Below are 144,179 nucleotides of genomic sequence, written 5' to 3'. Positions count from 1 at the left end.
TCCCTCCTTTTTTGTTTTGTTACTTTCCTTTTTGTTTCCCCTTTCATCGAAATACCTAAAATGTTCTATCTACCCTCACAGATCCCTCAGTAGTGAGCATCTCGAGAAAACCATTGCATAACCACACTGCTTGTTGCCATTAAAAGTCCCTGGTCTTTCTCAAACACTGACAGACTCCCACAGCCTGACTCTTTTTCTTTTCTGGTAAGTTCGTTCTTCTGTTCCCTCAACCTACTTCTTCAAATTATGTAATCTCTCCAAATGTCCTACCCAGCATTCTCCCTTTCTTATATCAAGTAGACTTTTCTCTGATTTCCTCATACCTGGCAGGGATTTGCATCTGCCCCCTCCTTTTATCCTAGCAGAGGGAGAGAGATCTATTCTTCCCACCGAGACCTGTGCTCTGGATCATTTATTACGTCACCTTCACAAAAAAAGCAACAACAACAACAACCATAACAAACTTACCTTACACATTATCTGCTCTATTAGCTGCTACCCTCTGCCTCCCATTGCCCATTGTTCCTTCTCAGGGGCCCATAAAGATCTTCTTCTGAAAACATAGGCAACAGAGAAACACCCACCACGATCCTCTGGTTCAGTGCCCTACTTCAGCTCCCGTCCTCTCCCTGCTTCACAAATTCTTAAATTTCCAGTGAAACTCTTCCGTTCAACTATCACAATAGGCTCCTTCATTTAAAATCCTTATCATATTTTCCCTCAGTGGCATCTCATGGGCTGATAACCAACCTATCCTACAAATCTCACTTTGGCTCCCATGAAGTCACCAACTCCAGGCCTTTCCATTTAAAATCCTTGTGTGTTCTTAACTAATATTTCAATAAAGCTCATGTTCTCATCTCTGTCATCACCTTACTCTAACTGATTAAGAGTCTGCCTCAAATAAGCGAGTACATTTTCTCTAAGGACAGCGACACCCATTTACTTACCTATGTCTTTGGTAACTAGCAAACTGTCTTATACGTTATAAGTGTTCAATAAATGAGTGTTCACTCTGGATACAACGAAGGAACCAGATTTACCATTTCTCTGTAAAATTCCTTAAACTTCTCTGTGGGTCTTTCCACCTGTAACATTATTTGGACTGTTTAAGTCTTTTCACATTTGTTATGAGGGTTCAGTAAAATCGCGCATGTGTGCATCGTGCCTGGCAACAACAAGATGCATAACTAATCCTGTTCAGTGTGTGCAATTCCTTCACTCACAACGAAGAGAGGCACAGCCCCATAACAACACCCAGCTTCATACACCTACCGGTCCACACGAGGAGAAGCAACGAGGCGGGGAAGAAGGGGTCATCTCTAAAGTGTAAGGAGGATGAAAATTCTTCGAGACTGTCATCTCGACGTGTTTGCAGAAAAAACAAACCCACTCATACAAAACCAAAGGATCTAACATTTGGTTTGGACATGTATTGAACAACTTTTCTTATAAAACCTCGCCTGTTTTATGGAGCAATCTGGAAAGGACATTAACTATTGATGAGGTATTTGGAGAGCCAGGAAAGTAAGATAAGCTGTTGCTGATAAAAGGTAGCAGCTGAGTACAATGGGTTTCTCCTTCGAGTCAATAAAAAAGCTCAATCACAGAACAACTCAAAAATCCAGATTGATTGGAACCAGATTCACTGTTAAAAACAGCCTCAGTCGGCTGAGCAGCTGGCCACTGTGTATTTTCTTGTGGAACAAGGGAGAGGAGAGGAAATAGCACTGCCCTGGAAATGAGGAAAGTGCCCCCTTGATTTCTCTGGGTCTCCTACTATGTGAAATACTGAGATTGTACCGCACGTGAAATACTGAGATTGTACCGCACAATTCCAAGACCCCTTACAGCTCTGAAATCGTAACAGGATTGCCACAATGAACCCCTTCCCAAAGTGGAACTCTTAATAAGATTACTGTGATACTCTCCTTCACCTTACTTCATTACCAAGGAAATCAATTACACGGATGTGTGTTTTGCTTAATATCAGAAGAACTTCATTATAAATACTTAGAAATACAGCTTCTACGTCCCACTCATACCAATGACCTGAATCTATGAACCATTTCTCCCCACACTGCTAATAACACAATAATGTAGTTTATACTCGGAATTTGCCAAGAGAGTAGATCTCAAGATCTCACAACACACAGAAGCCTGGCGTAATATTACGTAATGACGGTAATCAATGTATACCTATGTCAAAACATGGCATTAACTACATATAATTTTTGTCGGCCGTTCTCAAAAGAGCTGGAAAAAACAAAACAAAGAATGTACTGCACCCAGGGAGATATTGCCCCTTCTCATAAAGTTTTGCTTATAAACCGATGCTTTTCACATAAGGTTTCAAGGGCCTTATCCAACTTGCCACCAGGCTACCAGGTTCTGTGTAGTATGCTTTGTGATCCAACCAGTAGAATTCAAGTTATGGGCCCACTCCCTCACCTCCTTGGCTACAGAATGCATCTTTGGACTAATGTGATATCACGCAGGCTCACACACAACTGAAAAAAAAAAAAAAAGAAAAAAGAAAAAAAAAAAAAGGTTCTATTAAGTCCTTGGATCGTGGTGCTGAGGCCCAGAGGATAAGAAAGGCGAAAGCATGCCCAGAATATAGAAAATGCTGGTTCTTCTAAGATAGAAAATGCCTTGTATGAATAACTGGCTGGAAACCTGTTGGTCTTTCTGAAGGATAATACCATAGTGGGGACTCAAGAGTTGTTCTCTGCTCCAGGCCGTTTGGGTATTTGGTGACAATGGCAGCTCATCAGTCTTGGTTAAGTGGGAGTTCATATTCCCGGACCCATATAAAGCCTCTATCTCTGCCTCCACGGCTACTTAATTTATAAGTGCATTGTACTAACACTGGGGTGGTCAAGATGGACTGCCTGAAGTCCAGTAGCTGTGTCATTTTATCCAGCTGGTTGCCGGGGTCCCCCGATCTTATGACTTGGCTGGTCTCACGCAATCCAGCCTATGATGGGCATTTACATCTGCACAGTCATTTGATGACTCACGTTCACTCTCTTACTGACAGCAGGAGCCTGACTGCACGCCAAGAGCTGTTTTTCAAATGTGTATAATCCCTGATGCACTTGTCGCGGTCTTGTTCCAAAACCTTAGTAGGGCGCATTATGATTCTCCCATCGGTGCTTATAATAAACTATTCAAAACATCTTTTCCCATGAATGGGGTTGGTACTATCATAGCATCGGCTGGATCACATGGGTCAAGCATCAGGGCTATTTACACCACAGCCTGCACCTACTGCAAACCTCGTCCTCCTTTGAGCTCCTTTCAAAGCTGGCAAATTTTTGTGTCACCCAGTATACGGGTCAAAACAGTACTCCCAGAGAAATGTAATATTCTGCCTCAGAAACTGAGAGTAACAGGGTCTCGTTCCTCCTCGTGAGATGTACAAGGTACAACTAGTTGTCTTTGGATGATATTCTAGCATGTTCCTGGCCCCTGAACTCACTTAAGATTTTACGTATGTGGCAGGCCCTGAAGTATTTTCTCTCTCACCCTTTAGAGAAACTGTTTCCCAAGACTTCCAAAATACTAGCCATTTCTTGCTCATTTTGTCCAAATAATAGGATTTCACCGATAAAGCACACCCCTTTGTTAAGGAACTACCAAGATAGTCCAGATCCCTTGGAACTATATTGCGGGAGAACTCTGGATGTTTAACAAACCTCTGTGGCAAAATTTAAAATGTATACAATTGCCAGTGATGTGAATGCAAACTGGTTTTAATCTTTTCTGATAGGGACGGAACCCTTTGCCACATCAATGGCTGCAGTGTATGTATCAAAGGTCATTTTAACCCTCTCCGTCAGGATGCTACATCTGGCACAGGAGCAGTAATTGGAGCTACTAACTACCACCTGGTTGCATCTGCAGGAATCTTCCAGTATTCTCCAGTTTCCCTTTTATTCCCCCAAGTATTGTTGAAATTCATGGAGATATAAGCGAAAACAACTCTTGAATCTGTGAGATCTTTCAAGGTGATACTAATCCCTGCCATGAAACCTGAGATGTGAGGCTGTTTTTCATTTTTTATCATGCTTAAAATAGAGAAGACCAGCATAGAGGCTTCCATTTGGCCTTTCCTAATATCTCAGCTCTAATCCCAAAGACTAAGCAACGATTTTGGTGCTTGTGCTAATGAACAAGCATGTTGACTTGGAGATTGTATAAATGACCAAAGGGTGAGCCTAGAATTCAAATGGACACAGTACAAGCCAAACATGGGGAAGGACTTCATTTATGACTTGACCCCAAAAATGCTCCCTCTCTAATAGACTGACCCTGATGATATTTTGGTCAACTTTCTTCCTGTGTTCAACAGTGCTGACAAGTTTGGAGGATTCCCCTTCACCTAGTGTCCAGTTAATCAAGTAAAAGGCCATACTCCCTGCAGACAAGGACTTGGAAACAATGCCAGGTACCCTTGCAATGTTTTACACTCCCTCTCTTCCTGGTGACTTAGTCTCTTTAATCTGAGTCTGAAAGCTCAAATTTTGACACGGAGAAAGGCATATTAAGTTTTTATTGGGGTAATGGCCTTCAGCCTCTTGACTACTCTTGATTTCTTTCGATTGTACAGATTGACTTGTATTTTTTGATTGCCCATATATTTTGTGCCTTATTTTATTAACCATCTCTAACTCTTTGAAGGTCAGGCCACTCAATTCTGCCACTCATTGTGATAACTGTGACCACCAGTCTTCCGATGATGAGTGATAGGTCCTGTCCTCTATTGCTGTGGTGGTCCCGTCACACCCATTGTCGATAGTTGTTCTACAGAAGAATCTCCTACCATCAATCCTGGCATGCAGAGCAAAACCACCACTGAATTTCTACGTGATTCTATTTTCCCTCTTGCCAGAGCATTAGACAGGGTCCCAAGTAAACTGGGATTACATTATTTTCAGGAGAATCCCCCCTGATGTTTCCCTCTTGTATGTAAAGATTCCATTCCATCTTAAGCAGCTTCTTGACCTTGGCATAGCAAACTGGCCCGTATTAATAGTTGAAACTTCTTTTGGGCTCACCTACTCTTAAGTTCTGGTCCCCAAGCTTTTTCTGTCCTATCACCACAGGAGATGAGGACTCCTTTTACATGATATGAAGGAAGGCTTCCAAGTTTAACATTTAGCTTTGAATTTCCAATTAATTGATCAACTTTTCATTACCTTTTTTCCCCCTTAGCAACAGTCATCTGATTCCATTGTAACTGTAGTTACTATTTCATCCATATTTCTCAAATCCTTGAGAAATCATACCAGCCAATGGATTTCTTTCCATTGTTATAGCATCTCAGTTCTCCAGAGGGGAAGTTCAACAGTTGCATTGCCACTGTGTGCCAAAGGTGAACGGTGCTTTACTTACCCCTTGCAGTGTGGTCCTCCTTACCAGCTGGTGGCAAATGATCGAGCTCCAAATTCCATCCCTGTGGCTGCTTTCTTATATCCCTCTTAGTTCCAATCATCAAAATTTGGGTTCCCTGGAAAACAAAACTCTCGCTTTTTAGAATGAAAGGGTGCCCTAGCCTGCTTAAGCTGCCACAGCAATCAATACCAAACCTAGAGGGACTGAACAACGGAGATGTGTGGTCTTACAGTTCGGGGGGATGAAAAGTCAAAGATCAAGGTTCCAGCAAGGTTCAGTTTCTCGTGCGAGTGCTCTTCCTGCCTCAAAGAAGTCTACCTCCTCACTTTGTCCTCATATGGCAGAGAAAGAGTCGGGTCTGGTGTTTCCTCCTCTTTTATGAGTGTGCCAGTTGTACTGGAGCAGGGCTTTGCCCTTATGACCTCACTGAACCTCATTAAACACTTCCTTAGAGGGCCCATCTCTAATACAGACATATGGGGACTTAAGGTTTTAATACATAAATTGGGCATTATACAATTCCATAGCAAAGGGTCAGGTTTTCATACCCCCACATCAGGGGGTGTAGGCCACGTGGAATGTATCCTGGCCTAGGACAGGTTGGGCCTCTTCAGCTACAGTAATTTCCAAGGAATGCTGGCAACTGAGGCTACCTCCATTGGCGCTCTGAGCATCTCCAATCAGCTGCTCCCTCTGGGTAATTGCCCTCCACAGAGGAGAACAACCTCACAAAGGCCATGATTCATTCCTTTCTAAAGACGGCCTACGTTCAATGACTGGTTGAGAGAGACAGAAAAGGCCAGTCACCTTGCCCCAATTCAGCAAAATTCTGCAAGGCTCTCTTAGCTTTAGCGTTCCTGTAACCTTTCTTGAATCCTCGCTGTTACTATTTCACAGAACCCTTCTCCTTCTGCCAAGAAAGAGTAGAAACCATTCCCTCCCTCCTGCAGCTGCTGAGTATTCCCTAGAGTATTCCCCAGTAGACTGCACACTAATCTCCGTCTCAAGAGTTTGCTCCCTGAGCAACCTCCCCATGGACATTGAAAATCAATACATATATTTTAAAAATTGAATTTTGAAGCAAGGAACTTTCCTTGTTTCATGTAGTCTTTGCAGAGCAGAAAATTGCATAAAACACTATAAAATTAGCCATAAGAAACACATCCACAAAATATGTATTACACTGGCAACTAAAATGCGACTAAAATTATAACCACTATTTAATATGTATTGTGCAATGGTATCAGTTATGCAACAGTCTTTTTTTATGAACCAGCACTTTGCACTTGAAAATGCAAAGTCAGTGAATTGCAATTCAGTGAATCACAAGCTTAAAGATTGAAATTCAAATTAAGTAACTTCTTTATTCATAGCCATGTATCATGATGAAAAGCAGCTATTTTTATTAGAAAACAATTTAAGAAACACTTAGAAAACTGTTTAACCTAATATTTGCAAATGTACATATATATATATACATATATATATATATATATATATATATATATATATATATATATTTTAATGTTATTTTTGAGAGAGAGAGCGAGCAAGGGGGTAGGGGCAGGGAGAGGGAGAGGCAGAATCCAAAACAAGTTCCAGTCTCTGAGCTATCAAGACAAAGCCAATGTGGGGCTTGAACCCACGAACCATGAGATCATGACCCGAGCCAAAATCAGAGGCTTAACTGACCGAGCCACCCAGGCACCCCTGCAAATGTATATTTCTTACTAAATTTATATTCAGCTATACCTCTCAGACTATATATAGTCACAGTAAAGTTCTTTTATATGCCTTCCTAAACCTGATGATGAATATGATGTTAAAAATAGAGTAGACAAGATGATCTTTCGCAGCTTCCAAATTCCAGAAGGTCATTGCACACTACGAAAATATTTGAGTCTCAAAATCTTCCCATTACACAGGAAGAAATACAAATATCACTCAGGTCGCCCAAACGCAGTGTCATCTACATGAGACTTCTAGTTTAATTCAATCAAGTTTTTTTCAGCAAATAGTATTGTTCGGTGTTTATGAACTCAGAAATGTCAGAAATGAGAGGTCGAATTTTGGCTTGCCACTTTCCAGTAACCTCCGGTGACGAATTTAATCTCTCCCAGACCATTATCAGAATGATGATCATAATGCCTATACCAAAGAGATGTTTTTAGAATAAAATGGGGCACTGGATGTAAGGTTATTAGTGCAGCGTCTATCTGTAGCAAGCAATCAAGAAAGGTAAGCCCCTGCTATCTTGCCTTTTACTGAAAAGCTTATAAATTAGGTATTATTTATGAAAAGAGCTTCAGAAACTATAAATAGTAAGGGTTTGTTTAACTACCACCACCCAAGTCATAGCTCCATGACTAATAAGGAAAGCCAGTCTGTCACTGTGCCCAGACCAAGCTAATGATTAATAATCTTCATAACAGCCTTAAAATTAGGCCTCATTTTCTACATGTGAGAGATTTGAAAATCGGAGGGGTAAATGATTTGTCCAAAGTCAAACTTCTGGCACGTAGTGGAAGCCAGGGTCAAATGTACATCGTTCTGAATTCAGCTTGCAGTTCCTTCCTTATGCTGCATCAGCTTTCTAAAGAAAATGGTGACAATAAAGGCAATTAATTGCATTAGTTATTCTCTAAAAGCTCTTTCAATGTCAACATTTAAAGATGTTTTAATTGGTGAGTCTCTCGTGTCTTACTTTCTCACTCAATCTCAGATATTTACCACCAGGGGAAGTTGTAACTCATTGGCTGTGCGAGTTTTTATGCAGTCCAATTTATAAGGTCCATGTTTTTAATCTCAAAATTGCTGGCAATCTTATGGCTCATAATAAGACACTACACTATCCACTGGCAAAATACCAAAAGTGATGAAACGTGGGTATTCACGGGTCTGTGTTTTCAACACAGACACGGGACATGGTTTGCGGGTACAATAACGAATGTTTTTAAATGGTTAAAAGGAGGTGGAACTTTCTTAGTCTTATTCTTTCTCCTTTTCACAATGAAATCGTTGACTAGGGAGGAAGAACTGGGAAATCAAGTATTTTTTAAAGAGGCAGAGATAGGAAAGTAAGAACAACAAACGTTTAAAAGATTAGCTAGATGTCAGGCACAGGTGGTTTGCCCCAGGGTACCAGGCACCTTCGTAACTACTGTAGGTGCCAAACGCAGATCTCACGAGAGTGTGCACGCACGCGTCACAGCCACAGTGTATATCTACCTATTATCTATCGATCTCACACCGACTCAGGGAGCTAGGGGGTAGGCCTTTTTGTTTCTCTTTTCTTTCGTTTTTAAAGAACATAAGGATAAAAGAGGTTTATTCATTTTTGGTCACAAAATTAAGGAGCTAGAATAGGCCCGTCTCTGTCTTCTCCCCTCCTGCCCCCAGGTCATTTTCTAGACAAACCTGTATTCTGAAAATAGGAACTGTTGCTCTGAATATAATAACAGGGAGGATGGACCAATCCAGCCCTTCATGTATTTGTATATTTACTTATCCTTATTTGAGACAGTCCTTGAAAACTCTGAAACCAACTTTGTATAGATTCCTTATATCCCCTTAAAATTTATGTTTTATCTGCTTCTTAGCTCTGGATATGTAGTAAAGTAAGACAGAACACTAGAATAAAGAAAAATTCACAACAATTATATATATTTGGTATGATGTTAACTGTTAATTACTCTTCACTAAGTACTAGGGCATTGGTGAAAGTCCTCCCTGGAGCAGTCTATTATGTTTCTCTCCATTTTCATTCAAAAACACTTAGGGGTACCTGGGTGGTTCGGTCAGTTAAGTGTCCGACTTTGGCTCAGGTCATGATCTCATGTTTCATGCGTTTGAGCCCCGCATCGGGCTCTGTGCTAACAGCTGGATGCCTGGAGTCTGCTTTGGATTCTGTCTCCTTCACTCTCTGCCCCTTCCCCGCTCAGGCTCTGTCTCTCAAAAATAAGTAAACATTTTTTAAAAATTTAAGCTACTTAGTATCTTGTTGTCCTATTCTGGGTCTATACTACATGATCTATACTTTTATGTAATATTTGGACTAAGGTGGGTCTTTTACTTCTTGCTGAAAACATTCATTTCTAAGATTGTTTTTTTTTAAATATCTAAATAGTAAAGCTTTTTTAAAAGTTATTTATTTTTGAGAGGAGGGGAGACAGGGAGAAAGAGGGGGGAATAGGGAGGGAGGGAGAGAGGGAGAGAAAGGGAGAGGGAGGGAGAATCCCAAGCAGACTCCACACTCAGCTCAATTTGGGGCTCGATCCCACAACCCTGGGATCATGACCTGAGCCAAAATCTAGAGTCAGACGCTCAACAGACTGAGTCACCCAGGCATCCCGAATTTCAGAGACTATAATACTTAATCTGAGAGGGGTGCCTGGGTGGCTCGGTCAGTTAAGTGACCGACTCTGGATTTCGGGTTAGGTCATGATGTCCCAGTTCATGAGTTCGAGCCCTGAATCAGGCTCCACACTTGGCAGTGTGGAGTCTGCTTGGGATTTTGCCCCTCCTTCCTTCCCTCTCTCTCTCTCTCTCCCCCCCCCCCGCCCCACGTCTCCCCTCCCCCTCTCCAGCTCACTCTCTCTTTTTCAAAGCAAATAAATAAACTTAAAAAAAAAAAGTGTTCTGATTATCGTCTCCAAAATGATTAGCTCACATCTACGAGTTGAATCGTTTACTTGAGCTTAGTAACTGTACTACTAGATCCTACCTTTTCCAGCTATATCCACTGAAATCTGTATCTTTTGAGTTAAGCTCCATTCAGCTCCTGAATCATTCATAACTAAGGCAAGCAGTATGTGAAGACTAGTGTATTCCACGGTGGCTGGATTCCAAATTACTGTTGTCTTCTTAAGATGGAAAATGTGCCCCCTCTGCCTTTCTCCCTCTCCTGTGCATCACGCTTTATGTAAGACGAATCAGTCTTTTCTCTTGCTTACATGCACAGTCAGTCATTGCTTTGTATTATTTCATGTTAGGGCTGACACCTAATTCCTGGCATAGGTTTGTCCCTACAACCTAGAAAGGAGAATACCTATCTTTTATAATCCCAATTAACAACCCGCGGAATAGAGCATTTATTTTTCAATATCAGGTCAGATCACGGTTACACCAGCATTTTTGGACACCAACGTTAGGTTTCTGGTTCTCATTGTGCTACTAATCCCAAATGCATGTTAAAGTTCACATTCAAATATATCTATTCATCCCAACTCCCCTCCCGGCCTCCAGGTTCAGGAATTTGAACTAAGCTGCATAAAAGTTTACCAACTTCTTTTGAATCATTTTATTGCCAAGTCAAATCGAATAGTGGAGCAGAGGAATCTGCTCTGCCCTTGTTCCCAGCATGGTCTCCAAGATCCACCTGGTTCTCCAATTCGTCCCGCTCTTTGGTGAAAGGATAGAAAGATGACGATAGGTAGGTAGACACACAGCCAGACATAGACAAAATTGTATTCTCTGTGCTTATTAGAAAATCAATTCAGAAAACAAATAAGTGAAGGTTCTGTCTGCCCTTTGTAACTATTCCAAAAAAGTCACCCCTTTATACCATAAACTCAGTGGATGTTCTTTATCATTTCACTTTGCCTTTGGAACACAGCAAAGATTCTTTTGAGGGATGATTGTCAGAACTCTGAAATTCTCCTGGAGAAATTCAAACCAAGGTATTAAGAATGCAAATATAAGGCTTGCCCCATTTTCAGGGAACTTAAGATCCATTGGAGTAGACCTCTAATACATTTGAAGTATACTTCCAATGCCAGGTATACGTCAAATCTTTGTAAACTTTATTTCATCTACCCTTAAATCAATGCATATTATCTTGTCTTTATCACATGAGGTTCAGGATAGATGGGACAAGTGCCCCTTACAAAAGGAAGGTGTGCCTGTAATGGAACTCTATCGGGTGAGGTCTTTACTCACCAGAAAAAAAATAAGAAAATAGCCAGAAAAAAAATAAGAAAATAAAAACAGAATACAATCCGAGTCCCTAGAGACAGAGGAGAGTCAAACTGTGGAAAGTAAGAACATCTTCTGAAATCCAAGTTGTAAGTATCTAAATGATGAGAGGCAATGGAAAGATTCTGAAGAAAGAAAACATTGTAATAGACTGAATAATGTGTGTGAAAGGTAAAGAAGAAAAGAGCAAAGAAAAGAGCAAAGAAAGGAAAAGAAAAAGGTCTCAAAGAAAATTATCTCCAAAAAAGTCAGAGCGCCTCATAGTTTCTTTAACTAGCTATTAGTTTCTATTCTAAGACTACAGGTCAAAATTATGATTCTCCTTTCTCCACACCACTTTGTCTTACATTTGCCAAGACAACTAACATACAAGCCTGTCGTATCCATGCCGAGAATACTGGAAGGTAATTTCCAGGTGATTCAGAACCATCATGTGTTGAAAGTTCAGGAAACTTTCAGGATTTAATTTGAAGGTGACCCAATCGACCCCCAGACTAGAGATACATTCTTATCTTGCAATTTGTGGATGGATATGGGGAAAAAACGAAGTGGTGAAGTCTCTTATCTTTAAACTCACAGAATACCAGAGTTAGAAAGGGACCTAAAACACTTATCAACTCAGTCCTTTATAAAGTAAAGAATCTTGGGTATATGATTCTGATTGACTTTTGGTTATCCAACGTCTATTTGCCCATCTCGAGTAACAGGGACAGCTCACCACTCTTTATAATATTATATTAACATTTGCTTCCTATAGTCTCTTCACGTGAGATTTAAGGAATGACACAACACACAGTATTTTCTTATCCACAGGACAGCCAGAGATTTGAAAGTATATTTAATATCTCCCACGAGTCAACAACCTGCCCAAATATTCCAGGTCTTTCTATGATTCTACCTATAGGAGGGCTTCTCAATAATTTCCCCACCCGAGGCATTCCCTGGTAGTTTTTCAGTGTCCCCGCTCTGGTGGCATATCACTACTCACTCATGTCTAAGATTTAATCACCAAGACGGCGATTCAAGATCAGCCACATTCTTTTTTCGAGTGTTTGTTTTGATAGCGTAAGGAAACATGGAAACATTTGTTCTTGGGAGATAATGTCAGAATTAGATCTGTATGCCTTTCTCCAGATGGGCTCATCTTTCTAATCCAACTCATTTATTATACGGAGCATAGAGAGGTAGAAAAATAAAAATGCTAACAGTTGTTGAAAAGATGATGCCATCCGAGAGTGCAGATAACGTGCTTTAGCTCTAGCATACAATATGAGAGGAAGCTACCGAAGGCTTCAGTGAATTGGGTCACGAACTGCACTTCCTATTACGGCTTTATACCTAATAGTACTTTATATCTTGTTGAGATGCAATAACGCTCTATGGCCTTTGAGGGCAGAGTAATAACAGCACGGGTTGCAGAGCCCAGTAACATTAAATTCGAGTCTCTACGACAGCATTTTCTGGCTGCACGACATCAGAAATGTTAATGGGGTTTTTTTTCTTATTATTTATTTATTTGTGAGAGAGGGAGAGCGAGCACGAGCAGCGGAGGGGCAGAGAGAGAGGGAGAGAGAGAATCCCAAGCCTCCCAAGCAGGCTCTGCACTGTCAGTGCAGAGCCTGATGCAAGGCTCCATCTCACAAACTGTGAGGTCACAACCCGAGCCGAAATCAAGAGGCAGACACTTAACTGACTGAGGCACCCAGGCGCCCGTGTTTCTGAGATCTGCATATCTAAAATAGAAAAATAACGCTTGCCCAATGAGATCAAAATGCATAAACAGAGTTAATGTTTAAACATGTCACACCCAGAAAATGGCACAGAATAGGGTGTTCCTATATCTCACATCATTGCCCTGGTGTTTATTGTTATTTATTTGCACGTGTTTGATATGCCTTTTGCCATTCGTATACGTGAACATATACAGATGGACATGAACAGTTACACATGCTAGTGTAGAGCGTACACACATAGATGTCATAAAAATCTAAAAATCCAGATTTTGTTTATAACTTCTAAAAAGTGGTTGGGGCGCCTGGGTGGCTCAGTCGGTTAAGCGGCCGACTTTGGCTCAGGTCATGATCTCGCGGTCTGTGAGTTCGAGCCCCGCGTCGGGCTCTGTGCTGACAGCTCGGAGCCTGGAGCCTGCTTTGGATTCTGTGTCTCCCTCTCTCTCTCCGCCCCTCCCCTGCTCATGCTCTGTCTCTCTCTGTCTCAAAAATAAATAAACGTTAAAAAAAAAAAACAAAAAAAAAACTAAAAGCAGCAGCCATAACCATAGCAGAGAACTGAGTGATACAAGTGACAGAATTATTCAGGTATAATTTGATGGCATTCAATAAAGGGACACAATATACTGAGGATGGGAAATGAGGACATGAGAAAAATACAGCACAATGCAATAAATATAAGGCTTAGAAGTAAATTTCCTTGATCAAAGGAGTGTTTCCTGCTTTTAAGAGCCAATCACACTTTTAAATAGTTTTACATTAAGATGGAAACCACTTCATCAACCAGATTAGGGGAATTGAGTGCAGAGATTAATGGAGTAACAAATGTCTCAGTCAGAGCTCTTTCGTATGAATTATATTCCCAATTCAGTCACTGAATTCAGTATAATCTTGGACAAGAAATTAACTGTGATGATCCTTAATTTCCTCAGCTATTTTAAGAAGAAGATAAACTTACTAGGACAACACCTCCCTTAAATGTACTAAAAGAATATAATGGAATAATAGATGAGTATTGTGGATTTAAGTTGGCTATAAAATATCAGGTGCCAGTGTAATGAGAACAGAATATTCAATAAATGTGATCTGATGGCTGCTTATTCATAGGGAAAAATCACCTTAAGATTCTTGCCTCACATCATTAACAAAAATAAATTTGGGGAATGTTAAAACTTGAGGCACAAGGAAAAAGAAAAACTTTAACATTTCAGGATTTTAACTAATGCTAAACACTAAAAGGATTGTGGAATTCCACTTCCAGGCAAGATAAAGATAATAGGGATCTAATTTAGCCACTTAGAAAAACACACACAGACAAAAATATAGGGCACAATAGTTTTCAAGATGCTAGCAAATGAGCAGTACAGAACACTGATCTTCCCCATAAGATGGGAAACAAATGAAGTCAGGCTCATAAACCCCTTAGCTTATGGCCTTAAGAGAGTTCTCAAAGCACACAGAAGACCACAGCACAGAGAAGAGGAACCCAGGCAGAATTCACCTGACTCTCGGAGTTGAAGAAATCAAGTCCAAAAGTGAATCGCAGTGGCTAGATTTGACAATTTCAAGAATTTTCATGGGCAAGCACAAAATCCAGCGTTCTATTTACAATGATAATTTATAATATATGTATGTATCCAGTTAAAAATTACCAGGCAGGCAAAAAAGGTAGGAAAATATGAATTATAATAAGGAGAAGAATCAATTGATTGAAATGGTCCCATATCTAATACATGTTAGGCATACTGGGCAAAGAAATCAAAACTATTATTATAACCATATTCCATATGCTTAAGAAAGCTAAGGAGGCATATAAATGTTATAGAAGATAGAAAAGATAAATGTTATACGTTGAGAGATGAAAATTATACTGTGTGAGAGTAATAAAAATGGGTGGGATTAAAAGTAGCCTAGACATCACATAAAAAGAAATGAAGGCAAAACAATCTAAACTATATATGGGGGAAAAAAAGGTGAAAAAAAAAGACCAGTTGAGCAATGGAAAATCTTCAAGCATTCTAGAAAAGACAGGTGAAGAAAATATTTTTTAAAATAATGGCTCGACATGTATTCAAGAAAAAAAAAGGGAAAAACATTCCATGGTCATGGATTAGGAGAACAAATATTGTTAAAATTTCAATACTATCCAAAGTAATCTACACATTCAGTGCAATCCCAATCAAAATTACACCAGCGTTCTTCTCAAAGCTAGAACAAACAATCCTAAAATTGTATGGAACCACAAAAGACCCTGAATAGCCCAAGTTATGTTGAAAAAGAAAACCAAAGTGGGAGGCATCACAATCCCGAACTTTAGCCTCTACTACAAAGCTGTAATCATCAAGACAGCACGGTATTGGCACAAAAACAGACACATAGACCAATGGAATTGAATAGAGACTCCAGAATTGGACCCACAAGAGTATGGCCAACTAATCTTTGACAAAGCAGGAAACAATATCCAATGGAAAAAAGACAGTCTCTTAAATGGTGCTGGTTAACTGGACAGCAACATGCAGAAGAAGGAAACTGGACCACTTTCTCACACCATTCACAAAAATAAACTCAAAATGGATGAAAGACCTAAATGTGAGACAGAAAACCATCAAAACTCTAGAGGAGAAAACAGGCAACAACCTCTTTGACCTCAGCCGCAGCAATTCCTTGCTCCACATGTCACCAAACACAAGGAAAATAAAACCAAAAATGAACTATTAGGACCTCATCAAGATAGAAAACTTCTGCACTGCAAAGGAAACAATCAACAAAACTAAAGGCGACCGACAGAATTGGAGAAAATATTTGCAAATGACATATCGGGTAAAAGGTTAGTATCCAAAATCTATAAAGAACCTACCAAAGTCAACACCCAAAAACAAATAATCCGGTGAAGAAATGGGCAGAATACATGAATAGATGTTTTTCCAAAGTAGACATCCAGGTGGCCAACAGACACATGAAAAGATGTTCAACATCATTCATCATCAAGGAAATACAAATCAAAACCACACTGAGATACCACCTCACACTGGTCAGAGTGGCTAAAATTACCAACTCAGGAAGCAACAGATGTTGGCAATGATGTGGAGAAATGGGAACCCTCTTGTACTGTCGGTGGGAATGCAAACTGGTGCAGCCGCTGGGAAAATAATGTGGAGGTTCCTCAAAAACTTAAAAATTGATCTACCCTATGACCCAAAAATAGCACTACTAGGAATATATCCAAAGGATACAAGAGTGCTGATTCACAGGGGAACATGTACCCCCAATGTTTACAGCAGTGCTTTCAACAATAGCCCAATTATAGAAAGAGCCTAAATGTCCATCAACTGACGAATGGATAAAGAAGATGTGGTTTATATATACGATGGAATACTACTTGGCAACGAGAAAGAATGAAATCATGCTATTTGTAGCAACATAGATGGAACTGGAGGGTATTATGCTGAGTGAAATAAGTCAGCCAGAGAAAGACAGATATCATATGTTTTCACTCATATGTGGAACTTGAGAAACTTAAGACATGGGGGAAGGGAAGGGAAAAAATAGTTTCAAACAGAGAGGGAGGCAAACCGTAAGAAACTCTTAAATACAGAGAACAAACTAAGGGTTGATGGGGGTGGGAGAGGAGTGAAATGGGTGATGAGCATTGAGGAGGGCACTTGTTGGGATGAGCACTGGGTATTGTATGAAAGAGATGAATCATAAGACTCTACCCCCAAAACCAAGAGCACACTGTATACACTGTATATTAGCTACCTTGACAACAAATTAGATATTAAAAAAATTCATTTAAAAAACTATGAACCCTTTGATTCAAGATAATCATTGATCTCCAAATACAAGAAAACTTCACAAAGTGCTCAACGTTCAAGAGGTATCATGATATTATTTTATAAAATTTCATATAAAAATTTTCACATGTACTTTAAACTCTTTAAAAGTTAATCAAATTTTTAAAATAATTTTTTAATGCTTATTTATTTTTGAGAGAGACAGAGCGTGAGCAGGGGAGGGACAGAGAGAGGAAGACACAGAATCCGAAGCAGGCTCCAGGCTCTGAGCTGTCAGCACAGAGCCCGACACGGGGCTCGAATTCACGAACTGTGAAATCATGACCTGAGCCAAAGTCATATGCTCAACTGACTGAGCCACCCAGGTGCCTCCAAAATAATTCTTTAGTGAGGACTATATAACATATCTAAGAGTTAAGTGTACATCGACAATAACAAGAAGGCTCGACTGAAGGGGAATATATTATTGTAAGTTTCTTACACTGTAAGTGAACATACACATCACTTGAACATGATCTGGCATAAGTAAAATATAAGTTAAACTCCAAACAACTACCTAAAAAAATCAGTAACAAAACACAAAACCAAGAGATTACAGTCAATGAGCCAAAAAAAGAAAAAAAAAAGATAAAATGAAATAATAAAAACACATCATTAATTCAAAAGAAAGAAGAAAGAGAGGAAAAGTTGAAATAAAAATATATGGGCCCAAGAAAACACAAATAGCAAAATGATAGATTTAAACAAAGCCTTATCAATATCACAGTAAACACTAATGGTTTAAGCACCTCAATTAAAAGATTTTTCACTGATTATAAAACAGACAAAAACAAAAGAGACCCACTCTATATTTCATAAAGCATAACCGCTTTAAATATAAAGTCACAAGTCATTTGAAAGGAAGGATTAAAATGTATCATACTAAGAGAGGCAGCATTTTAAAGATCCCCCAGCCACCCACGATTCCCACCCTCTAATTATTCAAACGCTGATCTAGATGCCACTATGAGCCTTGCTAATCCGCTGACCTTCAAACAGAGGAACACCCTGGATACTAGTGTGGGCCCAAGGTAGTCCTGTGAGCCCTTGGGTAAGTAGAAAAGAGAGTGGAAGATGGAGAGAGGGGAGATGTGGAAGCGGTGGTCCGAGAGACTTGAAGCAGAGAACTGGACTCTCAACTGTTGGAAAGTTCTTTTTAAGATGGAAGAAGAAAGCCACAAGCCAAAAAAAAAAAAAAACCCTGCAGGCGCTTCTAGGGAAGAGAACAACCCATCAACAATTGCAATGGAAAGAGGGCCTAAGTTTGAATGAGCTTAGAAGCAGACTCATCTCCAGAATCTTTAAAAAAGAAACACGGTTCTGCTGACAGCTGGACTTTGACCTAGTGAAACCCAAAGCAGAGAACCAGCTGAGCCGTGTTACCTCTGAAATTCTGACCTATAGAACTGTGAAATAAGTGGATGTTGCATTAAAGTACTAAACTTGTGATTTGCTGAGGCAGCAATAGAAAACTAATACACATATTAACACAAGTCAAGAGAAACCTGGAGTTCTCTTTATTGATAGTGCACACAGACACACACACAAAAGATTTTTTTTCAATGTTATTTTTGAGAGAGAGAGAGAGAGAGCGAGAGAGAGAGTGGGCATGTGCAGGGGAGGGGCAGAGAGAGGGGGACAGAAGATTCCAAGTGGGATCCGCACTGACAGCAGAGAGCACGATGCGGGGCTCAAACTCATGAACCCTGAGATCATGACCTGAGCCTAAGTCAGACACTTCACCGACTGAGCCACCCAGGTGCCCCTAAGTGTTTTTGAATGACAGTTCTGAAAAAAAGTCTCTTTTACCATCAGAATCATTTGTTTCTCACCGTGCATGCATATACCCCTTGCCACACATCTAATGCTTAAAATCAACTCACAACTCCTCCAGTGTGCCTCCCCTTTCAAAAGACACCTACTAGGGGATTGAGTACTGCAAAGTTATTGTGTCCGAGACCTCATCAAACACGTATCTGTGGTTAGTTACCTCACTCTTGAGACCAAGAATTTCCGGAGTATGAGGGGATCTAAGTGCTACAGAATTGTGAGTAGGAGGTAAATGGAGAAGCACGGCAACAGTGTTAGTTCTTTTTACTTTTAAAAAAAATTTTTTTTACATTTTTTAATTTATTTTTGAGAGACAGAGCACAAGCGGGGGAGGGGGCAGAGAGAGAGGGAGACACAGAATCCAAGGCAGGATCCAGGCTCTGAGCGTCAGCACAGAGCCAGACGCGGGGCTCGAACTCACAAACCATGAGATCATGACCTGAGCCAAAGCCGGACACTTAACCGACTGAGCCACCCAGGCACCCCTAGTTCTTTTACTTTTTTATTCACACCCAGATTAATAGGCCAATTTTCTTGGCTGAGTGCCTAGTATAAAGAGGATAATTAGACTGAAACACGAATGAGGCCAAATGCACACTGTCTATTTGAAAGTTAGACTTACCTTCCAATTTATTTAACCACGAAGCTCAAAATTCAGCTTAATCAGTATGGCCACAGAGAATAGAAACGTATTTGGCTAATTCCAGTTCAGTTTCCCAAGGTTCTTCAAAGTCCCTAATGGAACAGTACAGCTGGTATTACTCCGTTCTGTGCAAGGGTGACCTTGCTGCTTCCAACATGCTTAATGTCTGCTGTGCCATAGTCCTGTTATGCTTTAGCTCATATTGTCATTTAGGAAGGATTGAATCAAGCTAACTATGCACTCAATTTTTCGATTTAAGGAAATATGTACAAATGGCCAATCTCAACATCAGGAAAGGCCTATTCTTAGCTCAAGTAAAAGGCAGTCACTAAACTGATAGATCCAAATCTAATTAGTTATTGACTGTTTCCTGCAATATTGACTTTCTGCTACCCTGTTTCCTATTACATTGACTGGAGAGCCTGGGAACATTTGACAAAGCTGGTCAATCTAAAACTGAAATTCTGTACTGACTTCAGTAGGTACCACTAAAAGAAGATTTTATACACACACACACACACACACACACACACACACAATTAAATAAAAACAGTAAAGCAATGATATACCAGGTAAAACCAAATAAGAAAGGTCAGGTGATAATATTTATATCATAAAAATATAAGTGAAAAAATGTGAAATAGCATGAATTGGGTCATTCTATGTTACATTGCCAATTTATCTAATTAATACACAACTGATATCTGAGCAATACTCAGGAGTTTTTTTTTGCAATAATCTAGTAAAAGGTAAGAAGAAACTTCCAAAAAACCAGCTGATTTTGGAAATATGAACATGTTCCTCTCAGTTGTTGACATTTCAAACAGAAAGAAAATACATAGATTTTTTTTAAGTGAATTTATTTATTTTGAGAGAGAGAGAAAAAAAAGCATGAATGGGGGAGGAGGAAAGAAAGAGAGAGAGAGAGAGAGAGAGAGAGAGATTGAGAGAATCCCAAGCAGGTTCCACACTGTCAGCACAGATCCCAATACAGGGCTTAACGCCTCTGAACTGTGAGATCATGACCTGAGCCTAAATCAGATGTTCAACCGACTGGGTCATCCAGGCACCCTGCATAGATTTTTTTTAATGAAAAGACTCTTCCGTGTAAAAATCAAACAAAAAAAAACCACCAGAAAGACTGTCTTGACATTAAGAAACTGCAAGCATCACGAGACTATGTATATAAAGGATGAAAAACTGGTTGTAAAATTAGATGCCAGATTTTAGCAACATATACAGAGATTTAAAAGAAAAAACTGTGTTCTGAGAATTTTACACCTGCCTTAAGTTGTCAGTCACTTGTTTGAAGGCAACAAAAAGATATTCACTCTCTGCTTTTTAAATGACAGAACACATGCTAGATTTGCTCATTTCTAAGCAAAGCCAGAAAAATAACAGAAAAGTTAGTTTACACATAAGTTAATGAATATTTAGCAGCTATCAAACACATAAAAGAGTATTCTTGTGGTCAAGATGCATTACATAAACCCAGAACTATCAAAGTAATATACCATGGATCCATATGATCATACTTGGGAAGCCAGAGTTCACTGGCCATTTAAAAGGAATGATAAGAAAAGCAAAATATTTATACTTTTTGGAAATTAAATACACATTTTTAAACAATGTACTAAAAAAGTGATAAAAAGGGAAATAGAAAAAAAATATTTAAAACTAAACAGTACTGCTAACCTACATCTCAAAGTTACAGAATAAAGCCAAGATGGTATACCAAGAGGATCAAGGAAAATGTACCTTCTTCAGTGAAGTTACTAGAAAGTAATATACTGGGGCCAGAATTACACGTATCAGTTCACATGTATAAAGACATAGCTTTCAGGGTGCCTGGGTAGCTCGGTTGGTTAAGCATCCAGCTCCTGATTTCAGCTCAGGTCATGATCTCCCATTTCTGAGTTTGAGTCCCAGGTTGGGCTCTGTGCTGACAGCACAGAGCCTGCTTGGGATTCTCTCTTGCCTTCTCTCTCTGCCCGCTCCTGGCTCACACAGGCTCTCTCTCTCTCTCTCAAAATAAAGAAACTTAAAAAAAAAAAAAAACAATAAAACCTAGCTTTCTTGGTTTTCTCTGTCTTTCTGTATAGCCCCATCCTTTCTGTGGTAGTTAAGAATTGGACTTGGGATCCATCTGCCCAACTCTGTACCCAAGCTCTTCCATTTCCTAATTGTGCAAATCAAAAAAAAAAAAAAAAAATTCCCTGTGACTCAGTTTCCTCATTTGCAAACCATGGATAATTTCAGTTACCTATCTTCTGTGGTAATTGTTGGGATGGATGAGTTACATAGAATCATATGGGGTCCATAATAAGTGCTATGTAATTGTTAGCTACTATTTTTTACAATGGAGGCCAACTACTCTGAAGTTTTCTAATTAAATACAGGGAAAGCCTTTCTGTTTTAAGAAACTGTCTTTGCACAATTGTATGGTCACTTCAAAGATCACATTCCCTATTAAAATTGTTCTATCACCTTGAGGTTTAGGTGTCAATGTATACATTTTTCAAGGACACAAGCATTCAGACCACAGATGTTCACCAGTAAGAACTTCTGACTCTCAGGTTTTCTTTTTTGGAAGGCTCTTATTACTGATTCATATATTTATATATTTTCAAGCCAAATGATTTCTCTTGATGTGAATTTCAGTAGTGTGTCTCAAATAATTGACCCATTTCCTCTACAGAATTTATGAGCTTAATTTTGTTCATAGTATTCCTTCATTCTCTTTTGTTATTTTTAGGATTCATTTAATACCCATGGAATCAACAATAATGCCCAGTCTTTCATTTTTGAGATCTGTCATCTTCATGGGGCAGGGGGTGGGAGGGAGAGCGGCCTAGAGGTTTATCACTTTTGGTGATATTTTCAAGGAAGCAGATTTTGTTTCCATTGTTTATTTTTTCCGTATTGTTTTCCCATAATAACGATTCAGATACTAAAATTTTATCAAAATATCTTTTCATTTCTAAATTTGCATATGGTTGCTTTTAAAAACCCATTTGCTATTTTCAATAGATTTCTCGCATTCTTACATTTTCATCTTTGTATTTTATGTAGCTATTTTAATTATTACTTTAATCAGTTTCAGATTATTCCTAACTCTTGCCCTTTGCTTACTAAAGCTATTGGTCATTTGGTGTTAATTATGTTTTGTTTTTGTTCCTCTAAAAATACCCTTGCCTGTTTAAATTTATATTGAATAACATGTTCAAACAGAAGATCTATTCATCTAATATGGGGACAACACTGTCACCCTGAACTAAAACATTTTATTCTTTTCCTGTGTCCCTGGATTCACTTGGGATTTTCAGCTACAGCTGTTAGAACTTATAGCTGTCTAAAGGCTTAGTTTACAGATTATAATGCTAATAATAAGTATTTTTTCAGCCAAACTCCCTGATCTAACTTGTGCTTCCTTCTCATTTCAGTTTCAACTCAATTATTTTTGTCGCTAAAGATTCTTTATGTCTTTCAAGCTTAAAAAAAAAAGAAGTATTGAAAAATATGTGTGTAGGGTACCTCAAAGAATCTTTTCTTCCATATTTCCATAATCAAAATTTCCCTTTAAAAAAAAAAAAAAAAACAAACTGCAGGAGCGCCTGGGTGGGTCAGTCAGTTAAGCGTCTGACTTTGGCTCAGGCCATGATCTCCTGGTCCATGAGATCAAGTCCCGAGCTGCTCTGTGCTGACAGCGTGGACCCTGCTTGGAATTGTCCCTGTCTCCTTCTCTCCCTTTCTCTGTGCTCCTCCCTGACTCGCGCTTTCTCTCTCCCCAAATAAATAAACTTTAGTAAAATAAATAAATAAATAAATAAATAAATAAATAAATAAATAAATAAATCTATCTATCTATCTATCTATCTATCTATCTATCTATCTAAACTCAAGAAAATAAACTAAAATAAAATAGATTGGGAGACTAAACAAAATAGATTGTTTAGAAAACAAATAGAAGAGAGAGAATAATTTATAAAGATGACATGTTTACTAGATTCGTGTCACACATATTTTGTTACCTATACTCATCAAATTGCTAAAATATATAGATGTTATAACTGCAGTTCACAAAATAGACGTTGCTTCTAAAACTGAAACCATTTTAAACACAAATATACTATAATGCAATTCAAAAATGGGACCTAAGTTCTGAACTTTGCTTTGTTGCTGTGCTTACATATTCTCTTCCATTTGTGAGGATATATTCAACGAGACCATGCAAACCGGGAGCCAAGATAATTTAAGCTCAGGTAATTTATATTTGGCCCAACACCGCAAAGAATCAGTCTATCTTATACACACATACAGATTATCTACATATATATATTTTTTGTTAACAAAAGACTAAATTTTTGAGGATGGACAGACTGTCTGTTTCCTTGATTATATTACAGTGACTGCATATAAAAGGATCTTAACATTATTAATAAAGAAACAAACACCATCACGTTTTATTGCTCTAGAAATTGAGCAGAATGCACTATCATAATTTTTCATTTTCTTTTCTGTTGGCTTGTTTCAATTAGTTGAAGAGAGTGGCAAAAAAAAAAAAAAAAAATCAAGAGGGGTGCCTGGGTGTCTCGGTAAGCGTCCGACTTCAGGTCAGGTCATGATCTCACGGTTGGTGAGTTCGAGCCTCGCCTCGGGCTCTGTGTTGACAGCTCAGAGCCCGGAGCCCGCTTCGGATTCTGTGTCTCCCTCTCTCTCTGCTCCTCCTCTGCTCACACTCTGTCTCTCTCTCAAAAATAAATAAACATAATTAAAAAAAAAATCAAGAGAAATTAAGTATATCTTCATGTACTGTAACGATTGATGTGCAAATTCCTTAGTGTGATCAATGTCTAGTATGTGTCACACAATGATGTCAAGTAGCTTTCTGAGATTAATAGCATTTATGTAAAAGATCCAGAAAATATGAAAAGTGGAGATTTTCAGCCCAGGAAAATTTAGATGAAAACATAAACGCTGGAGTTTATATGATAAATAATCCCAATAACAACCTTTCATCAATTAAGAAACTGATAACATTCATACTGTGTGATATCAAAATTATTAAGAAAAACAAGAAGACCTTCAACAAGTCATTTTTCCGATTTCAAAGTAAATGATGGAATTTATAGTTTAAAGGAATATACCGAATTACATGTTTGAAAAACTTAAAAAAAAAAAACTCTTTTGTAAAAAATCTAGATCTGAAACAAATTTGAGATAATTACACTGAAAATTTGGTAGAAGAAATGTTATTTTATTTTAAAAAATGGTGGCTAATACCAAGGTTGATTCAACTTAAAGTGGTACTCTAATTTTGTTTTTAGTAAATGATCTAAATTAGAGGAAAAGAATGAGCTGTAGAGTGGAGAGCCCTCCATAATCCTAGGGATCAATCATCTTTGTCAGTGGGGAAAAATTCTGTCTGTAGGATGTATAGTATCACTATATAAAAAAATAATTGCCACTCAAGGTGTTATAAAAGATATTTTCATGAAAATAGAGTTCCATGTTTCCTGGGGCAGAAAAATATGCTGATATATGTGAGTCTAACTTCCCCATTGGTAGCATGTGATCAACCATATATATTTTTTTAAAAAATTCTTGCAAGTGTTTCTTTCTAAAATTCCATTACACTGATTTCTTCTCAAAGTTCGCTTTTTTAATTTATGACTTTAAACAAAATGTATCTTTGTTTTTAAAAAGAGACACCATAATAAGATTGAGAAAGCCTGGGACGGCTAGGGAGGCATTAAATGTCCACAGCTTTATGTGCCATAATGATATTTTGGACCAGTAAACTATGAACCAAGAGTTCAGTGGATTACTGTATGATGTTCATTACTTTGTCACTTTATTTCATTGTGAAACTCCCTGAGCCATTGTTTTTCTTTAGTAGCCGCAGAAGAATTTTCTACATGGATTGATCTCCAGGATCTGTTTCAGCTCTAATAGTCTATGACTCTGCTTTAAAATTAACCTTTTTGCATCCAATAGTTTATATTAAATTATGCAGAGAAAGAATATTAGCATGGATTTTAGGTTTGCTTTAATGTACCTATATTTATGCTAAGTAATATTGTGGGTGGGAAGTCTATAAATAATGCTAATTATTATATGCTAATAATGCTAAAGTTACTCATTAACTTTAAAATTATGAAATGGGCGTGCCTGGGTGGCTCAGTTGGTTGAGCGTCTGACTTCAGCTCAGGTCATGATCTCGCAAGTTCATGAGTTCGAGCCCCACGTAGGGCTCTGTGCTGACAGCTCGGAGCCTGGAGCCTGCTTCGGATTCTGTGTCTCCCTCTGTCTGCCCCTCTGCCGCTTGCACGGTCTCTCGCCTTGTCTCAAAAATAATTAAACATGAAAAATTTTTTTTTAATTTAATTAAAAAAATTAAATAAAATTATGAAGCCATTCTATGCTAACATTTTTCTAGATTCTTAAAGTACTATACAATGACTTTTTTTTTTTGGAGAATGTTTTAAGATGGTGATACAAGATTCTGAACTTGACTCCTCCTCCTGTGTACACAGTGTGTCCACAGCTACATATGGAACAATTTCCTCTTAGTAAGAAAAACAAAAACACCTAAAGGCTTCTGAGCGATGACCACATATCAGGCAAACAAGAAGAAAACCACATCAAAGCAGGTAGAAGGGGCTGGGATAAACCCCACCCCCAGTGCAACCACCCACAGTTGGGAAGGAACTCGAAATCCAGAGCTTCCCCGTTAGAAATTAAAGGTTTAGAATTCATATCAGGCACCCCAACTTTTAAGACCCGCACCTGAGATACAAGCCCCCAAAACACCTAATTTTGAAAACAAACAGGGCTTATGTCCTGAGTTCCACAAGACTGTAGTGATCTGAGAAACCATCCTTTAAAGCACTGTACACTCAGACCTCCTTGTCCCAGGGCCAGGCTCAGAAGTAGACAGTAGCACCCAGACTTAACATGAAAAAGGCACACCTGCTTATATTACAGTGTTTGTTAGCCTGAGGGACAGGCATCTAATTTAATACATTCCCCCTAGGAGCCTGCTTGAACACTGTCCAAGGATAGGCGGCTTGTTTCATCTGCCACATGGAAACCAACACAGAGAGTCAAACAAGACGAGGACACAAAGGAATAGGTTACAAATGAAAGAACAAGATAAAATCTCAGAGAGGGGAGGGATGTTAATGAAACAGAGATCAGTGATTTCCCTACTAAAGAGTTCAAAATAATGCTCACCGAACTGGGGAGAAGAAGAAGTGAACACAGTGAGACCTTCACAAGGAGACAACGTAAGAAAGCACCAAACACAAGTCACAGAGCTGAAAATTACACGAGAGGGGTTCAGCATCAGAATAGATGAAGAAGAAAGAATTGTGATAACATAAAATGAAATTATAATGACTACGCACCCTCATGATTTCCATGCTCCAAAAATGCCGTATTAGGTAAGTCTCATCTATAATCAAATACCTTCTCTCTGAGAAGAACTAAAGGCCAATTTAAGGGATAATCACTTTCTTTTTTCTTTAATTTTTTTTAATGTTTATTTATTTTTTGGGGGGGGAGGGGCAGAGAGAGAGGGAGACACAGAACCCAAGGAGGCTCCAGGCTCTGAGCTGTCAGCACAGAGCCCAACGTGGGGCTTGAACTCACAAACGTGAGATCATGACCCGAGCCGAAGTCAGAGGCTTAACTGACTGAGACACCCAGGCGCCCCAGGGGAGATTCATTTTCGTTCATTTCAACTTCATTGTTAAGTATATACAAGAAATATATAATCTGTAGGTGAAAGATTTTGAAAAGCACCATAAATCCAACTGTAAAATTCAATCGTACACACAGTACATGCACAAAAAGAATTTAATGGGGTTTTATTGTGTACCAGAAAATGGTCCCAATTTTAGGAACATGAACATAATCAGATACAAGCCCTTCGCTAGAGAAACACAACGTCTCGACTCTGGCAGATGTTGACATTGTGTTGTTACTGACAATAATGGCAGCCGCAGTCTATGCACAACACTCTCGAATACAAGGCAACAGAGACAGTGCTGTGAGCATTTGGAAGAGGAAGAGATCATTCCCAATGGAAAGGTGTACGTGGACGTAAGCATGATGGTGGGATGGAGGGGCTGTGTCTTAAAGAAGACATGGATACAAGTAGCTTTCAAAAAGATGCCAAGACTTTCACCAAGAATGGAATATGTCCTATTTCCTTTATGAGGAAATACTGGCCAAGTATGGATAAGAGTGATGGACTCAGAGATTAATGGTGTAAATAATCCTTATATGGTATTATGAAACAAATGTAAGTTTATTTTAAAAATGAATATTTGAAACATATATGCCCAGTCATAGAATGTGTGCATATACCAAAACGTAGACAGTAGCTTGCACATAGATTTAGTAGGTACTAAATAATTATTGAATAAAATAATGAATAAATTAATTAATCCTAAAACACTCTGTGACTCTATTATCTTGAGCTTTAAAGACCACATACTCTTCAGGCAGGGACAGGGATTTATTTACTGTGTACCCCTAGCAACTAATACTGTCCCTGAAACATATGAGTCCTGAAATAAATGTTTGTGGAAAGTTGTTAAATGGATTAAACTTTGGTGTTTGGCTTAGTTTGTGAGCCAAACAAGTGTAGCTAAAGCCACATAAAATATTCACTGATTAAACTTTATGTAAATAAATCTATAAATCATTTGTAAATATTGCTGCAGCAAATAGTTACTCTTGGTCCCAGAACTTTTTTTTTCCCCATTTCAAGTAACAGTTTTTGCATAAAATATTGTTACACCTTTAATCACAATGAGTTGGAAAGAAGGCATTTCCATGGTGGGCTCCTGGGAAAGTGGTTAGATAATGTCTGTCTGTAGGAGAAGGTGAAAGCAAGAATCGTAGGGGGGGGGGGGGCTTACTTCTCTGATCTTATCTACATTCTTCTTGCCTCTGTGGTTTTATACATGTGAATTGAGTTTACATTGTTTGGGCTATAATTGCTCATCCCTGCCATAATTACTTTATTAGTTTAGCTATACCACTGGGAAGATCATTTCCCATTGTGGTTATACAAATTTGTTTTACAAGTCGATAAAACCAGAATTTAAATTATGCTGCTGTGGGTAAAAATAATAACAAGTACTTTTTTAGGGATTCCTTCAGAGATCAGCTAAAAGGATGAATCAGTGTGCCCAAGGAAATAAGAGAAAGTCTGTCTGTCCTTCAGAATTTTTTGTACGAAGTCCTCAACTGCTTCAAAGAGTTTCCTATTTATAGGATAGACTAAAGACGAACTTAGAAATAAAATCCACAATAGTACATTATTTTTAAGTACCGTTAATGTAGCCACCAAGTATTTTAGGGCTCCGGGTAGGGGGAATAATAGTATCTAAAGAATAAAAATAGCTAAGTTCATGGTACTTTTAGTCCATAGCAACAAATCTTTTTGGTTGGATGCAGGATGTATCAGACAATTGAATGTCAAGATTTAGATGAGACATATTCATGGGTGCGAACTAAGTTTGGCAATATTGTTTTGTGCTAATAAAAACTAACAAAACCACAAAAACAAAACCTGAATTATAGCTCTGGAGTTTCACAACTCACTTCCCTACCACTCAGACATTATTTTTATTTAAAGAGTTGACTTCATGGGGTACCTGGGTGGCTCAGTTCGTTAAGCATCTGACTCTTGATTTCTGCTCAGGTCATGATCTCAGGGCTTATGAGTTTGAGCCCCTGGCTCTGCACTGCCAGACCCTGCTTAAAATTCTCTTTCTCTCTCTGCCCCTCCCCCACTCACTCTCAAAAAAAATAAACATTTAAAAAATGATAAAATAAATAGTTGACTCCATTTAAAGGTAGGCAAACATCCAGAAGAAGTCATAAGACATATAGTCTGAAATACTGGAGGCAGGGAGGGCAGGGGGCAGGGAGATGGATGGTTGTTGGTAGCAGTGAGGGAGCACTCCCTCATGGTGGTAAAGAAAGATAGTTTGTTTTAAATATAATTTATTGTCAAGTTAGCTAACATACAGAGTATACAGTATGCTCTTGGCTGTAGGAGTAGATTCCCATGATTCATTGCTTACATAAAACACCCAGTGCTCATCCCAACAAGTACCTTCCTCAATGCCTGTCACCCATTTTCCCCTCTCTCCCTCCCTCCCCCATCAATCCTCAGTTTGTTCTCTGTATTTAAGAGTCTCTTATGGTTTGCCTCCCTCTCTGTCTGAAACTATTTTTTCCTCTTCCCTTCCCCCATGGTCTTCTGTTAAGTTTTTCAAATTCCATATATGAGTGAAAACATACTATATCTGTACTTTCATAACAATTCAAATTGGAAGAAAAATAAGGTTCAAAACCAGAAAGTATCAGACAACTGAAGAAGTCAATAGCGTATTTAAAAAAATAAAATGGAATTTAACCATTACAGAGATGAAAGTCACATGAGTAAGCCACACAGAGTTCAATACATAAAATTACAAACAGTCCTGATGTGAGCTGTAGCATCAATTAAGGTTCAAAAAAAAAAAAAAATACAAACTCAAGTATTCCTTTTCTATTGCTGTGTAACAAATTACCACAAAGGTAGTGGCTTATTATTGTGGATCAAGAGGCCAGGAATCAGTTAACCGGGCACTTTGCTCAGAATTTCACTGGGCCACAATCAAGGTTTGAGTGGCGCTGTGGTTCTTATGCCGTGTTAGCAGAATTCAGTTCCTTAGAGCTGTAAGACAGAGGTCACTGTTTTCTTGCTCGTTGCTGGCCAGAGACAGTCTCAGCTCCTGACACACAACTGGATGTTTACCTACTCAAAACCAGCAAGAGAAACTCTCTGGATCTGCTACAAAAGAGTCTTACAGAACAACGTAATCTTGCAAGTGACTATCCAGTGTTCACAGGCCCTGCCCTGCCTCAAGGAAAGGGAATTACATGTACACTAGGGGGCAGGAATCTTCTAGGTCATTTTAGAATTCTGCCTACCACACATTACAAAACGGAAAAAAAAGATGACAAATCAAGAAGTTTAGTGTTCCTCAAGTTCATGAGTTTGAAAATAGCATAACAAATAAGAGTATCTGACTTTAAGATGGCAAGGAGCTTTGGGGGCCTCTTTCTTCCCCCAAAAAGCACAGAAAACAAGAAGACAACACAGCAAAGTGATAGCTGAAGACTTAATGTCTAATTTGTGAGAGGCAAATGCCGATGAGAAAATTCTTAATTTATTTGTGGACCAGAGGACAATTACAAATGTCTGCAGATACGAGCAAGAAAAAGTGAGTAAACTCTGCAGAACCAATACAACTTAGGAATGAGACACCAGCACTACGGCAGCTGGTGGGGACTCGTGTGAAAACAGAACGATCTTCCATTTTCCATCCACACCTCAAGAAGTCAAGGGCCTATTCTTTATGGAACCACGGATAGGGTATGTATTCTCTAGAGGAGTTTGACAAGGAAAGTGCCAGCCTTGAGGACACAAGTCAAACAGCACAAGAGCAAGATGCAGACTGAGAAGAAGAAGGGTCCACTCTACTGACACTAATTGTATGCCACCCTCATAACTTCCATTTGCTGGTGATCATTGTACCGCCATGCTAAAGCTGAAACGCCAAAATACTAACATTTACGGTCACTATCTTTTTAAATTTTATTTCGAGCCAGAGAGAGAAAGCGCATGCACATGAGTGGGGGAGAGGCAGAGAGAGAGAGAGAGAGAGAGAGAGAGAGAGAGAGAGAGAGAGAGAGAGAGAGAGAGAATCCTAAGCAGGCTTTGCTCACAGGGCTCTAACCCACCAACTGTGAGATCACGACTGGAGCCGAAATCAAGAGTCAGATGTTTAACCCACTGAGCCCCCCAGGTGACACTATGGTTACTAAAATTTAAAACCATCCAGGATCTTCTCCACAGAGAAATTTACCAAACAGATTTATAACCTCCCATACATCCTCCTTCCAACAAGCATTGTGGTTTCCCTCTCAAATAGGAATAGATAGACAAGAGTTGACACTAACTTTAATAATTATGAGTAAGTTCATAATAAAAGATGCAATATAAGGGAGGAACAGAAGAAAATTTCAAAAAGTGATGTGCAGTTATCTTCAGAGACAGAAAGTATCTGGCATCATATACAGCTCAAAGGAGGAGGAAGCTATGTGAAATGAGAGTTTTTGAAAATTACGAACTACAATTGCTAAAGTAAAATATTCAATAAGAACAGTTGGAGGTCTAATACATTCTTGGAAGAAACAGTCAAAATTGTTGCCTCTGGGGTGGACTGTCCACAGCAACACTCGATACCAAAAGGCAATGAAGCAATGACTACAAAATTCTGAAAAAATGTAACCCTATAATTCTGAAATCAGTCCTGTGGTCTTGCAAATGGAATGGAATAAAACACCCATGAGTTTCACTTTAAAATCTTACTGAATGATGAAAGCTAGCCAAGCCAGACAGAAATTAAAAGACCAAGAATATGAATACTTAGTAAAATGAATGATGCTAGGAACTCTATAAATACGGAAGTAAAATTAAAACAGAACTTTGTAAATTATAATTAGATAATAACATTTTAAAGCGTTGACAATGTAAGCTTTATAGCATAACCAAAAATATCAATCCATATGGAGAACAGAGGTAAAAATATCATGCCTTCTATTAAGTAGGGACTTGAGGAGAAACATTTAAAGCTAAATCATAAAAAAAAAGGATCCCAAAGTCTTACCTTATTTATCATCTTATGTTTTTGTTGCTCTTAATTTAGAAATCTGTTTTTGGACTAAAATCTCTCTTGATAGAATAGAAATTTACTTACAATGTCATTTTACTTCTGGTTCATTTTATTCCATTAAGTATTCTAAAAATAAAAAAATATGTAGGGTGATATAGAATCCAATATGTATAATCAGTTGTATCAGCTTACCATTCTATTTATATATCTATACATAAGTACATACATATATACATTTATATATCTCTACATAAGTAGAGAAATTCTTGGCATAGCATTTGACAAGGTATAAGTAGTTTTCTATTTTGGCTTTTTTCTGGGTAGTAGGATTTGGTGTTGCTGGAGGTGGTCACTGAGAGGATGTGATCACTGGTTGACCCTCAAACTGGACTCAGGCCATCAAGGCTCCTCCCCCCACCTCCTTATCCTTGGAAAGCATATTCCACCTACCATTCTCACAGCTAGAGCTGATCCAAGGACATGGTTTTGAGAGAATAAGGTGTTGTTGAGACCATCTGGACTGCATATGTGACTGAAGCCCGTGAAGGCCTCTAATATAAACTTTTAAAATTCTGGTGGGCAGGGGTAGCCATCCACCCATGGCTCTCAAGACAAGCCTCGTACAGAAGTTCCCTTGCTTACTAAACCCTGCACCTACCAATCTGGAGTGGTCTGCCTCTTCCTTCAGTCTCTCCCTGCCCTCTGGGTACCGGAGGCCACCAGGGGAACTCCTAAAGTTGCAAACTAACGATTGGCAGGTCAGCCAGGAGACCAAAGAAATGGGTCTTGGGAGAGCAGCAGCAGTGAAAGGAATCTTGAGTTAGCACCAGCCTCTAGAAAAGGGTGGCCCATGTGTTAGATGCTTAGGGATGGCTATGTGAATATCAGGATGCCACGAAAATGCCAGCGGGGCCTAACACACTCTTTAACTGCACAGGGCAGCAGGGAAGGGAAATGCCTGGTCACTGCAGGGGGTGGCCTCTACTGCAGGCAGTCAGCCGCCACTGATACCAATTAGAGGCTTGGGTTAAAAAGCCAGAAGAAGAGCGGAGATTAGACAACAATGTGTGATGCCCACCGTTCTGCTAGTTTGGGGCTAGCAGATGAGGTGGGAGAACAGAATAAACTAGACACCCTGTGCTATTGTGCAAACCTAAAAGAGCTCAAGCTGCCATGGATTAAGCTCTAAGAGTCTGTGACAAAGCCAGATCAGGACACTAAGAGATGGAATCCCTGGGACAGTGAAAACAAAGAGGGGGCACAGAATGGTGACGGATGGTGAAACGGAACTGGTGCCCCGTGCTGTCCAATCCCTGCTACGAAGGAAAATGTTAAATAGCAATCGCTCTAGACTGCTGACAGAGAAATATACCCCAAAATTCTTAGGAAGAAACTTCCATTCTTTCTCTGGTCCTTGAGGATGTAAATCGTATGTTTTTGAAACGTAAATACCCAGGAGATAGTTAAAACAGGGACCTCCATTGCTTATGCCCAAAGAAGAAAAAGAAAAATTCTGGGGTGGGGAGACACTATTAAAAATAGAGAGTGTTACAGAAGCTCCTTTGTCAAGGGCAAATACAAATCCTAAAGGTTTTCTCCACAAATATTACCAAAAAGCTTTAGTCATTTGAACAGGAAACCTTGTTTCATCGGCCAGTGATACCATTTGGATTCAACTTTTACAAACATGTGAGTTTTGGATCATTGTACCCAATTCATGGCTATGGTCCTGCAATAAAAGATAAAGGGTCTCTGTAGGTTTGTGTGTGTCTATGGGTGCATGTTATATATGTGTGATGTTTTTCTACCTTCAGATGGTATCACCAAAGATCTTCATGTAATGGATTCCTTGGCCTTTTGATAGGAAATCTACTTGCTTTGTGCGAGGATTCTTTCCTGCTGGATGCTTTTCCTTACCCGGTCTTCTGGTCCCTCATCACCATCCCATGTTAGACAAATGCCTTCTCTCATTGCCTCCTGTGCTTAAGTTGACCACTGCCTGTATCAAAATGTACAACAGCTGTCTTTTTCAGGTATCTCTCAGGTTTTGAGGTCCCAGAGAAAGTGGATCTCATTAATTTCTAGGACCCAATGTGTCGCAGTGATCTTGGTGATGCCCTCAATAAGGGCCTGAATGTATTAGTTAATGACGTAAGTTGTCCTCAGGTCTTCCTTCCTTAGTCTTAACCAAGAATTGGTGACTACTTCCTCTATAAGGACAAATAGTAAACGCAATTTCTGCATGTGGTCTTAGCTGAATATTCTTCTAAGTTTTTCTAAACAACCCTTTAGAAATGCAAAACAAAATAAAACATTCTTAGCTGTAATGTCAGCAGAAAGACAGGCCATCACATTTGGTGCATGGGCTATAGTCTATCAATCACTGGTTTTAAAAACCATAGATACCAATGAACCATTTATAACCCTTGCCTCAGCTACTTTTACCCTTTTAGCAGAGGTTATTCCAGACTATCAGAGACATTATTTGGGTTTGTAAACATATAGGCTTAATCCCACATGATAACAATCCCCACCCACCCTCATTCAGAAGTAGAATCCCCTTTCACTCTGTTGACTGTCCTAATCTAGACATTTGGCCACCCCAGAGTATTTGCACAACACATGCCATTCAAACTAATTCAATGGTGGATATAGGACTATGATCTGCCACCAGTGAATGTGATATGATACAAAGATGAGAATCCTATTGTTCCTACACTCTTAAAATTTCATTCTTTACAGCTGTCTTGGATAGCACTAATTATATGGTTCACACTCAGATGCTTACATAGCGAAATGCAAATATGCTAAGGAAAGATTATTATTTTGATCTCAACTTGCTGCTTTCGTTTTAGTCAGATGAGTCAGTAATACCCACTAAACTTTCTCTTTAGTAGTGAAGGCAACTCTCATAGCCAGTTTTTAATACGGAATTGAACTTTGTCAAAATCCAAAAAAAAAAAAAAAAAGAGTGAAAAAAACACTCAACCAAGATAGCATGATAAAGAAGAATATTCAGGGGCTGAAGCTGAAGGTGAATCTCCCAAATTCTGAAAACAAAGACCAAGTACTGATATAGACCTCACATATATCCACTTCACTCTTTGCAAGTATTTATGAAAACATGTCGTATAATTCCCAATTAACTGATGCTCAACATTTGATAAACTTCCAGATATCCTTCAATCAGTGGATTGGGGAGTTAAGAACTTTTGATACAAAACTTATTCTTCCAGTCAATTTCTTGGGAAGATGGTTATAAAAAGAAATACAATAGAAGCTCTGACTTTTCACCTTTGGGAATTTTTTAAAACCACATGGAAGTGTTGTGATCACTTCACCTAATCGGAGATCAAATGATGGCTTCGGAACTATTTGTTATATCCCATTAAATTGATTGAAAGTCATTAGATTACAATAACATGGTATTTTCATTGTAATCAACATGACCTCATGCATTAATAAGAACAGACATGACACTGTGTGAGGGAAGATTTTTCTGTGCCTCACCTATAAAATGAGATAACCACTGTGAGAAACAAATCCACTGGCCCAATCAAAGGAGGGACGCAGAGACTAGGACACAGTGAAGTGAGGTTTTAATCAACATTCTTACAAAAGGGGTGTCTGACTAACAGGCACACACTCGGGGCAAGCACAACAGACAATGTATCTCCTGTGCCAAATTCCTCCCCTGATTCCTCATTGGCTGAGTACCACAGAGGATACAGCCTTACCCAGATGGTGCCTATGCCCATGTAAGGCAAAAAGTGGTCTGATTGGAACAAATGTACATTTCCTGAGGTGATGCAGAGACTTTCAGTTCCTCCTTTGCTCTTTGGCGCATGTTCACTGCATTGTTCATTAGTCCAAATGGACTAAGACAACTAGCTTCATCTTCAACAAATATCTAGAAAGTGGAATAGTGGTCATACTGGAATAAATGTCTTAGGTAACAGCATCTGAGTATTAAGTCATGTCCAATTACACAGACTGGTGAGCTACTCGTAGATTGATACAACTCCACTCAGAAACATTCAACTAAATGAAGTTTTATAGATATGAACTAAGACACACAAAAAAGGGGCTAAATCTATCATCCTATGACTCAAATATAACAATGAGCAATAGTATTTTGGACAGAAACAGGATTTAACAACTTTTCAAAATTTAACCTGTTGATAGAACAATCACAGTAACAAAACAATACCTATTTTTTCATGAAATTTCCTTAGTGGATAGAAGAGTGAAAGGCTGATTTCAAACAATGGCTTTTGAAATCTCATTAATCTTTTAAAAAATATGCATTTTTATTCTATAACACATTAATGATAATTTTCATATAAATCGATTTCATACAGCTATTGCTTTATGAAGACCAAATTGATTTATATAGTAGCTGCCTATGACAAGCAGCATTCTTCTCTGGGGACACACAAACTAGTTTAATGGGAATTTTTTCAAAAGTCCTTTAGTTTACCTGATGACCTCACCAGGTACTTACCAAAGGCAAGCGCTTTCAATACCTAGAAAACTAACTTAAGTTCCAAGACAACCTACGGAAATGGAAACCCTCACATGTCAAAGGCTCTTGGGTGGATCTGCAGTCCAGGGGTGGCCAGGCCAGGTCTTGGGGCAGGTAAATGTGTCTGCGTGAGGTTAAAAAAAATAAAGCTTCCAAAGTCAAAACAAAAACAAAAGCCCGAAGTCAGAACAACAATGATCTGGCAGAAAGAATGCAGATAATATTCATGTCTAGAATAATCAGAAAGCTGAAGTGCCATACAGCCTGTCTTGGGATTAATGGATTACACACATGGCCAGAAATTTCCAGTGCACAAAATATCAGATGAAGACTTAATGCTTAAATGCTGAACGTTGGCCAAATGCACTGGTGTGAAAGCCAGGAGTCTGAAAGACTCTGGAGAAAGATCCAGATATCCTGAGTGAGAAAACAGGAGATGAGGAACCATACACAGAACACAGCAAAATCTTCTCACCCAGCACGAGCTATCCCACCAGCCACTCTGGGTGATAAACATTGTTTAAGGTGGAAGAAACCAGGAATTGAGATCAAAACCCACTCTGGTCACCTTATTCATTTACGGAAGAAACCCGAGTACAGTCCGCTCCGTGTATCTCTCGTTCCAGCGTGTGAATTCGGTCATTCCCACAAATCTCTTTGTTGTTTTAATGAAATTCTGAGTTCAGGAGGCTCTGCTGCTCTTGAATGGATAACTTAGGTTTATGAAGTCTACCTGTGGTGTCCACAGTAGGCAAATGAGAAAAGTAGTTCAATTCAGAAACTGTATTAACCAGGGCTTAACTGAGTGTTGAACGTACCTTATTACGGCAAGACATTTGGATGACTTTTTTTTAAGAATGGATCTGTAGGTGCTCAATTCACTTTTCAACAACCTCTCCTCTAGTGACAGGCTGAAGTGATTTCACATTAAGGGAAAATGAGTTTTGCCGCTCTTCACAAATTGCTAATGAGCTTTTTGAACAACTGTAGCCCTAACCTGATTCACAAAAGAACCTTCTCAGAGTTGCCATTAACAGGTCTGTAACAATAAAGGGGGAGAAAAATACCAAGTAAGTTGATACTGCCTGCTGAGAACTATTTTCGTCTCCTCATTTCAGCCCATTAGATTATTTCTCCCCATGACACTGTTAAGCAGCTTGGGTGCAGTTTGACAGTTAAGCCTTCAGATGTCTCTACTGCTAGCCTGTCTCACTTGGCAAAGGGAAGAAAGCTTCGATGCTGTGTGGCAAGAAGGATGTCAGGAGAACTAGATTTCATGTCCAGCTCCTCCCCCTCGCCAGGTTGTGTGACCCCGGGCAATGTATTCTTCTGCTCTGAGTAGCTTCTAACATGTCAAATATGTGTAAAGTGCACCTGCTTCCGGAAGGCTAGAAGACCTCTAAAGTCCCTTTCATTATTAAGTTAGGACGACGCTAGGAAACCCTAACTTCCAAAGCCATCCTTTTGTGTTGTGCAGTGATTTCTCCCCGAGTGGCTTCCCATTGCTTACCTCCATTCCTCTCAAACCAACAACTCCTGAGATATTGCATTTAGATTAGAGTGTATGGAGACAGACTTGAATGAAAACTCAGTGGGTTCTTCCTTGACCTTATCTTGCTTTGTTTAGCATATAGACAAAATAGAGAAGAAAATATAGACCCCTCTTCCTGAAAATTTCCTCAGCCAGATTCCCAAGCTCATTGGGTACACTTTCCACCTTCCAAGGAACTATACGTGGCAGTTTCACTAACCTGGTATTACATCATAACGGTCTTTCTCGAGTTAACAGTCTCCTCCCTCAAGGTTCTTTAGCCCCATACCTGCTTCTGGATCCCAAAGCCAGAGCTTCGTATTTTGAGTTTGTTCCTGCGGCACCAATTTCGATCCATTTTTATCTTCTTCCAGGCAATAAACTACCCTCTAAACTTAGTATGTTATAAAATACCAATTGCTTTATGGTTTCTCCAGATTTCACGTAGGGCAGTGGATTTACCTGTTCTCATCCCAATGGCCTGCGAAGGCTGGAAATTCTGCAGTGGTTCAGTCCTGTGTCTCATGTCTCTACTAGAAAAGTTCAAATAGTCGATGGCCACCTCGAAGAGCTATGCTGTGGTCATGTGTGGATTTTCAGTTCTCCCCCAAGTAATCAGGGCCCCTTCCTCTCCACACAGGCCCTGCATATTTTCTCTTAACATGGTCTCACCTAGAATTCTACAAGACATGGCTCTCTAGGTTCAGAAATGGAAGCTTTACAAAGGTATGCCTTCTTAAAGTTCAGGCAAGAATTGGCACAGTGACATTTTTGCCATATTCTATCCTTAAAGTGCCTTAATTCAGGCTGCTCTCTAAGAATGCCATGGACTAGGTGGCTTATAAATAACACATTTATCGTGGTTCTGGAGGATGGAAAATGAGAATCAGGTTGCCACCACGGTGGGGTTCTGGGGAGGATCCTTAGCTGGGTTGCAAAGGTCTTTCTCCTATCTTCGCAGGAGTGAGAGGGAGAGAAGGTTCTCCGGGGTCTCTTTTATAAAGGCACTAGTCCCCTTCATGCATCCACCCTCAAGACCTAATTACCTCCCAAAGATCCCCAATTAATACCATCACATTGGAGGTTAGGATTTTAACACATAAATTTTAGGGGAAACACAAACATCCAGTCCATAACAGCAAGTCATAAGCTTGAACTTAAGAGGTGAGGACTACAAAAAAAGTATAAACACCAAAACAAAATTCAGTCAATATTCCCAATGCAACTGACTCCCACAGTGACAGAAAATTCACAAAGACAAATGATTCTTCTTTTAAAGATTAGGAAAATGGGTAAGTCTCCTGTATGTTAAATTTAAAATCACAGAAAGATAATCATTTCTTTCTTTCAATCAAAGGATGGCAATGAAGATAGAAAAAAAAAAAAGAGTCTTGCAAAGTATTTAAGAAATAAAATTGATAGGACTTGGAAATTTCTTGAATGTCAGAATAAGGAGGAGAGGAGGTAGGGCATATACAAAAAACTAATGGTCAAATAAATACAATAGCATACAAAGACCTAAAACATGGAAAGTGAAATGGATCCACTATCACCTTTAAGTATCCCCTACATATGGCTCTTAACTACCATTTAAGTATCCCCTACATTTGGCTCTGACAGAGCTTGGAGGTCCACACAAAGCAAGTCACACATTGCCCTTCAGGGACACACATACTACAAGATAGATGCATCTGTGGATGTACATCAAGGGGAAGCAAGGTGATAAGACAACCCAATATGCATTACATGCCACAGAAGTATATTTTACCAATAGACAGAAGAGAGGACTAGAACAAGGGGGGCACATTCAGTATGGGGATGTGTCAATTCTAACAGGTGTACAGTTTCACTCATTCATCAAGAGTGAGTGGAGAAGGACAGGGGCACCTGGGTGGCTCAGTCAGTTAAGCATCCAAGTTTGGCTCAGGTCATGATCTCGCGTTCCGGTCCATGAGTTCGAGCCCCGCATCAGGCTCTGTGCTGACAGCTTGCTCAGAGTCTGGAACCTGCTTCAGATTCTGTGTCTCCCTCACTCTTTGCCCCTCCCCCACTCACACTCTGTCTCTCAAAAAAAAATAATAACATTTATTCAAAGAGTGGGGAGGGACAAATAGGAGTTGTATAGTGGCTGAGGCTGAAGTCTTCCTGATTGGTGGACCATCAGAACATAATGATTCATATCTGGAATAGCCTGCCAAAAATATCTTACAGTCTAGAACTTGGGAGCATCTCATATTTGTAACATGTTAGAATTAGAAGGGAAATTTATCAGGTACAGAAATGGATAGAGAAAAGGCAAGAGAAGGAGCAAAACCTTTAGCTCAGTGGTGATACACATTAAGATGTGAGAACCATTCATTTAAAGATCTATAGGAGTCATACCAATCAATTTTTAATTTTTATGTATAGATCTGGGGACCCTGATTTGAACAAAGAGACTATAAAAATGTAAAATACAATTGAGAAAAAGAACTGGATGGATTTGATGATATTAAAAAAATTGCCATTAGTTTTTGTTTAGTAGCAAAATAATCCTTTGGTTATATTTAATAAGAATTCACAGCTTTTAGAGATACACATACACATATTATAGAGGAAATCATATAATGATTTAAACCAAAATAATATAGGCCTTGTCCTGTCAGTGGGTGAGAGTACTGACAAAAAATAAGATTGATCATGACTTGATAATTGTTGTAGTTAGGTTTCAGATTTTATATATATACATATATATATATATTTATACACACACACAGATGTATATATATACACACATATACATATATTTTTCATTATAAAAAGTAAAATCCTACAACAAAAATAAATTCCAATATCAGGAATTAAAAATGGATCATCAATACAGATCTTACAAACATTAAAAAATATTATGAAATCTAAAGGCTAAATTTGACTTTTAGATTAAATACCCATTTCTTGAAAATGGAAACTTACAAAAAATGACTTAAGAAAAAACAGAAAACCTAAATAGTCCTATGTAAAATAAATTCATTATTACCCTAAACAATTCAAATTTTATGCACACATGTTTCTAAATGAATTTCTCTAAATGTTAAGAAATAGCACCAATATAAAAAATGCTTTTAGAAAACAAAACAAAAAAGGAAACATGAGAACATTTCCTAATTCCTTTAATGAAGTTACTCTTCATAGTACAATCTGACAAGAACATCGGAGGAAAATTCCAGAACAATATCTTAACATAGATATAAATACTTTTAATAAAATATATGAAAAGATTATATATTATAGTCAATTGGAATTTATTCCAAAAATTCCAGAGTGGTTTAACTCTTTTATAAATTTTATTTAATGTTTATTTAAAAAATTTTTTCTTAATGTTTATTTATTTTTAAAACAGAGAGAGACAGAGCATGAATAGGGGAGGGTCAGAAAGAGAGGGAGACAGAATCTGAAACAGGATCCAGTCTCTGAGCTGTCCGTACAGAGCCCGACGTGGGGCTCGAACTCACAGACAGCGACATTATGACCTGAGCCAAAGTCAGACGCTTAACAGACTGAGCCACCCAGGCACCCCTATTTAATGTCTATTTTTGAGAGACAGAGACAGAACACGAGTAGGGGAGGGATAGAGATAGATGGGGACAGAGGATCTGAAGCGGGCTCTGAACTGACAGAGGAAAAGCACAATGTAGGGCTCAAACTCACAAACCAGGAGATCATGACCTGAGCTGAAATCAGATGCTTAACTGACTGAGCAATCCTGGCATTCCGTGGGTGGTTTAACATTTTTAAAATCACTATAACTCATCACATATGAATAAAAAAGAAGATATTTTTGATATATTCAAAAAAGTGTTTGATGAAATTAATCACTCAATAGTTTCACAGCAATATAGATGTAAAAGGGAATTTATACTATGATAATTAAAAATTTACTGTTAATTTTGTATTTTTCCATGAATTATCAAAATCATCCACTGAAATGACAGTGCCATAAGCATATCTGCTCTCACCACTTACATTTTACAAAAAGTCCTGGCCAATGTAATAGAGCAAAAAGAAGTATAAAATTGAGTGAAAGAAAGAAAACTCTCATTATTCATAGATCCCTTGATTATATATAGAAAAATTCAAGAGTATCTTCTGCCAAACTCCAGAAATTACTAAGTGAATTTAGCATGCTAGTTCTGTAAAACTAAAAAAATAAACAAAAACTTTACATGTATATTCTAGCAATAAGAATTAGAAAATGGAACTTCAAAATGGTTTTACAATATCAAATAAATAAAAATCTTTAAAACCTTGACACTAAAACATATAAAACATTAAAGTAATTAGAGCTACAAAACTATATATACATTTACATATATGTACATACATGATATTCATTTTGATTGGATAAAAATACTTGAGATTAGAAAGATGCCATTTTTTTCTCAAATTTAATTTTTTATAAATCAAAACTAGTATGATTTTCTGTTGTATTTGTTGAAATTGACATGCTTTTTCTAAAGTTAATTTAGAAGGGTCTTACATAGTTAAACTATTTTTTTTTAATGTTTATTATTTATTTTTGAGACAGAGAGAGACAGAGCATGAATAGGGGAGGGTCAGAGAGAGAGGGAGACACAGAATCAGAAACAGGCTCCAGGCTCTGAGCTGTCAGCAGAGAGCCCGACGCGAAGCTCGAACTCACGGACCGCGAGATCATGACCTGAGCAGAAGTCGGATGCTTAACCGACTGAGCCACCCAGGCGCCCCAGTTAAACTATTTTCAAGAAGCAAAACAAAACTGGATGACCTACTCCAGTTTAAATCAAGATTTATTATAAAGCTTTAGCAATTAAGACTCTTTAGAATTCGTGATAGTATAGACAAATAGACCAATGAAATGCAGAAAAGTAGCAAAGAAGCAATTTCACAACTTCACATACAAGCAACCTCCTGACACATGAAAATGAGACACTATGGTGTTGAAAAGATGGTCATTTTAGTAATTGAAATTGATATAATTTGGTCCAGAAACAAACAAAAAGATTCTGTATTTCTATCTTATACTATACAGAATAAAAATTGAGCCTAAATTGAAATGTATAAATTCAAACTGCCAGAAGTTAGAATATCTTTATAGACATGAGTTAGTAAAATTTTTAAAACCAGTCTAAAAAGCATTAATCATGAGAAAAAATTGTAAGCTCAACTACAACACAATTACAAATTTCAAAAGGTACCAGGGTGGTCGGGTGGCTCAATCAGTTTTGTGTCTGACTCTGGATTTTGGCTCAGGTCATGATCTCATGGTTTGTGAGATCGAGCCCCATGTGAGACTCTGTGCACAATGTTCAGGCTGCTTAGAATTCATTCTCATTCTCATTCTCTCTCTCTCTCTCTCTCTCTCTCTCCACCCCCCCTTTAAAAAAAAAAAAAACAGAAAGAAGAATTTTAGAAGTTACCGTAAAGAGTAAGAAGGTAAGCCACAATGGAATTTTATCCAACATAAATAAATCAGCAGTCTTTAATAGGAAAATAAGAAAAAGACTGGAATATGTATATAAAATAGGATATCTATATGTCAAATGAACATATGAAAAAGTTCTGAACTTCACAGTAAATATAATTAAGGGTTTAAACATAAATTATACTTAAAGTATGAAATCCTTACACACCAAAAGAATGGCTAAAATGAAAACAGACATCACGTGTTCATGAGAATGTGGAATATTTGAAATGCAAAACTATTGAATTTTCACATGCAAATGAATAAAGCTAAATTATAGAAAGCATTTACTCAAAATGGGTCGAAATATAAGAGTTCAAGCCACAAAACTCCTTAGAGAAAACATACAGGAATTATAAAAGACACCAAAAGCACAAGCAAAAAAAGAAGTGAATTTTAACAAAATTAATTTTGTGCAAAGGAGAGTATCAAGAAAGTGAAAAGACAAATTACAAGACAGAAGAAAATATTTCCAAGTCCTAAGTCTAAGAAAAGTGTAGTATACAGAACATACAAAGAATTACAATTCAACAATAAAAGGGCAGCCCAATTAAAAATTGAGTCGTGGGCTTGAGTTGACACTTCTTCAAAGAAGATGTACGAAAGTCAAGTTAGCATGTGAAAGATGGACATCACTATTCATTAGTTATCAAACCACAATGAGATACTTCATACCTACCGGGATGACAATAGTAAAATGGAAAATAAGCATTGGCTGGGATGTGGAAAAATTGCAACTTTCACGTCTTGTTGATGGGAAGGTAATATGGTGCAGCTTCTGTGGAAACAGTTTGGCGATTCTTCAAAGCTTATCAGAAAATTACCATATGACACAGTAATTCCACTTGTATATACCCCAGAGAATTTTATAACAGAGAATCAGATAGTTGTATACCAATGTTCATTGTAACATCATAACAGCCAAGAGGTGGAAACCCAAGCGTCCATCAACAGAAGAATGTATAAACTAATATGGTATATACACACAATGAAATATTCAGCTCTGAAAAAGAATGAAGTTCCAGTAGATGCTATAATATGAACGACATTTGAATATCTTATGCTAAGTCATATAGCCAGACACAAAATAGAAAACACAGTATGATTCAGCTTATCTGAAATTATCTCCAATAGGCAAATTCATGGAAAAAGAATATATAACAGAAATGGCAAGATGGAGGGAGGAAAGAATAGAGAGTCACAGCTTAATGGGTACAGAGTTTGTGTTCAGGTGATGGAAATGTTTGGAAACGGATAATAATATTTGCACAACATTGTGAATGTAATTAATGCCAGTGTGTTGTAAGCTTAAAAGCAGTTGAAAATCAATTTTTGTATTGTACATATTTTATCACATAAAAATAATAAACAGTACCAGAAGTTTCAATTTGTAATATCACTTTGGAACACTGTTGGAAACTATCAAACATTCATACCCCATAACTCAGTATTTACACTCATTCCAAAGAACTGTTTACATAACTCCACCAACAGACATTTTCTCAATTATCACTGAAGCACTGTATACACATGAATACACGAATTGTGATATATTTATACTCCATTGCAATGAAAATGAACAAAGCACAACTATGTACATAAATGTGCAAAAACCTCACAAACCTGCATTTCAGTGAAAGAAGCCACAGGCACAATGCATATTATAGGATTCTAGTAATATATATCCAAGATAGGCAATGTGTATCTACGGTGTGAGGTAAGAATACAGTCATCCCTGCGGTCCCCTCAAGTGTCTCAAAGGATCACGGACGGGGCTGGGAGGACTCTGGATCATGGTAACGTTTTGTGGCTTGATGTGCTTGTGAATTTTGCCACATCCATGGTATGCGTCCATTAAAAAAATTATAAAAGAATATAAACAAACAGTACATTGTACGTGAGCAAAATTATCGGTTTCACTTATTTAAATGTGACACCATAGAAGCAAATGGGATTGCATTGGCAATTATCAGCTATGTCAACGGCTGCCAGATTTCTTGGTAATGTTAGATTCAACTATTGTGAGGGTTATTTCAAAATATGCTGACAAAAGAGAAACGGAACTATGAGAAGATTACTAAATAGCTGGAATTTATGGGCCGGCTGAAGGCATGAACATCTCTTGTTAGCAGTCCATTCACGGGCACCAGATCTGTGATGAACTTGCCGATTCTTCAGCTATGACCTGATGCACATTTCACCAAATCATCTCAGAGTTTATCCCAAAGTCATGGATGGTATCTTATTTACTGGATAACCACTTACTAACGTTTTTACACCTAAGTAATACCCAGACACACTTTGGGGCTTTAGAAAGATCCCAAGGGTGTACAAGTTTATTTCTCCACATTGTTCAGATGATGACAGCCACTAAAGTGGCTGAATTGGAAAATGAATAACTAGTGACATTATGGGTATGTTACACTTGTTCCTGTCTCACTGACAAGTAAGTGGGAGGCTTACCACACATGATTAATTTTGCATAGTATTTTGGTAATCTAAAGAGCCTTCAAGGGGCACCTGGTTGGCTCAGCCGGTTGAGTGTCTGACTTTGGTTTTGGCACAGGTCATGATCTCACAGTTGCTGGGATTGAGCCTCGCATCAGGTTCTGCGCAGACAGCACAGAGCCTGCTTGGGATTCTCTCTTTTTCCCTCTCTGCCCCCCCTCTACACACGTGGGCTCTCCCTCAAAAATAAACAAACATTAAAAATAAATAAAGAGCCTTGAAAGTGCAATTCCTTTTGATCTAGTAATTCCTCTAGTGAGAGTCAAACCAAAAGAAACAGGAAAAACATGCACAAAGATCTCCATATTGATATGAATTGCAAAGGTGAAGGAAAGAAGAAGTTCTAGGCCATAAATTTTTTTTTAATTTTTTTTAATTTTTTTAATTTTTTTAAATTTTTTAGGCCATAAATTTTCAATAAGAGAGGGATGATTAAAAAAAACTATGAAGTCGCTTGAATTATTTTTTTTGTCATTAATAATCACACCCTACTGCCAGGTTTTATTTTCCCATAATTAAAATAAGTCAATAATATTGGGGCAGTAGGGATTCTAATTAGAAATTATATACATCTTTTATCTAAATATTTTAGAAAAAATTACTTTAGTACATGTAGTTTAATAGAAAATGCTAAGTTGTAAAAACACACTTTACAAAAATTTTAATATAGACTATGCTTATAATGTAATGATATACAACATATGTAATATAATCCAATATGTAAAAGTTATGATAAAGCAAAATATTTTAAATACATCAATCGTGTGAAATAGACATTTAGGAAATTGAATATGTAGGACCTGGTAATTATAAAGAGAACAAACCTGGGTGATTTATAAGTTCCTGATCCCTACTTCATAGTATAGGAAGAGTTTAGGGATGCCTACATATTTCGTTCTATGTATCATGAATGTGACACGCTTTAGATGTTTAGGTGAGATTCTTTAGGCCTTCCAGCTGAAATACAGCTTATTAGAATTCATCTCTGATCCAGTGCCCGAGTTCCCAGATCCCCACCTCATCTGCACCTGCACTTTAAAAGCCTTGCCTTGATATAAAATATGGACTCTTATTTTACCACAATTGTCCTATTACTTTAGAACAATTTTATATCCTGACTTGTCGAAGATTTGTGGACTTTTTCTCCCTAATATTTCAGGTCAACTGAAGGAGAGAAAGTACCCTGTGAGCCACATATCAACAGGGCTGTCATTAGCAAAAGACTAGAAGAGCAAATGAATTAGGTCTCAGTGTTTTGAGATCATGTGGAAGAAATGTCCTTAAGCAAATGATTCCTTGCTACATAAAGTTGTTTACACCTCAGAGGACATATCAAATAGACGACCAAGCTGATGCTTGAACTAAGTTCCTTGGTATAAAACTAGTGCTCTAGTTAAGTTGTGAGAAAAAAAAAAAAAAAAAACAAACAAAAACAGAGGAAGATTCCAGGGTTTCAAAAAGGATTGTCAGGTGAAATGAATAACGAGCCGTTGGCAACTCTGGGAAAATAGTGACTATGGATATCAAATTTCAACTGATTAAAAAATGAATGGGAGTTATAAGATGGAGATAATACTGAATTTTCCTTTGAGAAGTCACGTTCTGGAAGAAATAGAAGATAACTCGCATCGTAAGAGGTATTTATATTGGAAGACAACTTTTTTGAGGTATGAAAAATCTAAACCTTGTAGGAGGTGTACTGGAAAGCTGTGTAAGAGATAAATTGAGGAAACGTTATTTACTACTCAAAGGGACTGAGTTTGAAACAGCGACACTGCTGATAGTGTCTTTGTATACCTACTATGGTCTCTTTGTACCTTGTATTGTTCCATAGAGACATATTTATGAACAATTTATTGCAGCAAACTTAACAGACCTCAGGTTTATTATGTCTAGTGCTGTATGTGGATATTATGTGGTTTCTTGGACTTGTAAAAGCAGGTGGATTTATTATTCAGACTTGTGAGGCGTTAAATGATTTATAATCAGAAAATGATCCATCATCAGACGGACTGTCAGGAAAAATACTGACAAACCAATTTCATGATGGCATTCTAGGTATTGCAGAGATTTTGAAAGTGAGAATCCAGATGATCATTCTCACTCCATTTAAATGTTTCTCGACCTCTTTCATGCAACTGCAAATTTCTGCAGAGGTATAATTGCTAACCCTTATTTACCTTAAGGTTTGTAAATGTAAAGCAGCATCACGGAGGGTAGACGCAGTCTGGATTCCGCAACGTGTCACCTATACAATATACCAGCCCTCTAGGAAAAGGTAATCTTAATTGACCATATATAAAAAGGGCTTAATATCTACTTACACATTTATTTTGTGAAATAAAAAATGTATGTATAATGCTTAGCTTGGCAAAATACAGTGTTCAATAAAAAGAAGTCCTCATGATTTTTAGTAATCTGAGAAAAGGTAAAGAAATTATTTAAATTATATAAAGTTCAATGAACCATCCCACCTTTGAAGTAAAATTTAGCTGAGGTGTTCATTCACACGGACGCATAGAAGATATAATTTGAATTCTTAACAGAAAGTTGTTTTTGAAAAGGAAGTTCAATAATTAGCTGACTCCAGATATAACTTTATTTCAAACCTACTTTTCTAAGGTAATGGGATGGCAGATAAAGGGTTTTCTAGAGATTCACAAAGTATAATTCTCTCCAAGTCATAAATTCATTGTTACTACTTGCACACATTTCAGGTTTATTGAAATGGTCGTATATGATTTCATTTGATAGTGTGTCAGTTTACTATTAAAACAGTAGGAAGTTTGGCTAAGTTCATTTGTAATTTACTAGCTTTTTGAATGTTGATCTTTCATGTACTATCCTCCCAATTATGACTGACTTTGTCTTATTTGTCTCTTCCTCATCTAGACTGATGTTTCCAAGCTATAATTATGAAACAAGAAATTTCCGTCATTAGGGACTTCTCAACTCCTACCCGTATTTTACTCAAAAATATGTATCGCAATAGACTAAAGAAATGTGCAATCATTTTCACAATGGGTCACGTTCTCCTTTTGTGATTAGGGCTACTTTATGACGTTTTTATAGCATTTATTAAATGATAAACACTGTTACTACCTCCGAATTCAAATATGAAAAAGACACGTTTAACTCAGAAAAACTCACGTAGATTAAGAATGCTTTCTTCTTTGCTAGGAAATGATAAAAATGCTATTGCTTAGGTGTAAAAATCAAACCATAGAGGAGATATACTCAATAGAAATATGGAAGCAAGATTTATAGGATCAAAGGGAATTGTACTTGCAGCCGAAAATAGTAAGGCATGTTTCCTATAACATCTTCCTCCAAGAATTCACAATGGGAACTGATCTTTGAGAGAGGGGAAAAGAGTGTACCAGCAGCAATCAACCAAAAAAGGCAATCACCTGTACAGGTAGAAATATCCAAGTATCCACAAGGTTTAGATTATTCCAGTTGAATAGGACACTTAGCCTAACTCTGTGGAAAAAATGCTAAAAGGGAAGAAAGGTGGGATGATTGGAGGTAAGTGGACGTACTGAAAACGCTCAAAAGTAAGACATGCTCCAAGCAGAAAACAAAACGAGGGTGTATATGCCCTAGGATATATAGACAAAAATATTCATTCTAGTGGAATCTCCCTCGACAGAAATCTACATGCCATCAGATACAGTAACGTAATACAGACGTTAGCCATTTTTGTGAAAACTTTGATTTTTAGGTTGTCATCAAAAGAAACGTAGCCAGACCAAGCATTAGAGACCAACACAAACAGCCACGCGGAGAAGAGAGCTAGCTTTAGAACCAGGGAGAGAGACATCAGCATAACGAGGTACTTAGGAGTAGTAAAAACAATTGGCTCTTGAACAGTGCAGGGGTTAGGAGTGCTGACCCTCCCTCCAGGCAGCTGAAAATCTACACAAACCTTCTGACTTCTCAAAACAAAGCTTCTAAGTGTCTACCTTCTACCAGAAGCCTTACTGATAATGGCTGATTAACACGTATTTGTACATGTATTCCATACTGTATTCTCACAACAAAGGAAGCTAGATAAAAGAAAAGCAAAAGAGAAGATACATTCACAGTACTTAAAAATGCTGAAATTAAGGAGCTGGAAAACACAAAAGAAGGAGAACTTGGTTCACTGAGGGAAAAAACAAAAACATTCAGTGATCAGTTTTTGTTTTTTTTTTTACCTAATCAGAAGCCATCTATAAAAAAATATTCTTTCCAGATGGATTTTACCAAATCCCTAGAGATAAAAGAATCCAAATTACTTTAAACCACTGCAAACCATTAAAAAAAAAATCAAAACTAAAGTTAAAAATTAGATTGTCTCCCAAATCATGCAAAGAGTATAGAAAAATAAAGGAGGTCATTGTCTGTCATGAACATTGATACAGATATAATATAGACAATTCTTGCTTGGCAGGTATGATGTTAAAAAAGCACTTTTGCACACTCCTTTGATGGCTGAGATTCCAGAGATGCTGTGAAATGGAAGGACTACCTGTATGCTATTGAAATAACAATGCAAAGTAGATTGCCGATATCAAACTATTCATGTTTTCAAAATCAATTGCTTTTCCCAACTATGTTAAGGTGTTTCACTATCAAATATATCCGGGCACCTGGGGGGCTCAGTCAGTTAAACATCCAACTCTTGATTTCAGCTCAGGTCATGATCTCACAGTTCGAGGGATCGAGCACAGTGTCTGGCTCTGCGATGACAGCACAGAGCCTGCTCGGGATTCTATCCCTCTCTGCCCTTGTCCGGCTCATGTGCATGTTCTCTCTCAAGATGAATAAACTTTAAAATACAAAACAAAAAAATATCAAACACATTAATATTTAATATGGAGGTTTAAAAAAAATCATACAACTATCTCAATAAATGCCGAAAACACGTGACAAAACCGAACAATTTGTGTTAAAAACATGTCAGTATCTCCTCAACACAGATACAGAGGTAAATAGATCTAGATCTTGAAGTCAGCTTCTACCAAGTACCAGTTCTGTGAAACCCTGCAGCCTTTCCACTGCTTTTTAAATCCCCTTTTCAGGAACTTTGACAGTATGGCCATCATCTCCACAACTACTGAACACTATGATGGAGAGGACAGCCATTTGACAAGAGATGGGAGGTGTAGGAATCAGGAAGAAGTTGAGTTACTGCTATTTATAAATAGCACCAATGTATACAAGTGCACCATTAAAACTTAACAGAATTAGAAAATCTATGGCAAACAACAAGGAGATCCAGTAAATTACTAGAACATATGATTAACAGCTACAAACTAGTTAGAAAACACAGCAGAAGAAAATAACCTACTTATGATAGAATAAAAGCAAATACCTCAATATAAATCTAACAAGAAACAACCTTAAGCCAAAGAAACAAAAGACAAAAGACAAAAACCTAAAACCTATAAAATATTTTTGAAAGAACGTAGTGAAGCAGTGACCTTGGATAAATGTCAGATCATACCATGTTCTTAAACACACAGACACACACACAAAGATCAAAATCATGTTAATTTTCCTAAATTTAAAAAATTTTGGGAGGCACCTGGGTGGCTCAGTCAGTCGAGCATCCAACTGTTGATTTTGGCTCAGGTGGTGATCTTATGGATCGTGGGATTGAGCCCAGCATTGGGCTCTGCACTGGCAGTGCAAAGCCTGCTTGGGATTCTATTTCTCCCACTCTCTCTGTCCCTTCCCGATTGTGTGCACGCTTGTACTCTCACTCTCAAAAATAAGTAAACTTTTTTAAAAAAGTGTTGAAGAATTTCAAAAAAAATACCATCTATTGTTACAGAAGAGTGGATTATTATTAATCCCTAGAGCTCCTAATATAAATGAAATAGTAAAGTTATAATGAAATGCTTTTTTAGGGGTGCCTGGGTGGCTCAACCAGTTAAGCAGCCAACTTCGGTTCAGGTCATGATCTCATGTCTTGTGGGTTCGAGCCCCCACATCGGGCTCTATGTTGACAGCTCAGAGCCTGGAGCCTGCTTCGAATTCTGTGTCTCCCTCTCTGTCCCTCCCCCACTCGCACTGTGTGTGTCCCTCTCTCAAAAATAAACATTGAAAAAAAATTTTTAAAGAAATAAACATTAAATTTTTTTTTAAAAGAATTTTTTAAAAAATGTTTAAGTAACCCAAACTGAAGTCAGAAAAGGGAAGAAAAGGAGAAAGAACACACAGATAAACAAAAGAATAATTTAAAGAAAAGTAGATCTAAATCCCAACATTTTACTAAGCATATCGAATGTCATCGGTCTTAAAACAGTAATGAAGAGACTGGATTTGGGTAAGGGAATAAATGTAATAATCCAATGATAGGCTGTCTATAAGAAACTTAAAGCAACTTAAGAAAATTAACAAGAACAAAGGGGGATGTTACATAATGATAAAAATCCATTCAGGAAGACCTCAATTGTATATGCACCTTGTTCTTTTTAAATTCAAAAACTAACAGAACAGAAAGGAAGAAAACATATATGCACAATTATAATTGGAAATGTCAACATCCCTCTCTGTGATAGAGCTAGTAGACAATAGCAGCAAAATTTGGAAGGGAACAACATCCATGAATCCAGTTGGTGGTTGATATTTATAGAACATACTACTCAGCAATACAACATTGTCAGAAAAAAAAAAATGTAACTATTCACCATGATAGACCATATCTCGTATCCTAAAAGAAACAAACAAATGTGAATGATCTGAATTCATGCAATACTGTTTCTCTATCTAGAATATAATTAAAACTAGAAGTCAGTAACAAACAGTAAAATCTCCAAATCTCCTCAAAACTAAATAATGCGCTTCGAAATCTATGTGTTAAAGCCCACAACTGAATTAAATTACAAATCAGTAACAAAAAATGCTATCAAGTCTCCCAAATATTAAACAACGTGCTTATAAAAATCTATTAACAATCTAAACTCCGAAGGGGAAATCATTCAATTACATATTTCTAAATACAAAAAAAAAACAAACCATCAAAATTAGAGATACAAGTAAGGCTGTACTTGGACATTTCAAGCTTTAAATAAAGCTACCTAAAAAAAAAGTACCATGTCAAAAGTTAATTTTACAGTTTTAGAAAATAGTAAAAGGGGACAAATTAAACATATCATGAGAAAAAAATATATAAGAGCAGAAATTAAAACCAAGATGATAGGGGTGCCTGGATGGCTCATTCAGTTGGGTAGCCAACTCTTGATCTTGGCTCAGGTTATGATCTCACAGTTTGTGGGATCAAGCCCTGTGTCAGGCTCTGTGCTGACAGGGTGGAGCCTGCTTGGGATCCTCTCTCTCTCCCTCTCCCTTACCCTGCTTGCTCTCTTTCTCCCTATCTCAATAAACAAACAAACAAAACATTATAAAAGAGAGCAAGAGAGAGAGAGAGACAATAGCCAAAACCAGTGAAATAAACTGGTTCTTTTAAAAGATCAACAGAAAGTATAAAACCTTTAGCTAGATTTGCCAAGAAGTAACAAGAGAAAGCACAAGTAGCCAAAATCAAAACAGGAGAAATCTGATTCTATATAAATTAAGGGAATGTTATAAACTTTGCCAAGTAATTGGACAATTTACATAGCATACACACATTTCAAGGTTGGTATAAACTATTGATACTTAGTATTTTTTCAACATGAATAAGCCTATAAAAAAATTGAAATAGTAACTGAAAACTTCTTGAAAAAGAAAAATCCAGGCCCCAATGAATTCATTGTGAGTTCCATCAAATATTTCCAACAGAAATAGTTATCCTTCACAAATCCTTCGAGAAAATTGATAAGGGGAGAACATTTCTCGACTTATTCTAAAATGTTAATATTGACATCAAAGCTAGACAAAAATACTACCAGAAAACAAAACCAGATGTAAAAATTCTTAGCAAAATAGCAAACTGAATCCAGTGACATTTGTAAAGAAACATTGTGATCATGGGTTTATTGCAGGAAAGCAAGATTGTTTTAATGCTTTTAGACAAGTAGGATAAAGGACAGAAACCACATGGTCATCTTATTTGAAAGAGAAACAAAATTCAGGATAAAAACAAAAGCTAACACCTTTTCATAATCAAACAAAAACTCTCGTTAAAGAACAGGCGACTTCCTCCATTAGCAAAGAGCATCCTCTCCAAACCTACTGCTCATGAGTCAACAGTGAAGGTCTAAATGTTTTCCTTCTAAGATCAGCAATAAGCTAAAGATGTCTTGTTTGGTCAAAACCTCAGGAGTTCCTTGGGTGAAGTCTGAAACTGGCCCCCATACACAGAGGGCAAAGAGAGGCCAAAGAAAGAGGCAAGCCACTCCAGACTGGCATGCGACAGTTTTAATATTCAAGGTAAATTACACTGCTGGTCTTGGGTGGCTGCTAGACACGTAGATTTCCACAATTGCCTGCAATTTTACTTATTTTTAATTTTTTGATGTTTTTATTCATTTTTCAGACAGACAGAGAGAGAGAGAGAGAGAGAGAGAGACAGACAGACAGAGCGTGAGCCGGTGAGGGGCAGAGAGAGAGGGAGACACTGAGTCGGAAGCAGGCTCCAGGCTCAGAGCTGTCAGCACAGAGCCCAACACGGGGCTCGAGCCCACGAACCGTTGAGATCATGACCTGAGCTGAAGTCGGACGCTTCACCAACTGAGCCACCCAGGCACCCCTTGCCTGCAACGATTTTAAAAGTTTATATAGAGGCCTTTACTGGGTTCAGTCACATACCATTCAAATGGTCTCAACACCTTACTCTCTCAAGAACACATCCTTGAAGTGGTTGCTACTATGGGAATAGTATGCTGAATGTACATTCTGAGGACAGGAGGGGGGTAAGGAGTCTCCAATTGCTCGTGTCCAACTTGTGGGTCAGTTTGTGGTCACATCCTATTAATAACCTCCTCCAACATGGCCTCGTTCTTCACTTCCACTAAATATTGTACTGTATGTTCTAGCCAGTATAATGGGGTGCATCTGTTGATCAGAAAAATTAGTCATCCTACTAGGAAAGGAAGTAAACTGTCTTTGTTCTCAGAGAATATAATCCTGTAGAAAATCCTTAAGAATCCACATGAGAACTACTACAAGAAAGTGATGTAGCCAGGTTGTAGGATAGGAGGTCAATGGAAAGAATCAATTTCATGCGTATATACTAGCAACAGATAATTCAACACGGGATAAAAACATGTTACAATATCAGTAATCGAATAGAAATCTGTTTAAAAGCTTCAAGGCATGTCCAATTAAAACTACCACCAAAAAAAAAATGCCAAGACAAACTAAATTAGTGCCAAATAAATGGAAAGCCACTCCACTTGCATTAATTGTAAGACTTAATATTGATAAGATAGCAATTCACTCCCAAATTGATCTATAGGATCAATGGAAGTCTATCAAAATCCCAGCACACATTTTTGTTGAAATTCATAAACTCATTCCAATTTCATATGCAAATGCAAAGGCCCTTAAATAGCCAACACTATTTTCAAGAGGAGAACCAAAACAGCAGGAGGACTTATAGAACCGGATTTCAAACTTAACTATGAAGCAGAAATAATCAATAGTGTGGTACTGGTATAAAAATAAGCATGTAAATCAACAGAACAGAATTGAGAATCCGGAAACAAACCTTTCCATTACGGTCAAATGATCTTTCAGAAAAGGAGTGAAGATATTCACCGTGGAGATGTTGATCTTCAAAAGATCTGTGCCAGGACATTAGGTATCAGATTTAAGGCAATGTACATTGTTATTGTCAACCCAAAAAATTCAAACTGGTGTTTACATTAGATATAAAAGGAACAAATACAAGAGTCAGGTATACCTGATTCTCAAACTAGAAATGATCTAGGTAGCTGATCAATCTTACAGGTACTAAATAAAGCAAGGAACAAGGGTGGATGTGTGAGAAGCTGTACTTCATTAATAACAGTGTTAGCTTCCTGTGCATTTCTGATTACAAACATCCGTCAGAGGTTTTGGTCCATAGTACAAATTCACGGAAGGAAAGCATCACCGAGTGGACTCTTGACTAGATTTGGATTCCTAGTATGTTGCAATCAGTTTTATTTTTAAGTAGAGACATTCATTTTGGGGTTAACTATGGGGGCTGACTTTTTTTCTTTCATGTGTTATTTTATGCTAAACAACATGGGGTTTATAATCCTTACCACGCCAGGTTGTGACTTTTAAATTAAATATGTAAACCAACTCCCACCATCAACACACAGGTAAGCATGTTTGTTAGGGTATGTACACACAAACATACATGCTTAAGCAGCATGTAATGGGGAAATTTTAACAAAGTCAGAATTCTCTCCAAATGTGGGTATAGGAGAGGGCTGCCTCTTATATTTCAGGATTATTGGTGGCTGTCCTGCCCAGGCAATACATTGAAAAAATAACAGTGACACCCAGATCCCTAATTGGGTGAGCCAAAAATGGTCGATTTCATGAAAATATTCAGAGACTGATGCACAGTAAAATTGACTTCTCCTTGGGGCGCCTGGGCGGCTCAGTCGGTTAACCATCTGATTTCGGCTCAGGTCATCTCGCGATTCATGAGTTCAAGCCCCACGTCGGGCTCTGTGCTGACAGCTCAGAGCCTGGAGCCTCCTTCGAATTCTGTGACTCCCTCCCTCTCTGCCCCTCCCCCACTCACAGTCTGTCTCTCTCAAAAATGAATAAATGCTAAAAAAAATAAAAATAAAAATAAAAAATTAACTCCTCCTGGACCCTTCCCACCCCAAGGAGGTTGAGATTAAACCTCATTAAGCTCATCATTGTAGGTCTTTACGTGACTAATACTCTGTTCTGCTTTTCTAATCCAGAGATGGGTCACCAACGTAGTGTCTGAATATAAGATGGTGGCAGTAACTGCCACCTGGGAACTGGTGCTTCAGTGATATTTTCCTATACCTCAGCAGTAATGAAACAGTAGGAGCACACAGGAATAGATCACATAGTCAATCAGAGTTAATGAGGCTGAACAGGTTGAGAGTTCTATGAACTTTCAGGACAAAGGTCTATGGAGATATAAAAGCAAAGCTAAATAACCAATTTGGGAGGAAAAACTTACTGATCTATAATGTTGTGAGGCCCCACAAAGATCACACTTTCTGTGATCAGGCACCAATTATGTATAGAGGGGGTATTCAAATTCACGTCTATGTATGTAGTGTGATAACTTGTTTTCTTAACAGATTGAATTTTTCTTAAACTACTGTGAATAATCTGGCTTAGAAAATTTTGAAAACATAAAACCTCATACTGTGTTGGACCAAAATGATGAATCACTACACCACAGAGCAGGCAATAGGAGGCAGTTACCAGAAAAACCTACAAAAAAAAAAAAAAAAATCCAGGTCAATATCTATAGTTCATGCTTGGAAGCATCCTACTCTTTGGTGAACACAGTAAATGCCTATATTTTTCATGTTTGCAAAGGCCTGCACCAAAGCAGTATTAAACCAACATTCACATGCTAATAATTGTGGTATGACACTATCATTTTTAAATGCTTTTGCGTAGAACATTGACGAGATCAGACTCATTTCATTGATGTGAAAAGTGGAGTTCATGAAATTAAGGGAATTCATTTCATAGCCAGAGACTGGAAGAACTGGTTAGTCTCATATCCAGTTTTCCTAATTTTTGTTATACCTGTGGTATCTTACACAGTCATTATGAAAAAGAGGCATTGATAAACATTAAGATTACTTCTGATAATAAAAATAGTACCATCAACATCCTGAAAACAGTAGAGAAAGCCTTGGAATATCTATTCTCCTATTCCCCTATTACTACTAGCTACTTCATCATATGCATATTTTGAAATATTATGAATTATGAATTTGTCTACAGTTTCCTTCTGGAGCAAATAACCCCAATGTATGAACTAAGAGGGTACCATAAATCAGAAACTACAGCAAATGATTGTTTTCTACTTTCTAATCAACACTGCCTAAATAATCCAGCCTCATTTTTCTTATGAACAATCTTATAGAATCATTACTCTTTTTAAAATTCTTATTCAGGTTACTGGAAGAAAGATTTATATTTTCTTACCACACACCTTGATACGGATATCATTCCCCAAGAAAAATGATGTATTAGTGGTGATATAATGCTCTGTGTGGCACTAAAATGATGGAGTTTATTTGTTAAAGGCCAATGTCAGAAACAAGACAATTGCACTGAAAATAGTACGAGTCCTGAAGAGACAAGCCATGGAACCAATTGAATGAAACCTCTTACTTTTCAGCCCAAACACCCTTGTACTGGTGCTGTTCAGGTGCTGCCCTCCATAAGCTGAGGTTGAGAAAGAAGGAAGGGGCTCATTCAATATTGACTATGGACCAGTGTCGGATTAGTCTACAGTGTTCATTTATACTCCCAAATATGAGGGCGAGAGTGTGCAGATAAGACACAGAGACAGGATCTGAACTGGGACTTCCGTGATCGTGGTTATGTTATCAACATTTTATAAAATCAAACAAAATAGGGGCGCCTGAGTGGTTCAGTCGTTTAAGTGTCCAACCTCAACTCAGGTCACGATCTTATGGTTTGTGAGTTCGAGCCCCCACACAGGGCTCTCTGATGACCGCATAGAGCCTGCTTCGGGATCTTATCTCCCTCTCTCTCTGCCCCTGCCCTGCTTGCATGCCCTGTCTCTCAAAAATGAGCATTTAAAAAAATGAAAGAAAAAAAAATCAAACAAAATAGAACAGAACTCAGATTTCTCACCTCATTAAAGGTAGAATCACACTCAGTGAGTTGGAATGACTCCTTCAAAGTCACACGGGCGGGCAGTGGACCAGTACAGACTCTTACCCCTGGGTAATTTAGGCTATGGCTTACCTGGATTGATTCGGAAGATCTCCAATGTTTCACTCAGGTGCAGTGACGTTCTGGCCAACAGAAGAATGGGGCCAATAGAGGACTGCACGCTATAGGCTAGACTTTAGACGTGTACAGTCCATTAGTAGATATTTAAAGAGTAACTACGGACAAGGCATTGTGCTGGGTCTAGGGATGGACTGGTGAACTGCCACAACAGCAAAAGATAATTTTTATGCTCATTGAACTTGAACTCTCATTGAACCCTCTTGCCCACTCCCCTAAGAGTACTGAAATCCCTCCATCAAAAACATTTTCCTGCAGGTTTAAAGAGGCTTCTGCTCCAGCTAGCTGGGCTGCAAAGCATCTCAGAGCACCTTCTCTAGATTAACACCCCCCCGTACATGCTGTAAAAACACTAACAGGAGCTATTACTTTATCACACTTGCGTATGTGCTTGAAACATATTTACACAATAAATTCCCAGTGCTACCTTCCCTTTTACAGTTGAGTAAACAGAGGCATAAAGGGTTTAAACAGTGAACCTAAGCTGTCACGGTACGGAGGTTATGGAGCCAGGATTCAAAACAAAGCAGTCTGGCTCCAGAACTCACACCCGTTAACACCTGACTGCGTTGCCTGCCATTCGGCTAGACAGCTGCCCTCCTACCTTATGTCGAGCCCAGTTTGGACACAGGCTGGAGTGCCCTTCCCTACCCCGGATTCACATATGCGAACCTTTCCCTTCATGCCAGGCCCACGTCAGTTCTGCTGTCATCCAGAAACCTCATCAGAACTCTAGCCGCTCATTTGGTGCTTATGCCTCATTGCATTAACTACACACAATGATGGTCTCCACTGTGGTACATTTGTTTTATTCTGACGTCCTACTGTAGCACATAGCAGATGATTTACATATATTTTCTTATTCCTCACAATGCCCCTGTGCGGTATATGTTAGCTCTATTAAACAAAACCATTTTGTAGTTTAGTGATTAGCCCAAGGTCACAAATGTCCTGTGTTGGGCTAGGATTCCAGAGCCATCTAATTTCTAAACTCACTGTATTTGCACTGTATCATACATCCTTTGATATTGAAAGTCACTGCATACAACTTTATCCCTGTTGGAGGTAAAAATCCTAGGTATTCATATGCAAACAGAACAAACCAAACCCCTTATTTTATCTTGTGGTGTCTATATTAGTTTCCTAGGGCTGTTGCAGAGCATTACCAGGAATGCAAGCATTACACAACACAAATTTGCAATCTTAGAGTTCTGGAGATCAGGAGCATGAAACGGGTCCCCATGGGCTAAAAATCAAGGTGTCGGGAGGGCATCATTCCCTTTGTAGGTCTGGAGGCCAATCTGTTTCCTTGCTTATTCCAGCGTCTCTAGGCGGTCCATATTCTTCAGCTCCGGCCCACCTTCCATTGCCAAAGCCAGCACAGCTAACCAGGACTTTCTCACACTGCACCATTCTGGCACTGAGCCTCATGCCTCCATTTCTGACTTAGAAGACCCTTGAGAACAGATGGAGTCTCAGGATAATTTCCCCATCTCAAATTCAGCTGATAAAAATTTCATCTGCAATATGATTTCTCTTACCACGTAAACTAACGTTATCATAGTTACTGAGGATTTTGGTCTGCGGGGTTAGGGAATTGATCTGCCTACTAGTGTCATAAACACAATCCATTCTTTTAATTACCTATGTGAGCCAGCAATGTGCTAAGTGCTAACATGAAGATGTAAGGACCAGAATTACAGGAAGTCAAAGAAGAAGTCCAGTAGGGTAGGACTTTTGGTTTGAGTCTAAAAGAATAAGCAGTTATCAGTCTGTATGCAGTAGGGCAGTTGGGACAGAAGACAAAATGAGGAAAAGACTGATGGGAAGAACATTTTCATTTAATTTAATTTAATATTTCATTTAATTAATTTCATTTAATTAATTTCATTTAATTTAATATTAATTTGTTTACATTCTTTTTTTTTAATTTTAATGTTTATTTCTGAGAGAGAGAGAGAGAGAGAGAGAGAGAGAGAGAGAGAGAGAGCGCGTGAGTGAGCAGGGGAGAGGCAGAGAGAGAGGGAGACACAGAATCCAAAGTGGGCTCCGGGCTCTGAGCTGTCAGCACAGAGCCAGATGTGGGGCTTGAACCCATGAACTGTCAGATCACGACCTGAGCCAAAGTCGGACACTCAACTGACTGAGCCACCAAGGCACCCCTAGTTTGTTTACATTAACATAGGTTTTAAGAAGTTAGCACTGGCATCCAGATTTAAAGCAATTTCACAGGCTTTCTGGTCTAGGAGATCAAGCTATAATATTTAATCCAGCAGTTTAATTTTATTTGATTAAAAATATAGATTCTTAGAGGACAAAGACAACCTCAGCAACGATACACTGTATATTACACAGCCCAAAATCCAGATGTTTACTTGTTGGGGCTAAGAACTATATACTTAGAGCAAGTACTATTTATAAGAATGAACTCAGCGGGTAAGAAAGAATACAAACGCAGTGACTTCCAATCTGTATTGGACACCTGGTAAATTCCTGCTACCTCTCTTACCGTGGGTGGGCAAACTCTGAAAACCTTGGCTGTTGTTCCTCAGGTTTTCCCCCAAGGAAGCACTGATGGGGACCTACAGGTGCTGACACAGCAGTGAGGGTCAGTGAACCTCATAGATACAAAGCATGGTTCAGGATATACATAATAAAGTCATCTTGCACAAAACAAATGCAGCAGGAAAATTGATTCTCTCTTCTAATTCCTTCAGACTCCACAAGATGGCTAGCTGATACTGCCCCAGAGCTTTTGTGCAATCTCCCAGAAAGCCTGACAAAGACACTGCAAACATAGCCATGCTTTAGAATTTGCAACACCCTTTTAAAAGCCTTTATCTTGTTCAATTGTAATTATTTCCCTTTCTAGGTACTTTATAAATTATTTTCATCATTCACTTCATTTCTCTTTTTTCTGATCCTCACAAAAACACAGTCAAGAAAGCGGGAAAATTTTTTCCCCAGTACTTGAAAAACTTCACATAGAACGTGTGAAATAAACATAATAAATATGCATGGCAGACTGAGGGTTTCACAGATAACTTAATGGAACCTCAACGTGGCAAGATGAGATTTCACAAGTCCTATGGACATATGCCTTGTACCTATGTGGTTTATAGATATAGTCAATATACTTTATGTATTCCAGTTACTTCCTCTATTAACTCTTTCATTGTTTTAAGTCATAAAAATCATTTCCCAACCAGAAACAAACAGCCATTTACATTGCCTTCATTTTTTAAAACTAGGAGTAGCCAAATGGCTGTACGCAGGGGTTAGCATCCCCAGGGGAAATAGTTTTTACTTGGTTATCAGGTACAGAGGGAATCAGAATGGACATAAAACCTGTTGCCATATGGATATGCTGAGGTCAAGAGAATCCAGAGCTCTTTGCATTTTTTTAAATCTTCCAATTTATAAGATTATAGTGGTGGCAGCCATTTCATATATTTAATCATGCCCCCAGCTGTGTTCATAGTTGATAAACCACAAGTCAAAAGTTGACCAAGCTAGTGCAATCAAAGACCTTTCTCTTGGAAGAGGGGGCGGAAAAAACAGGAAATTAAATTTCTGGATCATGTTAGTGTTTATTCACAAAGTCACATAAAAATCCACAGCCTTTAGAGAGAGAGAATGTTAAAAATAAGTCGGACTCTTTCTGGAGAGAAGAACAAAGGAAAACAAAGGATGTTGGTCATGTTTCTAGTTTCTGGTTCCAGAAATTTCCTCAAGCCAATGGACACCCTGATCATTGGCTTCCTTTATTTAGCACCCACCTTTTTCAATTTCCCTGTTTGGTTTTTTCTTTTTAATTTTTTTTAACGCTTATTTTTGAGAGTGAGAGAGACAGAGCACAAGTGGGGGCGGTGGGGGGGGGGCAGTGTGGGAAGAGAGAGGGAGACACAGAAACCAAAGCAGGCTCCAGGCTCTGAGCTGTCAGCACAGAGCCCAACCCGGGGGGCTCGGGCCCACAAACCATGAGAGCTGAAGCTGAAGTAAGATGCTTAACCAACTGAGCCACCCAGGCACCCCTGAATTTCCCCATTCTTGTTAACACTTGCCTGTACTATTATGCATTTGCAATCCCTTGAAGGTGAAATTCATAGGGTCTTGTTGGTTTTGTCACTATTACTTGAAAGACTGCTTTCACACAGAGGTCTCAATAGGTAGCCATTGACCAAGTGAATGACTTGAAAGAGACCAAGAAAAAGTATCTACACGATGTCTTCTATAAGACTATTGTCTATATAAGACTATATGGCTATTTCAAGGGAGTTTTTTTTTAAAAATGTTTATTCTGGGAGAGAGAGAGAGAGAGAGAGAGAGAGAGAAGGGAAGGTGGAGGGGTGGGGATGACAGGGGCGGGGGGGGGGGGTGATGGGGGGAGGGAGGCGGGGCTGAGATTCCCAAGCAGGCTCTGCACTTCAGCACAATGCCTGATGTGGGGCTCTGCCTTATGAACAGGGAGATCATGATCTGAGCCAAAAATCAATGTTTAACTGACTGAGCCAACCGGGTGCTCCACAAGGGAGTTTTATGTAGAAGAGGACATGAATATGCATAAGCTCTGAGCTTTCAGATAAATAACTCTTTCAAAATATGGGCCAGTGAGGCTCATGCTGGTGCAACGTCTGGCCTAAATGCCAAAGGATGTCCTAATAATAACCAAAGTGGTGATTCAGGTTGGAGATCACTTGATACAAAGAAATAACAAAATGTAAGGATTCCCAGAGGCAAAAAATAAGGTAATTTTCAAGGGTCCAGACAATATTCATCATGACTGACCTAGGGTATATATGGGAGCCTATGGGTAAAATTAGAGAGAACTAGGTAGGGGGATCACATCGCTAGGGTTCCTACAATCCTAATAAGGAAGCTATTAATATTTACACAAAAGCAACAGGAAACCACTGAAAATCATGCCATCCCTCACAGTAACTCCTTAACTCCCAATATTGCAATTTGTTCGTGTCCTGCCCACTCAACCTCTACCTTACCACTCCTGATTTCGAATGACAGAGAAGTGAAATAGCTTACATTTTAAGTTGTTTGGCCCATTATTTTCTTCATGGTACATTGCTTGGCTGATATATTTTCCTATAGTATTTCAAAATTCAAATTTTAGTCATTTATGATTTAAAGCAGAATAAAATGCCTCACTGTGGCACATATATTTAAAATGGAAACTAAATTTTTTTTTCAGTTTTAAAGAACTGAAAAAAATATTGCAAAGAAACTTGACTTCGCAAGTGAAATTAAACTTTCCCTGATAAACTGCAAAAGGGCAGAGATAATTTGGTTGAAATTGGAATGAACTATATCTCATGTTTGTCAGTTCTTTGAAATTCATCAAAATCACACCGGACTGCATCAGATTGGGAATAAAATCATTTTTTTGTGGACTGAGAACTCTTATTTCATTTCAACAGCTAGACCTGGAATTTTCCATAGAAGCTAGATGAAAGCAAGCCATTTGTCCTAGGTCCCAGAAAACTCGGTGCCTCCACAAATTCCATAAATACCTGAGTTAATCATTTGCTAGATTCTAAATATTTCAATTTGTTTAATTCCTTCTAATGAACAACAACAAACAAACAAAAAAAAAAACAGTAGAAATCAGGGCGAGTCAGTTAGAGGCAGTAGATCAGAGCAGATAGGAACACAAGATATGAAGTCAGAACAAGTGTGTTTAATCCAGGATGCAGTCGTCCCCAATAGAATTTTGGGTTACCAGATTTTTCTACATCTCTGGCTCATCCTTACAACAGTATTACTGACAGTACCTATCATTTATGGCTAACACGATTGAATGAGATAGTTGGAAAACCATCGGTCTTGTAAGTAAGCACTCAATAAAATGTTCGCTCTTTCTAGCCTTTTGGACCCTTAGGTTACATGAGGACAAGGAGGCAGAGCCTTAGAATCATGCAATCACGTGTGCAGAGCACCAAGCTGTATCTTAGATCCTTTCTTAGATCTAGATCCTTCTAGATCCTTAGAAGCCAAGGAAGGGACCATCGCCAGAATGCGGTTCTGGGCTTTGATAACAAACGGGGGAGAATATTGACTGCTTTAGGTTTTATAATATGCATATAACCTGATATATATTCTTTTGTGATATATACACAAAAAGAGAAGGTATCAATTGTGGTGCTTACTTCAATGAGTTAATTTCACTGGGCCACGGGCGACCAGATATTTGGTCAATTATTCTGGGTACCGTTGTGAAGGTCTATTTTGATGAAGGAGGGCAGGGTAATACCTCCTGCCTTATCCCAGCTGGGACACTGGTCTTCTCCTGACTTCATATTTGAACTAAACTATTGGCCTCTCTGGGGTCTCAAGCCTGGCACCTTTTAGACTGGAATTTCACCATTGTTTCTACACCCACACCACAGCTATTATACGGTTTCTTTGGAGAACTCTGGCTAAGACATCAAGAGAAAGAAGGTAAACACCTGATACTGGGCTCCAGACAGAACCCTGAAGTCAAGAGAAGGCAAAATTAACAGTCCTATACCTGGCTCCTGTGTAGGAACTTTACCTGTCCCCATCCTACGATTAGAGTCCAATCATAGGGTCTTCACTATTCATGGATTCCATATTTTCAAACTAGTCCATAAGCTAAGATTTGTAAGCCAGAATCAACGTCCAGGACACTTTCCACTCACTGACACGTGCAGAGTGGCAAGGCACCCAAGTCACCCAGTATGCACTTTCCCAGCTGATGTCAAACCAGAATGATCTTATTTTAACATTCAAGCTATAAACAAGTGTCCATTGCATGATTTATTTGGTACCTTTTTCCATGTTTGTGGCTTTTGTTGTGATTTCACTGTTTAAGACGCTCCCTTTAAAGCCTACTGCTGAAGTGTTGTCTCGTGTTTCTAAGCACAAGGATGTGATGATGTGCCTCAAGGGGAAAATATATGTGCTAGAGAAGCTTCATTTGGGCATGAGTTAGTGTTGTGGGCTGTGAGTTCAATGTTAATAAAACATTATAATTAGCTATCATCACAGAAACACATAAGACAAAGTTATGTATTGATCAGTTGATGAAAATATGATTAGAGGCTTGCAGAAACTTAAAACCCTCTGTTTCTACTAGGAATAATTGCTCAGTCCTCACTAACCCAGTGTTTTCCGTGGTCTTACAGTTGAAACAATAGTTAATATTCACAATGAATCAGCAAAATGAGGTTTGCAAGGTATTTATCTCCTAATACGTAATATCATTTATTCTACACCTGAGAGTAAGGGAAGACTTTAGCGCCAGTTTTCCAGATACATGGCTTTGGTAAGGGTCAGAGAAACAAAGAGGTTTGTTTCATGATGACTCCCATAGTAAGTGACAGAGTCAAGATTAGAAAACCCTCAAGCTGTGATTTTTTTTTCCATAAAAATCAGACTCTTCAGAGCCATCAAATGCACCATCCTGGGCTGTTAAGTGGGGCCAACCTGCTGGCCTAAAGTCAGCACAGACCCAGAGCAGTCAGCAAAAAAAGACAAAAGGCCAGGGCACCACAGTTACCCGGGGAGCTCTGCCTATGGATAATTGATAAAGAACGAGGTTGTGGGCAAGGCTGCGGTTCAGAAAACCACCACCTAAGGAAAGAATAGCTATTGTTTATTGATGACCTGGTATATTATAAGGATCCCGTTCAAACACTTTACAATTAAAAAAGGACTATGCTTAGGAATAAATTTTATTATAAATGTGTTTTTCCTCCATTACTTCAATTTTACATTTGAAACTTTCATTTGTTTTCTAGTGTAGACTCATAAATGTGAAATTGCGTATCTTGTGCTCCAAAACACATCAACTTTTTATTTTTCCCAGAATATTCTCCATGTTTTTTTTAATTCCTCAGTTTCTCTATATTCTTTCCACCCCTATTGCCTTTATAATGGTTTCCTAGCTCCTGCTACTCTATCCTTCCTTTTTGTTTAAAGGATCAGAGTCAACAGAGATTGCTATTGATGATTTAGTGTGCAATGGCAGTATTGCAAGGATAACTTTTGGTAATATAGACAGATTACATAGATGTACAGGATAAGTGGTTAGGATTTAATGATCAATTACTTTGTTGAATATAGGGTAAAGAAAGGTGTGAAAGTATGCTGGGTAATGTCATGATAATGTGGTCTTGGCAAGTAGCTGAATTCACCTTGGGAAGATGCACATAATGAAGTCTGTTTCATTTATAGAGGGTAAGGAAGAGAAGGAATTATTGGTCAATGACAAGTTTGAAAGTGATATAATGGAACATTATATGCAATGGTAGGATTGGAGAAAGTGGGGCAGGGATAACAGATTCTATAAGCTTCCTGGTAGCAGGAGATATGTTCACCATGGTTTCCTGCAGTGGTCTACAAAAAATTATGCCATAAGGGAACAACTTTATTCAGCTATCTATCCCTTCATGTATGACTGTAGCAAAAGTGCCCAAATTAACAGCTCCAAAATTATACCCTGATTAGTTGATGAAAATTAAGTTTACCCTTTTCAAGGTAACTAATTTTAAATGACCTGGGCTTCAATGTTGGTCAATGAAATTCAAGGAGAATTCTAGAATAGATCCTCTTTTCCAAAAGACAAGTATCTTATCCCTCTAATTACTGACATTTTGGAAAATATTACCTGGAGTTGCTACCATTTTTTTAAAGTTTATTTATGTATTTAGAGAGAGCACCAGCAGAGAGAGAGAGAGAGAGAGAGAGAGAGAGAGAGTGAGTCCCAAGCAGGCCCTGCACTGTCAGTGTGGAGAACCATGTGGTGCTTGAAATCAAGAATCTGGAGATCATGAGTTGAGCCAAAACCAAGTCAGATGTTCAGTGGACCAAGCCACCCAGGTACCCCTGGGATTGCCATCATCTTAAGCATGAAGTCAATACACAGAAACATCAAAGTCAAGAGAATCCAAAAGAGCAGAAGACCTAGAATACCACAAGTGAAGAGATCTTCAGTATCGAGGTTATTGAATGGGAAGATGTAATCTGTTTTGAATTAGATTTCTTTTACTTACAGAAGAAAGTATCTCAGGAGAAAGGATCCTACAGAATAAATGGCATGGGACAGGAAACTACCAAAAATTGTTTAATAAATGGTGCTGATGCATATAAAGTTTGGCAGTCTTCCAACACTTGCATCCTGTAGGGCCATCATGGTAAAGGTTATTCTCTGTGCCCTTTTACACAATGAGTTGATTTAGCCATGTCTAGTACTTCAAGGGGAAACCTAACATGTACATATCCACTTTCATGAATATTTTAGAAATTTTAGACAACGTAATTATAAAATATAATTTTCCAAGTTACTCTACATTCAAATTGTATTCACTTCATATAATGTCCAAGTATACCAAATAGTCATTTATATTCCAATTTTGTAGGTGACATCTATTCTATCCATGGTATTTTTATTAATTCTTTGGATCATTGGCATATTTCCCTTTCCCTCTCAATGTGACATAGGAGTACTAAAGAGGTTAAACTCCAATTCAGAAGGCTATATAGAGTACAAACAGATGTTTCTTAGTGGAGAATCACACTGATGATTGACTACCTCTAAAGATGCAACCAAATAGTTTTAACTCTAGAGAACTTTCTATCTCTACACAGTCTTTATTACATTTTGTGGTGGCTGGACTACTCAACATTGAAATGGGTGACAAGCATAAATCCACCCATACTGGGTACCAATTACACATTCATAAGAAAGACTGAACTAGCTCACTAATACACTCAACTCATTCATTGCTTTGGAATTATATGGACCCATAGGAAAGGTCATCCATTTGAAAATGGGTTTTCTTGGCATCTGCATATCCTCATTTGGATTCTGTGACCATATGTATAAAGGAAAAAGTAATCCAATAGGTACTGTGTCAGTGAGAAGTAATTTAATTATTTTCTTGTGGTTTTAACATACATCCTTTCCATGTACTTAACAGAAAATAGTAAATGGCATCAAATCCTTTATTTTTTGTACTCATTTATCCTGGCATAGACTTCCTTTTGCTGTTCAAAGTTAACCTTCTAACTGGTTTCCAGATATCCTCCTTTCCTCCTTCTTTCCCAACTCCACACATGGTATAACAGAATATTGAATCTTGAACCTTTTTCACTGGCACATTTTCCTTAGTATACAAGTTAGATTTTAAAAGGGTTTTTAAAATAATCAAGATGTTTCCAGGGGCATCTGGCTAGCTCAGTCAGTAGAGCAGGAGACCCTTGATCTTGGTGTGGTAAGTTTGAGACCCATGTTGGGTATAGAGATTATTTAAAACTCAAAAGTTTTCAAAAAAAAAAAAAACACTAAGATGTTTCCAGGAATACACACACACACAGTTTCTTTTTAAATTTTTTTTTTCAACGTTTTTTATTTATTTTTGGGACAGAGAGAGACAGAGCATGAACGGGGGAGGGTCAGAGAGAGAGGGAGAGTCAGAGAGAGAGGGAGAGTCAGAGAGAGAGGGAGACACAGAATCGGAAACAGGCTCCAGGCTCCGAGCCATCAGCCCAGAGCCTGACGCAGGGCTCGAACTCACGGACTGCGAGATCGTGACCTGGCTGAAGTTGGATGCTTAACTGACTGCGCCACCCAGGCGCCCCACACACACAGTTTCTTGATAAAGATAATTACATCTTGGCTTCCATCCAATAAGACCAGAAGAACACTTATTGAACCAAAATGCTCTAGCATTTTTTGTTTTTCAAAGCATTATTTGCTATTAGATCTCCATTTTATCCCTTGTAACTAGTGTGGTCAGATGAAGTAATTGGAATATGGGGGGAGGGGGGTTAGTTTTCTTAGCTTCCGAAAGGACCAAAGAAAGGTCTTGAAAACTAAATAGAAAGGGATTTGGGGTAGGTGGATGAGTCCTTTTATTCTAAAGAATTTGTGCGTGTGTGATTCTCCGGCACAGTATTCATAGGGAGCTAATGTCATGTTGTGGGCATAAGAAACAAAAAACACATACCATTCAGCAGGTTTTTATTTTTCTAACATTGACTCTTTCTTGTGGCCCAGGAAAGGCTCCAAGTATCCTAGCCTAGGTCCACCAGAGATGGTCTTCGATTCACATGAAGAGGTTTTAAGCCCTATGTGCATCATCTATCTCCCCGCAGACTGTGTTGGGGGTAGATAAATGCGTCAAGATTAAGGACTCCTCTCCCTAAGTGCCATTTCATACCAATAACATCGCCTTTGATTCCAAAGCTCCCAGCAGACCCTTTCAGCCCCAGTTATTAATGTCATTTCACTACAAACTTCCACTGACATTAGCATTTTTCAGTTATAATCTAATCTGATCTTTTGGAAGCTTCTAATACTATGGCACATCTTTTCCAGATTATCTTTGTAAATCCAGTGTGTTATGTTCTTCTGAATTTCCTACCTCATTAACTATTCCCTCTTCTCTCTTTTGCTCTGGCTAAATATTTGCTTACTTGGACTTTTTGCCCTGGAATGATTTTTTTCTTCTTTTCCTTTCTCCTCCTAGTTTAGGTGCTGTTCCCACATTAGGTGCCGAGCTTTAGCTTAGTGACATCCCCCCCCCCTTTTTTTTTTTACTTCTTAACATAGGCTTTTCTGAACTTTGACAACTTGTATTCCCCCTCCCCCCCCCCTTACGTGCAACTTTGGTAGACAACAGAATACACTTCTCACCACTTTGGGAGTATTAGTTGGTAAGGTTAACATTTTTATATATTGCAAGCTTAGCTATAGTAGGACTCGGATTTACTAGACTGTTTTCCTCTGTTCTACTTCATCTGTTCTGCATTTACTGCCTTGCCTAACTGTCCACTGGTTTCACTGCATCCCCAATTTTCATTATGTCTATAATGTGTAGGACTTTTGTTCTGTATTATCAGTCCTCTTAACTTCATACTTTTCTAGAGCCCTCATGCAATGCCAAACATTTTTACTCATCACAAAGTGAATGGGGTGTGTGTGGCAGAGTCCGTTTATACATCCATACGTAGTTTTAACTCTGGAATTTGACCTGGACATCAACCCTCCATATTGCCATGCAATTCAAAGTGCCTTAAAGTGCCTCAAAGTAAGCAAAGCAGATGAAGAGGAAAAAAATATTAAGTGCCTCAGATTGAATCCTCCACAGTCCCCTATTTTTTTTTTTAATGCTTATTGACTTATTTTGAGAGAAAAAGAGAATGAGCAGGGAAAGGACGGAGGTGGAGAGAGAGAATCCTAAACAGGCTCTGTGCTGCCAGTGCAGAGCCTGATGAGGGGCGCAAAGTCATGAACCTTGTGATCAGGACCTGATCTGAAACCAAGAGTCAGATGCTTAACCTACCGAGCCACCCAGGTGCCCCTTCAGTCCTCTATTTTTAAAGTACAGTTGACATTAGTTTCAGATGTATGACATAACGATTCAGTAATTAGATCATTATTGCCCAAGCTTTCCACCCACACTCAGGCTTATCAGTCAATCCCAGGTTTCGTAGATAAACCCTCCGGCAGGTGTTTCCTCACCTCAGAGATCTGACATTTATCACCTTTTCCCTGAACTACTTGGACAGGTTATTAGTCTTCTCAATCAAGCTTTTAAAAACTCTTATACATCGTCCAGGTAGAGAAGGATTTAATGCAATTACCTTGATGAGATTATTCCCTGTGCCAACAAATATTTATAAAATCCTTTGGACAGGCCTCCTCTGCCCTAAGGTCACTCGACTTCTACACCCACGTACATTATATCAAACTCATTCCTTACCATTCTTAGTCATATTCTGGAACGTCTGTGTATTTTCTTCGTTGTCTGGGATTTCTTTACTCTTTTTTTCATTTAACTATTATGTATCCTACTACATCTAGACTACGTACCTCCCTTCCTCTGTTAAAACTACAAAGTACAGTTTAGGTAGAATTAATTGTTCTTCCTTTTTTTTTTTTTAATACATTCCCTCTGTTAACCTTCATTACAATGCATTGTAATTAGCTATGTTTCAGTTTGTTTCCTTAAGCTACATTATGAACCTCTTTAGGACAGAGAAAATGCCTTCGTTGTCCTTTGTGGTGTCAATTTCAAGGTAAGGCTTCTTGAATAAATTAAATGCTACACTCCGTTATTGTTCTGAAGAATAATGCATGTGAAACTGACCTGAGCTGTTTGTGTTCGTAGGGGTCACTATGCAAAGTGACATAGTGGAAAAAGGACATGTGACTTAGATCCAGACAGGCTACCATAAGTGTTTGTATTTATTTTGCTTAAATCGAAAATGAACTTCCATAAACAAGGCTCATTCAATATATATTCATCACATGTAATGTGCTATGTTAAGAATGGTTAGAAATAAAAAGATGAAAATCATACGATACCTTTCTGAGTTCATATGCTAGAAAGCCTTGGTAGTAAGCTATCTCCTGAAGATTAAATTTTCTGGGAAGTTCACCCAAAGACAAAAATTAGCATGCCAAAGATTTCTTAGGGAGCGCTTTTGGGAAAACACCCACGAAAGTAAAATTAGGCATAGAAAAATGTGCTAAAACGTAGTCTCAACTAGAAAAAAACTCACCAGACTCCCAGAGAAGCCCTCCATCCTAGGTGGTCTTTCAGAATGCTGCCAAACTAGAGGAAGGGCTGGGCCTTTATACCCTGAGGCTGATGACCTACTGGATAGAGGCTGTGCTGGGACTGGGCTTAACCTTGGGGGAGGTGATGGAGTGCGAACTGCTGAGCACTATCTGCTGGCAGAACCCTAAGCACCTGGGAGAATAAACCCTTCATTCCTGAAAGAGCTAGGTGTTGTGTCAAAACATCCACTAACGTCCAGCCCTCGCAAGATGCAAATACACACGCATACACACACACACACACACACACACACACACACGGGCTACACACACTACATACTGGGAACAGATTACCTGGGATTCTGAGGGGCCCATCTTCTTGGAAGCAACTTAAAAAGTAAAGGAAGGGTGAGGGACCAAATTATATCCTCTAGCTCGTTTTAGGCCACAGCTGCTACTACTCATGTTTATCCTCTTATTCCCTATTTTTCTTCCTCACCTAGCATCTCTGCTGAACTGGTGACAGGACCCATCTCTTGATCCTCAAGGCATCTGAACCAATTGTCATCATGCCCTTCTTAGGTCATCACCATTGCACTTGTCCTTTTACCATCAAAATCGGGACAGAGAATACCAATATGCCCCAGTGAATCACTTGGGTGCAAACATCTTGCTTCTTGATACCGATATTTAACAGAAGATCTACCATGTTCTGATGATGAGTTATCACGCTGTGAAGGTGCACCCGGTTGGGGCTGCTGTTTGCTTGAGTTTTCAGTACTGCACTCTCATCCTGAAAGAATCAGGCTGGGCTGCTGGATTAAACGGGGACCACCAACCCTCTGGATGAAATACTGCATGAGGTTTATTTTTGGGCCAGGGGGAGAAGCAGTTTCAGAGGCTTGTATTTTCCCTTCCCCACAATTTTAGCTCTTACTCCACAGGTGTAAGCATCAATGTAGAGGTTGTGGCAGCTCCTATGTCAATTCCAAGTATACAGGGGGAAAAAAATGAAGGATATAAGCACTGGTGAAGGAAGCATCCAGGAGAAACGGTCCCACACAAGCTGAACTGTGGTTGGACTCCATTTATTAACTAGCTTGGGTATGCCCGTGATGATGCTTCAAGTCTCTAGGTTTCATTATCTCCTCAGACCCCATGTACAACAGTCCTTGAAATGTTACGTAATCCCCTTTCTTAAATATGCTGCTAGTTAAATGAAGTGCCATAAAACCCTTTGAGGAAGGACTTGAAGGTGTCATTATTTGTATAGTATCACAGGGTTCTTCTCGAAACCCACCCTCTTCTTTACTTAAAGGATTGTGTGTCCAAAATTGGCTTACGTACAGAAACTGAGAAAAGGTGATGTTTTTGGTTTTGTTTTTTAATGGTGGTAGTTGCTCAGAACCTCCTAACATCCCTCCTTGGTACATTTGTTTATACAGATTAAGCATTACCCTTACTGGCTGCCCATCAAATTTACATCGAAGGAAGCCATAACTCTCGCAAGACAGATCTCCTTGCTTACTACTCCCGACTTGACCTTCATTATGATAATTGTATCCCCCTGGCTCCTCACAGGTAACGGCCACCCCATCTCTGTTGTTTTTAATTAATGAGCCCAATTCTATAATGACAAGTCATACGGTTATCATGACCCACAGTGGAGACCTACAACCGAACTTAGAGATTCTGGCGCCCATGCTGCCATCACACTCTTAAGTATACTCCAACGGAAGAGAGTAATTCAGTGTTTCTAATGTTTTTCCAGTTTACATGTCAAACCCTCTCTAATTTGCCCATCTGTCTAAGTCTTTTATTCTTATCGTGCATAATCTGATGACAAGTCAAGCATTTCTACCTCACTGAGTATGGGTTAATCAGTTTTTCCATGCTTCAACTCTGTGCTTACATTTTTTTCTAGGGGGACTGAACCCTTGGATAACACTTCAAAATTGAGCAATATTTCCATATCTAACTTTATGTGCCTTACCCTATAACCTAGCCCTTGACTATCACTTCAGAGTCTAGGCTCATGTTTACTCTACTGGTCGTTACCGGTAAGTGTTGGCTAAACCTTAAACTCCTTGGAGATGTGGTCATTTTACCCCCCTGTGAGGCCTAGGATGTCACCACATGGGTTATGTTGTGACTTTACTCTGGTTATTGACCTACTGGACAGAACAGGATGTAGAGGCAGATCATGAGGGTGAAATCATGTATCATGGAAGGGAGAGGTCACTGTGTCACCTTGATACAAAAGGGTAAGGCAGGTGTTATCTCTTAACAGGAGTGTGTTGACCACTTCTGTAGGTGCAGAGGGGAAGACTCTAGGGGAACATGGGGATACGATATTTTCAGATGCATTAACTCAGATATTCTCATTTCATAATACAGACTCCCATTCTTCCCAGTCTGAGTTCCAGTGATGTCATAGTAGACATGCTTAATTTGAGAAATTAACTTTCTTCATAGCTCTGCTACTCTTGTGATTAAGACCTTGATCTGGTCTGGTCTCCGGCATTCTTTGCTCTAGCTGCAACAAATGAGATCCTCTTTATATACTACAACATATCCCTTTGCATCCATGCTTCGAGTTTAAGTCTAAATTAATCAGTCATATCTTTGTTACCTTTTCCAAAGCATATATCAAGCTTAGCAAAGCTACTCAATTCTACTCTCCTTATAACTACTTTGCTCCCAACATTCCTCAAATATTTAATATCACATCACCTAGTGAATTCCCTCCCACTGCTTTCCTGAATGTTTACTATCTCAGTTCACCACCACTGAAAGTTTTCTGGATAACCCTCTACCTTGTACCAGGGGTTACCTGCATTCCGCCTACCACCAGTGATGGAGTCCCCTTTTCCATTGGGGCAGTAGGTAATCCAAGGGCAAAATCCAACTGCAAAACATTTTTCTCAGACCAATTTGGATACCGGCCCTTTTTGTTCAGGTTCCCTGGGAAGAAGGGCCTGATGTGAAGCAGATTCGTTAGGGAACTATTTATTTTGAGAATACTGCCTGTGGAAGGGAAGGAAAGAAAACAAGATTGCACAGCAGCAGCAGTTTCCATTCTCAGTGAAGGCTTCCTCCAACTCTTGGAGAGATCTAAATCTGGAGGGTCCCTCAGATCTGTTCTGAATCTGAGAAAAAAAAAAAAGCTGGGCCTTTATTACCCCAGCATGGATACAGGCTGCCCCAGAAGGGCAAAGTGACATTGAGCAGGATGACTCTCTTCATCGGAAGAACTCCAGTGGGGACCGCAAGCTGAAAGCTCTCTGCTGGCAGTATTTCCAGCCTGTGTGGAAACGAGCTGGAACCTGGATACCTTATCATAGCAAGCACTATAGCAACACGTGTTTAAAGGGGTAAGATTGTACTTTCTCAATTCGTGGTCCAGCTGCAAATCGATGGGTCTGGACCCAAGAGTTGATCATTAGACCAATGGTTCTCAACTGAGAGGAATTTTGCCCTTATAGGACATTTGGCAATGTCTGGTGTGTGTGTGTGTGTTTGTGTCTACTGGTGAAGGGTGCTACTGGCATCCAATGGGTGTTGGGTAGAGATGCTTTTAAACATCTTACAACGAATGCATAAGATAGGACAACAAAGAATTACATTTCACAAAATATTCGCTGAGCCGAGGTTGAGGAACCCTGGTCTAGAAAAGGAGGTGACGCTCTTTTTCTTTTGTCTTTATTAATGTTTTGATTGTAAAAATAACAGTGCAAGACGATTTCTTAAAAAAAGGAAATTCGTTACTTTTAACCAAAATCATACACATTACCCCAGAAATTTTTTTTTTCTCTTATAAAGGCTGATAATGCTTTGGTTCTAGTCATTAGAAAGCTAAGCTTTCATTAGAAAATCATCTCAGTTTCCAATCTTCTATAGAACTGGACAGTTGTAAGGCAAAATAGTCCAGTCACTAATTCAATGGCTAGATCAAATATATAATGTATGTTTTCTCCCAGGTGACATGAAAAAGAAATGGAATGCTGAATATAGCTAATTGCTATATTTCACATAATATTTCATGTTTGGCTACAGGAGTTCATGAGTTAAGTAAGCTTTGAAAGAATAATACTGGCATTTTTAAAAAATCCTTTAAGTATCTCTCAATATCTCTTTAGGATAAAACCCAGGGTGTTCCTCCCATTTCCTGTGACCCAACTGAGGAAAAAGAGAGGATTAGAACTACTGTCATAAATACTTAAAACGGCAATGACAGGCCGTTACAGTGTATGTACGGATGTGTGTGCTCTGCATTAGAAAGAGGCTTTGTAAGCTACTACATGTTCATAATGAAAAGGGGGGAGGAAGAGCATGGGATGTGGTAACACAGGCTTGAATTATGCCTGAGCCACCTGCAAGCTCTGAGTCCTTCGTCATGTCACTTGTTCACCTGACCTGTTCGCTCACTTTGGTAAGAGGATGATGCACACTTTACAGTGTTCATACAGGCGTGTGCGTGTGTATGTGTGCCCACGTCAGAAGTTTCAGTGCACTTAAATCACTAAATGCACATGAAAATATCTAGTATTGTGCCTGACCCGTGGTGGTTGCTCCAATGCCAAGTGAATCTTAATGAGGAGCGCTCAGCCCTACCTAAAAAGACAGGAACATCTTGCAAGTAATTACTTCTGTCTTCTAAGATAACCGCTGCTGTTTGGCAACACGGTAGGGACTCTCAGTGGAAGCAACCTTGTTCTCACTGCATCTGCTCCAGAGAAATCAAGAAATAATTACCTTTTTATTTGGAGACTTGATTGATGCAGCAACCTTCCCCGTGGCTGTGAGAAGATAAACTGGGCCAAGGAGAATCACCCAGGTTTTATTCTGCCCTGATTACTCCTGTCGCAGGGATAATTTGAGTTCAGGGTGCAGCGTACCGCAGCTGATTAAAGAGAAAACCTTGGGCACATCGACTCTCAGACATCTTGATTTCACAAACCGGGGGCTCTCGTTCCCTGTTCATGAATACCATGAGGACGTAACACCCTGCATTGCCAAGGCGGCTTTCTGCTTTCTCTGAGTACAAGGAGAAAGCTAATTTAGGAGTGAGTAGCAATGTCAAAGGACCAGAATCATGACAAAAGCAAGTACTGTTCCCTTAATAGACACTTCTTTGTCCTAGGGGAAAATACATAGTAGCAATTATTTATTGTTGAAAATAGAAATGATCTCAGTTTTTATGGATCAAAATAAAATTCTTTTTAACAGTGTCCATCTTGCTCAAAAATGTATGTCTCTCTTAGTGGAAATGTTGGCTACAACACTACCTAAAATTGGAAATTAACTACAACACTACCAATTGGAAATTAACACTGCAAAGACCTTCCACCCACATACTTTTTGGAATGGATTTTATTTTTTTAAAAGTCAAACTCCGAAAGATGATAAACACTTCAATCAATCCTAAAGCTCTCGTTAATCTGACTAGCCTTTGTATATAACATAATACTTAAAATGAATAGCTGTCTAAGTTCTGTAAACATTAATCAGGTACACAGGGGAGGCAGAAGAGTGGAATGCTTTCAGCAGAGAGTTCACTAAGGCTAGTACATGTCAGTGAGGTATAATGAGAGGAAGTGGTGTCACAATTCAGAACACACAATTCAGAACACCTAGGTTCTAATCTTAACCGGCATGCCCAGCTGCCTGGAGTTTTACAAATCATTTTATTACTCTGGGTTTGAGTTTCCTGCTTGCAAACCTGGGATAACAAACAGGTCTATCCCTTAAAAGTTTCTAGAAATGTACCTGTGATTGTAAACCTAATATGCTCTATAGATTATTTTAAAGCACTGTGAAAGCGTTTACCATTATCATTGACCGCCATTACCTAAAAATGTAAGTAATTTACTGAGGAATGAATAACATGTGTAAAAACACAGCGCATGGCCTACAGTGGGGTCTTCAGTAATGGTGATAGATGAACGGGGTATGTTAAATAAAACTGAAGAGAAAATGGGACTCGTAAGTTGTGTGGTGCTGAACATGCTGTTTATTCTCTTTCTCGGTTCCCTTATCTGCTAAATGTTGAATGATGATTAATCTATATGATATATGTAAACACACTTACATGGCCCAAAAAAACATTAAAAATAATAGATGGTACTGATGATAATAAAACTTGTTTAATATTAATAGAGGTAACAGTATAAGTAGAATTAATAATGCCAAGTATTTTGTGAAGCATAACAAATAGCTACCTTCTTATGCTGAAACATTTCAGCATTTAAGCTGGCTCAGCCAAAAACTAATCTGGGACTTTATCAACCCTGGTTTGTCGGATATTCTTTGTTGTACTTGTAGAATATATACTTATACAAATGATTTGAAGAGAGAAGAATCTTGATTTTATTCTTGATTTCCCCTGCTGTAAAGAGAATGGGAGTTGAGGGTGCTGTGTATATATTTGATTATAACGTTCAAAGTCCTTCTAAAGTTCAAAGTGAGTATAAAATTTATGACAAAGTGAGGAAGAAAGATTAATGCATATACGCATATCATAAGTGTTACATGTGTACAATTATTTTATGTATATATGATATACAAATAATATGAATAAAAATCTAGAATATTAAGATATGACAAATTCTTTAATAGCATTTATATAGTTACGTGTGAATGTTGTCAGTCTCCTTTACATTTCATTTAATTTGAAAATTATATTAGAATCCATTTACTACCAATCATCCCATTCCGCATAGAACAACCTATGTGATTCAAGGATAGCAGTGGTATATTATATTTTATTTATTTCATTGGCTGATCGGGCAACTGCTCAAGATACAGAGTCTGCATTTGTCTGGGCCATGTTTCACATCAAGGTTCAAAATCTGGGAGAATTAGAAAAGTAAGTCTCAGAGGCTAGAACAGTGCAAGCTCTATAGGACACCTGGGTTTAAAATCTACATTTTGGGGCGCCTGGGTGGCTCAATCGGTTAAGCGTCCAACTCTTGATTTCAGCTCAGGTCATGATCTCAGGGTCCTGAGATCGAGCCCTGCATTGTACCCTTTGGACGTGGAGCTCTCTCTCCCTTTGCCTTGGCCTCTCTCCCCTCCTCCTCTCCTCTAAAGTAAAAAATAAAATCTATGTTTGCTACTTTGTAACTATGTAGCTTAGGAAAATAAATTTTAAAAACATATAAAATAGTGTTAAATGGCATAGAGTTGTGAGGATTGAAGAAAATTATGCATGTATAGGGCTTTATGGTCCTGCACTGGCACATAATAAGCATTTGAAAGAGTTACGTATCCCTATTGCCATTATTATCAAAGTATAAAAGATGCCTCACTTAGATGAACCTAAAGAGCAGTCTGTTAATCCTCCTCACCTGTTTTTTTGGTTGGTTTGGTTTTGCAAATCTTAACAAGGAAGTTGTTTCATAGTCTGTAGTTTGTGGAAAAGCAACAGGGAATCATGGCTGCAAGCATGTCCTTGATTCTTATCAATAACTAGGGGGTCATCTGAGGATCTTTATCACCATCTCATACAGAGACATGGGAATGAAGCAAGGACTAAAGAAAAGATCACCTATTTCAAGAATATGAACTAAGGCGGGGGGTATTCCGTTAATTTTAGTTCATGATGTGTCACTCAATCTTAGCATGGGGCCTTGGACGTAGCAGGTGCTTAGTGAGTTGTTCTCTAATGAATGAACTGGTGCAAAATCCCAATGGAGCCATGAAGAAAGAACAATTTTGCTCATGTACATTTTCTCATGTAATTCTCTCAAAGTGCTGTCAGGTAAAAACGTATATCATAAATCAAAAGAAAACGTGAGTCATCTAGTTTGATCCTTTTTCTCCTGCTATAATTACAATTGCACCACAATTATCGCATGGCACTTACTGCTCATGGAAGATGTTTTCATAATTTCCCTTAGCTACGTACATCCTTCTTCAATGCATGTTATATTTGAGCTGGTTTACATTCATCTTTTAAGAGGCATGAGACGAATATAACCCTCTCCAGGAAGACCTTCCTTAGTTCCCATTCTGATTTAAGTGTCTCTGTCTTATGCCTATTTCTATTTTAGTGGCCATTTCTACATTGTTTTTGCAATCACATATTCAAATATCTCTAGCTCTAATTTGAGTGAGAGTAACATAAGTTGGCAGAAAAACAAGTATACATGAAAAACAGGTTGCTTCTACACACAAAAGTGTAAACATGTAACTTATGAATATAAAATGTGTTCATAACACATTTATGCCCTGAACTTAATTTTTTTGGTTTGGTTTTGGGCTTTATTACAATTAAATGAATAACTTTGTTGGCATTTTTCATCTAAAAGAGTTTGTTTCCTGATTATCGAGCATGCAGTAAAGAGGATGCCTTCTACTGTTTTATATCCTATTCAATCTGTGACTACTTTGTAGATTCATTAATCTGAATTAAACTAGTGATTTGAGCAAGTGCTTCATCAGTGACTTCTTTCTCACCTCTAGAAGAGTTTTTAATTAGAATAACCTTTCATAGCATTTTTAGTTTAATAACTGCAAGCCTAATAATACATTCCCTCCACATAAAAACACTTGTCAATAGAGTCCATGGGATGATTGAACACACAGTACACACCTCTTGTCCTTCACAATGATGTGTATATAATACAGTTTGACCCACCTCTTCGTTACTTCCAAAGAGCCAACTATGTCCTTTTTTAAAAGATATCGCTTTACAGTCTTGATTTTCAAGGAGAAAACCTTTGTTTCCCACTTTTCTTTCAGCTATCGTTAAAATGTTTCCACGGCGACATTCTCAAAATGTCATTATTGAAAATTTATTTCTGTCCTTAAGTGTCATTAATTATGATAATCACAATACTCTGATTTTTACGGTTTTCCAGACTGTGTTTCCTCGTACTGACTTGTCCAGCTAGCACTCAATATCTCTACTTATTTTATAAAAATTCTGTATAAGATTTGTCTATACTGATTATTTGTAATATTTAAGGTTTTATTGTGGCGAGAGATATATATAGCACAATATCTGCCATTTCAACCATTTTTTAAGCGTATAATTCAGTGGTATTTTAAAATCACAATGTTGTGTAACCATCACAACTATCTATTCCAAAACCTCCCACCTCAACCAGAAACCCCATACTCATTAACCAATAACTCCCCATTTTCCACTCCCCCGGCCCTTGGTAGTTGCACAATAAATCTGCCTATTCTGAATATTTCATATAAGTGGAATCATTAAATCAATATTTATTCCTCTGCGACTGGTTTCTTTCACTTAGTATAACATATCCAAGGTTCATCCCTACTGTAGCATACATTCCTTTTTATGGCTGAATAATATTCAGTTTCATATATACGTGAAATGTATATATGATACATATTATATATGTATTATGCATATGATATATACAATATATATGAAACATGTTATATGAAACATATATTATAGGCAGTATGTGTATACATACAATATTCCATTTATCCCTTCATCTGTTGATGGACAATTGCATTGTCTCCAATTGTCTGTAATTTGTTCTTCCACATCCTTTTGAACCCTCCCCATTCAAGCTTTGGTTTCCAATACCCCAGGGCACCTGATGTTATCAAGGTCCTCAATTTGGTCTCCATATTGTTAAATTAAATGGTCAATTATCAGTCTACATCTTGTCTGATCATTAATGACATTTCCCGGAACTGATTACATTTATATCCAAGAAATTCCTTTCTCACTAGATTGCAGGACATCATAAATGAGATTTCGAAGACAGGATGGCTTTCTTAAAGATTTGGTACAAAAACTGAGATATTTAAGGATACCCTCACCCCTTGGAAGTGATAGGAGAGTACTTTCACAGAAGCTTTGCTAAACTCCTCCCGGTATCTTATTGATCTGTATTAGATCAGCATCACCATTCTTGCTTCAAATATCAAAAAAGGAGATACAGTTATTCTGATTTTCTCAAACTACTCAGTGGAGCTGTGAATAGGCTCATTATTTTCTGAAAGAGATTGGCCAAGTTGTCAGAGAGGTAAATATCTGAAGAATTTTGGGACTCTGTTGAGGAGGAAGAAGAGAATGATATTGATACACAAGCAACAGTGTCCACAATATGTCTGAAAACATATCCATGGAATTATTATTATTATATCATTTCTACCTCAAGGACTAATATTAGCATCTAAGAAATAGAGCTGCGTGCTTGTTTAAACATTAAAGCAGTATAAAAAAATAGAATGTCCTCTAGATTTTCTCTGGGAAGTATCAAAATAAATAGAAAAAAAGTATTCTCTCCTTTTCTGTTACAAAATGGCTTCTTTAACATTTGAGCTCATTCCTTGAAATGCACTTCAAAACAGAAATGATGGGCATTCAAATTCATGATGATTACAGATAAGATTTAACAGGTAGCCATCCAAATAAATCCTGCAGGTGGGAAGCAATGGTCCATGCATGAAACAAGCAGCTCAATTTTCAAAAGGCTATCAATTAAATGAGAAGGACTGTTGAACTGATCTGCCGCTCCCCAAATGTTAATTAAAATTGCAGTATTGCTGTGGGGCAGCCAAACAGGCTGCAGCTCTTGGACAGCTGTGATGCAGCATCCCAACATATTGTAATCACAGTGATATATTGCTTTGATATCATCATTAAGAAACATAGTATTATTCTGGTATACATTTCGGATTACTCACAGACTAAGGAAGGCATGCTTTAGTTTTATAACACTGCTATTTTTTTATTCTGTTAACAGCTCTGTTTAACCCATCTACCTTGCATCTGACCCACGGATCTCTGGTACTAGGTTGCAGACCAATGTTCTTCCAGGATTGGCTACGCAGATACGCGACACTATAGATGTCACAGTCACGGTGCACACCTGACTTCAAAGCTGGTGCGGCTATTTTTGGTTCTCTTTTCTTATGTAAATACCAGACTCTGGTTGAGTTTTAACTTCTTTTTAAACCTCCAATCTTAGCATTTAGTCTTTCATCGTTAAGCACAACGTGACCTGCAGGTCTCTGGTAAATACTCTTCATCAGTTTGAGGACATTCTCTATCCCTAATTTTCTGAGAGTTTCTACCATACATTGATGTTGACTCTGGTCCAATTATTTTTATACATCAATGGATATGATCACGTGGTTTTTCTTCTTTAGTCTGTTGATATTATTAGTTACAATGATCGTGTAATGTTGAGTCATCGCTGCATCACTGGAGTAACACCCACTTAGTCATTGTATAGAATTGCTTTCTATGTGTTCTTTTCAGTAGTACTTAGTAGTGTTATTTTTAGACCCTTTGAGACCTCATCTTTGACCCATGGATTATTTAGAAGTGTGCTATTTCCCACCTATTCAGAGAATCCTCTTGTTACTCTGTTAATGTTGTTCCTGTTGTCTTGTTTCTAGTTTGATCTCACTGTGGTCAGACAACACAGTTTGTATCATTTCAATTCTTTGACACTGTTGAGGCTTGTCTTGGGGGCCACAATGCTGTCTTTCTTGGTGAGTGCTCCATGGAAGCCTAAAAAAAAAAAGTCCTGTATGTTGTTACTATTGGCTAAAGTCGTCTATATATTTGTCAGTTAGACCCTCTTAGTCGAATGTATTGTTCAAACATTCTAGATCCTTGCTGATTTTCTAGTAATCCTACCTGTTGTTGTAATGGCAGTGTTCTAGCCTCCACCTCCAACTGTGGATTTGTCCCTTTAACTCTGTCATTTTTTGTTTCGTGTATTTTTCAAATCTGTGCACATTTGGAATTGCTATGTCTAGTTACTGGGCTGATCCTTTTATTATGAGGTAATGACTTCTTGACTTCTTCTGTGTGAGTAGGCGTTCACACTGCCTTGGCTTGGCATGAGAATCCAGTCCTATTTCGGTGGGCTGGGATTGCAACAGTGGTTTGATTTTTCAGCCTCTGCAGTGTAATTTTAGTCTCCTTGGTTGAGCTGGTGGTGGGGCTCCTGCCTGAGGTGGCAAAAGCTGGTTCTCCACTGTGGGTGGGGAGTGTGTTTGGACCCTCTAGCTGGTGCCACTTGGCTGCTGGACTGGAAAGTTTTAGTCCTGTGGGTCTTAGTCCTGCCAGCCTTCCATTTCCTTCCAGGCTGGCAGCTGGAGCTGGCCCTCTCCTGTAGGCTCTCCCTCCAGGCCAGGTATTTCTTGGCAACAGAAAAGCACACTCTCAGGTCAGGTGGTTAAGGAGAGTATCTCCCCTGTTTCAGTTTCATCTGGTGTTATCTAGACTGCTCTGTGGTCTAGGAAAATAATGAGCTTACCTGGACCACCTTCTGCTGCTATGTCACAGATGGGAAAATACCAGGTATGGACGGCCTTTCTCTATTATGCAGGAAGACACAAGACAACCCGATGCAGTGCTATCGCTCGAACCCTGAGATCTATACCAGCTCTCTTTATTCTTACCATGTTTCGGGGTTCTCCTTTATTGGACCCCTGCACCACTTCCAGTGTTTATGTCTGTGCTTAGTGAGGGAAAGCAAGGAGAAATGGCAAGCCTTCTGCTCCGGGCGTTTGAACAGCTCACTTAGATGTTTTAATCTCTGTATCTCCTGTATAATGATTAGCTGGTAAAACTTCTGTATTATCTGCATACCCCCATAAACTTCATGAACACAGATGCGTATTTCATCTCTCTATATTCAGATGCCTTCCCTACACCTTACACACAGATGATGCTCCTTGTTAGTTGAGTGAAAGGAGAACGTATTAGTCACACACAGCTACTTTCTTTAGAAAATAGTACAACTTTCATTTATTTCTGCATTTGTCAAGTAGAGTTTCAACCCTTTTGCTATTATCTCAATAAATATAAGGACCTTGGAATGGTCAGTAATGCCTAACCTGTACCTTGATATTTGGATAGGTTCCATTTAAACTATCAAGAAACATGTCAAGATCGATTTCTTGTTTCACACATTCTTATTTTCAAGGCAATGGTTCTAGAGATTTCTATGGATAGAAATAGCTATATAAATACATGTTCTGATTTCAAATATTCTAGATATTGTTTCCAATTTTTTAACCCTGATCTTTTTAAAAGAAAACATGCTTTACGGGTTTTATGGCAGTGGTGGTGTTGTTGTTTTCTGTTCCTATAGTGACATTAGAGAAAAACTGTGGGCATTTGACTAAATTATCTATATGTTTCCATCCAACATTATTGTCTCTTAATTCTTAGCAAAGAGTCTGTAATCTAATTATACTTCTATTTTATAAGTAACTATTTAAAAAAAAAAAAACAAGGTTATCTCACTTGGAATCTCCCAAATCAAAGCCAGAGGAGTAGACAGAAAGAAAATGATCAGAACATGAAGTTATATGATCTATATCAAAATTTAAAGAAAGTATTTCTAAATGAGAAATTCTAACTCAGGGAATCCTCTGGGTAGCCTACAAAATTTTTGTGAATTTTGATGATAAATAATTTACAACCCAATTAAGAAAAATAAAATAAAATATAGTTTCCCTCTATCAAAAAGAGATCATTAATTTTTTTTCATCTAATAATATTTTTCCTCCATAAGGAATCTATTAGAACTCTCTTCTTAGGCACCTGGGTAGCTCACTAAGTTAAGCGTCCAACTTCAGCTCAGGTCATGATCTCACGGTTCATGAGTTCCAGCCCCACGTAGGGCTCTGTGCTGACAGCTCAGAGCCTGGAACCTGCTTTGAGTTCTGTGTATGCCTCTCTCTCTGCCCCTCTCCTGCTCACACTCTGTCTCTCTCAAAAATGAATAAATATTAATAAAAATTAAAAAAAATAACTCTCTTCTTAATATCTTTCAGGCTTTTAATATGTATTGAATTACCATAATGCATTATCAGGCCGTACATCTGTGGGCACTATTTATGTATTGGGATTTTAGTAAAAGTGGAAAGAAAAGAAATCTGGCAATAAAAATGCACGTGAAATTTGACAGAGGGATTGGCAAAGACATTTTCATTTGAAGTATACCTTGCTGAGTTCATCATTCAAGAAGTTTTCAGAATGAAGATTTATTTCCAAAATGCCATTCTACTTTCATTTTTTTTTTTTTTTTGGTCCCAAGGTGGGTCAGAATAACCTACAAGTGGATTGTTGAACAAAGAAAATATGAAACTTCAAATAGTACCTCTAAACTCTTTCAACTACAAACTCGGAACATTTTTATGACATTTCAAAATGATTTGTGATCCTGACGCTACTGTTTAAAATATGTAGCTTGGGGCACCTGGGTGGCTCAGTCGGTTAAGTGGCCGACTTCTGCTCAGGTCACTATCTCGCGGTCTGTGGGTTCGAGCCCCGCGCCGGGCTCTGTGTTGACAGCTCAGAGCCTGAAGCCTGCTTCAGATTCTGTGTCTCCCTCTCTCTCTCTCTGACCCTCCCCCGTTCATGCTCTGTCTCTCTCTGTCTCAAAAATAAATAAACGTTAAAAAAAAATTTTAAATAGGTAGCTTAAGTCAAAAAAAAATTAAATTAAAGGTGTAGCTTAAGTCAAAGAACAAACTATAGGCCATACATTTAGGGGGTGAAAATTTTGTTTTGTATTTACCACTTGACCTCTTAATATTAACCATAGTTTTCTTTAACACATGTTGCTGAGACTATAACTTTAATAAGTTTAATTCGAGCTATGTTATGAAAACTCTTTGCCTCATTTATCCTAATTCGATAAAGTTTCCATAAGTTAAAACTTAATTCAACTTAATTCCCCCCTACATAGGAAAACCGCTTAAAATTTACTGGGTTTTTTAAAGAAAAAAAAAAGATACAATTATACTAATTTTGCTACGAGACAAATCAACCTTGATATTGGATATCACATAATTAAAGTGCCTCAAATAGGTTTTGTGCTCTGTGGGTTGAGGTATTGCCATCTATAGTGACATCGATTTAGAAGAAATTAGAAAAAGGAATTGGAAAGGAAGAAGCAAGTGATTTTGGAAATACACCAGCCATATAAGAAGAAAGCAAATTCCTGCCCCTCTCAAAGCCTACTGCATTGCCATAAGGAATTTGTGATATCCCTGGTTTCTTTGAAATATGTAGACATAAAGATCGTGATGTCTTTTTCACAAGTCTACCATGTACGTATTGGTGTGATTACCCTTCTCTAAGGGATGGCCAATTACTAACTTACACTCTAATTAGAGAGAGCTCAGCCAATTCTCATGAAAGCTTATGTGACTGCATTTTGTAGAATGTCGATACCTGCAGAGACTTCCAATATCTGATTATATGCTCAGAAGTCACTGGATGTAGGGGACGCACAGAAGCGAGTAGACAATTTGGGATACCTTAGCAATTCAAACCCTTACATTAGAGAAACAAAGATTTCCAAGGTCTTCAGGAATAGCCTGACTTTATGGACCTACTCTTACGATTCCAACTCAACCCCTTTTCACTGTGATGCTTCAGATAGTTCCATGTTGAACTCAACCCTCTAATAAGATTTAGAATCTTCAGGCTATTTGTAAAGACTATCTACAAATACATAAATTGTCCCACTATGCTATCCATACTGAAAGCCCTCGTAACAACCTTAAGAATAACTTTTCCTTAATAAAATTGCTATATTTAAATGTGGCAGAAAGAACTATAGGCACTCAAACCAGACTCTGGAATTGATTTAAGTACCTGGCACAAAGCAGGCACTTCCACTTGTGAGTTTCTCTTTTCACTCACTCATGATACCCTCAGGCCATCGTATCTGTTCTTACATTGGCTGATCAAAGTGTTAGAAAGCTTGTCCTGGCAATTGGAGATGGGGACAAAAATTAAAATAAATAAGAGTTTTCTACTAGTCTTGATCTTTGCCAGAATCCATTTTAATAGCTTGTCTCATCAAATAATCATTATACTCAATAACTTGTGTAACACACTAATGCAAAGATAAATGACTGTCAACTGGCTCAGGCCAGTCTTGCCCTGAATGATGACAGGTTGTGGCAGGATTTCCCTCTCATTTTACTAGTGAGAAATTTCTAGTGAAGTTATGCACTTATAAAATTGAGTTGGCCCGAAAACCATAGAGTATTTTCTGCTAATATTTTGAGGACCAAAAATACATCTAAATGAAAGAACAAAACAGAGATGTTTAGCAAAATTAATTTGACTCCTGAGGGGTAGATTCTAACTGGGAAAGATAGATCCCTGGACCCCAGTGCAGGAGCAGTGGCAAAAACTCATTCAAGATGCACAGAAATTTTAAGTCAATTTTAAATTTTATTTGAATAATTAGCAAGTAGCATAACTTCTTTGTATCTGTGCTTCCTCACTGGTAACATGTCAATGCATAAATTAGCATGTTAATTTGTGTATGTGTATTTTTGAATTTTATATTTTCAACTTTATTTCAAATAATTTAAGTGCAATTATATTATTTTTATGTATTGAAATTGGCAAACTCAATACAATCATTTGAAGGAAGTCTCATTTAAAAAACTGCATTGAGGGGCGCCTGGGTAGCTCAGTTGGTTAAGCGTCTGACTTCAGCTCAGGTCATGATCTTGTGGTTCATGGGTTTGAGCCCCGTATCAGGCTTTGTGCTGGCAGCTTGGAGCCTGGAACCTGCTTTGGATTCTGTGTCTCCCTCTCTCTCTTCCCCTTCTTCTCTCTCGCTCTCTCTCTCTCTCTCTCTCTCTCAAAAATAAATAAACATTAAAAAAATATAAAAAAAAAAGAATTAAAAGCTACCTTGAGATAAAGGCTGTAATCCCAATGTATCACCTAAATTATATTTGTAAAACAAAATACAACTAATTTAGAATAAAGTCTGTAAACTAAATGTCTTTCTATAAAACTAACATATCATATCAAATAGGGGACAAAATTTTCTACTTGTTATTTCTACTATAAATAATTCATATTTCTGAAGCATGGAAATTAGAAATTACACCAATCTAGCAATCAGGAAACGTTAATTGCATTCCTAAATCAGATTGGCTGTTGGCCTTCAACAAATTATTTACTCCCTTTTATCAAAGTTTCCTCATTTGTCAAATGGGCAAAAAACATTTGACCTAATAATACAAATCATTCTAGAATTACCCCATCACTTTTTACATAATGCATATAATCAATTGTAGGGTACACCTTTTTTTTTCTTCCACAAATCTGAACATCACTGAAATCAGGTGTCTCCTAAAAGTGAATGCATCTTTTCCTAAATACTGGCAGCATGTACACGTTTCATTCTCAGTGGTACAAAACACAGTGGTTTATCTTACAACTGATGGTGTGTTAGATCTGATATAATTGGTGTTAACTCATATTCATATTCAAAGAAATTATATGAGTATAATTATCAATCATATTCAGCAGACGAAGAGATGGAGGCAGAAAGAACTGAAATAAATGGCTTAAGACAACAGAACTGAAAATGTGGACTATCGATCCACAGCCTATGGTCTTGTCCATCATATGGTACTGTCTTGACTATTAAATAGACATTAACATGATTGGAAAGGCACGCTGTACAATATACATAGAAATAACTTAAACTATTCATGATAATAAACAAAACTTTTCAAATTTAAAGTATAAAATCTGACTAATTCCAGGGGTGCCTAGGTCGCTCAGTCAGTTAAACACCCGACTCTTGATTTCGGCTCAGGTCATGATCTCCTAGTTCACGGGATCAAGCCCCACGTCAGGCTCAGCACTGACAATGTGAAGGCTGTTTGGGATTCTCTCTCTCTCCCCCTCTCTCTGCTTTTCTCTTTCCCTCCCTTTAATAAATAAACAAACATTTTTTTTCATCTGACCAAAAAATCTGACTAATTCATGTTGAGAGATATATTTTCTAACACAAAAATGCAGTGGCAATATGAATACATATATAAGTATATATATATGTGCATATATTTATTAAAAGTGACAGAAATACATCGTAATAAATTATTTCCTTGGAACCCTTATTTCCAGGAACCCTGTCCCTGTCACTGAATTGTATCTGTAGGTCAACTTATAAACTCATTCACTAACGTAGCTTACATATTGATAGCTACAAATACGTTCTTCTAATATCTTTTTCATCGTTTGTGCCAAGACACATGTGTACCTGACTTGCCTAGAATGCTTACTAAGAAATGGATAGTCAAATGTCTGACCTCTCACACGTATGTGCATGTGGATGTGCGAACAGGAGTCAGAGACACGAGGTAACAGATCAGGCCTTGCAAGTGATTCTTACGTTTCATAAGGGTTAAAAAACCCCGGATCAGGTTACTGCTGAATAAGATCATTGCGGTCATTATGAATGTGCTGTTACCCTGTGCTCAATGGGTCACAAATCCACTCATCAAGAATATTTATTGGGCATAGCCAGTCCTATAATTAGATCTGTATCAATGTCCTTGAAAAGGGAGTTGTGGAACACCTACTTCAGAATCACCTGTTTCTCTTAAAAATTAAGTTTCCTTGACCCCAGGAGTTTCTAAAGGGAGCTGAGAATTGGAAATATGTCAGTCTCCACAGATGACTCTTATGCATACAAAACTTCTAGAAACATTGACCTCTCTGTTAAGGAGGAAAAACACAAATACAAGCTGAGTGTGGTTAGGAGAGTTGATGGGGTTAGCATCTCAATCACTTACGCTCTATCTAAAAATGAACGTGAGATTTAAAATGCTAAGTGTTTGCTCTAAATTTTAGTCATTTATAACCTATTCCAGAAGCTGTGTGCGTGTATGGTTATATTTTAATTTTGTATTTTAACTTCTTGAGATAATTTAAGATTTCAAGAAGAGTAGCAAAGATAGTACAGAGTTCCCTGATACTTTTCATCCAGTTTCCTTATAATAAAATTATCAACATTAAAAAATTAACATCGGGACAAAACAATGAACTGAAGAATAGATATTTAGGTTTTACCACTTTTCCCAATAATGTCCTTTTTCTGATCCCGTGTCCCCACATTGCATTCAGCTGTGTCTGCATGTGTCCTAACGTGCCGCTGTTCCACAGTCTTTCCTGGTCTCTGGTGACCTTGAGATTTTTTGAAATGCATTGGCCAGTTACTTCATGGGGTGCTTCTTAATTGAATGTATCTGATGTTTACTTTTTATTAAATTGAGTTGTATATTGTGAAGGATGCCGCAAAGGTGATGTATCAGGGGGTGCCTGATGTCAATATGTTTTACTATTACTGATGTTGACCTTATTCACCTGGTTAAGGCAGTATCTGCCAGGGTTATCCACTATAAACTTATACTTTCCTTTTGTAAATAAATATTTTAAAAAATTTTTAAGTTTATTTATTTATAAATAAATAGAGAGCATGCCAGTGGGGGAGGGGCAGAGAGAGAAGGAGAGAGAGAATTCCAGGCAGGCTGCACACTGTCAGTGCAGAGCCCAACATGGGATTCCAGCTCACAACCCATGAGATCATGACCTGAGCCAAAGTCAGATGCTTAACCGACTGAGCCAACCCAGGCACCCCATGTAATTAAATATTTTTGAGACAATGCAAATGTCCTGTCCTGTTTCTTCTCAAACCCCTACCCACCAAGGTTAGCATCTATTGGTGGATGTTGCCTGAAGTAATTTAAACTGTAGTATTCTAATAACAATTTTCTCTTTCATTCACTCATTAACACATTTCTCAACTGAAATTTTCTGTCAAAAAATTGTCCTTTCTCTTCTTTTTTTATAGTTGTCATCTACTTGTATCAATATAGAGTCAAAGATACTTATTTAATTCTTTAGGTTATAATCCAGTGTCGGTTTTATGTATTTTGTTGCTCAACTTTTTCCAGTTTATATGCCATAAAATTTTAAGAAATTTAAAAGCCTACTTAAAGTAGAAATATCTTTAAACCACTTCTCAAACTTTGTTATTTGAAGTATGCCTGAGACGATTACAAATGTTCAGTGACTTTCATGATTAATCATAATAGTCTTTATTGCAAGAGAAGATAGTTACCCACTTAGATTATCCCTTAGGCAAGAAACTTGGGAGAGAGAGAGAGAGAGACAGAGAGACAGAGAGACAGAGACAGAGACAGAGAAAGAGAAAGAGAAAGAGAAAGAGAAAGAGAAAGAGAAAGAAAGAGGAGGAAACAAAGGAAGAACATATACATATAAATACATTTATACATTTATAATATATATGTACGTATGTATATATAATGTGTCTCTATACATCTAATGTCTATTTTATACATATATATTTACATATACACGTTGGAGGATTAAAGAGAATAATATACAAAAACTGCTTTATAACATTAAATATTTTCTGTATACTATCTATCATATCTTATTAATAGATTATTATTTTAGTGGACACTAATTATTCTCTTGTATGTGATGAATCTGTAGCAAAAATCTCCTAACCTGGGCATTCATACACCCATTCCTGCCAGCAGACCTACGCGTTTTGAGTTTTATGTTTGAATTTATTACCAATATTTAAAAGCCATAAAATTCCACATTGTTGTTCAGATGTCTGATCTCTTGAATCTGCGTCTGGCATCATGAGACCTGAGTTTCTATAAAGCAGTGATAGTCCCTGCCATGGATTTCCTTTTCCAAAGACCTTTCCATGGTCTCTGGCACAGTCTATTATCCTTTTGACACTGAAGCTGATTATATTCCTCAGGCTTGTTTTATAAATTTGTGGTATGTCCTGGGGCTTGTGAGCATTTGACTTTGTGACTCCTGTTAAATAGTATAGTGATTCTTCTCAGATCTTGTCACAACTCTGTCACAGAAATATGAGTAGATTCCCATTGCCTATTGTGGAAAATGAGAAACCTTAACACTGTATTAAAGGCCATTTACTGTTTGTTTCTTCCTACCCTATCTTCAGTGAGGTCTCTATATCCCCACCGGCACACAAGACAAAGGAAACTAATAACAGTTTTACCAGAACTTTTTCCTTTTTCCCCTGACTGTAGGTTGTATTCCACTAAAAATAGTCTTTATTAGAGTTCATCCAACTAAAAATGTATTCATCCATCAAGGGCTTTCAGTGAGCGCGTCACCTGAATTCTAAGTTATATGTTAATAGGAGTTATAAATTGTTATGTGCTATACTTCATAGTATTTACAGGATGTTTACAATTGTAGAACTTTGTAAAGTCATAGTTATCCAAACCAGAGTTCCATATATGGAGACTTTCCAGAGACTACCAAAGATAAGGCAGCATGCTGAATATATCAGACAATATAGTAAAACAAAAAGATCATGACTTGGAAATCAGAAACATTTGGTTTTGGGTACTAACTCGACCGCAATAGATCATGTCACTTGACTGTTTAAACCCCATATTCTTGATCTGTAAAATATAAGTAAAAATAATTCTAAGTCGAAGGAGTTATATGGCCAGTAAAAGTATGCCTTTGAAACACTTAAGCACAATGCCTGACAAAGAATAAAATTCTCAATAAATAGCAGATATAATTATTATTTTTATGATTACCCAACCATAAAAAGGAATGAGATCTTAACCATTCACAGCAACACGGGTGGACATAGAGGGTATTATGCTAAGTGAAATAAGTCAGACAGAAAAAAACAAATGCCGTATGATTCCACTTACATGTGGAATCTAAAAAATAAAACAAATGAACAAACAAACAGAAACAGACTCGTAAATAGAGAACAAACTGGTGGTGGCCAGAGGGGAGGAATAGGAATACGGGGAGATGGGCAAAATAGGTGAAGGCGATTAACAGATACAAACCTCCTGTTATGAAACAAATAAGTTACAGAGATGAAATGTACAGCATAGGACCTAAGTCAATACTATTGCAATAATTCTTTACGGTGACAAAGCATAACTATATTTATCATGGTAAACATTGCATAATAAAAAGAATTGTTAATCTATTATAGTGTGTACCTGAAACTAATATAACATTGTGTGTCAACTATACTTCAGTAATAATTTTTTTTTAAATGGGTGCATAGTTGACTTACAAAAAATTTATTGAATACAAAGTAAACATTTCATACATTTATATTTTTACTTAGTTCTCATAAATAGAAGATATGCATATTTTTAATTAGTCTATTCGTTATCAGAGGTTATCTAAGCTTACATAGGTCAGCTAAAACTTTAAATTCCAACATTTCCTGTATGTTAGAAATAAAGTGAGAAAGCTGTACGTTCCAAGAAAATATTCACAAATCAAAGCCAACAATAAAAAAAAAAGAATTATACATCACCCCCAAGTGAGATTTATTCCTGATAAAAAGGGCTAGTTTACCATTTGAAAATCAAGGTAATTCACCATGTCAACAGGCTGAAGAGGAAACAACAACAACATATATAAGTTGATGCATAAGAAGCATTTCACGCAATCCAAAATCCATCCACAACCAAACCAACAAAAACTTAGTGAACCAGGAATAGGGGGCACAGTTTTCACTTTCATAAAGAACAACTAAAATAAACCCACGAGGGTCATCAAAATTAATGATGGGAAATTAAATGCTTTCCCCCTGAGAATGGGAACAGGCAAGGATGTCCCCTTCTACCAATCCTTTTCAGCATCATACTGGAAGTAATGGCTAGTGCAAAAGTATAAACTGAGAAGAAAGCACTGAAGCTATCTGTTCACAGATAACATGACTGCCTACACAGAATATCCCAAGGAGTTCACAGAAACACTCCTGGAACTAATAAGCAAGAGATGATGTAATTTGGTATATACTTCAGATATAAAAAGGTATATGCGGCTAAAGCTTTAGATTGAATATCTTGGATGTATTCATAGAAGTATCTGAAATAATCACACAATTGCTTAATTTTGAAATATCTCCCCTCACTTGGGATCTCTGGAAAATGTTTAGCTTTATAATATCATTTGTGCTGTAAGAACACAAAGCTAGCATTGCATGTCATTATTTGTGCTGTTTGCATGGCAGTTTTCAACAAGAAACTTCACATTGGTTTCGGATTTTTTGCTTGTTTTTATTTTTTTAATGTTTAATTTTGAGAGAGCCCAAGCAGGGCGGGGGGGGGGGGGCGCGGACAGAGGATCTGAAGTGGGCTTTGTGCTGACAGCACAGAGCCTGATGTGGGGCTCAAACTCACGAACCACAAGATCACGACCTGAGCCCAAGGTGGGCACTCAACCAGCTGAGCCACCCAAGTGCCCTTGTTTGTTTATTTTTAAGTAGGTTCTACACTCAACCGGGGCTTGAACTCATGACTCCAAGATCAAGAGTCACATGCTATACTGAATGAGCCCCAGGCACCCCTTTAAATGCTAGCTCTTTAAGAAAATGGAATAGGAAAGTGAAATCCCTGCATTTTTGCAACACTGAGGAATTTTATTCCCAATTATGGTTTTAATACAAATAGTGGCACTTCTACTATAAAGCTGTAGAACTTATTATGCAGTGGACAAAATATAGGTTCTTATGAATAGATATTATGATTATTATATAGATGTACGTTGTATGTGTTTATGCGCATGCTTGAGGAGAGAAGTTGGCAACTGAATATTTTACTAATCTGAATGCTTTTTTTTTCAACGTTTTTTTTTTTTTTATTATTTATTTTTGGGACAGAGAGAGACAGAGCATGAACGGGGGAGGGGCAGAGATGAATGCTTTTGAAATAGGTTCTGACAGGGGCGCCTGGGTGGCTCAGTCGGTTGAGCGCCGACTTCGGCTCAGGTCACGATCTCGCAGTCCGTGAGTTCGAGCCCCGCATCAGGCCCCTGTGCTGACAACTCAGAGCCCGGAGCCTGTTTCGATTCTGTGTCTCCCTCTCTCTGACCCTCCCCCATTCATGCTCTGTCTCTCTCTGTCTCAAAAATAAATAAACGTTAAAAAAAAAAAATTTGAAATAGGTTCTGACAGGTGCCTAAACTTCCTTCAAGGTACTTGTCTGTGAGGCATTAATGTGCCATTAAACAGTGAGAGTATAAAACATTATAAGAGTCAACAGAATGTTTGGAGAATACTGGTAATTCTTAGGACTACACTGAAGTGTTTGTAATAGGAAAGAAATGAGGATGCGGATGAAGAATTGGTTGAAGTCAAATCCTGCAAACATCATGCTCAGAAAATGTGTAGGATCTTAGAGCCCCATTGCCAGTTGTATCTCCTTTGCCTAGAAGGATTGCTAGTTGAATTGAGACTTTCAGTCAATCTGTATGTTCAATGTCCTAAGGAAAAATGATGTTGCCTTTGTGCTCCATGTTATCAATCCTTACCTCTAACATACCTTGCAACTGTTTTTCTTGAAAACTATGTTTATATACCTGCCCCAACCCCATTAGTCTCTGAACCTCTTCTGGACAACAGATGTGTATGTTGACATCTGTTTTAAAAAAAATGAATTAGTGTTTGGTTGATAGCAAAAAATTTTAGAGTACCTACAAATGGTATGGACAATACCATTTAAAAAAATTTTTTTTAAGTTCATTTATTTTTGACAGAGACAGAGTGTGAGCATGAGCTGGGGAGGGGCAGAGAGAGAGGGAGACACAGAATCCGAAGCAGGCTCCAGGCTCCTAGCTGTCAGCACAGAGCCCGACGCGGGGCTCGAACTCATGAACTGTGAGATCATGACCTGGGCTGACGTCGGACGCTTAACCGACCGAGCCACCCGGGCACCCCTGGACAATATCATTTTAATTATTCTTATTGTTTAAGGGATGAAAATGCAGAAGTAGCTTCTGAAGATTCTGATGAGTGTTGAAAGGAAATGGGAAGACCATAGAAGAGTTCACACACACTTCAGTCCTCATGCTTGAAGTTTGTGAATAATAGTAATTTGAGGGGGTATTAGAAAAATATCATGAAAAGATAATAGCCATATTTGATGTTTACACATCTCTTCCTGGCATAGAGTAGGCTCCTAGCTTATGTTTCATAAATGAATGGATGGATGGACAGATGAACAAATGGCTGTCTTACTTCTTCAAAGAAATCCACTAATAATTGATTTTATTCTTATGGATCTCTACATAGAAATATCTTACTACTTTGAGTTCTGCTTACATTCCTATCATGGAGCTGTTATTTGCAGAAATAACATGTGTAATATACTTTTAATCTGTCCATTAAATTCTTCAATCATCTCTCTGCATTACTGAATCATTCCTATATTCTAGTATGCCATACTTATGTCTGAACTGATTGAACATCTATTTACTGTTTTTCTAAATCAGTGAACAAAATATCCTATGTCAAGAATTTCAAACATACAACATCGTAGAATGCTATATTTCATGAGAAACTGCCAATGCTCATCAAATGTTCATTTAAATTACACAAATGCAGGACTTCCATAAAGCATGTTAATACATTTCAGAAAAGGTGATTGTATTAGAGAAATGTGACAGAGACTCTTAACAAAAATCACCCCATCAAACATAGCCACAGCAAGGTCAAAATTCATCTAGCAGCCAATGAGTATTAAGGAAAAACATGGAAGATTTCTGAAGCCAAACACATGGGATGTTTCTAACTCTTGTTTAGACTTTTCAATGTATGTACTCAAATTTAACTTGAATTGAGACATGCCGGCCATATTTATATACTCCAGTCTGACCCGGGCATCATTCAGGCACTGTATATACCAATATGAATAAAGATTATAGCCTCCTTCCTCAAGAAGGTCATAGTCTTGTTGAAATGAAGGAAGCAAAGGGAAATAACACATTTTGATGCAATGAACACTCATCTTTCAAAGCCCACCTCAAGTGTTACCTTATTTGCAAAACATCTGTCTCTAATCGTCATCTAAATCATATACACATTGCACACACTTGCTTACCACTTTATACAGAGATACAAAGTAAAATTTATTTATTCTCTTTTCTCTCCCATTTACTTATAGAAAGCATTCCTAAATGCCACAAGGACTTGAGAGAAACTCGTTCTTCTTGATGGACTTATGACTGAAATCTAAAGGAAGAATTGTAGTAACTTCCTTGCTCTTTCCTTTTGATCTTCAATTCCCCCATGTGTAAAATGAGGTGAAAGGGGGCCAGTAGACTTGCCTATTTGTTTAATTATACATTTCTTTAAAGAAAAAAAAAAAAGACGAGTTTTTATAAGTTTGAAAATTACTTATCCTTGATGTTCCTCAGGGGTACTTCCAGTATTCAGTTCTGTGAATTTGCATCTTGGTCCCATTAAGTCCTGCTTAAACTCACCCTCGGATTTAGCTAGAGTATCTGTTATCACCCACCATCAGGGATAAAATCCTATGGAAATTGTATATTTAAATGAGCCAGAACAAACCCAAGTCATCAAATATAATTTCAATGATGAACCTCAACATTTTACATTTGAATACTTTCCCAAATGGTTGCAATTTATTAATGTCAGATTAAAGGGCTCCATTCATTTTTCCTGTTCAGTAAAGAGACAGTTAATGAATGATACGGACTTGGCTAGGCTTCTAATGAATGATTCTGGAAGTGTGCATCCCTCAGTGTGAAGAGACTCAACTAATGCCAGCAGACTATTGACATGCTTTTCATCTGTGCAGATCATGTCTCTTTATGCAACTTTTGGCTAAGGAGATGGTCATTATGTCATCAAAGCTAAATAGAAAACACTAGGCTATGTCTGTCTTCCCTAAGTGCCATTCCATGAACTAATAAATGACCTCCTTGTTCCTTCACTTTCTTTATGGCTGCATTGCTGCAGAGAGATTTCCATAACAAATGAAGACATAATAAGGGCCAGTGCCCATTTTGAAAACTTTGGATAATAAAGAAGAGTATCAAAAAAACAAAAAAAAAAAAACAAAAAACAAACCAACAACCTAACAGTCATATTACGACCACCAGTACTGATAAACACTTTGGTTTAATTTATGACTTAGGTCTATATTTATCAATATTGAAACATTGATAAAGTTCGAAAAAGTAATATAGAAAGATTTATGAAAAGTTATAAAACATGAAACAGAGTTGTTGACATTTTATGCACGCACAGGTCTGAAAGGTTGTATGGCTGTACGCGCACTAATGTTCCATTGATGGATAACTCCTGGGGATACCAGAGAGGATGAAGAAGTGGAAGGGGAAGGCATAGTCTGGGGACAAAGTTTTTAACATAACAGAGAGCAGGGCGCCTGGGTGGCTTAGTCAGTTATGCATCCGACTTTGGCTCAGGTCATGATCTCAGGGTTTGAGCCCTGCGTTGGGCTCTGTGCTGACAGCTCAGAGCCTGGAGCCTGCTTCGGATTCTGTGTCTCATTCTCTCTCTGCCCCACCCCCACTTGTGCTCTGTCTCTCTCTGTCTCTCAAAAATAAATAAATGTAAAACGAATTTTTTTTTTTAAATAACAGAGAGCTGAAAGTAAGAACAGAGTTGATCCAATCTGGCTTTCTCAGAAAACACAACAGTAATCTAGTATCAAGCTGCTATAATTTGGCAATTCTGGGCTCTAAACAACTATCCTAGCGCATTAGGAAATTGACTACAGTTTGTTACGTTTTCCCATCTAATGCATTTCTGTTTTTAAATGTAATTTATCATTGTTATCAACATGATACATGCACAATGGAATACATATTAAACTACAAGGCTGATAATGAGTAACAGCAATAACCCGACCCACCTTTCCTACTGACAATTCTTGTTCCTTGAGAGTAACAGCTTTCAGTCCTTCCAACTATTTTTCCTGGCACTTATCCCATATTTGTAAATAACATTCATATAAAGATTTCTTGCTTATTGGCTTTGGGATATTATCTAAAGAAAATACTGTTGCAGAAAAACAGGAGGTAGCTCTCTCTCTTCTCTCTTAGGCTGGTAATTTTTGTTTGTTTTTGTTTTATTTTGTTTTTGTCATCGTATTCAGCATAATAATGACAATGATAATATTGAAAATGATGAACATGTATTTAAATGATTGCTTGTAAACCAGGCATTGAGCTAGATATTCTGTGTATTTTCTCTTTATAATCCTCACAAATCCCTTTGAAAAAAAAATTTTCTGTTTCACAGATGAAGCAAATAGCATCCGAAATATTAATTTCCTCTTAATGATATAATTAGTAATTGATAAAATTGAAATTCAAAAGCAGATTTGCCTACTCAACACCTATAGTCCTATATACCAGGTGGACTTCATTCTCATTGGGGCCCTGTAATTTTGCAAGCCATCATTACTATGGGTCATTACTCTTTATAACTCGTGTTACTCTGGATGCATAATATTCCAAAAGAAGAATGGATCACAATGTACTGAATCCCTCCAAATATTCTAGTGAATTTAACCCCTCCCCAATTATTTGCTATCCTAAACATAGCTAAGATAAATATCTTTAGGCATTATATGTAAGAAATTTTAAAGAATCCCTATTTCAGGTAATTTCTTAGGTTAAGTTTCCATGAGTGGGACTGATTTTTAAAATAGTCTGTGAAAAACAATATGATACGGATAATGGCCAGAAACATAAATCAAAATTACATGGAAGCAAAACTAAGTTAATGGTCTCTGCTAATTAATCATGCATTTTATGGAAGATGGAAACCAGTTTCTTACGATCAGCTGTCAACATTAGAGTTTAAAGATACCTGTCTTTAAGAACCTATAAAACAAAGTTATGAAAGGCTCCTTCATGTAATAGAAATATTTAAACTCTGTTTCACCTACTGATTTTTTTTTTAAATTGTAGATGCTTAGGGATAAAAATTCCTTACACACAATGAATATGTATTATATAATATACAAAACACAATGATGATAATTCATATAATTAAATGTAATATATATTGTTACATATATTATATAATAGTATATCACATATCATTATGTATTCATATAAACTATATGACTATTACAACATCCATATAATATATATGATTATTATATATAATAAAATGATATGTAAAACCTTAGAATTCTGTAATATCTTGTGGTTTCCAGGAAAACTTTGATAAATATACTACTGGATGGTATTAATGACAAATTTTGCAGGTGAAAAATGCATAGCTCATAGATAATAGATGGTTTGTTTAATGTCTTACACCTGCTAATGGCAAATCCAGTAATATTAAGCTGTATGAATCATTTTCTTTTTTTTTTTAATGTTTGTTTATTTTTTGAGAGAGACAGAGACAGAGCACGAGTGTGGGAGGGGCAGAAAGAGAGGGAGACACAGAATCCGAAGCAGGATCTAGGCTCCAAGCTGTCAGCACAGAGCCTAACGCAGGGCTTGAGCCCAGGAACCCCGAGATCATGGTCTGAGCCGAAGTCAGCCACTTAACTGACTGAGCCACCCAGGTGCCCCATATGAATCCTTTTCAATCACTCTTTCTACCATAAGGATTACAGTGAAATTTTAGGTGCATCACAGATAATAAGTTTAAAGAAAGACACATGAGACTGTAGTTGTGCTTTCTCTCTTCCTGTTAGAGAAGTGGAACTATCTTAAAAACCCAATCCCTAGAGCAGTAAATTAATAGTAAGTAATTCTTGTGGAAAAAAACAGGGCCTGAGATCTAAAAGGCTTATTTTTTTCCACAGGTGTTCATATGATTAATGAAATCTTCAACCGTGTAATGTTTATTTCATCTCCATATGACAACCTCCTGTTGTGTCCAAAAAGTATAGTCAGAAAAACAGTCTTAATAATATCGGCTGTAAAATTATAATGAAATAAGGTGATTTTAATACTTTCTCTGGGTGATCTATATGGGAGACTGCTAGCTGTATTTATTTTGTAATTTAATAAAAATTTATTTTATAATTATCCTCTTGTCCGGTGAAGCTCCAAAATCATTCCTCAGCAATGTCACAGCATATTGAAGAAATCAGTTCCTTCACTCTTCAGCAATACCTTAAGAGGTTTTGGGTTTTTTTTTTTTCTTTTCTTAAGTTTATTTATTTTGAGAGAGAGAGAGAGAAAGAGAGCGAGTGAGCCCATGAGCAGGGGAGAGGCAGAGAGAGAGGGACAGACAGGGAGAATCCCAAGCAGGTTCCACGCTATCAGGGCAGAGCCAGATGTGGGGCTCGAACTCACAAACCTTGAGATCATGGCCTGGGCCGAAACCAAGAGTCAGACGCCGCCAACTGAGACATCCAGGTGCCCCAAGAGGTTTTCTTTTGTTTTAATTTTAGTTAATTGAATCCCTCCTTGTTTCAGATGTATAAAAGAGAAAATAATGCCCTGATTTCACATCCTCAGAATACCCCATATGCTGGGAACATTCTGGGAAAAGGGAAAACAAGAGGAAACAATCCTACAATAGAAAGCAACATTGTGTTTGTTTAAAACCCGCAGTTAGATAATCCTCACCAATTAGATATGTGACCTTATTTCGCATTTACTATCACTTATCCTCAGTGAGAATGCCTACTTTCTCAAGTTGTTTACATTAAAGTTTATGGTGAGTTCCAAAGTGTTTTGAAAGTGTATTCTAAGTGCTTAAAAATGGTAGTCATTTATTTGCAAAATGTATTCATAGTTGATTAATATGAACACAACAAAAAAGACCTTGTTAACAGATCACAGGCATTTGTGAAAATAAGGCTTCGTAAAAAATCTCTGTTTTTCATTTTGCTTCCCTTGACTCTTCTTCAAAGAAGGCCCCTACGTTCTATGACTTGCTTCAATTCTCCTAGGAAATAGCACAGAACTAAATTTCATTGATTTGGAATATCCCCTAATTCTTGATTAAGATAAACTATCATCCTTGCAAATACACCCAGTGATGCCACCTACCTTGGCCAACAGACAATACCAAGATTGGGTGTCTGGGGAATTAATATTATTTCCTTTTTCAAAGTTAATTGTCTTTTTCTGTTATTAACCCCAGGCATTGAATTGCTTTTAGGGTCTTTCATTTGCAGACAATTACTTCTTAAGTGCCATTGGTTAGGACAGCCACACTCAATGTACCTACAATCAACACCTAAAGTACAGTGAATAATCAGCTACTTTGTATGGGCAGGACAATATCCATCTTGCTGTCCTGAAAGTTAGTATTGATATGATTAAAACACTTAAACCTTTAAAATATCAGTGTTAAATGGAATCCCATGTACAGTCCTACCCACAAAGTATGCAAATTAGGAACCACAGGCTTAGAAAAGGAAAGTCATTTCTTCTAAAGTCACCTAACGTCAGTTGCAAAACAAATATCACTGTCAAGACCTGCAAAGGGTTTGAGATTTTGCCTTACTTGTAAGTTAACAGTTATACCTATGCTACTCTTACATAGATGCTGGCAGAAGATATGAAACTCCTTGGTTGGTGTACTTGCTGCATTCATGAGTGAATGAGCTTCACGTTCACAGTGGTTGCCCTTACTCTCTCAAATCCCACGGGGAGAGGTAGTCTCAAGGAGATGCTGGGTACACAGGCTTGTGGTACAGATAATTAACTAAATTTCGGAAACCCCAGTTTTTTAAAGACAGCTGCTAGCAAAACTCCCCAACCTTAGCTCCAGTGGAAAATATTATCCTTATTAATCTGATCAGGAAGCAAATGTCTTAACATACATATGGATGGATGGATGGATGGATGGATGGATGGATGGATGGATGGATGGATACACAGAGATTATGGATTGTGAATATAGCTATAGTAATGAATATGGATATGAATATAGATAGATTCATTCTGACCTAGTAGAGGACAGTTCGACGGTTACAGTTGATTAGATGGGGCTTTGTTTCCCACCTAGATTCAATCCATAAGACAGAATAATTTATTTTTTGATACATTTGCTAAAGAATGAAATTAATACTACAGAATCCTTTCACTGAGAATGTAGCATTTTGAGAGACATAGCTTATTTATGTGTCTAAAATTCTGATTCTTGGGGTGCATGGGGGGGTGCTCAGTCAGTTTAGCTTCCAACTCTTGGTTTCAGCCCAGGTCCTGATCTTGTGTTTCATGAGATCAAGCCCTACAACGGGCTCTGCCCTGACAATGTGGACACCACTTGGGATTCTCTCACTCCCTCTCTCTCTCTCTGCCCCTGACCCACTCACACTTGTTCTGTCTCTCTCCAGGTAAATAAATAAACAAAATAAATTTAAAAATATAGATGTTTGAAGCGAGATTCTTTTCCCATAATTTCTACTCTGTCAATAGCCCAGTAAATGAAAGACTTCCATTATTTCTTTTTATTTATCTTTAGACACATGGACTGTATCTTCAGACATAATGGATTGCCTGTGGTTCCCAAACCACTGTCCAAGTTTCTCTTTATCCCTCGCTTTGCAGATATTATTAAGTTTACTGGAAATCCCCCCCTCCTTACTTCTCTGTGTTGAATTCAATTCATCTTTCAGAGTCTAAGGCAGATACATCTTTTCATGGGAGACTGCCTACTCCTCCGTGTGAATATGGTATTGCCTTACTTTGAAACAAAATCTTGGCTGGTGATATCTATATGTCAGCACTTATCTTCTCAAACCATCATTAGCTTTTATTAGTAAAAGGATTAATTACTAAAAATACCATAGTAAGAGCACCCAAAGTTTGCGAGAAGAACTGAGCTATATACTTTACACGAATTATCCCTAATCCTGGAAATTATCATTCAAAGTATGTATTTTGACCTTTATTTTATAGTCAAGGTAATTGTGCCTCCGAGAAGTCAATAAATAATTCCAGAATTCCCACAACTAGTGAGTTCTAGAAAAAGAATACACATCCATATCTTTGGATCCCCAAACCCATGAGCCAGCTGTAAATCTTATAAGGTAAATAATTATATAAATATTATGTCTACAGTGCTCAAAATAAAATAAATGCCTGGTCTCTGTTAAGTCCTTGGGCTCTGCTTTTTTTTATTTCATAAGTTTCACAATGAATATGCAAGGTTGGGAATATCTGATGTAAGTTTAAGCAAGACCATTGTGATTTACTCAACTCAGTGAAAACACAGCATCTAACACATCCTATCTGTCTATAATTTATTTTAGAGTCGGCACAGGAACACACAGAACAATAACAAAATGATCTGTACAGTTTCCTGTCATCGAGGAAAAACACACCTCTTATATTAGGTTAACTTGGAGAATTCCATTTACCATACTTCTTTCATGATATATTATACTCCCTCGTGTATCCATGGAGACTCTGCTGACACATATATGGGAACAAAGAAAATTGAACCACATATCACAGACAAACAGCCCAGGGCAAGAATCAGCAGAGGGATCTGGAAAATACCACTAAAGCAAGTTTTCTAAGTTAGAAGGCCACCAAAGCCTTAGTCTTGGGATTAGGTCTATAGACAGTACAATTTAAAATAGAAATCAAATAATCTGTGTGAATGTTCACCATCACTAAGCAAGAATAAACATACAATAAAAGTGAAAAAGGAACAGATGCCAAAACCAAAATGAAAATGATTGCTTCTTGGAAATGGTATCTGTACTACTCCTTTTTTTGTTAAGTTTATTTATTTAATTTGAAAGAGACAGAGAGAGAGAGAGTGAGGGAGGGAGGGAGGGAGGGAGGGGAAGAGAGGAGAGAGAATCCCAAGCAGGCTCTGCGCTGTCAGCACAGAGCCCAACATGGGGTTCAAACTCAAACCGTGAGATCATGACCTGAGCCGAGATCAAGAGTCAGATGCTTAACCAACTGAGCCACCCAAGGGTCCCCTAACTACTCCTTAATGTTAAATAGATAATACTGATTATATGATGTTAATTAAGGCAACAAACATCTAGATAAATTGCACTCTGACCCTTAAAACAGAATCCATTTAGTTGTGTTCAAATATTTCAGTGTGACCTCCTTAATTCTGAATTGTATGAGCAACTAGCTTTTTTTCTTTTCAGTGCCTGCTTTCATCTGGGATTCCCCCTCCCCCTCCCCCTCCCTGCCTCCTTTCCCTCTTCTCCCCCTATCTCTATAACACACCAGGCAAAATTCTTATGTGATCAATCTGTGGCAAACTTCAGATCACTATTTTCTACATTCTACCTTCACACTTTGTGCCAGGAGCATATTCTTATCTTCAACACAAATAATTTTGTAAAAGGCTAACTAGATAAAACTAAAAAGAGGGAAAATTCAAGTCACCTCATTACTTTTCAGTTTTGTTTTGTTGTTGTTGTTGTTGTTTTTAGAGAGACAGCACAAGTCAGGGGAGATGGGCAGAGGGAGAGAGAGGGAATCCTAAGCAAGTTCAGTGCTCAGCACAGAGACTGATGTGGGACTCAATCCCATGACCCTGAGATCACGACCTGAGCCAAAATCAAGAGTCCCGGCGCTCAACCGACTGAGCCACCCAGGTGCGCCACTTTTCAGTTTTATTGCACATTTCTATATTGACTGTATAACCTTCACGTATCCTCATACAGGTTTTTATTCTGCTCAGACTCTCACTGATTGTAAAAACTCTGTGGCAGATGCGTTGAGGCCTGTGAATAATGGGAGGGCATGTTCCTTATTTATGCGATTCTGGTGATTTCCCTCTTGGAATTTCATGGCTTTCACTTAAATCCTAAATGAAAGTTCCTTTCTGGCAAAACCAGCTTTCTTTTAGACTCCTCTGGTGTTTATTCCTGTACAGCTTAGGCTAAGCAGACCAGGCCCGGGTATTCCTAGATATTGGATGTACTGGAGGAGAACAATGTTGTGCTTTGGTAAATTAGGAAGAGTGTGATCAATGAAGATTATTGTGCCCTTTCTTTACCTAGTGACTCCTGAGGTGCCTGTGAGATATATTAAAAAATAATATTTTCATAAGACAGTATTTGTTTACTTAAATATTAACATCATGAATATTAACTTTGCTATTTAAGTTTATCCAAATAAATGTTCACCGAAATAAAGAAAATAGATATATTATGGAATAAATTTTACAAAGTCAGTGCTTTGTTATGGTATTTTTTCAGCATTACACAATTTCCAGGATTTTCAAGATTATAAATTTATTTTGTTTTTGAACTGCTTTGTCAATTGGGTAAATAAAGAATGATTTAAATGTGACCAAGTCACATAATGAGGTGTTAAGTCCAGAAATCAGAGAAAGTAGTCTAGAGAAATATATCGGAATCACTCATGAAACAACAGCCATTATGGCATGCTGGAGACCTACCATACCATGCATTATGTATGCAGGAAAGCAATTCTGTAGCTTTCTACACAAGTGTTGGCTTAGCTCAGGTGGTTAGAACAAATAGCTGTAAACTAGGTGGCTTATCAACAACAGAAACTTATTCATCACAGTTCTAGATGCTGGGAGTCCAAGATCATGGTGCCAGCACAGTCAGGATCTGGTGAGAGTTCTCTTCCTGGTTGAAGACCGCTGAGTTTTCATTGTATCCTCACATGGCAAAGAGAGAGGGAGCTAGCTCTCCGGGCTATTCTTACAGGAGCACTAATCCCATTCATGAGGCCCCACAGTCATGACCTAATCATGCCCCAAAGACTCTACCTCCAAATCATCAATTTCAACATACGACTTTTGGGGGATGAGAACATTCAGTCCGTAACAAGTATGTTTCTTCTTCTTTGAGGTCATCACACTTATTTCTAATGCTTAACCCAACGTTCAAAATCACACCTGGAGATAGCAAGTCCTGTACATCCTTCAGGGTAGGATGGAGAGTCTGAAACAAGAATGCGGATGACTCGCCAATATGATATGTAAACTACTGGGGACGAAATAATAGAAAATCATTAATTTTTGTGGTGATTTTCGGTGAGATACCTGCATGTGTGTGTCATAAAGAAAACATGGATACAGAGTTGGCCTGGGAAAGTGAGGCTCTTATGAATACTCACCATCTTGTTCTCGCCCCCACCTAGGGCTAAGGAAAAAGATGCCACATGCCCTATCACAGCTCTCCACAAATAACAACAACAATCATAGCGACCCTATCTGTGATGGCAAAGCAACCCACCATGAGCTTGCCACAAAATATCGTCTTCTTCACCTTCACAATTAGCGTGTAGGACGGTTTTTTTTTTTTCCATTTTGCAGATGGCAAACCTGAAATCGTTCATGAAAGAAAATGAGAGGTCAAGAGTAGGTCTTTCATTTGAATTTACAAAGAAATGGAGGAACAGAAATGCTAAGTGATTTACAGCCATGCAGAGAGCAACCAGCTGACTCTAGAAAACCAGCATAGCCCCGCCAACACCATTTAAAATGTTTCTGCAAAATGAGCCCTGGTTATATGAGCTTAAAAGATGCTGTCTGGCTCTATGAATTCACTGCACAGAATCTCACCAACCCCACCACCCCTTCCTTACAGGATTGGTCCTGTGACACTCACTACATGGCTGTTGAATTAAAATGCATCACAAGGTATGCTGAGATGCCCTCAAGAAGCCAGCTGCAAATCCTCTGCTTTGGCGTCTGATAATGAACCTTATAAGACCATCTTTCCTACTGTGAGTTTAAGGATGGGCAGTGCTATTGTAGTGTCTGCAATTAGTAATATTAGCGAAGAAAGGATTCTACTTTCAGGACAATTCAGAAAATTCTGTAATTTTGAAAAGAAATGAAAATGCTGGTTCTATAATGAAAGAAACTGATATTTTCTTTGGAGAGCCTGTGGCCATGTAACAATACAATGAATCTCAACGTTAGTGGCATCTTGAAGACCATGACTGGATTCTATTAATTGTAGAGATAAAGAAAACAATGCTGAAAAGGAAAGAATGGCCTGTTCAAGTTAATAGGCCTGGCTGAAAAAAATTTATATATATATATATATATATATATATATATATATATATATATATATCACTTTATTCACTCGCTAGCCTGTGAATTCATTCAGCGAGCATTTACTGAGTATGTTCTCCATGCCCAGAAAAGTGCTATGCCCTGGGGAGACAGACAAGAAAAGCACAGAGGTGAACATAATGCAGGCATGGTGGAATGGATACACTACAAATTGTCATGTGGTTTAACACGGGGATGTTCCAGAGGTACTGAACACATTAATGCACCATGATGAACTTTGGTCCCTTCGGGGCTTTTGTTCTGTCCGAGGAGCTATTTTGTGTGCACACGGCATCTGGATATGACTCCTCATAATTTTATACTTTTATGGAATCTAAGTCATAAAGGAAATGACCTTTTTGGGGAATTTACTATGTGTCAGGCACAGTTGTGTATACTTTACAAATATCACCACTTTATTATTATTATGGAGGATTTCAATGATACAGAAATAGATAAAGCATATTCAATATAAAAGGGGGAGAAAACAAATATCCATGTACCCAACATACTTCTTTTTAAACAAAGAGCATCATCAAGACCGTTAAAATACTCCTACCTCTACCTGATCCAACCCCTCACTAGAAACTAGATGATGCCAGGGAGCCTGGGTGGCTCAGTCAGTTAAGCGTCTGACTTCGGCTCAGGCCATGATCTCATGGTTCATGAGTTCAAGCCCCGCATAGGGTTCTGTGCTGACAGCTTGAAGCCTAAAGTCTGCTTAGGAATCTGTGTCACCTGCTCTCTCTGCCCCTCCCCACCTCTCTCTCTCTCAAAAAATAAACATTAAAAAAATTAAAAAAAAAGAAACCTAGATGATACCATTAGCCTGAACTTTTAAAAGAATTATTTTGAATTCTTTTGAGTATATATACACATAAGTCATTAGTATTCATGTATTTATGTATGTAAATTTTTAATGCTTTTGAAGTTTATAATTAAAGGAGATCTAACATATTTACTCTTCTATAATTAAAACATTAAAACATTAATTTTGTGTTTGTTCTCACCTGTTTGTGAGATCTACCCATGTTGACATAATGGTTCTAGTTAATTCCTTTTTAATGTAGTATTCTGCACAAGAATTCCATATATCATAGTATAAATGAGCCAGAATGCATATACGTTCTTTCCATGTACATGTTTATGCATTTCATGATGTATATATTACCAAAAAAAAAAAACAAAAAAAACAAATCTGCTCAGAACAGCATTAAAAATTCCAGTGTGGTCACATGTGCAAGTGCTACTTAGAGATATATTTATTAATGGAAATGGAAATGCTGGATTGCAGGGTAATTTACATAAATTACATATATATGTCTTATATATGTCGTGTGTGTGTATATATATATATATACTATATATATATAGTATATATGTCATATATATGTCATGTGTGTGTATATATACGTATATTGTATATATGTCATATATATGTTGTGTGTGTGTGTGTGTGTGTATATATATATATATATATATATATATATATATATATAAAGATAGGCTACTGACTAAAACAAAAAAGAACCCAAATGTATAATTTCTTCTAATTTTTTTAAAGTTTATTTATTTATTTTGAGAGAGAGAGAGAGAGCAAGCAGGGGAGGGGAAGAGAGAGAGGGAGAGAGAGAATCCCAAGCAGGCCCCGCACTGTCAGCACAGAGGCTGATGCGGGACTCGATCCCACGACAGAGACAAAATCAAGTCAGACGTTTAACCGACTGAGCCACCCATATGCCCCTAAATGTATAATTTCCAATGGCTCTAACACCATAATAAACATTGAGGTTTCACATACTTATACAGCCTGAAAAGCTGCCCAGGCCGGTGGGGGAGACAAGCAACTTTGTAACAGCACTGAGCGAGGCCAACCAGGGGCTCGCTCCCTCTAGAAGCCCTTGCTGAACCTCCATGATCTTATTTCCAAAGTGGGTAAAGGGCTCTGTCCCTCTGATACCATAGAGTCCTGTGATCACCTTCACATACAAATCCTGACAGAGTTTTGTACCCTCTAGCTTATCAGACGGAAGAATCAATTATTCTGCAGGGTTTTGGGGAGGCATATAAAGCCCAGATGACAAAAATCCTCTTCTGTTAGTGAAATACGCTTAGCATTTCATCATTCATATTCTGCCATTTATTTAAAAACTTTATCATGTGTAAATATAAATGCCATGGGTGTGGAGGTCTTGTTTATGTCAACATTTATTTATAATATACTGAAAAAGAAAACCCCAAGAAACCCAGTTGTGAAAAGTGGATATGTGCATGCACTGGCAGTCAGCAAGAGCCTAGGCTGGATAAGCAATCAGCGACGAATACGCACCTTTTCCCAGCAGCGTCCTTGGGGTAGATTTTAAATTATTTAATATATACTTGGGAGCCTGGGTGCTTCAGTCATTTAAGCGTCCAATTCTTAATTTTGGTTCAAGTCATGCTCTCACAGCTCGCGAGTTTGAGCCCCACACTGGGGTCTGAGCTGGGTGTGGAGCCTACTGGGAACTCTTTCTCCCTCTTCCTCTGTGTTCTCACACTCTCTCTCTTTCTCAAAAAAATTTAAAAGAAGACATATATTAACTATTAACTTAGGTCTTTTGTTTGATAATCATCTTGCCAGCTCCTCTCTGTCTCTCTCTCTCTATATAAATATGTATATTTTGAAACTCATTCCATATATGATATATAAATGCATGTGTGTGTGTGTATACGTATATATATATATATATACGTATACACACACACACACGCACACACACACAGAGACAGAGAGACACAGAGGAAAAAAATATATATATGTATGTATATTTTTAAAACTCATTCCATGGTATATATCTTATAATTTCAATGAAACCCTGATGTAGGGATTAATTTCCTTTTTCCACAAATGAGGAAAACAGGCGTAGTGGTCAGGTGACGTTCATGTGGTAATATAATTAAGTAATCAAGACCTTCATTCACGTTTTTCTGATTACAAAAACCTCTATTCTTTCCTGCCTCATGGTGCACGCCTTGGTGTAAACAAATATCGCTGTTTCTAAAGAGGGGTTTTTCTTCAGTAAATCCTCTGGCACTTTCATATATATACACACACACATACATTCACATATACACACACAATATATATACATCCATAAAAACACATACATAAGCACCCGTATACATATATTCACACATCCCAACAAGAGGGGATATAACTACTTCAGTGAAAGGATATAGGCACACACATGTTGGGGGGAGCATATAGCTAAGTTTGGGGTGTACATGGGTGTGCGTGTGGGTGTGGGCGTGTGCACTCATAAGGCTCAACAATGGAGACTGTTTTCTAAGTTGCATTTTTCCCAACCACAATGTCATTTTTTTCTAGATCTTCTTTATTATACTTGTCTCTTTGTTTTCAAAATACTCTAGTTAATTAACACAAAATATTCTATTATTTCTCTTAAGGGAAAAATGCATTTATTAAGCCCGAGATACATTCCTATTCAGTGTCATTGTCACATAGAAACAGCTACATTAAATGCAGATGTGGATGTGTCCACGAATGTATGCATCTATTAAGTAAACATGATATCAGGCAGAATAAAGAATCATTGACCCAGGATTAAGAGACCAGGATTTTATTCCTGGCTGGGCTATACACAAATTTTTTGGCCATCTGAAAACTGCAGACACTAACCTGTGTTTGACTAGCTGTTCTAAAGTATCTTTAAATTCCAACCTTTCATTTATTTTTAATGTTTTTTAAATTTATTTTTGAGAGAAAGAGACCATGAGCGGAGGAAGGTCAGAAAAAGAGGTGGGGGGGAAGAGATTTGCAAGCAGGCTCTGTGCTGTCAGTGGGAGTCTGACTCAGGGCTCCCTCTCACAAAACCCTGAGATGATGACCTGAGTGGAAACCAAGAGTTGGTTGCTTAACCCACTGAGCTACCCAGGTACCCCGAAGTTTCAACCTTTTCAAAATCAGTGAAATGTTGAGGCACCTGGGTGGCTCATTCCATTAAGCATCCAACTCTTGATTTCTGCTCAGGTCATGATCTCATGGTCATGGGATTAAGTCCCCCACACCCACCACCACCTCGGGCTCACATGCTGGGTGTGAAGCCTGCTTGGGATTCCCCCTCCCTCTGTCCTTCTCTCTTTCTCTAAATAAATAAACAAACAAATAAAAATCAGCTGAAGGTTATAGTCAAACATGCAAGCTCTAGACATAGAACACCTATACTGTCATTATTACCTTGGGCAAACTAATCTCTCTAGATACCTTGCTGATTGTACATGACCTCTTCTGCAAAATATATTATTTTAGTAGTAAGTTTCTTTTTTTTTTATTTTTATTTTTATTTTTATTTTTATTTTTATTTTTATTTTTATCTTTATCTTTATCTTTATCTTTATCTTTATCTTTATCTTTATCTTTATTTTTATTTTTATTTTTATTTTTATTTTGAAAAGGAGAGAGCACAAGTGGAGGAGAGGGCAGAGAGAGAGAATCCCAAGCAGGCTCAGTGCTCCACGCTGAGCTGCACATAGGGCTCAATCTCACGACTATGATATCATGACCTGAGCCAAAATCAAGAGTCAGATGCTTAACCAAATGAGCCACCCAGGAGCCCCATATATTAGTAGTAAGAGTTTCAGTGCATTATCGTGATACTGAAATTATGTAATTCACTCAGGGTCTTAAAAAGTGCCTAACAAATAGTTAACAGTTAATAAATGTTGAGAAATTAAATTCTCTTTAAAAAATGTATCCCAATATGCACAACTTAGTATAGGATACAGTTTAAACACATCACAACATACTATTCCTTAAACATGGAAAAATTAGTGAAAAGAAAGAAAAAGCATGCGTGGCATAATTATTAATATATGTAATTTGATTTTATTTGAAAAGGACTAGGGCACATCAAAGGCAGATGTGAAAATGGTCTCTCTAGTCTCACAGCAAATGAGCAGTAAGGGCTTTTATGATTTCCCTCCTGCCATTGGGGAAGTTGTTGGCTCTCACCATCCATTGTCCTGTCGCTGACATCTCCCTCAACTTAAATTGCACATTATGGTGGCTACTGTCTGCCTCTCCAAGGAAAGAACAAATTGCCTTCTGTTTATTCCTGCCATCAATCAGGCAGGGCAATAGGCTATTTCCTCAAACCTCAGAAATATGTCCAGCTCAATCCAAGCCCTAGTGGTTGGAAAATGTCCAAAGTCAGAATAAAGGATGCAAGGTTTGAAGGCCGGAGTTTACAAAAAGTAATCGTGCTCTCTTGGAAATTTTAATTATGGTCTGTCTTTCTGACTCCTGGCAAAACTTAACAGTTGTTCTGTGGAACAGAGAAAAATCCATTGGAATGGAGATAAAAAGTCTTAGTGTTATGGCTGCTCCTGGAATTGCTGTATAATATCTGACATGATCCCTTCCATTTATTTCATTCACTCATATACGGAATGATGCTATAAAAATCTTCAGCACAGGGGCGCCTGGCTGGCTCAGTCAGTAGAGTATACGACTCTTGATCTGGAGGTCATGAGTTCAAGCCCCACGTTGGATGTAGACCACACAAAAATAAGTAAGTAAGTAAGTAAGTAAGTAAGTAAGTAAATAGATGAACAGATAAATAAGTAAATAAAAAACTTCAGCATGACATTCAAAGCCTTGTAAGACTGCACCCTACAATGCTACCTCTATAGGGTGTCCTCATTCCTATGCCACACTCCATCTCCCAATCCTAATAAACTCCCTGGAATGTCCCTGAGTATTTTTCAAAAATATTTTTTTTCCAGATGGAATTACTTTAATCACACCCTTTGCCTACTTTCCTAACTTCTAGGCATTATTTGTTACCTAACACAGACACCATACTTCTCCACAGATCTTTCCAAAAGCCCTGCTTTTGAATGGTTGACCACTTTTTTGGTGCTTTTTCTGTACCTAGTTCATACCAAATAATATTATAACATTTCTATATATCATCATTCATTGTTTGTAAATAACCTAGAAACCCCCCTCCTAACACAGACATACGTTTTATTCATTTTCCATGCCTAGTTTATACAATGATGAATAACCAACTTAATAAATTTTTGTGGAATGAACAGAGAAATGGAACTCCATTCCCTAGTAAAATGGCTAAGTGGGATTCTGAAGTTCACTTCAGCTATAAAAATTAATACATGCAGCGGACCTGGGTGGCTCAGTCAGTTAAGCAGTGACTCCTGATTTCAGCTCAGGCCATGATCTCACAGTTCATGAGATCAAGCCCCATGTCAGGCTCTGAGCTGTTGGTGTGGAGTCTGCTTGGAATTCTCTCTCTCCCTCTCTCTCTCAGCTCCTCGGCTCATGCTCTCACTCTCTTTCCCTCTCTCTCTCTCTCTCTCTCTCAAAAATAAATAAACAAACACTTAAAAAATCAATATACACATGCAAACACACCTACCCCAATGTGAACAGAAAATGGAACAATCTTATTTTATTTCTTAAGCAATTAACAAAACTTAAACTATAAAATGGGTCATTTTGGAAGTAGAGATTATGCTTAGGTGAATATAAAGGTGTAGGACATTAGATACATTAAAAGGGATTCAGAGAAGATCCAGTTACTAGGGTAACTAACCCACAAGTAAAACACTGAGAAAATCCTAAAGCAGGCATATTCAAAAGGGAAAGGCAATTGTGTCATGCTAGGACAATTTCCTTATAAGCCAAAGAGAAAAATTCTGAATCAGAGCACTTGTGGGCCCCCCTGGCTCATGGTATACAATTACGCAAATGAGGTTACTTAAGTCAGTATTTTAAGTGAATAGACATGTATTTCTCAATAAACACTTTCAATTTAAATTCAAATCACTAAATAAAAATTACAATATCCAAAAGTTTAAACTCTAGTGAGACCTCCAAGAGATTAGTACATAATAATTCTTGTTCTTGTTTTCAAAACGTTTTTGTTTTCATGTAAATGAAAACCTTTATGATTGTCCCAAAGCTGATTTTCCAGCACCTTCCTTTACACAGAAATTAGGGCTGCCAGATTTGACAGTCTATCTTGTCCCAACGTGGGCCTTAATTTGATTATTATAATGAGGTACCTTATTTTTGTCTTCATCTTCATGATTACTATGGAGCCTTGCAATCTATTCATATGTTCAAATATATATCTGGATCTAAATTGTCAATTAACGGGCGCCTGTGTAGCTCAGTTGGTTAAGTGGCCGACTTCGGCTAAGGTCATGATCTCAGGGTTCCTGAGTTCCAGCCCCAAGTCGGGCTCTGTGCGGACATCATGGAGCCTGCTTGGAATTCTATCTCTTACCCTTTTTCTCTGCCCCTCCCCCACTGGTGCTTTCTCTGTCTCTCAAATAAATAAACTTACAAATTAAAAAAAAATAAATTCCGAATTGAGAGGATTTTAAAAATTTCTTTTTGTTTTCACCTCTCAACAATTATAAATAACTTTGCTAAAGGTCATGAGGCTTCTATTGCTTTGGTGGGATTGGTTGGTCTAATAACCATTTTTTGTGACTCTATCCTTCCTCTCAGATAGTTTTGAAGATCTCTTTTTTTAGTGTTCTGAAGCTTCCCTAACATGTAGAATTATTGTTGCTTATTCTATAGGGAATTATTTGTACCTTCAAGTGCTGAAGATTCAGGTCTTTCTCCAACTCTAGAAATTTCTTGGCCATTCTCTATTCAAATATTCCTACCCCCTCCTTTCTCTTCTATCATACATATACTTGTTGAGGGAGGAAAAACCTGTTCTCCATTCCTGATTCTTTCCCCACTGATGGGCACCTGTGGGCATGTCACACTGTCATTTCTCTATCACCTGGTTGGCATTGCCACAGAGGAAGGAAATGGAGTAAACATCACACGTGATAACTTGGGAAAAGAAGCAAAGCTGACATTTGTAAACCAGTTCTGCCATTTGGGTCCAAGTGACTTAGAAGAAGCGGGGAATCCTCCTTCCGGAAGCCTGGCTGGGTCCTGCACTGCTGTGACGAAGTCAAGTTTCCTAAGCCCGAGGAAAGGCTCATTTGACACTCAGTCTTTCTTTTTTCCTTACTGTGTTCTAACCATCATCAGTGAAAATGACACTGTCTTTTGGACGTTTCTTGCAGACCCCAGCATTTGCAGTACATCAATTAGTGCAGCGTATCGTTCGTATTCAGGATTGCCAGTCAATCTTTTTAAAATCAGCTTCATTATTTTCTTATGTCATAACTTTATTACGTTTAATTACTTATTTTTGTGTTTCATATTCCATTTCCAGCATTTATTTTAGATGCCTAGGAGTCCGATCATGGTATTTCCAAAGTTGTAAAAAAAAAGAAGTGAGGCTTTACTGAATTAGTATGCCACTGTCCATCAGCAGGCTTCCTGGTACAAGAGACACATTTCATGGCAGCCACGGAAAAAGAGCCAGCTGCTTGATTCTAGCTTCTTTCTCTTGGATCATAGCTCCAAGTACACATCCTTCATCTACTTGGGTTGTGAGACATGGCAGAGTCTTAATTTTGGTAGAGACCAGGAGTGGCCTTGAAAATCACTCACAGAAGGAGACAGCACTGACCTGCTGTGGGGATCTTTCCTGAAGGCCCAGCCCAAAGCTTTCTCTTTGAGTCTTGTCTGGATTTTTGAAGCACCTGGTCTCTTGGGGCAGTTCTACATAACTGATTTTTATGGGAATTCAGATTTTATTTCTGTCGAACTTCCCTGCCGGAAGCATAAAAACAAAGTGAGGCATCCTGTAAGTCAGATACACATCTCTTCAAAATAAAGATTGCACCTCTAAAACTTTTAATTCCTTATATCGTGGTCCTGTAGCCCCAATCTATGTTTGCAAAATATTAAATAGCAGTAAAGAGCTCAAAACAAAGTGCAATGCACCCCTTTCTCTTATTCTTCACTTTCTTTCTTTAAAAGAAAATACACGTAATTACTTCTGTGGTTAACTCTTCTCCTGTATCTATCTCGAATGTTATAAATTTATTGTTGTTATGATTTATCACCTTTAGAGTTTTTTTAAATAAACATTTAGCTTTCATTGTCAATGTTGATAATATTCTCATTCTGTTCTAGAATGATCTGGCTTTCATAATTTGGGAACAAACCCACAACGCTGGTGAAGAAACAAGGACCACATTACGACCAGATAGTGTCTTACATTTAGATATGATTTCCTCTGCAGGTTTTGCTTCATGTGAAGTTTCTAACTACATTTGTTCCTCGCTGTTGGCGTTTGAGAGCCCTGATAGAGATACACCTCATTTCATTGCAATTTATTATGTTTTTCAGATAATTGTGCTTTTTACAAACTGAAGGTTTGTGGCAATCCTGCATTGAGTGCATCTATGGGTGCCATTTTGTCAACAGTAGTTGCTGACTCGTGTCTCTGTGACACATTTTCAATATTCCAAATTTCATTAGTATATTTACTAAGGTGTCCAGCGATCAGTGATTATAACTCAGTGACAGTTCAGATCATGGTTACCACTTGTTAGCAGTAAAGTGGTCTTAATTAAGATATGTACGTTGTAGTTTTACGCATAATGTGACTACACACTTACTAGACTATAGTGTAAACATAACTTTTAGGTACACTGGGAAACCAAAAAATTCATTTGTCTCGCTTTATTGTGATTCTCTCTTTATTGCAGTAGAACCAGACCGGCAATATCTCTGAGGTATGCCTATTCACGACACGCTTCTAACCACCTGACTTTAGGACTTTAGTACTGCGAGAGGGGGGACTTAATAATTATCTTTTTTGGAGCTCTTCATATGGCTTTAGTGTTTTAGCAGAATGAGCATATAATAAGCTTTTTAATTAGATACACATATCCAGCCATTCTTGGGCAGTGGTAGGCAACTCCAACCTGGGCAGAGTCTTTGCCAGGACATTTATCCTATGACTGATGGTCCACTGTAGCTCATGCTTTGGGAGGTAGACTAACTCAATGAGAAAGAAGGAAAAGAGACAGTAAGTGAACTCCTTCTCTACCAATCAGACAATTCCTTTAAAGGAGATAAAGTGAAAGGATAAGAAGGCAAAAGTATTGCTTGAAGTAACGTTGCTGCACCTGGAAATGTAAAACCAAGAAAGGAGCTATCAGTTGCCCACATTTGCAATATTCTCTACCTTTATTATACAAGTGTTCACACATGTTTCAGTCATGTGTTCTATGTCTAGGCTCTTTCACTTGGGCTGCTATTTCCTTGGCACTCTCCATTGTCATCACTGACTGGTTGACCAGTTGACTGCAGGCAACCAGCTCTCCTGGAACTTCTCTGTAATGGTTTCCTTCCATTTTCTGGATCCTGTATCTTCTCCTTTCTGGGTTCACTCTACATTTCTTTCCTTATGTAACTTCCTAAGAAACAACATGGGAGGTAAACTAAATGGGTGCAAGGAGTCTCCCTAAAAAAAGTAAACAAAGATCTGAGAAGAAACACGGCATCTTATAAGAATACTACTATTCACATGCTTTAGGTTTCGCCAGGCGTAATGGCATAATAAAATTTCATCTTAAAATAAAGTCTTCCAGTTGACAATTTCTACTATATATAAAGAGATGAAAAACACACTTTTTAGCTTATTATTCTTGAATATGAATGGAAAAAGGAAGGATCCAAAAATAATTGTGAAAATAGGAAAAGACTAAGAGTAAAATATCAAAACTAAACTGATCCAAGATAAAACACAGTTCAAGAAGCAGAGAAGGATATGGGGCACATGGGTGGCTCAGTTGGTTAAGCGTCTGACTCTTGGTTTCAGCTCAGGTCATGATCTCACATTTCATGAGTTTGAGCCTTGCATCAGGCTCTATGCTGACAGTGCAGAGCCTTCTTGGTATTCTCTCTCTCTCTCTCTCTCCCTCTCTCTGCCCCTCCCCTACTCATGCTGTGTATCTCTCAAAATAAACTTTAAAAAAATGAAAAAACAAAAGCAGAGAAGGATATAAAGACCTCTAGTATGTCATTTCAAAGAATTCAAAAGATTTCACGTGCAACAGGGTGGGGTGGGAGGGTCTGAATAAATTCCTCCAGTGATTTACTGGTAAACATGGAATTAAATCTGTAGCCTACATGACCTGATATGATCAGGTCCTGCCTTACTCTTCAAACCCACTGTCTATCACTTGCTGCCTCATTCATTAAGTAATGAATACTTTGACCACTCTGGCTCACTGCTCTTCCTCAAGCACAGCTCAACCTCTGGGCCTTTGCACTTGCTCTTCTTGAAATGCTCTTCTGCAGATTTTTGCACAACTGGGTTATTTTTGTCCTGTAGGTCTCTCCTCAAAACTTTCTTCTCAGAGAGCTTCCCTACTTATCTTATCTAAAATACTTTCTAATACACATATATTCTCGCTTAAACTGGCAATTCTATTCTAGGAAATTGTATGTTTCCTAGAACTTAACAACATTGTATTTCAATTACTTATTTCATATCTTCCCATTAGAATATTATGTCTTGTGTGACAGGGAGTGATTTCTTTGTTTATTGGCATTTCCCTAGATTCTTACAAAACCGTCTGGCACACAGTGGGTATTAAATAAATATTTGTATAATGAACAAATGATTGTGTATCATATTTTATCAGGTATTTTACATTTTAAATAACTTTATGGTTTGTTGACTAGTTCTATAAATATCTGTGTTAAGTGTTTGTGCAAAAGCTAGAAACCAGACAACTCTTATCTATGTTAGAAATATGTGATGCTATTTCAAAGGTTAATAAATATTTTGATAACAGTAAGTCTTCATTGAACTTCTGTATAACAAACACTATGCTTTAGGTACATTATTTCAATCTATACTTAAAGTGATTGCTTAAACTATGTACTCTTTTCTCCATTATACAGAAAGAGTAACTGAGACTGAATGAAATTAATCTACCAATTACTTGACCACTTACCAACGGTCATCCACAAAAAGGTGGGCCCACTAATTAAAATGCAAGTCTATTTGACTCCAAAACCCATGCTGTTGACAACAGCTACCTTTCAGATCAGAGTCCTAATTTAACTGATCTATATTAGTCACCACATAAATCACATCTACTTATAAAATTTTTATTTCATTTTATTCCACTTTGATATTCAAACACATTCTTCCCTGTGTTTAATTGGTCTGAGTCTGACACAAACTTTAGGTGATTTATTTAAAAGTCAATTTAATTGGATGGTGTTCTTTGAAGGATCTGTATTTAATATCTAATTTCCCATAAATGTTCATTACAGTCTGACATCTTCCCTGAACAGCATTGGTTATGGCTCTAAAGATGATCTCACAGATCCTATGGTTATGACAGTTGGGTCTGCTCTTCTCTGTAAGGAAGGTCTACTTGTGTAGGCCTCCACATCTGCAAGATACAGACTGACAGAGAACAGACAGACCGACGGCACTCAGAACACAGAGCGCTCCACTGTTGGGACAGAATGGCATTTGGGCTGCAAAGACAGTATTTTCAGCTCCTGTAAGAGGGGACGGGACCTTGCTGCACTTATCATCAACATAAACGCTCCGTGGAACACATTCAGCAGATATTCAAAATACGCAGTCACGACACCAAGAAATGTTACATTCTCGTCTTCTATTCTAGTCCCAATTGGCATTTCTTGAGGTTGAAGGCAATGTGAGCATTAGGGACAGGCTGAGGATGCTTGCTGTACATCTCACTCGGCTAAAAACAAAGTTTAAAGCTGTATATTTTGTGTTTGGGGCCATTTCGGTATGTCTCTGACACCAGAATGGCTACAACATGAAGTGCTGTGAGTATAACCGTGACCCTTCACTTTGACTAACGTCTCCTACAGAATCTACCCACTCCACTCAGTACTTAACCCACAGAACTTCTTGTATGCCACACCCCAGCACCTCTAATTACCTTGTGCAACACACTCTTGCCCTCACTTGAGAATATTCTTCTCCTCGGGCAACGTTAGTCGTAATATTTTCACTGACACCTGAGGCAAGGTTGGCTACAGCGTCTTCTTTGGGTGTACGGTAATACGTCTGTTTATCTAGCTGTCTCTCCAATTAGGATTGAGCTCCTAGGGGACAAGGAACTTATTTCTTCTTCATATTCTTAATTTCTTAAGTTTGAGAATAATGCATGATATACAGAAGAAATACAGTAAATGATACGTGAATAAGATGAATGAATGAGTGAATGAATAAATGAGTGAAAGAGTGAATGAATGAATGGCTGAATTTCAAGCATTTAAAATAAGCCTAGGTTCCACAACCTAGGGCGCCTGGGTGGCTCATTTGGTTTTGGCTCTGGTCACGATCTTGTGGTTTGTGAGTTCAAGCCCCGCGTCGGGCTCTGTGCTGACAGCTCAGAGCCCGGAGCCTGCTTCAGATTCTGTGTCTCGTCTCCCCTTCTCTCTGCCCCTCCCATGCTCATGTTCTGTCTATGTTTTTCAATAATAAATAAACGTTAAAAATATTTTAAGTTAGGCATTGACAGGAAAAGTTAGATAGGAAGAGTGGACACTGTTTGCTGTTCAGTATGTTTCTACTGCCAGTAGGAGAATAAATCAGTTCAGTGGGATGCTGAATGGATTGAGAATGTGGACTCCAGTGTCCAAGTTTCTGAGCTCCAATCCTTCCTTAGAAGTCTCTTGCTCTGTGTCCTTGGACAAGCTACTAAACCTCTCTGAGACTGGATATTAGGAGTCTCTATCAACTGGATTCAAGTCAGACTTCAATGAGAGGATACGCAGAAGTCTTTAGCACCATACTTAGCCCACATTAAGGTCTCAGAAATGTGAACGGCTGTAGAGATATCATGATATTGTCTTACTGTCTTGTGGTTGTGCTGTAGGAAGAATAGGTCTGGCCTATTGACTATGAGCGAAAGTGTACTGTCTTAAATAATAGAAGATTCTTCTTCTCTCTAGCTAAGCCTGAGACCGATGCTTTATGATAAGGCGCTGGTTCTTAAATACTTGAAATAAATAACAACCTGAAGGTTGTTTAGCTTAATTAAAAACGCATGCCTACCCTCTCAGCCATTGCAGATTCAGAGCATAAGAGAGGATGTCCTTGCCTGTGAAGAATTTATAGCCAGGGGAGACAAAAAGAACTACTTAAAGTGGTCAGCAAAATTCCTCTGTTTTCCGAACAAGAGGCTAATCCAGTTTAGGTAAATTGTGGCATGTTGGATAAGCACACTTGTTAATAGGCTGATCACTCATTTTTTCCTGGATTTCTACTAAAGAAAGCCAGCAGTCAGCATATAATAAAAAGGTGGATTTGGGCTAGCATGCTTAGCAATTTCCCCAGACACAACAATCTTACCTGTGGGCAGACCTGTTAGTTATTTAGAAAGTAAGAATGATTGACTCTTTTCACCTCTTTTACTTGCTTTCTGATTACTTCACTTACTTGAAAAAGACTGCCATCGCCAAATATTTTTGTTGTTACTGTAGTCAAGTTGTGAGAACAAACAGTAGTAATTAAACTTGAAAGACATGTACTTCCATCAAGGACTAAATATATATGTGCATTCTCTTCTTTTCTCTTATAGGAGTGTGTGTGTGTGTGTGTGTGTGTGTGTGTGTGTATGGAACCTGATCATGGTTGTCACCGCTCAATGATAGAACAAAGAATCCGTGGGAGTAAATAAATAAAATATCGTTCATTAGATAAACCTTAAGCAAAATATTCGGAACTAGCCATTTTATTTGTTTTTCCTATAGCCATCATTCAAATATTGACAGTAACATTCAGGAAGCGTTACCTAGCATGGGTATCATTTTACAACATTGTGTGTACATGGTCTTTTGTTGGAGACAATGTGAAGTCAACAAAAGAACCAAAACTGACCATTCACACTGTGACACAAGTGTACTTTATCAGAGAGATGTGCACACACATGCACACACACTGCACTCGTGCACGTGCACACCTACATGCACACCACCCACACGCATGCCTACTGACCTCTAAAAACCAGATATCGGTGTTGTGTTTCACTCAGAGTGCCCAAACCCATCCTCTCCACACAGGTATTTTAGTTTATTTCCCCTCAATGATCCTAGGCTTTCAAACATCATATCCTAGATAAGAGCTATCTTCTGAATCCTTATCTTATGTTTCTGACCCCAAAACACAAATATTTCAGAAGCAATGGAAAAAAAAAAAAAAAAAAGCACATCTCACTCATTGGCAGGAAGACAGGAAAAAGGTTTAACAGCAAGAGCACAACACTTATCTTGATCAGTTATCCAGCCACACATGGATCCAGTCAGACTCGGGCTCAAATTCTCTCTCTTTAAAATTTCTTTAGGCAAAACCTATAGCGGGATGAGCATCTCTCCCTGCCTTCAATATAAAAGTTATACTAAGTATTAAATGACACAATTACACAAAGACTTTTCTAAACCTTAAAGTGCCATGTAAGTGTGAATTATTATTATTTATTGCTCATTAACCATTTCCCTGTATGAAAATCCTAACTTGTAATTATGGAAACTTTGGTCATCCAGTATCTTCAAAGTCTCTTCTATTAAATTGTTTACAATTCTATGATTCCCATCATTCTCTGAACAGCTATGAAGTTCACTGTGACCAAGTGAAAGTCTTAGAGAAACTAAAATACCCTCCCTCTCCAGTTAAAGTTCAAGTTAAAATGATCAGAAAGCTCCTGACAAACGTATTACCCATATTTTTTTTTATTTTATTAAAATGTAATTTAGGGGAGATAAGTCACGTAAACATACACTCAGTGAATTTAGACAAACGCATATACTTATGTAACTGACACCATCATCAAGATACAGAACATTATCATCACCCCCAAAATTCTCCTTGCCTCTTCTCAATTTATCCCAACTAAGGCCCCAGGCAGCCAACGATCTGCTGTCATTATATATTTTCTAGGCTTCCATATAAATGCAATCACACTGCATACATTCTTATCATCTAGCTTCTTTACACTGGAATAGTGTTTTAAGATTCATCCATGTTGTGGCAATCATTTAGCCTTCTTTGCTACCGAATACTATTCATGGTGTGTATATATCAAAATTTGTTTATCCATTCACCTGTTGATGGACTTTGGGTTGTTGTCATGGCCTTTTATGGATAAAGTTGCCATGACTATTTTCACACTTGCTGCTATGAACTACATTGTGTCTCCCCCAACCAAATTCACATGGTAAAGCCCTAATCCCCGGTATGATGGTATTTGGAGATGGGGATTTGGCAAAGTAACCAAGTTTAGATGAGGCCATGAGGGAAGGCCTCCATGATGGGATTAGCGGTCTTATAAAATGAGACAGGATGCTCACTCTTTCTGTTTGCCATGGGAGAACACAGTAGGAAAGTGTCCATCTACAAGCCAGGGCCACACTGGTATCCTGGTAGTAGACTTTCGGCCTCCAGAACTGTGACCAACACATTTCTGTGGTTCAAGCCACCCAACTATGGGTGGCTTCTTTTGTTATCACAGCAAAAGCTGATTGGCACTGGCCTTTGAGCATGCGTTTTCAATTCTCCTTAGTAAATTCATAGAGATGAATGGAATTATGGGTATGGTAGGTATGTGATAACTATGTTAACTGATTGACAAAGTGTGTCTCAAAGCGTTAATCATCGTACATTCCACTGTAATTTTTCCATTGTGCCACTGTGAATGCCAGTTGTCCTACCTTGTCCAAAATACTTTGTTGTAAGTTTTATCCTCCCATAATTAAGAAAAAAACAAGCATAAAACAAAGTTTAAAAAATGTGCTATGAACGTCTGTATTCAACCCCCTAGATTGTACCATTAATATATTTTTTATCACATATCTATTCTTCTACATATCCATTAATTCGACTTATTTTTGGTGCACCTCAACGTTAATTGCAGACATAGGTACACCCTTTCTGTAAACTTCAACGTTCAAATCATTAAATAGAATTCAGCATTTATAGATATATTTTTTAATTTTGAGATGAATTTTAAATACAGTTAAATGCACAAATGTAAATAAATGTGCCTCTGCTGAGTTTTGAAAAATGCTGGTGGACCATTCCCTGGAAAGAATTAAAACACTGAGATCATTCCAAGGTTCTTTTTGGAACCTTAACAGCTAATGGAAATCAATATTCAGATTTTTTCCACTGTAGATGAATTCTGCTTGTTCTGTTTTTTATCTTGTTTTTTTTTTTTTTTTTTTTTTTTTTTTTTTAATTCATCCAGCATCATGCTGAAACATACCTACTAAATCAGGCAGCATACTCTTTTTTATCACTGGGCATGCGCAATCTCCTCCAGACTGCCATCAATGCGTGTGACTGTGATCCCCAGCTTGGCTTCCTAGGAGTCACTGCCCCTGGTGAGAGTAGCTTACTGAGCAGCCAGTGTTTGGTCAGACTTTTTGCATAAGTTCCTAGTCCCGGTGAGGCTTCTGCCTCCTGTTGAAGGGACTGTGTGTGGTTTATGGAATGTCCCCAAGTCTGTCCCAAGTCTTATTTGATTCATGCAGCCTGGTACCTGCTACATAACCTTGCTGACCTCTAGGGCTGACTGTAATTCCAAGAAGGCTCTTCCTAGCTTTCTCTTTCCCTAATTATCGGTGACACTTTGGGTTGCTTTGCTCTTTGTTGCCACCAGGATTATGGAGCCATGAAGGCCCTTCTCAGTGCTCTCTTGCAAGTGTTGGTGTTTTGTGTGTTTGCTGATTTTGTTTTTTAATCAACACCCTTAGGCATGGAATTCTCCATGCTTTGTTCCAAATAAGGTTTGTACCCTCAGGCAAAGCTTGAGGGCCTTTGGACAGTGAGTACCTCCCAACAGAAGCTCTGTAACAATGTACCTGGGCAGGGTTCAACAACAGTGGCCTACAACTTCCAGAGGGACGCCACTGCTCTTTGAGTGGATACTTTGGGGCAGGGGAGTGGTAGCTCTTGCTTCTCTGGGCTTGTCCATTTAGGCATGGAAGCTCTCCTTTCTAAGTGAGCTGGAGCAGGGATGACAGAGGCTCAGTATTCTCAGTCTGAAGCAGAATCTCTACCCTATGACTAGGGGCTGGGTGGAGGAGAGGAGTGCCGTGTCAGTCTGACAGTCGCCTCAGTGGAAGCAGCTAGGAAAAGAGCTTTTGCAGCATGGGGCTGTGAGGGATGAGGAATACCACAAGCCTGCTCTCCCATAGAGGCAGCTCCGGGATGGGAGCTTGAAGCACAAGGACTCCTTCCCTGCCCACGCCTGTCCATTTTCTTGGTTACCCCCCTCCTGCAGCAGGGCCCCAAAGTAGTTTCTGTAAGGTGGACCTTCAGTGCTGAGAGAGGGAGTTGTAGCTCAAACACCAATTATTCTTGCTGTTCTTACTGAGAATAATTACAAATCTTGAATGGATGGCTTTACATTTGCTGTACCCTTTAGGAAAATTTTCCGTAAATCTTTAAATTATCATTTTTGGTAATTTTCTCTGGTTAAATATAGATTTTATTAGGAAGGGGCTGCACTTCTCACCCACAATTCCAGAAGCGGAGCCTGGGATGGAGCCTCTTTCATTCCATAGATTGGTAATTTGTGTTTTCTCTCTGATTTTCTTGATCAGCCTAGGAAAATGTTCATAAATTTTAGGTGAAGTTAGTAAACAGCCACTTTTTGTTTTCATTGGATTTTTTTTTTTTTGTGCATTTTTCTCTTTCCTTTCTTTAGCTTTTATTATTTTTTTTCCTCTGTTTACTTGGTTTCCTTTTTTTTCCTTTTCTTTTCATAGCTTCTAAAGGCAGAAGTTTAGGTTATTGGTTTCAGACCTTTCCTCTCTTCTAATACAGTAATTGAAAGCACTAAATTTCCCTTTAATCCCTTTGTTAGCCACATCTCACAAATGTTCACTCTGTTCAAATTTTTTTTTTTTAATTTCCCTTTTGATTTCTTTGACTTTGAGTTGTTTATGGGTAGTTTTCTAAATATTTGGAGATTTTACAGATATTAATTTGTTACTGATTTCTAGTTTAATTATTCTGTGATAGTTAAACTATGTATGTTTTCAGTCATTTTCAATTTATGGAGAGTCCTTTCATGCCCCAGTGTTTTGTCTCTGTTGATGATTGTTTCACTTTGATTTGAAAATAAAATTTGTTCTACTCTTAGTGGTGGAGTGTTATGAAGAATGCAATATGGCCAAATTGGTTAACAGTCAGTTGTATCAGTCTTATTGTATCAATTACTGAGAGGGTGCATTGTTTGTACCAGTAAGTCAAATTTTGGTTAGGTACATTCCCACTACCTTCTGTGTGCCCTCTTATCGCTGCATCCAAAGCTATTCTTATTCAGAATATTGAGAAAGTCCATTTCCAAATTTCCTGTGGAATGAGTGGCTCCTTCCTGAAGGTTTAGAATTCTGCTTTCTCCAACCTCATAAACAAAACAAAGCATCCATTCATCTTCCAGGTTCCAAAACTTTCATGAAATCTTCTGTCTCTTGTCACCGCCTATCTCATTCTCTTCTTCTTTTTCTTTGAGGCTATGCCTTTTTGGTCTTATTGTCAGTTTAGTGTGGATTCGGGAGAGTCAACTAGATATATCGAAGTATCCATCATGTTTAACTGGATTAGTTACTAGAGTGAAGTTTAAAAAAAAAATCCAGTGTTCAATATTTTTTTTTTTAAAATAGCCTAGTAATTTATGGTAATATAGCTAATTAGAACAGCGGGCCATAACTAAAATGATTTTTATAAAGGCCACATACTTACATAGAAAATGCTTATGATGAGGAAAGGATAATCGATTTTACATTTAAACTGATTCCAATGATATTTTGACATGCTCCTGAATAAGAAAGCAGTAAGAATTAAATGGTACACTGCAAGATGTTAACAATGTATAGGAGTGCTAAAACTATAAATCGCTCTCAATCTCTTTTCATTTTTGTATTCTCTGCGTTTACTGCAATGGGTGGATAATACTTTCACAATGAAAAAGAAATTGGACAATAGAATAACCATATGGAAAAATGTCTTAAATACAGGAAAGCTTAATTTCTAACTCTTTTGCAAAGATCAACAGTGCCCCTCTTCATGCCTAGCTGACCAATTGTTTCTACCAGCTGGGCACACTGGCAATCCACCAAGAGAATGGAGATCACACCTAATTTCCATAATTATGGAAATTGTTTAGCAGCTGCTATTTCTTTTCTTTTTAACCTTTCTATAGAGATATGTATTTTGTAAAAGAATTTGAGAATAATAATTAGTCTATCTTTGGACCAGCAGTATAGACAATGTAGACAGCCTGGCATTAACTAGCTACCTAACTCAAAGGGAGAAATATATCCTTTCTCAATATAAATATTTTTATCTCTTGGAAAAATGGTTGACTCCAATACAGTTATTATAAACAATGATGTACTCACTTTATATATGATAACTGAGAAATCTATCTGGAATGACTTATACCGGTTGTTTTCAAATTTTCTTAGTGAATGGTTCATTTAACATCTCAGTAATCTTTTTTTCCCATGGCACACCTTAGGTCAAAGAAGTCTCTAATAATTCCATTTGTTTATTAAAAGTTTCAGACAACTGAAGAAGTATTAATTATCCTAAACACGTAATAGAGTTTTGGAAGAATAGTTTATGCCAAACGAGATAAAAAATAATTCTGTTTTCCTCTTAAATAATCACAATTTCTAACACTAAAACTTCTTTTTGGGCTCTCTACCACCTCTCAAACCTTGGAGTCAGATTGGACACCACCATCTTCATTTCCTGTTCTATCCTGATTGTCTTGTTTTTGTTTGGTACTTGCATTTCATTATGGCAACCAACAGAAACCCAGCTTCACAATGACAGCATCAAAAGATACGTAATGGGATCCAATGTTGAAACTGAAACATCTCAAGGTCATGTTTGTATAGTTCCTAAAAGACATTGAATACCCTCCCTTTTTCTTAAAAAAATTAAACTGTCCCTCAGAGTCCTCTGTGTGGTTCCCCAGGATGCTTCAACACATGGTTTTGGAACCATGGATTTACAAAGCATATCTAGAAATAATTAGAAAGCTAATATCTATTCAGCTCTTTTGGAGACATGCTTAAAGACATGAGAAGATCCTTCCATGAAATTTTATAAAAACCAGAGCTAAATGCCCTAAATTGTATCTAATTCAATTAACCTGCTTCATGGATGAAAACATTGGAACAAGTACATCACAAGATTAGGCTTGCTAAAGGACACAGAGCTAATTAGTAGAATAATCACTGTTATATCACTTGTGATATTTTATTACAATATTCTATTGACTTACCAACTTTGATTATTGAATAACAAGAATCATGTCTGCTCAGGGATCAGGGTCTTTCAACTCCTAGTTTTGACAAGGGTCATTGTATGTACTCAATAAGTGTCTCTTTACTTATTAAAAAGTTTAGATAGGCATTCATGGGAATTCATGTTTAGTTCTTTATTCACATCAAGGTATATTTGAGAAAAGGGGTGCCTGGGTGGCTCAGTCGGTTGGGCGTCCGACTTCGGCTCAGGTCATGATCTCACAGTTCGTGAGTTCAAGCCCCGCGTCGGGCTCTGTGCTGACAGCTCAGAGCCTGGAGCCTGCTTCCCATTCTGTGTCTCCCTCTCCCTGCCCCTTTCCTCTCATACTCTGTACCTCTCTGTCTCTCAAAAAATGAATAAACATTAAAAAAAATGAAAAAAAAAATTTGAGAAAATCATTTCTATAGTCACATGATACAAAATACAAAATTTAATTTGTTCACTAATTTGATAGAAAAATGGGCCATCTTCTTGGCTCTTGACACCAAATCTTTAAAACTATTCACATTTCATTAGAATAAATTTCAGAGTATCAACACTGATAAGTATCCATTTGAATCTAACCAACTTTCGTCTTATTAATCTAAAATTTGATTATTTCATACAATCAACCATCTGTTTTTATGGCAGTTAGCTGCAAAACATGTAAACAAAACCAAGAAATTGTCCCTAAAAATAATTGACTATTAACTACCTCAAGATTAATATAGAACTGCATATATTATTTCATTGACATGTTCCTTGATTCAGTCTACCAGCTTAACTAAAATTCTTTTCATTGTTATATGCCATTGTAGTTCCTGGGACTTCAAAGTAATATAAAACGCTTATTGTCAGTAATTTAAAATTTAGTTAATTCACAGGAATATAAACAACTAGCTATAATAAAATATAAAACAGGCTATAGCAGAGCTATCATGATACTACAGATGTGGAACAGTCTGTTCCATCTATATAGTTCAAAGAGGACTTCAGAGAGGAGGGACAATGGAACAAAGGAAGAAAGAGTCTGCTCAGGATGAAGGAAAAGTATGACTCTAAATAAAGAATCATAAATGTTTAGGACATTTTGGGGAGAAAACGCTTAGCTATACATGCTGAAGACTGGAAAGGAGAGGAGATAAAGGCAGAGCATTACTCTGGAAAGGAACAGTTGAGAAAACTGAGTCTCCTAGGAGAGCAACTCATAGTCCCCAGTAGGGGGTGGGGGGACTCATCCTCTTGCACTCAGACTCCCATAAGGCTCTCCATATAGAGTATGTTTCCTTGTAGTAAATGCTGAGTTCTGCATCCAATTTAGGTCTTCACCTAAAGTTCTAACCATCATCTGACTCTGGGATCCCATATACTTTCCCAGGTCTTATATCTCCATCATAAAATGTGCATAATAGAAATTCTGAAGTGTTTGTATGAAAATTAAATGACAGAACACATTTATATTGCCTAGTACAATGACTAGCTCACAGAAGTTGTTTGAAAGAAAGAAAGAAAGAAAGAAAGAAAAAAAGAAAGAAAGAAAGAAAGAAAAGAAAAATTAGATTATCCCTCCCATTCAAAATCCATTAAGTTGCACAATTTAGCATTTCCACACTAATGTTTTAATATACTTGTGGCATTTTCCTTAAGGCAAAGTTAACAAAATCCAGTAACCGCAAGAGATGATAATTAACACAGCTGGGGGAAGATAACAGAATTTAAGTTGATATGACTATCTTGTGCCTTTGGTAGAAACTAAAGAATTGGACAGCTCATGCCCAACCTAAAGAGATATCCAATGTTAAGTCCAAGTTGATGTGGAAAGACGTCCTCTTGAAATGCAGGCCTAGTTTTGTCAGATCTTCCAGTTTTTCAAGAGAGGCTAGAAATCTGGATTTTTAATGTGGAATTTTCAAATACGCAAATGTTTTCTTTTAGCATTAATCACATACCTTCTGTACCCCCTAAATCAACAGGCCTTCAATTCCATGGCTACTCTGGGCCAGTGTTAGAGGAATGTTTTATTTTTATGCCAAGCTATAGAAGCTTTTCATAATTTTGCCACTCTTTACTGTTTACATTCACATAAATGAACTGTCCTCTACTATGCCTGCCAGCTAGCTAAAATGACCTTGAGGAAATGCACATTGTTCATACATCTTACCTGGGGGTATCAAAGGAAAAAGGGAGGTTGAACTGAGTTCACTTCCTTGAGTGTTTTGGTCATTCCAAATACAGTGAAAACAGGGTAAGTTCTGGGGAAGGTGACCATTTTGCATAGTAATTAGTCTCCAAGATGACAAATGAGGTGAGACTTTGCTCCCTTTCCACCCTTATGAACTTTCTGGGCTCTAGGCATTGGGTGCCCTGATTGGCCAGGAACACAGCTACAGAGTGCAGTAATAGAGTAAAGGAGAAAGGAAGGAAGATTTCCCAAGAGGCAGATTTCCATGGAGAAAGCCTGAGGCACTTAGGGAAACCAATTACTCCTTGCATCTGGGGCAATGCTTCCTCCCAAGCCTGGCACTCAACCCAGACCACCTTGGGCTGAGATTGGGCAATTTCCATCATTTGCCCTCATGTGCTCATTTCCCTCCTGTAACTTTGATTAATTTTTTCCCACTATTTGTCTTCTTCTCCTGTTTATTTCTTGTCAAATGGAGTTTATCAGCTAGAGTAAAAATTTATCCAGTTGTCTCTTTAGAAAAAAGCCATTATGAAACATTAATATGAATTAACAGTGGAGGTAATTATGGCACCATATTTTTGGACACTATTCTGGTGACCATTTGGGTTTGTGTATTTATTTGATTGCCTCTCTTATTGTCCCAAGGCTGCTCAGAGAGTAGCAGCCTATTTAGTATTTGGAGATCTGGGTTGAATCACTCTAACAATGTAACAATAAGAAATTATTTAACTTTTCTGAAAGTTGGGCTTTTCATTTCTCAGTTGAAACATTTTTAACTCTGTTACCGTTGCATTGCTCTGGGGATTAACGTAGTTAATTTAGATAAAATCACTACTATTCTCTCCCCCCTCTCCCCCCCCCGCACTGAAAACTGATTTGAATTAGCCCATTCACATGGGCCTCCCCCACTACACACACAAGATTTACAAAAGGTAGAAAAAATAAATAAATCTATTCCACGCAAAAGCTAACCAAGAGCTTATAGTCTAGATCAGGGAAAACTAACAGTGATCTTAACTAAGTCTACCTGAATCTGCATAGTTATTACAAATGTTAAATTTTGCTCTGACTAGTCTAAGATACAAGGGGAAAAGGAGGGCATGGTCATTGGTAAAACTCATTCTTCTTTATTCACAGCTGATGAATGCTCTTAGTTTTCTGAAGACGCAAACTTCAGAATTCTGCTATAATTTTTGTATATAGGATGTCTTCTATTGAGGCTTTAAGATATTTTACAATGTCTTGATGTGTAACCTATTGTAAAATAAAATCCAATTGGGGGTGGCACCTGGGTGGCATAGTCGTTTGGCGTCTGACTCTTGATCTTGGCTCAGGTCATCATCTCACTGTTCTTGCGTTCGAGCCCCACATCAGGCTCGACACTGATGGCAGAGAGCCTGCTCGGGATCCTACCTCGCCTTCTCTCTGACCCTCCCTGCCTGTGCTCTCTCTCTCTCTCTCTCAAAATAAATAAATAAGCTTAAAAAAAGCCCAATGGAATCACATCATATCCATTATTGCCATTTACCTATATTTGATTTTTTTTTGTTTTTAAGTTTTATTTACCTACCACAGAACTGCAAGCTGACTGGGATATGTGGATCATCTCAGGTCCTAACTACATTAGATTATTTGTTTTCTCATCACAATCGTGAGATCACAACAAGCAAAGGATAGTACGCATGAGAAATATTTGGGGGGCGGGGAGAGGGCAGAAAGATAGAATAGACTCCAAATATTCCTCAGTCTTTGATATGTAACTGGTGCCTTTGCCATTGGGCATGTGGACAAACAGCTTTAGTGATTACTTCCACGGATTTCTTTGACCTAAAACTTTTTCTTTTAATGTGAGGTTAGAAAGTGCTATGACATCCTACACCTGAATCTGAGAACTAGAATTTCACAGGATGTACTATTTTGAATTGAGCTTCAGATTAGTAAAGAAGTACGCATTAAACATGTATTCAAAAATGTTAACAATGTAAAGCGGTTATGCAGAGTACTTAAACTAAAGTATAACATGATTACGGAGGCATTCATTTCTGTGGTTTATTACACTGGCATCGAGCCGCTATGCCTTCTGAAAAGCACAGACTGAGTACAAAACTGGTTCGGAAAAAAGAAAAGGAGTGAGGTACCAATCACAATCACTCGACATTTACAGAGTCAGTAAAAGGGATGAAACATGCACACACACAAAAAAAGACTTCTATTCTTTAGGCCGAGCTCCTTTTAAATAGAGTTATTCTTGACACTCTGGCTGAAAAATAAAATCCATCAGAGGAATAAATATTCAACAGGAGGAGAGCCCAAATAGCCACAAGATAAATTAGCAGTAAGGGATGGTCTTCCCTCTCTTACCAATGGGGGAAATATCATTCAGCACTTTCTGGGGGTTTCCTTTCAATGTCACCATAATAATGAAAACCAGTTAGGGCGAAACTACTGAATACCATAGCCTTGAATTTTATCCAGAGACATTTTTAAAGCTATAATATTCAACTTAAGATGCCACTAAAACGTATTGCCTCATTTTTGTAAAGTAGTTTGCTTTTCCAGGAAAAATAATTGCTCTATGCAAAGAAAATGTGCCTTAGTTTCTGCAGAATAAGGATGTTTCTCCATATATGAATTAATATATATGGTTACATATTTATTTTGCCACATAAACATTGGGTTTTTATATACAAATGCACTTTTGCAAAGTAAACAGTAAAACTACTGTATTCTCTTTGGTTCCCAAGAGGGAGAGCAGAGAAAAGAACAGGAGTCTTGCTTTCTTTCTCTGTTAGACTTCCATGCCTCATTCATGAACTTTCTCCATCATGACTCCCTCTATTGAAGCTTTCCATCATACTGACAGGATGGAATCATTTCTTCAAAATTTCACAGATTTTCCTAGTGATTATTCGAAGCAGCCTCTATATACCACGAATCTTGACTCTCCGTGGGCAAAGCTTAGCCCCGGAGAGGCAAGTCTCTTGAAGGCAGAGATTATGTCCACCCTGCACCAGAAATGTGCTTTCGTGTGTGCATGCCAGGTGCAGAGGTGACTGGTGTAATTATACCTGAAGGAAAACCTCAGAGTAACCTCCACCCAACCTGGTTGTGAAAAGAGTACGTTTCCATTTCAAAATGATAATAACAAGCTTTCTGTGATCCCAAAGGCACCTGCATCCCTGTGTCCCCTGCCCTGGAGTGACTCACGCCAAGTATAAGAAAAGGTTCAACTCCCTCGAAACGCACATGCTTGCACATCTCCTACAATGTTACAAATGTCCTTCAAGCACCCATCTTCCCTAGAAGGGAGTCTTCCTTCTCCAAGTGAAATGTTAAATCCATCCATTAGCATAACTGCTTTGGCTGTTGCTAGAGGTGCCATTTAGACTCTACCTGACTCTACCTGACTCTACAGGGTTTAATAAATGTCCTCTGTTTCAATAATAATTTGCAAGTAAAAAATTCCCCCTGCTAGGGTCCTGCTGCCTCTTGTCAGACTTCAAGCTTGCAGCTCTTTTCAGTCTGATCTGCTCAGATACCTTCTCCAACACTGTTCCACCATCACAAACCTCTAACCAGCCACCCTTCACCAAGCCTGTGGGTTTAGCACAGATGCCAACCCATATTTCACTCTTAGGGAGTTCTTTCCCCAGACCCCTGTTATTTTCCCGCAGCAGATCGATAATAGGGTCATTCAGTTCGGATAAACTGTTTTCCATATCTTGGATTCTGAGGATATACAAGGACTGGAATCACGGTCCCTTCCTTCCTGGAGGTCCCCGCACTCCAGTGTAAATTGTCCACTTCTGCTCTAGCGTCTGTATTTGGGAATGGCGGGTGGCATTCTCTGAACCACAGCAAACCCATTACATCCTTCCACCTAAGCAATTGGTTATCTACTCAACTCATATTTGCGTAATGAAAATGAAAGGAAACCTCTAAATGGTTCCTCCCATAGTCATGAAACTCTGCTTCAAGGATGATGGCTGTTCTCTACTCGGGCACATGGCAGTGACAAGCGTAATTATGATTTATTCTTAGATAATCACAAATGGCAGTTCTGGAGCCGAGCCAGACTTCTCCCTCGGGCCCAGTGTGCAAAAGCAACAAAGGCTAAGACCATGTCAAAAGCACACGTGGCATGGAAGAGGCAGGATAATTTCTCCTTTACTACCAAAAGGACAGTTGTGTTCCAAATCTGCTTCTGACACTCTGTGTGTGACAAAGTACAGCTAGCCCTCTCTGGGCATTAGTTTCCCCATCTGTCATGTAGAGGATCCCGACGCAGCTGAACAAATTAGATTAAGTTATTATTTGTCAGTGACACAACGTTTTTGTATTATAAATGTTCAAAATATATCGGTGGAGAAGACAGTCACGTGTACAACTGAACCTCAAATAAATCAAAACAGGATCATCACAATAGAATTACAGACGAAGTTCAATGCAAACACTGCAAGGTCTGACTTCGCTGAGGGAAACAACAGTTTAACGAAATCACAGATCTGGAGAACAGCAGGATTGGAGTTTTAAGTGAGCATTTTCTGAGTCCAAGCCTTAAGCTTTTTCTACTTCAACACGGCTATCCACGACGACCGCATAAAGATGGGACTGGGTATTACTTATGACGGGAATTTTCCAACTAAAAATTGTTTTTAACATTTCATGTATAAATGCTACTAACTATAATAATTTTGACATATTCCGGGTCCCTCACAGTTCTACTGTGGACCCTGATCTGCATGGGGGAAATGTGTTATTTCCAATGGAGTAGGAAATACATCAGCTTTGGAGTATATTGTTAGTTATTTCAGCTCTCTGAGCTGCAATTTCGTCATCTATAAAAACCTCTGCAGCCTTCAGAGAGAAATTCGATGAAAAAGTGAATGCAAAATTCCCAACATACTCTTTGCAAAAACTTGCTGCTCTAGAAAGGTCAGCTATCTCTTTTTAAGAGAAAATGTTCCTCTAACTCAATTTTGCAGAATATTAGGACCAGAAAGACCGTTAGTGATAATCTAGCTTAACTCCTTATTTTTCCAGAGGTGGAAGATAAATCCCACAGATTTGATTTGACTTTCCAAAGGTCACACAGACAGATTTAAGAAGGGGATTTGGTAATATATTTGAGATCTGTTCCTGTGTCCAGAGTAAGGTTGCAATCAATGCTTAATGGCAACACTGGCTTGGATTTTAGAGAATCTACCCCAAACCATACCTGAAAAGTGAGACAAGCTGAAAAGACGTCATTAATCATATCAATTGTGCGAAGAAAGTTGAAATGTTGGTAAAGAACAGAAATGTATTTTACAAACTCAGTAATTGTGAAGAGTTAACTACAATTTTTATCATGAGACTCATGTTTCATCTCAGTGTATGTGATGTTGAAAATTATCGGTTTTAATGGCTATCTTCATTTTCTAGAAAACCAGGTAACCAACTTTATCAGTAGAGTGCATTATAACTTAACTTTCCCTACATCAAGTTACACTTTCTTTCTGTTCAAACTCAATCTAGGAAGCACTGAGAGAGGGAAAGAGGAACTTTTCTGTAGCAGAATTACTAAAGAAATGGCAATTTATTTGGATTGATCGTCAAGTGTATTCATTATTAGTTTTGCCTTTTATGAGTTTATGGTACTTTTCAGAGAAAAGAATTATGAAATATATCCTCTGTTTTGGTAAAATTGCCAGAATGATTCTTCAGTAACACAAATAAAGCAAATAGTAATGCAACTTATGTTCTGCAGGAAGTAAGTAACCAACCCTTTTGCCTATAAAGTCCTAATTATGGCGAAACAGGTGAGCTGAAGCTGTACCTTTCAATACTCATTGATATGCTTTAACTCGACAGATTCGGTATGTATTCTTGAATGTTAATAGGTTACTTTAAGAATATTCAGCTTCACCATAAATCTCTGCTAAGCGTGGGTTCTTGTGTATTCTTTTCGAGCTTTTCTTTGGCCTCCTGAATGAAATCACCACATTCTACAACCTCAAGCTGGAACTTCCTACAACTCAGCGTGACACTGACCTCATTATCTAAGAAACTTACCAGCAACTCATCACTGAGAAGATATAACACTTTGTATGGTGTTATTTTTTTTTCTATCCCTGACATGGAAATAATCCAAAATTAAAATGCAGAGCATCTTCCCAACCAACTACCTCCATGGATTTCACATTCTTGACTGTAGAATATTTTTGCTGAATGCTACTTATATGTAGTTCTACACATTTTCTGCATAAATGGGCACAACAGACAAAGGGACTTTTAAGAAATAAACTAAATGTGCCTAATAGAGGATTTATTCATAAATAAAATTAAAATATTATATGCAGTGACATGTTAAATAACACCTAATAAGAAATCATACAGAAAAGTAAGGTCATTTTAGTGATATGTCATTTTGAATTAGGGGGAGAGGGTATTTATTAGTGTTACAGTATTATTAAGCCTGTAACATACTAAATTACCTGTTGGTTTTATTTTGGTCACCTGTATCAATAAAACTTTGATTCACACATTTAAATAACTATACACAGTGACAATGTTTAATTAAGTAAAGAATGCAGAAGAAGGGGGCACCTGGATGGCTCAGACTCTTGATTTCCGCTCAGGTCACGATCTCATGGTTTGTGAGTATGAGCCCTGCATCGGGCACTGCCCTGACAGCATGGAACCTGCTTGGGATTCTCTCTCTCCCTCTCTCTCTCTGCTCCTCCCCCATTTGCACTGACTCTGTCTCTTTCAAAATAAACAAATAAACTTAAAAAAGAAAAGAAGGCAGAAGAAATTTTATTCTGTTATAGTCAAAACAAGAGTGTCTTAGCGAGTTTAAACTACCATAACAAAGTACCTAGACTGGGTGGCTCACACCACGGAAACTTATGTTGTCACAGTTGTGGAGGCTAGAAGCTCAAATTCAAGGTGCCAGCATAATTGGTTTCTGGGAGCCAGCCCAGGGACAGGCTTTCTGATGTCTCTTCTTATAAGGACACTAATCAGGTCATAAAGGCCCCACCCTCATGACCTTACCTACCCTTAGTCCCATCCCCAAATCCCTTCACTGGCCATTAGGGTTTCAGTATGAATTTTGTTGGGACACAAACCAGTCCAAAGCACAATGCTTAATTAAGCAAAGAACACAGAAGAGATTTTACTGTTACACTCAAAAAGGAGGTAACCCAGGATTTGCTCTACAATGGACGCAAAGTGTACAAATTGTATTGTAACACATTTTTTAAAATTTTTTTTAAATGTTTTTATTTATTTTTGAGACAGAAAGAGACAGAGCATGAGCAGGGGAGGGGCAGAGAGACAGAGGGAGACACAGAATCCAAAGCAGGCTCCAGGCTCTGAGCTGTCAGCACAGAGCCTGATGCGGGGCTCAAACTCATGGACTGTGAGATCATGACCTGAGCTGAAGTCAGACGCTTAACCGACTGAGCCACCCAGGTGCCCCTGTATTGTAACACATTTAACCATGCATTTTTCAGGGTTTGTGTGGGGTTCTTTTCTTTTCTTTCTTTCTTTCTTTCTTTCTTTCTTTCTTTCTTTCTTTTTTGTAAACAGTTGAACGTAATTTAGAAATGAAACTCAAGTCATAATTTTGTAGTCCCATAGAAGTACCTCTGTTGACCCCTAGGGAGAACTGCCTTGCTACTCCAACTCATTTATTTATATGGGAAGGAAAAAAAAAAAAGTGAAGATCAGAGAGAAGTAACCTTGCCGAAATAAAGAATGAGCAAATAAGGTAGGACACAGCCCTCAACATTCCCACTGTTTTTCCTACCTCACTTTCCCAATAAACCACTCCACAGTTAGATCCATGTCAAAATATATCCACTCGTCCTTCATTTTAATTAATTGTTTTGCCGATGTCTTTCTTGGGAAAGGCAATCTCATTGAAAAGGAAAGAAAAGCCAATATGTATAAAGATGGCTACTTTAATTTTATTGTTTCAATCCACATTTTATATTCAAGATGCATCAATACGGAAAATTACCGTGTGCCTCCAGCTATGGCCTAAGACGAAAATAAGAAAGAGAGAGAAAGGTAGGGAGGGGAGGTTGATGACACGTGGATGTCTTGTTGCAGTTAAGAAGTATTGTTTCAGAACAATGTCACTTGTCCTATTGTGCTAAAATCTGTAAATTATATTTCTTCAACATATACCATAGTAAACTAATGCTGCAGATAAATGCCACTCATTTGTTTAATCATCATTGGTAGTTACTTAGGTAGTTACCAAAGACATATTGACATCGCAAATCAATTAGCAGTGAAATTATTATGTAAATCCTTTGTCATTAATTACTTCAGTGCCAAATAAATCCAGAATTTATTTTCTCCCAGAGGATAGCATGAACACTTGTAATGATTGCCCACTTAGTTTTAAACTGCTAGTATGCTTTTTAATGAACATGTTGATAGGGCAACAGCAAAATAAAAGAATTAAAAGATAAGATATGCTCTTTGACACGAAGTAAAAACCAAGAGTATTTCAAAATTGGTCAACATGCTGAATGGAATACAAGCCAACAGAAATTTAAATATATTCTTACTGTATTACCCTGTATTCCACACCTAAGTATTTACCAAAGAAAAATGAAATCTAATGTCCACACAAAAAGTGTTCATGAATGTTCATAGTAGCTTTACTTGCAATAGCTAAAATTGGAAAGAGTCCAAATATCCTTCAGCAATGTGGTATATGCATACTACTCAGCAATAAAAAGATAACATCTATGTATAAGTACAATACCAAGGATGAAAATCAAAATAATAATGATCAGAAAGAAGGCATGAAAAAAATAATTAATATGTAATATATGATTTTTATATAAAACTCTAGGAAATGCTGGGGCGCCTGGGTGGCTCAGTCGGTTGAGTGTCCGACTTCAGCTCAGGTCACGATCTCACGGTCCGCGAGTTCGAGCCCCGCGTCGGGCTCTGGGCTGATGGTTCAGAGCCTCGAAGCCTGCTTCTCATTCTGTGCCTCCCTCTCTCTCTGCCCCTCCCCCGTTCATGCTCTGTCTCTCTCTGTCTCAAAAATAAATAAATGTTAAAATAAATAAATAAATAAATAAATAAATAAATAAAACTCTAGAAAATGCAAACAAAACTGTATTGACAGAAAACAGACTGAGGGTTTCCTGGGAATAAGGAGGTAGGCTAGGTCAGGAATGGATAGGTTGTAAAGAGACAGGAAGAAACTTTCAAGGATGATGTGTGTTCAAGTCAATCATTCCTTGATAAACTGCAGAAAATTAAAAAAATATATATATTTATCTGACACCTAACGCATGCTACATACTGGATATATAAAGTGAATTGATGATGTATAAGCTCTCCTTTAAATGGTAGTATCTCCCACAGGGCCAAGTACAGTAATAAACATACTGAAAAGTCTTCACCTAATTGTTAGAAACTTAACCCATATAATAGGTGGTAGAATAAGGAAACAAGCAAAATTTTAAAAATAATAAATGAGGGGCACCTGGGTGGCTCAGTCAGTTGAACATCTGACCTGACTTCAGTCAGGTCATAATCTCACAGTTTGTGAGTTCGAGCCCCATACGGGGCTCTGTGCTGACAGCTAGGAGCCTGAAGCCTGGATTCTGTGTCTTTCTCTCTCTCTGCCCCTCCCCTGCTCACACTCTGTCTCTCTCTCTCTCAAAAGTAAATAAACATTAAAAATAATAATAATAATAATAATAATAATAAATGAATTTAGTGCTCTTTATCATTTCAACTTCACTAATGCTGTTCTTCAAAAGCAGACTGGGGTGAATTAGAAAGCCATATTATAAACCCTACGGCTATCACAAAACTAAACAAAATAAAACAAAACAAAAAACTGCCATAAAAAAGTAGAAGTAAAAAGCCAAGAATGAAGATACAATGGAATTTCAAAAACATAAAGAATTAATCCAAATGCAGGCAGATAAGAAGACCGGTTGATCAAAGAAAATTTGGAATAAATAAGAACAACGAGCAACATGGTAGATTTTAGTCCAAAAATAGTATTAAATGAATAATATTCTAATTTAATTCAATCACATACAGAATATGAACTTCAACTCCCACCCATAATATAAACTGCCTATAAGCATTACTGTAAAACATAAAATATAAATTTGTAGAATAATGCCTAAATTATACTTTGTGACTCTGGTTTAGATAAAAATTTCTCAAAAATGGCACACATACACACACACGTGCACATACATGCATGTGCACACACACATGCACACACACATACACATGCACACAACAAACTGGCAAATAGGACTTCAACAAATTAAAAACTTCTAGTATCCAAAATTCAATGTTAAGAAAACAGAAGAGCAATTAATGCAATGGGAGAAAATATTTGAAAAAATATCATCAATAAAAGTCTTCTCTGCAGAAGGCATAAATGACACTCAAACTCAATAATAAAATTTTTAAAAAAAGTTTAAATGGGCAAAACTTTGAACAGACGCTACCTATTGCGGGCAGGTACACACAGGAACACTCAATTCCAGTCATTGAAATGTAACTTAGAATCACAATGAGATAGTCCTATCTACCATTTTGAATTTGAAAGGTGTATCAGGGGGCGCCTGGGTGGCTCAGCTGGTTAAGCATCCAAATTCCGCTCAGGTCGTGATCTCATGGTTCCTGAGTCAAGCCCCGTCTTGGGCTCTGTGTTGACAACTCAGAGCCTTAAGCCTGCTTCAGATTCTGTGTCCCCCCTCTCTCTCTGCCCCTCCTCCACTCTCTCTCTCTCTCTCTCTCTCTCTCTCTCTCTCTCAAAAATAAACATTAAAAAAAAAAGAAAGGAGTCTCCTTTTTTAAGTTTATTTATTTACTTTGAGTGAGAGAGAGAGAAAGAGAGAGAGAATCCAAGCAGGCTCCACACTGTCAATGAAGAGCCCAACATGGGGCTTGAACCCACTGTTTGTGAGTTCATGACCTGAGCTGAACTCAAGATTCAGATGCTTAACCAATTGAGCCATCCATACACCCCTGTATTTGAGAATCTCTTATGGTTTGCCTCCCTTTTTTCTTATCTTATTTTTTTCCCTTTCCCCATCTTAATCCGTTTTGTTCCTTAAATATCACATATGTCAACTGATGATTTCATAAACAAAATGCAGTGCATCATCAACAAAAGCAATACTTCTCAGAAATAAAACTTTATATTATAAAACTAGTGATATATGTAAATCTCAAATGCATTACGCTGGAAAAGGCAGCAACAGAGAAACAAAAAGATCTCTGTGGTTGCCAGAGACCTACCATGGGGTGAGGGTGCACATTAACAACAAAATGACATGTGGGAATTTTAAGGAGGAAGGAAGAGCGTTCCACATTTTCATTATGGGAGCGAATGAACCTGATGAAGACTACCAAACGCATGACTTCAGGGGACATGATCATCACTTCAATTGCACAAAATAAGAATTTCTAA

The 144,179-nt window shown here is 38.0% G+C and overlaps 1 long non-coding RNA gene across 3 annotated transcripts; it reads left to right on the top strand.

Moving 5' to 3' along the window:
* The first annotated feature begins 78,288 nt into the window (after positions 1–78,288).
* On the top strand, positions 78,289–138,991 carry LOC122237438. Of its 3 annotated transcripts, XR_006216009.1 has the most exons (5): positions 78,289–78,518; positions 83,396–83,536; positions 108,804–108,942; positions 121,143–121,215; positions 138,671–138,991. It is a non-coding gene; the product is annotated as an uncharacterized LOC122237438 (long non-coding RNA). The 3 variants fall into 3 exon arrangements; XR_006216011.1 differs by lacking the exon at positions 121,143–121,215 and having other exon boundaries at positions 138,671–138,990; XR_006216010.1 differs by lacking the exons at positions 108,804–108,942; positions 121,143–121,215 and having other exon boundaries at positions 138,671–138,985.
* The last annotated feature ends 5,188 nt before the right edge of the window (positions 138,992–144,179 follow it).

The sequence above is a fragment of the Panthera tigris genome, chromosome A3 (assembly GCF_018350195.1).
Source record: "Panthera tigris isolate Pti1 chromosome A3, P.tigris_Pti1_mat1.1, whole genome shotgun sequence".
NCBI classification, from domain to species: Eukaryota; Metazoa; Chordata; class Mammalia; order Carnivora; family Felidae; genus Panthera; species Panthera tigris.
Note: the sequence above shows the minus strand (reverse complement) of the source record. Positions and strands in the feature narration are given on the sequence as shown.